Raw genomic sequence first — 129,986 nt, forward strand, 5'->3', positions numbered from 1 at the left:
TCTTCACAGAAGTGAGCCTCCTTTTCTCTCAACTCAAAACCAGAGCCGGGGCAATCAAGTACAAAAGAGGTCATTGCCACAGTCTGCCCACTGACAGAGCTAAGCAGGATGCCTTTCTTTGCCTCCTCCTTCACCACATCTCTCTTGTCTCTTTTTGTTCTTTGGATGTCTTGTCTCCCTTCCCTTCTTTTTTTCCTGTTGTTTGCTTTTCTCTTAGTCACCTGAAAACCTTTTCAAGCCCTCTCCCAAACACTTGTTCTCTGAGCATATGCATCTTGCTAGTGTATTCAAACATCCAAAAGTTAAGTCCCAGAATGAGGAAGGTTGGAAGACATTGACACAGCTCTTGTCAAGCTCATATCAGGTTGTTTCTTCCTGTGACATTGGCATTTCCTATCCATTGTGAACTTAATAGTGAACTGAACATCCCAAGATGTTCCCTTATTCAAATGCAGTTTGGCTGGGGATGCTAAGATCTGGAACATTTGGGGAGAGAGATCAGAGTAGGTACCAGAGCTGAGGAAGGGCAAAGTCTGAGGACAAAGAGTAGTGTTTCTCCTGCCTCCAGCCCCTTAAAGAGGCATCCCTGCACTAGACCTATCATAACAAAGCCCAGGTGGTGTTACTGGGAAAGGTGCAGCAGCCAGAGGGAACAGAGAAACTGCTTTGTTTGAGGCTTTAAGACAGGGACTCAAATAGGTGATGGTGATAAAGATGAATAGACTGTTCTCCTGCTAATAATACTTGTTAGCTGTAAACCTGTGGAGATAGCATCCTTAAGAGAAAACCTTTATCACAGTAACTTTCTTGCTCCTCTTCTATTAACTCCATCATTCTACATGACCTTTCCTTAAGAGATTTAAAGTACTGTCTTTTTCAGAATGCAGTTACTTCTGGGTGATCTTTTTTTCTTGTTCTCAACCCCTTAGAAGGCAATGAAACCAGGTGGCTCTGCCTCTCTTTCTGTTGCTTTTCTAGATCAGGTTCTTTGCCTTCGTTTCCTCCATTTATCTGCTCAGAAATTCACCCATCAAACAATTTATTAGGCTTATCCTTTAAGCCTAATAAAGGATAAGCCTAATAGTTCAAAGTTCTCTGATGTCTACTCTAGAGGATACAAAAATGTAAAAGATACACTCAATGCTTTCAGGAACTTGAAATCTGTGGAGAAGATACATTTAAATATAACAAAATAAACACAGACTGAAAAGATTTTGTGAAACTTGCGTTGACTCTTTTACGTTGCGTTGACATTTTAGACATAATATGGTTCTTTCAAAGCATGTCTGCTACATCTGATGCTTTTCTCCCCCCCTCTATGAGTTCCAGGAAGGCCAAGTTGATCCTTTAAGGACAGTTTGAGCACAGGTGAGAGAATAGAGCCCCACTTTGGAATCAGGATGGATACCTCTGACCCTGGGATTTCAATCAGCAGGGCAACATATGTATGAGTCAGAATCATGCCTGGCTCCACGCAAGTTCTTAGAACCAACAGAAATGTGCAGAGCCCCAATGACAGTAGCAGAGGCAATGTTTATGTGTCCACAGTTCCTTTGTACAAGTTACTGCCCTTTCTTCAGAAGTATTACAACCAAGAGCATGCCAAAAGTCACTACACACTCTTCCTTTTGGGAATTTCATCACTGGTTTTGCTGGTCTTGGGTAAGAAAATCTAGGGAGGGAGCTGGTGAGGAGTTGGGGTGGGTGGTGCAAGAGTAAGTAATGGATTGGAGACAGTATTTTGGGGCAGGCAGCTGTGGTGTTTGGCACATTGTTTTTGAACCAAATGATAGGGAAAATGGGGGTATATTCTTTATCTTTCCAACTAAGTCTCTCAAGGGTTAAAAAGTCATTCCAGGTAAGATAGATAACAGAAGCCTCTATATAACTGAGTTTGAAACATGGGTCTCCAGATATCCTTCTTTATTTAACTGTTGGGGTCAGTCAATTTTCTTTGGGGTTGTTGAGGAAAGGCTGAAGACAGAATGCATGTTCCACCTGAGTCTTTTTTTTTTATTAAAAAATATTTATTTATTTTTAGAGAGAGGATGGAAGGGAGAAAGAGAGAGAGAAACATCAATGTGTGGTTGCCTCTTGCACACCCCCAACTGGGAACCTGGCCTGCAGGCATGTACTCTGACTGGGAATTGAACTGGTGGCCCTTTGGTTTGCAGGCCAGTGCTCTGTCCACTGAGCCACACCAGTCAGGGCTCCATCTGAGTCTTGAAGGATAAATAATTCACAAGGTATGCAAAGAAGGGAAAAGAATTCGAGATAGAAGAGGAATGGAGATGCAGAAGGGCTGGAATGGTGGGACCAAGAATGTAGGAACAGAGAGAGTGAGAAGGATAGAAAGATGGCCAGGTGTAGAGCCTGCATAGTCCACACTCATAAACGGTAGGTGCCTAGTGGTGACCTACTGAGAGGAAGGGAGCTGGAGGAGCTGACAGGAAAGGAGGAGGTGAAGCCCAACCACAGGATCCCCATGGGTGACATGAGTCCAGGGTCTCCAGAATTTCCTCTAGGCTCTGGGGCAGATGTTTCTGTCACAAATGATATCCATAACACTTGGAAACCCAGGGTAACCCAGTGCCAACTCTGAAGGCCTCTATGTGTCCACTCTCTGTGCCTCTACTCCCCAGCCCAAGACCACAATTTCTGAAGAGACTTGCCTTGGGAGCCATTTCTCTTTTATTAAGCAATCACTTGGACAACAAACAAACAGCACAAACAGACACTACAAACCCACATGCACAATAAGTTGTGACATTTGTATGTAGAAGTTAGATGACAGAAGGAGCTCTGCTACCAGGAGGACCTCCCAATCCAGTGTCTTGATATTCATGAGTATCAGCAGCCTCTGTGAGTCCATGACAAATCTTCTGTGGGACATTTAGAGCTGAATGCCCCACCCCAGGCATGTCTAATGAGGCTTAGACTCCTGCATATGAACATGTACACACACACAGATAGGGGCAGAGAACGGCCTCCAAACAACAACAGCTTAGCAACAAGCAAAGTGGACCTGTCTGTGCTTTCCCTGTGGCTCTGGCAGCAGACAAGTTCCCCACATTGATCCTTCACCAGCTCCCCAGCTCCCTTGAGAGGTGCAGGTGGGCCTTGAGGCAGTGAGGGCTGCTCTGCAAGGAGAACCCAGTTTTGCTATCTTGGGGCAAGTGTCCTGGACTCCAGGGTGAAAACATCTCAGCTTTCCCACACTACCCTTGCTTTATTGCCTGGGCTGCCAAGCCCTGCTTGCCACTCCCAAAAGAATGAATAAAAAGCTGTATCCCAAGGAAAACTACCAACTTGGAGTCCCATGAGCTGTGTGCAAGTCCTACATCAGCCACTGTCCAGCAGTGTGACATTGTGAAAGCCACTTCAGTTCTCGAAGCTGCATGTTTCCCATCTGTCTACTTTCCAGGCTTATCACAAGGAATTATTGAAACTTGATACTGCCAAGTACTGTGCCAAACTCAAGGTAAATGATCAAAACCCATTTGCTTTCCTGCCTTCTTTTCCCCCATTTTCTATTTCCAGGTTTATTTATCCACTGATGGCTACATGACCCCAATGGCACCAAAAGTGCCTCTTGACCAACAACAAGGCCTCCCACACTGTAACAGAGGCCGCCAGTGTGCTGACCTGTGCCACTGGCGGGATCTGAGGAATGGACCACAGGACCAGAAGGCAGCCTGGACATCAGGTGCTACTCAAGCCCAGGAGCGAGATTTGGGTAGCCTGAGCCCTGACTACCTCAGGGATGATGACGAGCTGCCGCGATGGTGGGAAAACATGAATGCCAAATAGTGCTGTGGAGGTGGCTGTGAGTGGGTCTTGTCAGAGCTGGAACCCAGTGGGTGGTGCAATTTATAATCTTCAGCAGGAACACAACCGTGCCCCCTTCCAAGAATGGGATGCTCAAGAATGTAGGAAACTTATCTTTGTAGCAGGTCTGTCACCAAAAGGCCACTTTGACGGATCATAGTCCTCAATTCTGGTTCTGCAGAACTTTTCCTTCCATCTCTCCATCTGTCTGTCCACCAGTCATCCATCTGGTATGTATTAAGAGTTTTGTAGAATACAGGCTGATTAGTACAGAAAAGTTTCTGTGCTCACATAGCACCTTTTATCCATAGAGTAACTTTTATGGTCACTCAGCTGGAGTCTTCTACAGGAATGCTGTGAGGTAGTAACAAGACAGGAAATACCCTTCTTTTTATAGATCAAGTGAGCACTGGTGACACATGGTAAGGGCTGCTCAATGCAGGGTGCTGGTGTGTTCCCCAAAAGCCAGACCTGGCCTTCCTCCTGGAGGCCTTGGTACAGCTTGTCCTGAACTAACCTCTGTATCCAGACCTGCTCTGCTGTGTTTCACACCAGGGTGGGTTTCAAGTCATCTTTGAAGTTCACAACAGGCTTTGAGCGGGCCCACAGCTTTTCCCAGGAAGCCAGCCCCCCAGCATGCTCAGGGTCAGTGTCTGACGAGCCACTGTCACTGGAATCAGAGGAACTCTGGAAGCAGATTTCACAGTATGGCCTGTGGCAGTGGCAGAAGAACTCATCTGAGCTGCTGGACTCAGTGTCAAGGTAGTTGCATGGAGAAGAAAGGGAGGGACAGACTAGAGACCCTGGGGACTGTGGCTGTTGCTGCTCAGGCAAATCTGGTGAGGCTCTGGACAGGGGTGGGCCAGCAGGACATTGTGCCTGGCCAGAACTAGGAGGCTGATGAGGAAAGGCTGCACGGCTCCTTCCAGTCCCCTGGGACTCTGGCTGGCATTGTTTGCTGTCCTTCAGGGTGCCTGGCTTACCTTGAGGATCTGAGAGTAGTGAGGGCTTCTTGGAAGAGGGTACCCTCAAATCAGCAGTTTGGGGGTCCAAGGAGAGGCTGTCCCCATTCTGCACATTTAACCTACTTTTTGCACCAGATAAAATCTTATTTGCCCGATGCCCCACAGCTGAGGGTACAGAGCCTGGAAAGTGTGAGCGAGCCCGCTGTGCTGCCCGCCTTCTCCTCACCATGTGTGGGCTAAAGCCCAGCTCCTTAGGGAGGGGCATCTTTGGGGCGCTGTGGGCAGCACTACTCTTCCAGGGTTGCTGGGGACAAGACAGGGAAGAGGGGAGTGGAGCCTCGTGGCTCAGGCCCAGATCTTGTAAGACTTCCTGAAGCTTCTCCCTGATCACTGAATTGACCCTGGACAGCCGCTTTTGGGGCTCCCCTGAGTTCTCCAGCTGCCCCAGTTTCCTAGGAACAGAGCCTTCTTCACCCGGTATGATACTCTGGTGGGAGGCCATGGGTACCTGGTCTCTTTTTTCTGCATCCTGGCTTTGCTCAGCCTGTGGCTTCTGACTGTAGCCCAAATTTAAATGATCAGAAAAGTCTTTCAAGTCAGACATCTGCCCTGGGGAGGAGCCAGAGTCCTTCCCCGGCCCCTTGAAGCTTTGTGCACTTGGGGAGGGCACTGAGGTAGTCTGGGAGTCCTGGGCAGCCGCACTGGTACCATTCTCAGAGTCAGAGAAGCATAGCGAATGCCTTTGAGTTGCCAGGCCACTCACGGGGGCTGTGGCTTGGCCATCCTCACTGTGGGAAGAGGCAGGAAAGACAACCCACTCTTGGGGGTCATAGTTACACTCAGCTGACATCAGCCTCACTAGCTTCTCTTTGGCGTTGTTTACTTGTTCCTGCAGGCTTTCAATCACAGCATTTTTCTGTAAGATAAAAGCAAAACCATCAACAAAAGATGCTGCTGAAGGTTTTCACGCAATTTCCCATGGGGGAAAAAGTGTGGCACCAAGGAACCTTGGTTTAAATCCCAGCTGCTCTGTGTATTAGCTGGTGAATGGGGCTGTGAGAAGGCACCTCCACAAAGTGGAAACACATGTTGTGCACAAAGTGCTCGGTGCAGTCACTGACACAGGCATTCAGTGAAGGCGAACCATGATTTACTGTAGTGGGGTCTTCATCGCCCCATGTCCCCACTCTGTAGCATTGTCCGTGAGACAGGAAGTTGGAGGAGACACAACTTGCTGCTTGCTGGCTGGGGCACACACTTCTGAGAACTTGGAGGGAAAAGTCACTCTCCAGGACACAAGCCTGAAAAATGGCCCAACTCCAGTTTATCACACTTTTGCAAAATGCAGATGAATTTGAAGCACACCTCAAGGGGATGATCGAGTGGGGAAAACAAGTATTTTGTCTCTTGCTAAACAGACTAGAAAATGGAAAAACAGAGAGAAGGGTGGAGATTCCTGGGCCAAAGAAATAAGGCTGGAGCCAGAAGGGGCCAATGAGAATCTCAGGTTGGTGTTACCACCTGCCTTGGCTGGACCTCGGGGTGGAAGGTGAAAAGTTACTAGTATCTCCTACAGAAGGGCAGGCATTGGAAGTATTGGAGAAGCTTTTTTTTTCTTTAAATAGAATTGTTGGGTCAGACTCTCTGATAGCTTCATTCAATGGATCTAGAATGAAGTCCAGAAGATGAACGAGGCTGAGGCATTTCTGCTTTTGAGCTGCCTACCTGTCGCATGGCTGTTATTTGATACACAGGCTGTGCCCAGGAGGCCTGGCAGGTGTGAGCTGCAGAGGTGTGTCTGTCCTAACTGAGATCATGGGCATGAAGTAGGGGAAGAGCACCAGCGGTGGGTGTGCCCTGCGCATCCTCTGGTGGTACAGCAGCTACTTCCCTAGTTCAGACCTTAGGTCCACCTTCTGAAATTTCTGATGATCAAAGGCAGTAGAACAGGGTGGGGAACTAATGGTCTTCGGGCAGACAGCTGAGATCCAGGGTTTGGAGAAGGTGATAACACAAGCATTGTGTTCTAGGAACTGCTTGTTCAAATACCAAAATGCTGCCTCATTGTTGCCATCCTCATTAGAAACTGAGGATGAGCATTTGGACATCCATTTATTATGCCCTGGAAATAAAAGGATGTTTCCTTTCTCTAGGAGACCTGATACAAGTTGCCTATGGACCAAACCTATGGTGTCTTCTCAAGTTGAGATGGGAGAGCTGACCAGAAGTGACCCTTTCTGAAAGCAGTATCTGGTAAACTAGTCCAGCCATGGTCTCTGGCAGCAACTTCAAGGCAGATCTGCTGCTCTCTATTTATAAGCAGAAAGGTGATTTCTCTAATATTGGCTCTCCTAGTTACATCCTGGTTTAGTCTACTCCTTTTGTCATTGGGAGAGAGTCCCAAACCAGTGGGAAACTGGTGAATAAGGGGAAGGGACTTGCAGCTGAGCACCTGCCTGCCCATTCTCTCTTTTCCTCACCTGCAGAGTGGTGCTCTGAGCATTGCTGGGGCAATCTAGAGGATTCCAGGACTCTCCAGGAGCAGAGGGGATGAGTAACTGGGAGACATTCATTTGGGCTCTGCATGATACCTGGGTGGTGCCAGAGAGCTCTCTGAGCATCACATAGGGGTGGCTGTGCTGATTACCCAGGAGGGACCCTGACCCTCTTCCTCCTTAGCAGCCCATCCTTGTGAAGTCCACTCTGCACATTGTCAGGCTGGCTTCAGGAGGCCTCTACTGCCTCGCTGAGTTAGGAGGAGGCCACCAACTGATGACAACTACCCAGCAAGTACACTCTCAGTGCTGTCTTTTTGTGCCTTATCTGCAAATTTCTTTGAGTGTAGTAAAACAGGATAAATACTGAGTTGGGAAGAATACTCTTCTCCCAGCAGACCAAGCATCTGAAATTGGCTGGTGATCGATCTTTCAGAGAAAAAAGTGGTACTCTATTTTCATGATGGCTGCATACTAGAGGTGTGGTGTGGGCCACTGCTACCATGAGACCAAAATCTGACCTATCATGGCAGCTGCATTTAAATGAGCTTATTAATTATTACTTTTGGCACATCTGGGGAAGCAAAACATCCACAAGTATGCTTCATAAGGTACAGGCCATAAGGAGAAATGGAATCATTCTTTCTTGCTATGGCACAAGGAAGAAAAATAATAGGTAGGTTTCCTCTGCTGTGGAGTGTAGAAGGAAGGTTCTACCCGCTGGCCTTCATACAACCTGGGAAGTCGGTGATGGGAGCTGCCCTGCATGGCATCTGGGGAACCCCTGGTCACAGCAGCAAAGGAGATGAGAATGAGAAGGTAGACTCCCCAGATAATGGGAAAGTAAGAGGAGGACAAGGTAAGGGTGGCCAAGGGGGCTGCATCGGAGGGAAGTTGGAGTCAGAAGCTGCAACAAGCTGAGCTCAGGGTTTGTGCACATATGGAGGCAGGAGAGACACTGTGTCATCCACCAGGCAGGGCCAAGGCTGAGGATTTATGTGCTGGAACCTCTGTAGGCCTGCTCAAAGCCCCAGGATGGCCACTGGTTCTCAGGCCTTTCCTGGGAAAGATGTACCAGGTGTTGGGGCAAGGCCAGCTTTTTACTGCCTGTATGTCTGCTCCCTATTAGGACCTTTCCTCTGCAGACTCAAGGCACGTTTTTGGATAGAGCAGACTCAGTCACTGTGTGGGAAACAGGGTGGTTAGTGTGGCAGAAGTACAAAAAGCACGTCATAAATTACCATAATGCTAAAGAGTCAGGCCACTTGGCTGTTCCAACATTAGCTTATTGTGAATGAAAACCATCCTGGCTGTTCTCGCCAAGTCTCTGGCCTTCTGTTGAGCTGAGAAAAAAAAATTGCTTCTTTGAAGACTTCACAGAGTATAAAAGGCAATGCTAGTCCCTTGCCAGGTGGGGAGAAATCTGGCTTTGAAATAAGGTCCTGAATACTTCATAAATAGTACAGAAATAAAGAAGAAGTATGACTGAAAAAGGTCCAGGCTGGGGTGTGGTGTGGGAGCCTGGAGGGGCATGGACAGCAGGCACAGGGATGGCTAATCCCACCCTCTTACACAAGGACTGCTGATGGTCACGTGTCCGTCCAGTCACAGGAAAACAATCTCCCAAACTGCACCTAGTCAGGTACGTTCTATATTGTGTGTGTGTGTGTGCTGGGGGGGGGGGGGGGGGGGGGGGGGGGGCGGCGGGGACTATAATTTAGTGAGTGTGAAAAATACTAATTCTTCTGGGCCCTGTGCCTCCTTCCCGAGGCAGGGCAGCCTCAAGCTTTCCCAAGTGCTTTCTGTAAGCCCACACCACAGTGTCCAGTTCTGGGAGGGGTGCCAGCTCTGGCTCAAGTACAGAAGAAGGGCTGGGGGCTCCCCAGTCCTCCATTGGTGCTACTATGATATTCAGAGGACCTATTCAGCCCCTCTCCCCATCTTGAGACATTACTGACTCTCTGGGTTGGTGGGGTGATTGAGATCTCTAGTTAGAAGCTGCAGATACAGTAAGGGGCCCTAGAAGATCTTGTGAACGAGGACACTACTCTGCGTAAGGAAAGAACATATCGCACAGAAGCAGCTCACGCCCACTACAACTCAGGACCTTTACAGTGCTGTTCCTCTGTTTGGAAGGCTTCTCCCTGCACTCTTTTCTGGCCAGTTTGTACTTAACCTTCAGTTCTCAGCTCACAGAGTCTTTTCTGACAGCTCTAAATTAGGTTCCCTTGTCCTTGCCACCCATTTTTCTGTCTTATCACCCTATTTTTTGCCTTCATTATTCTATTGGCCAATATCTATTTCCTGCATTAGACTGTGAGCCCCATGAGGGTAGGGACTACATTTGTCTTATTCATCAGCACTTAGCACAATGCCTGGTACATCTGTTCAGTGAACGAATAAAATGGGTGAGGTCAGCAATGGGAAAGTCCCTGGGGAAATGTTGAGGTTTTGCCTGCTGCTAAGAGAAGTGGGGGAATGGGAGGAGAAGAAAGAACATTAGCAATGTGACAGCTGGGGCCCACTGCTGCCTGCCATGAGTTCTTTATAGAGAATCCACCAGGCAGGGGTCTTGCTTACTTCAGTGAGGAGTCTTTCCATGGAGGTTTTCTCTCCTCTAGCGTGGCAGTTCTGTTCCTCACCATACTGGGTAGGGCAGCTTTTGCTGGGAGTGCTGAAATATTTGGCCATGCATCTAATTGTTTGGTTTTCCTCTTCAAATGCCTTCCATTGCTTCAGCTGTTAAATAAAAGAACACATGTTATTTATTTAATTACACACCCAGAAACACATTCTCTTTCTCTTTCTCAAGAATACCAGGGAATGGCAGTATTGCACAAACACACAAACTATTCTCTCCTCAGAACGTGCTTTACTCTGGAAAGATCATGGACAGTAATGACAGATGGCATAGAGAATGTTAAGGTTATACAGTTTTTAAAATGCCCAAGGAAGATGACAGGTAGATGACATAGAGCAGTCTTAGCTTGACCCACTCATTGATGAACTGGTCAAAGAAAACCAGACTGAAGTATATTCCGAGGGCCATATTCTAAAGCCAGAGTTTATGAGCTATAACAGGGTTACGCAATCTAAACACGGTATGTTTCAAGTGCAGCTGTTTCTAGTTATACGTAGCTGTTCTTAATTATCCTCATTTGTTGAGTAATGGTATGCTCACAGTGATTGAAAACCCAGTTCCTTGCTGGAGGACTTCTAACTCAAATCAGTAATCAAGGCTCAGATGGAAAACAACAAGTGGTAATAAATATCAATAAAAATGACAGAACATTAGGTCTGTGATCTGACCACCTTTTTTTCTTGACAAATGAGGGAGACTCAGAAGAAGTATGAGTTATGCAAGCAAGAGAGCAGCAGAGCCACAGCTGTAACCGGGCACTGTGCCACACCACGTGACCACAACACAGCTGACACAGACAGACCCTGTTAACTGTGGGGTCCTCAGGAAAGTTTTCCAGGAGATACTGGCTTTGAGAAACAATCTGTGGGTACACGGGCTAGTTTACTTCAACAAGGGTGGAACTGAACATAGAATATTTACATGCAGGGGCCGTCCTCCTGAGCCTTTGGGACACTCTCTCTACCTGGCAAAGGCCAGTGACGTGGCTGCCAGGGGAGGACACAGTGCTGGAGGCTTCTGTTTTTCCCTTAGGAATTCTCATAACTAAGAGTCCTAGTGATGTACACTGGGCACTCTGGCACCCTAGAAGCGATGCTGGTGACTGTGGGGAGCCTCATGGGAGTCCTGGGACTTCATGCTCACTCATCAAACATTTACTAACCACAAGTTGGTAAATCTCAGGTAGAATTCTAAATCCTCCCATCAGTTTCAATACCATATCTCACCCAAGTCCTCTTGGGTCCTCTGTTGACTCAGCAGGACCCCTCATGATATCAGCAGTCTGTGTGATCTGTGCTGGGTCAGGCCAGGAGCCTCCCCTGCAGACACCTTCTCGAAAGCCTAGGGTGCTGTGAGCTTACCACCCTACTCAGGCGCTATTGGAACCTGGCACCACTGGATCACTGAATGGTCTTGAGTGGATGAAGCTGATGCCCAGGGTTGTTCCTAGTGTTGACCCTAGCAGTGTCACCGTATCTTGGCCCCTTCTCAGGCCCCCTCATTTCCTCAGCAGTACACCTTTTCCTTTCTCCCCCAGCACCCTCAGTCCAACCCACCCTCCCAGGGCTGCTGTAGGAACTGCTCACACTGGTGTAAGGGCACTTTCAGGCCTTTTGGTCTGCCTCACCCCAAATGGGCCAGGTGGAGTCAGGGTGTACCTTGACAACAGCCACCTTCCCCATAGTTCCCCGTTTGTGAAGATCCTGGTCTTTCAGGCTTGACCCTTAGAGGTTTCTGAAATATCACAATAAATGACACTCACATCACAATTTCAGGACCTCTCCATGACCGCTCCTCCAGAAGGACAGGCACATCCTTGGTTTTCAGCCTCTGGGCTATGTGGGTGTGTGGCAGGCTAAATAATAGCCCCCCAAAGGTGTTCCCCTCCTAACGGTTCCCCTGGAACTTGTGAATATGTTCACCCTTACATGGCAAAGGGGATTCTGTAAATGTGCTTAAGGATTTCAAATGGGAAGATTATTCTGGATTATACCAGTGGACCCAGTGTGATCATGAGTCCTTTTGAGAGGGAGGCAGGAGGGCCAGAGTCAGAAAAAGAGAAGTGATGATGGAAATAGAGGTCAAAAAGAGAGAGATTTGAAGATGTCACACTGCTAGGTCTAAAGATAGGGAAGAGCTCATGAGCCAAAGAATGCAGGTGGCCTCTAGAAGTTGAGAAAGGCAAGGAAATGGATTCTCACCTAGAGCCTCTAGAAGAAACACAGATGCACTAACCCCTTGATTTTAGCAAAATGGGGCCTATTTCATGTTTCTGACTTCCAGAACGATAATACATTTGAACTGTGTCAAACCACTGTTTGTGTTAATTTGTTATAGCAGTAACAGGAAACTAATACAGTGGTATTAAATCTCAAGTCTTTAACAAGACCTACTAGGCCCTAGTAACTAGGGCTTTGAGAAGCTCACCTCTTAAACTTCTGCCACACTCTCCTTCCTTCAATCTGTGCTTCAAAAAGTGCAAAGATTTGTGGTGCTCCAAACATAGCCTGTTCTCTCTCACACCTCTCTGTCTCTTGTCCCCCCATCTGAATGCTACCACCCCCCACACCAATCTGCTCAGTGAACTCTTGCTTCTCCTTCAAGACTGGGCCCATTTTCTGAGATGTCACTGAGTTCCTAGACAGGCAGGGCACCCCTTCCTCAGCATTGTGTAGTATGCCTTCCTCAAACATTTAAGACATGTATTATAATTCCTGTCATGTCTGCTCCCAACTACGCCTAGATATGGGGCTATGTGTTGAACTGCATGTTCCCAGCAGTTAATAAATGAATGGACAAATAAATGAACAAATGAAGAAAGTTTTCCTTTAAAAAGTTCACGTATCTAGTAGGGTCGCTGAGACATAGACAGATAACTCTAAGGCAGGGTAGAAAGTCCTAAGTACTTACATGAAACACTTTGGGGTGCTGGAGGAGAAAACAATGTCCTATCTCAGCACCCATCTGCCTCTCAGAGGTGGAGGAAGGAAAGGAGAAGTTGTGTGTGGGGATGGTTTGCATTCAGGTTACCATCAACAAAAGCAGAGGCTGGCTCATTCTTGGTGATGTCCTCAGTGTTTGTCATAAACACTCAGGCATTTCCTGAGGGCCCCTGTAGAATGCTACTTGGTCCACCTGCTCTTCATCCACTTCACTCAGCTCTCTAGTGCCACCTAGCCACCCTTGTGGTATCTGTGTCTTTGTTTTCATAAAGCCCTCCCACACAGCCCAGTCTGAAGGCTCATTGGCAAAAAGGAAGTTCCCTCTCCCTCTTCTCTTCCTTCCCCATGTAGCTCTCCTCAGATACTCTTCCAGATTTGTGTAGCTGTCTTTCTCTTCTAAGAATATACAGTGCAGCTCTCTCATAGGGAGACTCTTGTACCAAAGACCATTGAGCCAGAGGACAAAGTACATTCAAGGGTGCACAAAAACCAGACAGACCTTATAGTGAGTTTTAGATTTTTTTCTTTTTTAAAAACCATATTTTGTTAATTATGCTATTACAGTTGTCCCATTTCCCCTCCCCTTTATTCCCCTCCACCCTGCATACCCCCTCCCACCTGCATCCCCCCCCCACTTTAGTTCATGTTCATGGGTCGTGCATATAAATTCTTTGGCTTCTCCATTTCCTATACTATTCTTAACCTCCCCTTGTCTATTTTCTACCTACCGCTTATGCCACTTATTCCCTGTACCTTTTCCCTGTCTATCCCCTATTGCTCCCCCACTGATAACCCCCCATTTCCATGATTCTGTTCCTATTCTAGTTGTTTGCTTAGTTTGTTTTTGTTTTTGAATTTAGATTCAGTTGTTAATAGCTGTGAGTTTGTTGTTATTTTACTGTTCATAGTTTTGATCTTCTTTTTCTTAGATAAGTCTCTTTCACACTTCATATAATAAGGGCTTGGTGATGATGAACTCCTTTAACTTGACCTTACCTGAGAAGCACTTTATTTCCCCTTCCATTCTAAATGAAAGCTTTACTGGATAGAGTAATCTTGGATGTAGGTCCTTGCCTTTCATGACTTGGAATATTTCTTTCTAGCCCCTTCTTGCCTGCAGGGTTTCTTTTGAGAAATCAGCAGATAGTCTGATGGGAACTTTTTTGTAGGTAACTCTCTCCTTTTCTCTTACTGCTTTTAAGATTCTCTTCTTATTTTTACTCTTGGGTAAAAATATGGGTAATTATGATGTGCCTTGGTGTATTCTTCCTTGGGTCCAACTTCTTCGGGACTCTCTGAGCTTCCTGGACTTCCTGAAAATCTATTTCCTTCACCAGATTTGGGGAGTTCTCCTTCATTATTTGTTCAAATAACTTTTCCACTTGTTGCTCTTCCTCTTCTCCTTCTGGCACCCCTATTATTTGGATGTTGGAACATTTAAAGGTGTGCTGGAGGTTCCTAAGCCTCTCCTCATTTTTTAAAATTCTTGTTTCTTCACTTTGTTTTGGTTGAATGTTTTCTTTCTTCCTTTTGGTCCAGATCATTGATTTGAGTCCTGATTTCCTGCCCATCACTGTTGGCTCCCTGTAGATTTTTCTTTATTTCACATAAAGCAGCCTTCATTGCTGCCTGGGTCTTTTTTATGCTGTTGAAATACCCAGTGAGTCCCTGAAGCATCCTGATAACCAGTGTTTTGAACTGTGCGCTTGATAGGTTGACTATTTCTTCATTGCTTACTTGTTTGTTTTTTCCTGGAGCTTTGATCTGTTCTTTCATTTGGGCCTTTTATATTTTTTGTCTCAGTGGCCTGTTACATAGTAAGGGGTGAAGCCTTAGGTATCCACCAGGACAAGGCAACACACTTCTATGCGTTGTGATGCTGTATGCGGGGGAGGAGTCAGAGAGGGAACTGTGCTGCTTGCTCTGCTCTCTACTGATTTTCAGTCACTTCCCCTGCTACCCACAATCAAATTGGACCCTTCTGGTGCTGATTCCCAGGTGGGTATGTTTGTGTACATTCTGGGACCCCATGGGTCTCTCCAACGAACTCTCCTGTGAGGCTGGGAGTTGCTTCTGCTGCTGCCTCAACCCCCACAAGTGTTTTCAGTCAGAGGTTTTGAGGCTTTATTTCCCCACAATGGAGCCCTGGGTTGCATAGTCTGTCTCACTCCCCAGTTGTTCCTCCTGGTTTATCTGTATGTGAATGTGGGACCTCCCAGTCTGCAAGCCACTGTCTTGCTCACCCTGCTCCTCCAGTGGCTGCCTTGCCATGAGCCCTCTCCACCTGGCTGCCTGTTTCCACCCCTCCTACCAGTCTGGATGAATGTTTCTTTTTTAACTCCTTGGTTGTTGGACTTCCATACAGTTTGATTTTCCGGCAGTTCTGATTGTTGTTGTTGTTTTTTAAATTTGTTGTTGTCTTTCTTTTGGTTGTGGGAGGAGGCACAGTGTTTGTACCTACACCTCCATCTTGGCTGGAAGTCCCTAGTTTTAGATTTTTTAAAGAATTTACTTCCTAAACCTAAAATACAGTGGACTAAAAGTATATATTTTTAAAGTTTGATGTCTTGGTCAATTCAAGAGGAGAAAAGGTGTGTGAGAGAAAACAGATGAGGGAAGATAAAGAGGAAGGAAGTTCAAGACAGCTAGAAGGAAAAATGGGGAACAGTGTCCATCCATCCTGTTCTTGTATCCCATAATTCCACTTCCACTCTCACTTTCTATATATATGCATATTTTTAATCCTCATCCAAGGATATATTTATTGATTTTAGAAGAGTGGAAAGAAGAGAGAGAGGGAGAAACATTGATTGGTTGCCTTTCATCTGCTCCCCAACCAGGAATTGAACCCACGACCTTTTTGTGTATGGAGGTGATGCTCCTACCAACTGAGCCACTTGGTCAGGGTTCCACACACTTTAACAAATCAAGTGTTTGATGCTTAGTTCAAACCTGGAAGTCATATTTCAAGCTGAATTTGGACCTGCAATTTTACATTTGTGTGTACATGGGAGTGTACCTAGATATCATTACTGTCCTAGGTGCTGAAGAATCAAATGCCAAAGAGACTGGAACTTGGTTCAGAGACTTAGGATGCAAAAGGGACAAGAGTGTTCAGAGAATTTGGTTGCAAATTAGATGAAAAAATTAAGGCTACACTAAGTGAAATAAAGGAAAATGTACAGGGGGCCAACAGTGATGGGAAGGAAACTGGGACTCAAATCAATGGAGTGGACCACAAAGAAGAAAGAAACATCCAATCAGAAAAGAATGAAGAAATAAGAATTCAAAAAAAGTGAGGAGAGGCTTAGGAACTTCCAGCACACCTTTAAATGTTCCAACATCCAAATTATAGGGGTACAAGAAGTGGAAGAGGAAAAAAACAACAAGTGGAAAAGTTATTTGAACAAATAATAAAGGAGAACCTCCCAATCTGGCAAAGAAAATAGACTTCCAGGAAGCCCTTGGGTCCAAAAAAGTTGGACCCAAGGAGGAACACATTAAGGTACATCATCATTACATTAGCCAAGATTAAAATGGAGAGAGTTCTAAAAGCAGCAAGAGAAAAGGAGAGAGTTATCTACAAAGGAGTTCCCATCAGACTGTCAGCTGATTTCTCAAAAGAGACCTTGCAGGCAAGAAAGGGCTGGAAAGAAGTATTTCAAGTTATGAAAGGCAAGGACCTACATCCAAGATTGCTCTACCCAGCAAAGCTTTCATTTAGAATGGAAGGGCAGAGAAAGTGCTTCTCAGATAAGGCCAAGTTAAAGGAGTTCATCATCACTAAGCCCTTATTATATGAAGCGTAAAAGGGACTTATCTAAGAAAAAGAAGATAAAAAACATGTATAGTAAAATGACAGCAAACTTGCAATTATTAACAACCACACCTAAAACAAAAACAAAAGCAAAAACAAATTAAGCAAACAACTAGAACAGAAACAGAACTACAGAAATGGAGATCACATGGAGGGTTAGCAACAGGGGACTGGGAGGGGGAGAGAGGGGAAGAAGTGACAGAGAATAAGTAGCAAAAAAGGTAGGTAGAAAATAGACTGGGGGAGGGTAAGAATAGTATGGGGAATGTAGAGGTTAAAGAACTTTTAAGTATGACACATGGACATGAACTAAAGGAGGGAATGTCGGTGGGAGGGGGTGTGCAGGGTGGAGGGGAGTGAAGGGTAGGAAATAGGACAACTGCAATAGTATAATCAATAAAATATATTTTTAAAAAAGAGATTCCTATTAGCTCTAATTGTATCCATAGATCTGTTCTCCATATTTTCTTATCTAGTCTCTCATTGTTTGTCTTCTTACGATCTCTTTCCTTCAATTAACTCATTAATTCAGTATTTTCCCCATGTCCAATTGTCTATTCAATGTTTCTACTGGGGGTTTGAATTTAAGACAGTATTTCTGATCCTTATTTAATATTTCGTGATCTAAGACTAGGTCCTTCTCATTGGTTTGCTTTGGTTGAAGAGAGGCAGCATCCTTTAAATCCTATTGACAAGACAAATCTGATGTTTTTTATAAACTTCTATTTTACATCAGAGGAAGGAAGCTTCTCTAAATCTCCAGAAATTTGTGGACCTCTTCTTATGAACTGCAGAATCTCTTCATTGGTCTATGAATTTGTAGTCTTATATGAGAAGAGCTATAATTCCCCAGGGTATTATGGTAAATACATTCTTTTAGGGTTTCCCTCCAAAATGGCTGCCATAGCTCCTGGCATAACAAACATTCAAGGTAGAAGGGAGGTGGAAGAGGTGACACCAGCCACACCAATAGTTTTTTCAGGAAAGCAAAAACTTTCTCAGACGCCTCTCAGAAAACCTTTAGTGTTCAACTAGGTCATGTGGGCACCCCTAGCTGTAAGGGAGGCTAGAAAAGCAGGTGGTTAGCTCTTTCAGACTATATACTGGAGGCGAGCAAGGAAGAAAGAGTTTGGCAGTGGGTGGATGGGTTACCAGTCAACAACATTGGCCACAGGGCCTAAAGGGTGGGCTTCCCAAAAAGCCCCTTCCCACTTCCTTTTCCCCATTTCCTAGAGAGGAACAGCCCTTGCTTTTCATAGACCTTTTCCATTACATTCCAGACAAATAAGACTCAACTGTCAATGGCTCCCTTTAAATTCAGTTCTTATAACATTAAGATTCAGCAAAAATTCCCCTAGTTTCTGGCATAGAGGCAATACCTATCCTTGGTTTTTAGTGCTGCTGCAATAGCTTTTTTCATATTTGTTTACTATTTTGACCATTTGCATGAGAATTTGTGAAAAGGAAGAAAAGTAAAAGGCCTAACCTGGTGTCACAACATCATGCCCCAAAGTCCACTCTTTCCTTTGATAAATACCTTGTAATTTTCCACAGCCATTTTATCAGTCAGTGGCTTCATGGCAAAGTCATTCATAGTCAACTAGAAGGTGCAATGGGAACCAGAATGGGGTGTTGAGGAGGTAGTGGGATGAGGGAGGCCCCAGGGAAAGAAAAAGAGAACTACTAGGGAAATGGGAAAAGTGCCTAATGGAAAATTCATTAACTCAGATGCATGTGGCTCAGTGGTACCCTCAGGTCCAACATGAATAATTTCACATCACTTCCCTTTCAGAGCCTATGAATTCCTTTGCCTTTCCCTCCAACTCCTTTTTTTTCCTCTTTGCTGTTTGGACATTTCTGCTTCTATTTTCCTCCCCTGTTTGATTTTTTTTCTTTATTCCCCATAATATGAAACATGTTTTTATTTAATTTTTATTTCTCTTTATTGTGAGAAGAAGGGGAATGCTCTAAATTTTACTATAATAAAAAGAAAGGAAAAGCATTTAAAATTGCATAAAGTTACCAAAGAGGTTTTCCCTGTGAATCTGCCATCTTAAACAGGAAAGAAGGAAAGGCTCCTCATTCCCAGGCTAGAGAAAGAATGACATCAAGATGAGGAAGGGATTGGGCATGAGTGAAACAGACTAGAGGATGGTGGAAAAGCAGGTCAGCAAGTCCGCTGCCAGGGGTAGACATGGGCAGCCACCATGGCTCAGCCACTCTGGGCTGCCCCCCTTGCTGACTGAAAGCAGAGCCATCTTCCTTCAGGAGAGCAAGGTTGGAAGAACAGAAGGAGCCAGCTCACCAGGAACCCACCTTCCTTATGACTCTCCAGTAAATGGTACCCCAAAGTCTTGCTAGAAAACACAATGAGAAATATATCATGCCCAGTAAATCCCCTGGAGAAGTGGCCCTGCCAAACCCTTCGTAGGGCATACCTGGGGAATGAAGATGAGGCAGTTGATGGTGGTTGTGCAAACAAAGATTCCTCCAGACGTGAGACCAAAGACCAGGTTGGGCCAGGAGTGCAAGTATCTGGTGACCACAAAAAGAAGCCCAGCAGTCAGCACCACAAGGTTGACTCCAACCATGATGGTTAAAGACTGATTCACAGGAGGAGAGCTGACATGGTCAGTCAGGCCAGCCAGGTAGGCACCATACAGCAGCAGCAGACCCTGGAAGCAGAGGGGAGAACCAGAGGCTAGGGGAAGTGGAATAACAGACTCGGGGTCAAAGAGCAGGAGGGTGGGGACCATTTAAAATAAGGATTATAATACCAACCTTACAGGGTTGCTATGAGGATATACGTAGACATGTGAAGACTCTTGGGTGGCTTTAGAGTGGCCCCTTACATCTAGTAGGTGCTTAATGTTATTTTCCTCTCCTGCACTGAGGAGTTTATCAGAGGTTGGCAAGACAGGACTCTGCTGGGATGAGGCTAAGGACACAATGGTATGGGTGGGTGGGAGCCTTACAGAAAGGGCTCTGGGTACTAGAAGGGTAGTGGGTGCATCGTGCTGCTGGTGATGAGGGCTGCCATGTTCACTATGTGGTTTTGCACTGCATGGAGCTGAGGGCCTTGTGGAAACTGAAATAGCCCCGTAGTCTGCTTTTCAAGCCCTGTGCTGCTGGCAGGACCAATGCCCTGAGGAAGAGGATCTTTTTTCTAATTTTCCCAAAGGCATCATCTGTTTGCCAAGCCCTGCACCTGCAAGATTGCATCTGCCCAAAAGGGATGCCTCTTTCTAATTTACACAAAGGATCTCTATAGGCTAGCAGTGGCTCTGTGCCAGGGGGTGTTTATGAGAGATGAAGAGTAGAAATGGAGGAGAACAAAGGCAGGCTAGGACCTAGATGAGCCTGTGGGGTGTGCACAGGCAGTAAAGGCTCCATCCATACCTTCACCCTCTTGAGACACTCCTGGCCCCTACCATCAGGAATCTAGGGCCCTATTCTTTCCTTTTCTCCATGAATATAAACCTGTTCTCAGATTTCTCATTTGTGCTAAGAAGAAAAGTGACTCACAGCACCTTAAAGAACTATATTTAAACAAAAATCAAAGCTTTAATCAATAATACATAATATATAGATTTGATGTATGTTCCTTTGACTGTATGCAAAGTATCATGCTAAGTGCTGGGCAGGAAACAGTGCTATGAAGAAAAATGAGTCATGGTCCTGCCTCTCAAGGAGCCCAGTCTGGTGGGGAGATTGAATGCAAGATATAAATGTCTGTGTTTTATAACTGAATATGAAGATACCATGGGGATGAGGTTGCGTGGGAACCATGGGAATTCAGAGGGAGAACTAACAATGAACATCAGGTCAGGTATCAGAGGACATCTGCCAGGGACCCTGAAATCCCCCACCTAACAGCTCCACCTGCAGGGACTGCCCTATCAATACTTTTTGGGAGGACTGACTGACTAAAGTGAAAGAAAGAGTCATCATGGCAGAGATGCCTTCTGGGTGCCTCCAATGCCCAGTGTCCCAACTGGGGCCTGACATGCCACCCTGGGACCTTCTATGGTCAGAGGATACACGATACACAAGTCAGGAGGCCAGAGGGACCTGACTTTTGGGTAACTGATGACATCAGGTGGCATTAGGAACAGTTGGATTTTTGGTGACTTAATCAAAGGTGAATAAAGTTAACTCTGTGATTGTGAAATGTTGGCATCTGATTCTACTAAAAAATTTTAATTCCATTAAAATTCTTGCCCAATGGGAACAAGGTATTAATAGAGCTCCTATACATCTATGATTCATGCTTGAGTGAATTACATATACTTATATGATGTTTGACTTCACTATGGAGAGGTATGGGGTAGTGGGCAGTTGACAGGCTTAGGTGGGGGCTCCTGGAACTTTAAGTTTAGCTTTGGAGACCACATATTTCTAGTAAAACTCCTACTCTGCCAGCAATGAGTCAAACAGGACTTTCTGCACTGATAATTGACAGGCAGCTTCCTGCCACACAGGGCTTGCCTCATTCATTGAAACAGGCTTGCCCTATGCTCTCCTGAGCCAGATTCTGTCCCTACAAGCTTAAAACCAGCTAATAGGACAGTTCGTTCTAAGGACCTCCTTTAATGTCCTGTGCAGGTATCCTGTACCCTCTGGAAATGATATCTTACTTTAGCCATCTAACAGAGACAAATGAGTCTAATGATGGAGATTCAGTGCAGAAGACACTTTAGGCAGCCTGGAATCACTTGAAGGACATCACGAACATTGTCATCTGTCTTAGGGCCAACTCTGCTTCCAGCCACAGTGAGAACGGTAGGTGGGTGAATGGCAGCAGGATGCCTTGACACAAATCTTTCTTGCAGCGATTTGGGAAGGAAACTGATATTGCCAATCCAACTTAAAAAACCAGACCAAGAAATGGTAGAAACATTAGGTGAATTCCACATGATTTGGGGGAGAACAAAATGAGGGAGTGCAAAGAGTTGAAAAAGTGACTCTGCCCAAAGCAGAGAAATAATAAGGGTCATAGCCTTCAGATTTATGTATCAGCAGAGGTCTTCCCTGATTTCAAGACCCTTGGCAGGAATCACCTCATTAATTTCCTCTTTATACTCATTTTGCTGTTGATGGACCATATCCCAAGGAGATGTGGTGACCAACCTTGCATCCCAAAACGAGAGCAATCCAGACATCGGAGTACCGGGAAGCACAGAAGTGTGTGCCGGTCAGCGAGCAGGACACTTCTCTCCCTGATACCTAGGGGGGACACAAAGTAAGGACTGAGGGTACCCACAATTATGAGGAACACACAGCAGACCCCTGCAAAGACCCTTGAGCAGGAGCTCCTCTACAGCATGTATATTTCCCCCCTGATGTGTAAAAGCCATAAAATTTAGTTGACTCCATTAGATAGATGAGAGTGATTATTATTTGGAGGAAAAGATGATAAAGTTGGGCTGACATGTGGATGTTTGGTGGCAGCAGGGCTTATACCCTCTGCTGTGTGCTTTGCTACTAAGATGATTCACACTGGTGCACCAGTAAAATTACAATTTACAAATTTCATACCATGTTAGGGCTATTTGTTAACAGTTAAAACCTTAAATATTAAATCTGCATTGTCATGATTCCACTGTATTCCTCAGCCTCTTGTGAGGCTGGAGAAATATTATTTCCTCTTATTTGAACACTATGTACCAGGCACAGTTGACTTCATCTACATTCTTTTTACTACCAAAGCCCTAAGAAACAGGTGGTATTATTATCTCCACTTTGCATGTGAGGAAACAGAGACTTAGAGAGGTTAAGTGACTTTCCCAAGGTCATATGACTAGAAAATGCTAGAGCCTGGATTTGAACCAGAGTTGAACGACTCAAAAGATGACCTCAAAATACTACTTTTACCTACCAACACTTAGGGCAGGGGATCAAACTCATTTTCACCAGGAGCCACATCAACCTCACAGTTGCCTTCAAAGGGTCAAAATAATTTTAGGACTGTATAAATGTAACTACTCCTTAACTGTTAAGAAGTTGAAATTACATTCAGCCCTTTGAGGGCAACTGCGAGGCTGATTTGGCCTGGGGTGAAAATGAGTTTGCCCCCCGACTTAGGGGAAGGCAACTTCCAGTTGCTGAAAGCTCTCATTTTTAATAATGTGGAAGCAGAGATAACTGCCAGGCAGATTCCAGTGTGCTGACATCACACTGGATGCAAATGGAGGATACCTGGGGCAGGAGGAGCAGTGGGAGTGGTAGCACACCTTTCAGGCAAGGGGCAAGGTCTTCACAGCAGCCACAGCTCCCAACTCTCCCTCTTTGGGTCACTTATCTCCTTGTTGGGAGGATGCCCACACGGTGTGGTACTGGGAGAATGACCCCTGTGTGTCCACAGAAGCCAGTCCCCCCAGTTCAGGAAAAAAACTGAATTCTCCAGGGACTGGGCTCCTCACCGTCATACTGACACCAAGAATCTGGAGACACTGGATGGGATCAGTCAGTACCCATGTCATGAGCAGGATCACATCAGCTATCACTAGGGCTGCCACCAACCCCAGTAACTGCAGGTCTTTGATTATCTGAAAAACAGTCAAGGTCATAATTTTCATTAGCTCAGTGGCTATACAGGGGCTAGACAGAGTGCCCTACGTGTTCTGAGCTATAGACTCCAGGGTTAGCTCTCCCAAAATGCTTCAATCCAGCTATCAAAGGTGAAAGAGACACTAAATATTTACAATGATTTCTGTGTCAATATCATCATCGCCATTAAACATTTCCATTTGTTTATATTTTCTATATTCTGCCTTTTCCCATAAAAAAGTCAAGGGTTTTAAAATAAATACTCTATTATTTCTAGATATGTATATATGAGCATATAGAGAGATGGGGAGTTTTCACATAAAGCTATTAACAACCATTAACCTGGAGGATAGGATTGAGAGCTGAGGGTGCTAGAAGAGGGATTGCTAACACTTTCTTTATCTTTATATGAATCACTGGATTTCATACAGAAATGTGTTACTTTTGTGACTATAAAAAATAAAATTAGGAAAATATATATCCTGCAATAGGATGAAAAGTTGAAAACCATTAAGGAAAAGAAGATGTAAAGGGAATTATGATGAAGGCGCAGGTAAGTAGAGTACATAACATTCATGAATTGGGGCAGAAATATGGGTCTGGGTTTTTGTCAACCAATGGAAAGAAAAAAGCACAACCAGGTACATGATGCATGGTGTTTGTAAGATAAAAACAAATTGGTTGCTTAATCAAGCTGCTCAAAACCAGTGATAAATAGCAGTTTGAGGCAACCATCAAACCAAGATACATTATGCATAGAAAACAAAGATAAGGAAGCCATCAGACATCTCATCAGATACAAGACCAAGTGAGAAGACAGTGGAGAAAAACCTTTAATGTAATAAAAGTAAAAAAGAAAACCTCAATCTAGAATTCTATGCCCAGCAAAAAATACCTTTCTAAAACAAAGGTGGAATAAAGACTTTTTTCAATAAACAAAAGCTGAAAAAATTCAGTACTAGAATACTCACATGACAATGTTAAATATCTTTCAGCAAAAAGGAAAATAATATCAGAAGAATTCTGTCCAAGGAGAGTAAGAGCTCTGGAAATGTTTATTTCATGGAAAAATATGTGATTTATTTTTATTTTCAAAATATCTTTAAAAGATAACTAATTTTAAAAAATACAGTTGTGTGGGGCTTAGAACATATGTAAAAGTAAAAATAACACAAAAATTGAGAAGGGGAGAAATGGAAGCATACTATAATAAAGTACTAATATTAGGCAAATGCAAATTACACATAAACTCTTCCAGAAACTGAAGAGGAGGGAATACTTCCCAACTCATCCTAAAAGGCTGGTGTTACCCTGACACCAGAGCCAGAGGAAGACTTTTCAACAAAACAAAATTAAAAACCAATATCACTTATGAACATAATACACACATTGTAAACAAAATAAATCAAACAATGCAAGAAAAGGATAAATGTCATGATCAAGTGGAGTTTGTCTCAGGAATTCAAGGTTGGTTTATGATTCTAAAATCATTTAATGTAATCCAACACATGAACAAATAAAAATGAAAGAAAAACATGTAATTATGTCAACAGACACAGAAAATGCATTTCATAAAACCTAACATCAACTCTTAATAAAAACTCTCGGCAATATAGGAATAGAAGGTAGCTTCCCCAACTAACTAAAAGGCATCTACAATAAAATTATAGTTAACATCATATTTAGTTTTGAAAGACTGAATGTTTTCCCCATAAAATAAAGAACAATTCAAGAATGTCTTCTCTCAGCACTTCTATTGAACATTTTACTGTTGTTTCTAGCCAGTGCCATCATCATACAAGAGACTGGGCAGAAACTGTCTTTATTCACAGATGATATAATAATCCATGTAGAAAATCTGATGGAATCTACAAAAAAGCTACTAGAATTAATAAATAGGTTAGCATGGTTTTCAGCAAACAAGATCACCATACCAAAATCAAGTGTACTTCTATATATTAGCAACAAAAAATTGGAAAGCGAAATAAAAAATAATAGCATGCATAGGAGCATAAAAATATAGAATACTTTGGAATAAATATAATAAAAGATGTGACAAACTTTCACTAAAAAGTACAAAAAATTGCTGAGAGAAGACCTAAATAAATGGAGAAATATAATGTGTTTGTGGGTTAACAGACAAAACATTGTTGAGAAGTCTACTCTCCAGGAACTTTTGGCCTAGATGGAGTTATAGTTAGATACACTATGCCTCTTTGCACAACCAAAGAAGGACAAGAACAAATTTAAAAACAAAAAACAACCAGAACTGCCAGAAAATCAAACTGTATGGAAGTCCGACAACCAAAAAGTTAAAGAAGAAACATTTATCCAGATTGGTAGGAGGGGTGGAGAGGGACAGCCAGGGAGGAGAGGACGAGCAGCAAGGTGGCAGCTGGAGGACTGGGTGGGTGAGTTGGCGGCTTTTGGACTGGGTGGCCCCACATTTGCTTGAGGATAAACTGGGAGGAAAGGCTAGGTAGCAAGACAGACTACACAACCCAGGGTTCCAGCATGGGGGAAAAGAAAGTCTCAAAACCTCTGGCTGTTAAAATCTGTGGGGGTTATGGCAATGGGAGAAACTCCCAGCCTCACAGGACAGTTTGTTGGAGAGACCCACAGGGTCCTAGAATGTACACAAACCCACCCACCTGGGAATCAGCACTGGAAGGGCCCAATTTGCTTGTGGGTAGCAGGGGAAGTGACTGAAAGCTGGCCAAGAGTGGAACAAATGGCATTGTTCCCTCTTGGACCCCTCCCTGATAGACAGCACCACAGTGCAGCGACATAGGTTGCCCCATCCTGGCCAATACCTAAGGCTCTGACCCTTACAACATAACAGCTGCACCAAGACAAAGAAATATGGCTCAAATGAATGAACAGTTAATCAAGAGTCCAAAAATACAACTAACGATGAAAAGACAGCCAACCTATAAGATGCAGAGTTCAAAACCAGAGTTCATTGGTAATCAGGGTGCTCACAGAGTTGGTTGAGTATGGTTGCAAAGTAGAGGAAAAAGTAAAGGCTATGCAAAGCAAAGGAAAGAAAAATATATAGGAAACCAACAGTGAAGGGAAGGAAATCGGGACTCAAATCAATGGTTTGGACCAAAAGGAAGAAATAAACTTTCAACCAGAATAGAATGAAGAAACAAGAATTCAAAAAAATGAAAATAGGCTTAGGAACCTCCAGGGCAACTTTAAACATTCCAACATCCAAATGGTAGGGGTGCAAGAAGAAGAAGAGGAAGACCAAGAAATTAAAAACTTATTTGAAAAAATAATGGAGGAGAACTTCCCCAGTCCGTCAAAGGAAATAGACTTCCAGGAAGTCCAGGAAGCTCAGAGAGTCCTAAAGAAGTTGGATCCAAGGAAGTACAAACCAAGATACATTATAATTACATTACCCAGGATAAAGATAAGGAGAGAATCTTAAAAGCAGTAAGAGAAAAGGAGACAGCTACAAAGGAGTTCCTGTAAGGCCATTAGCTGATTACTCAAAAGAAATCTTGCAGGCAAGAAGGGGCTGGAAAGAAGTATTCCAAGTCATGAAAGGCAAGGACCTACATCCAAGATTACTCTATCCAGCAAAGCTATCATTTGGAATGAAAGGGCAGATAAAGTGCTTCTCAGATAAGGTCAAGTTAAAGGAGTTCATCATCACTCAGCCCTTTTTATATGAAATGTTAAAGGAACTTATCTAAGAAAAAGAAGATCAAAACTATGTACAGTAAAATGACAACAAACTCACAACTATCAACAACCGGCCCTAAAAAACAAAACAAAACAAAAAATGAACTATGTGAACAACTAGGACAGGAACAGAATCACAGAAATGGACATCACATGGAGGGTTATGAGCAGGGAGTGGGTGGAGGAAGAATGGGGGAAATGGTACAGGGAATAAGAAGCACAAATGGTAGGTACAAAATAGACAGGGGGAATAGTACAGGAAATGTAGAAGCCAAAGAACTTATATGTATAACCCATGGACATGAAGTGAGGAAGGGGATGGTGGGAGGGAGGGTGCAGGACAGAGAAGAATAAAGGGGAGAAAAAAATGGGACAGCTGTAATAGCTGTTGTAATAGACAACAAATATATACTTTAAAGAAGTCAACTCTCTACAATTTGGTCTATAAATTCAACACAATTTCATTAAAAATTATAGTAGAATTTTTGCCAAAATTTGCAAACTGATTTGAAAATCCATGAGAATTCAATAGACTTAAAATAACCAAAACAATATTGAAAGAGAAGAACAAAGTTGGAGAACTAATATTCCCTGATTCAAGATTTAATAGAAAGTTACAATAATCAAGATAATATGGTACTTGTGTCAAAATAAACTACATCAATGAGACAGAGTACAATTCAAAAATAGATCTACTCATTTATGGACAAATGATTTTCAACAAAAGTACAAAGTTAATTCAGTGAAGAAAGGACAGTCTTTTCAAAAGATCTTGCTGGAACAATTGGCTATCTATATGTAAACAAATGAACTTTGATCTATATAGCATACCATATTTAAAAATTATCCGAAAAATGGATCATAAGCCTAACTGTGGAAACTAAAACTCATAAAATTTGTAGAACATAGGAGAAAACCTTTTGGGGCTTTGGGTTAGGCAAAAGTTTCTTAGATCTGATATCAAACACATGATCAATAAAAAATTAGAGGAAGTGAACTTCATCAAAATTGGAAACATCTTTTTGAAAGACACTCTTCATATTTTACTTCACTCTTCATTTCAATAAAGGAGAAGCCACAATCTTTGTAAATTTTGGAAGAAAATCTTTGCAAATCATATATCTGATAAAGGACTTGTATCTGGAATAAAAAAAAGAATGATCAAAACTCAATAATAAACAAACAACTAAACTTAAAAATGTGTGACAAATGAGCAGGTACTTCACCAATTAAGATAGCATGTTTACAGTTGCGAGTATGCAAAACATAGAGTTTATTCTTGTATTATTATTTATTAATTATTGCATTATTTTCCTTATGAATAACTGTGAACCAACTTTTGCCCCACTCTGTATACATGTGAAAAGATGCTCAACATTGCATCAGGGAAATGCAAATTAAATCACAGCGAAATACTATTACATACACCAATTAGAATGGCTAAAATAAAAAAGACCAACCAACTCAAATGTTGGTGAGGGTGTGGAGGAAAGGGACTCTAAGATTCTTCTGGTGAGAATGTAACATGGTACAATCAATCTGGGAAACAGTCGGACAATTTCTTAGAAAGTTAAACACATACCTACCATGTGATAAAACCATTTTACTCTTGGGTTTTTAGCCAAGTGAAATGAAAGCATATGTCGACGTAAAGACTTATATATGAATACATTCATAGCAGTTTTATTTTTAATATTCCCAAACTGGAAACAAACCCAAACATCCATCAATAGGATAAACAAACTGAAGTGTGTCTGCACATTGGAACACCACTCAGCAGTAACAAGGAAAGAACCACTGAGGCACACAGCAATGTGTATGAATTTCAAAGTAATTGCGCCAAGTAAAAGAAGACAGACCAAAAAAAGCACATACTGTATAATTCCAATCTATAAAATTCTGGAACATGCAAACTCATCTACAGTAACAAAAGCAGATCAACGGTTGCCTGGGGACAGGGACAGAGGAAGTAAGGATTGGACAAGAGAGGGAGATAAAGGTGTACACGAGGAAGCTTTTGTGGATTATTCACCAGGTTTAATGAATGTACACATATGCCAAAACTTATGAAATCATATACATTGAATATGTGCAGTTCATAGCATGACAACTATGCCTTGATAAAGCTATTTTTAAAAAAGTAAATCGGTGTTCTAGGGGGATGAATAAACTTCTTATCCTTTAAGCCATCTTCTTCATATGTATGGGTATGCACAGCTGAGCTTTTGAATATATTCACCATTATTCAGTAATGTTTGCTAAAAACCCAAAAAACAAAAAGTACCAATCCAGAGAAGTAAACTCCCTCCAAGAGATATATTGGGTCTGGGCTGAGCGGAAAGACAAAGAGTTTGAGGTTTAGGCAGCTCTCCTAGGGACCCTGATAAAAGGGGGAATGTGGTTAGTATCATACTTGATAACAGGGACATGTAGGTGATCTGCTGCCACATAGCTTGTAGGGCTGATTCCACCTGCTGAATGGGTGTCCTCTCCCATGCCCATCTTTCTTAGTGCGGAAAGTAGCCTCCTCCGTAGAAAAGAACTGGGCTCTACTGAGGGAATAACTGCTTACACTTGCTAGAGATTCTGTGTCCTCTCTCCCTCCCTTCACTTTCAGCTCACACCTGTGCCAAGCAACAGTCTCTCTGGGCACCTCATGTTGGTGCCACATAGTGGCCAGATCACATCCCCAGAGCAGCACCTGGGCCTGGGGTGCATTTGCAACAGAACCTATATTCAAAGACTTATCTCTCCAGTAGCAGGAACACACAGCTTGAAGACTTAGGAGGCCACACCACTCCAAGGTTTAAAGTAAGAAGCAGGAACTTCAGACTAATGTAAAGGGGTCAGACCTAGAAATCTGGCAAAGCTTCTTGAGCTTCTAACCAATAGTGACCCTGCCATCTGCAGTCAAGAGGAATGTACTTGCTGCCTACTCACCACTCTCTTGTCTGGGACCCTCTGGGTAAACACCTTGTAGAGTCGCCAGCTCTTCCCCAGAATGGGTCCAAACACAAGGGAGGTCCCAATGCACAGCATGGACAGTCTTACCTACAGGTGGAGATGGACAGGAGCAAAAGGCATGAGAGGAACTGCTGTTATACTACACACATTCTGAACTGCAAAGCCTCAGTCCACACAGGCCGTGGAGCAGAAAGTGGACTTTATTGACAAAGCATTTTAGGGATTGCCTCTGAAAGTGCCCACACCAAGGACAAAGGCAAGTGCTACCCTTAGGAGAAGCTGATTTAAAAATGATCAAAACTTTAGCATTATACTTAAAACAAAATCTAAGACTTCACCTACCTGAATGAGAGTTTCCATTGAACTCCCCCCTGAAGCATCTCGATCCTGAATTCCAAAGAGGTAGGCACTACTATAAGTCAGACAGCTGCCCAGTAAGGTCACAATATTCAGGTTGGGACTGGACATCTTCACAATCCTAGAGGGAGTCAGGAAAAAGGACACTTATGGTCATGACCCCACACCCTGGGAGTGGACAGCGCCTCCCCACCAGCATCATCTCTGGCACAGCCTCAGAGTGAAGGGCCACTAGGAAGAAACCAATTTATAGCCCTGTAAAATACTGCTATGATTTATTTAAATTTGTTTTCAAAGAGAACTAAATTCTGGCACTCCTTGCTTGCAAGTCTTTTAAAAGAAGGCCAACTTTTAAGAGTTAGGAGTTTTTCTTGAAGTTTGTGGTTGCTAAAAGACTGCTATTTGCAGCCTAGTGAAGAAATAGCTAGCAGGTAGATACCTAAAGAGATATAGTTTGAAGCCTTTAAAAATGAGTGATAAACTACTATTTGAGAAAAGGTTTGGAAATTTCTTTTCATACACTATTAATTTATTTGATAAGTAAACTGTCTTCTTGTTTCTGCCTGGCTGAGAGAGAAAGGGGAATCAAGAATTGAAAGCAAGAATTATGGCAAGGGTCTTTTCCTGAGGAGTTTTAAATAAGGTTACAGAGCAACTCAAGGATTAGAGGGAGGTGTGGACAGTAAGGGTCTCAGACAAACGCCAGACACCAGCAGAGGCTCAGGACAAGGCAGGTATGTGTGGATTCGTTAACCTTAGGGGAATACCAGGCTTAAGTTGCTTTTTTGTTTGCTTTTTGTTATGGGTAACAATTGAGAATTAAAAGCAACTGGTAACAATTAAGGAGGAATGCAATTATATTTAAAAATTTTAGTCTAAATAGTGCATTTTACATAAGTGCAATATTTATACTGAGTCATATGATAATTATACTTAGTTATATTTTTATTTTTAATAATATCTGAGGAGAAAAGCATTGCTATCTATAAACCTGGATTACCTGACTGACCACCTTAAAGTTCAGGGCCAAGGTAAAACCATATGCTTAAAGCAGGCTATTTTAACGGCAGGCAAAATATCTAGGAGGCATTAAACTGTTGGCTAGCACTGGATTTGCAAACATCATAACTACCACTGGCCCAGCTTGATTACTTCATGGCTGGTAGCATAATTACATCCACACACTTACATCCACACATGTAAGAACACCAAAGCACTGCCCCAGGACTCTGGTCCCAAGAATGGTAAGCCAGAGTCCAGTTGAACTTTCCTTTGTCTTGGAGCAAAAACCTTGAGTTTTTTTCCTCCTCTAAAGTGAAAACAACACTTATGCATTCTCCTTATAAAATGGGGCTACTAATACCCCTCCCCCTCAGAGCTGTGAGGAGTTAATGAGGCAATATAGTAAGGCATGTGGCATAGGACCTGTCACGTAGTAAGTGTATTGTCAACAGGAGCTGATGATATGACGAATCTCACCATCTTCCAGGATTTAGAACCTAGGAATCACCTTTCCTTCTGTTTGTTTATAACCTATACCCAGTCAGTTGCTAATTTCTTTCACTTGTTATTTTGAAATCTCTCTGAGTTTTCCCCCACTCTCTATTCCTGCTACCATGTTTATCCAAGATACAATTGTGTTAGGAGCAGTGGAAGTGGAGTCAGATGTGATGAATGGGAACCCTGGCTCTGCCGATCCCAGCTGTGCGACGATGGGCAAGTCATGCAACTACTGCTAGGTCCCTGTCTCCTCACATGTGAAGTGGAGATAATACCACCTTTCATGTACACCCCACAGGTTATTGCAAAGATCAATGAGTTGTGTGCCAAAACTCTTTGAAAACTCCAAGGTGATACAAAAATACTAATTTTCAGATTTTTAGTGTAACTTTTAGCTCTCTGTAACACCCATTTTTCCCTGTTCTAATACCTCCTGTACATTACTTTCAGACTTATTTTCTTAAAATACCACCATCATCATTTAACAAGAAAGCTGCATGTATAAATAACATTTTTATATTGTTTATCATAAGTCTCCTGTATCAAATTTAAGATCCAGCCCTAACATCATTAGTCCCATATCTTCAAATTGTGGACACATGGAGAGGAATCTTCCGTAGATTCTTTATCCCTTCCCATAAGAAGGAGACTATGTGGTGAATACTGACGACCGAAATGAGAGCAATGCTAACCAGCAGCTCCACAAAACATCTGTTAAGAAGAGTAATACATCTGAGAGACCAGGACAGACACTGATTCAGAAGGGAGAGCACTGCTGAGTTGGGACAGGCCACTTGGTACAGTCAGAAGTTTGGGCAGTGGTACTACTACTGGGTGGGCTTCTGCAAGACCAGTAACCAAGGCCATTCCTCCCCATGACCACCTACAAGCTCCTGGGCATGAGCAATAAACATCTGACGATAACCTTCTCACTCAGCAACTTTCCAGGTTTCACAGCCTCACATCTGTGTGGCCTGACAGGTAGGTTTCTTCATTCTTCACTATGGGCCCATGTTATTTGAACACCACTGTACAGTCAGATCTCCCTTCGTGTAATTCAGCACTGCATGAAATCCTGATATGGAACCCTTCCTGAATTAGGAGGAATTCAATTTAGTTATTTTTGACAAAGTATATATTACATAGTCTTCATATCTCAGAAGTTGATACAAATTTGTTTTTCAAATGGAATATTATGGACTTATATATGTATATTTCATAGTAAAACAATTTTACTGAGAACTTGCCTCAGAAAAACAAATGAAAGGAAAATGATTTACCTATTTTATTTGGCCAAGGTAACACCTGTAAAGTCACTAAAAAGTGAATTTTCTCCAATTCAGTATATGAATTATATATGCCTGGGGAATGTCTTTGATAGGAATTCAACCAGCAATGTCATTTATATTTTCCTGTTAAACTAAAAGATGAAATTACATTTGCTGAATACTTTAATCAACTGCAACCCATGATTTCCACAAAGGAAAAAGATTTAAATATATACTCAATTGTAAAGAGTGAGTCACATCTAGATTATTTGTGTCACATTTACAAAGAGATAAAAGCTTGGACTGTGTTACCAGCAGTCAAAAACAAGATTTTTTTCTTAAAGTTTACATAGTGATCTCATCAATATAAAGAAAGGGCTCTCTTGATTTTTTATTCTCAAGTAAGTTCTCAGTACCTAAGAGAAGTATATCCGTCTACATCTACAGAACTTGTATGAACTTGGATTATCATCTCAATAGTCTATAAAGAATTTGGATGCATCAGTGACATCCACCGGGGTATAAGTAAAATGTTTTAAAAATCGTTATCAAATATTGGTTTCTGAATTTGAAGGTTTATTATTCTTAGAATTATGGAGGACTGATGGGTCATGCTATTGTTTCTTTTTAACGATGGGTAGAGACTGCACCTGAAAACAGACCTGCAGATGGGGCAGAGGGTGGTTCTTGGCTTGCTGCTGCTATAGAAAAATTTCCTCACATGTCACAGGGCCATGCTTTCTACAATGCTCCATGAGTTGATATAAATGGTATCACTGAGCTGGAAACATATCTAAAACCAAACATGAATGTATTTGCAAAAAAACATAATAAAACAATAAAGAATAAATTGTGAAGATTTACGGAATTTCTTTTTCGATCCACTGTTTTTGATTTGTGCCACAGCAGGACTATAAATCTCTGATCTGGATCTGTTTTAAACAGCTTTATTATGATTTTGTCTGGTGTTTCAGCAACCATGATCATTTTTCTATCTTGCTTATTTCTAATCTATTAGGTTCAAATCTGAATCCAATTCAAATTCTGTGTACCTCAAACTAATATTTGTGTAACCTGGCTAGTCATTTATATTAAAACTTTGTATCACAGGGACAAGAGCAGCCTGGCCCTGATCCTTCCTCTCCTGCCTGGGCCACCATCCTAGTAGACCACCCTAGGAGATTTCATTAACCTTTCAACCTTCAGAGTTCTAAATTCTTTAAACAGAATGACTTCACTTTATTTCACTTTCAGACACCCATCCCCAGGGTCATACCCTAGGCCTTATGCTTATTCAGAATGGTACCACTTCAGAAATTTTAAACATCACTTCCATTCTCTGATCATAATCCATCCAAAATTTAACTCTTAGTCTTCTTTTTTAATTTTATTTTTCAATTACAGTTGACATTCAATATTATTGTATATTAGTTCAGGTCTACAGGATAGTGGTTAGACAATCACATAACATACAAAGTGACACCCTGATAATTCAAGTACCCAGTTGGCACCATACATAGTTATTACAATATTAATGTAATTTTACATCCCTGTGACCATTTTGTATTTCACATCACTATTACTATCTTGTAACTGCCAATCTGCACTTATCAATCCCTTCACCTTTTTCACCCAGATCCTCAACCACCTCCCCTCTGGCTACCATCAGTCTGGTCTCTGCATCTGTGAGTCCGTTTCCCTTTTTTCGTTCATTTATTTTTTTCTTTAGATCCCACATATAAGTGAAATCATATTGTATTTGTCTTTCTCTATTTGACTTATTTCATTTAGCATTTAGGCCCTCTAAGTCTATCCATGTAGTCACAAAAGGTAAGATCTCATTCTTTTTTATGGCCAAGTAATATTCCATTGCATACTACCACTTTCTTATCCACTTGTTTATTGATGAGCACTTGGGTTGTTTCCATATCTTGGCTATGATAAACGATGCACAATAAACATAGATGTGACTATATCTTTTAAAGTTTTAACTCCTAGTTTCCCCCTCAACCTGTTCCTCTCAAATTCGGTGCCAATTTAGATAATGGTAACTCCATCTTTCTATTTGCTTGGACCAAAAATCTTGGAGTCATCCTTAACTCTTGCTCACCACCCATGTCCAATCTATCCTGAAGTCCTATTGGCTCTATCCTTGAAACACATCCAGAATCCAACTAGTATACTTCTCACCAGCTCTGCTGCCAATTCCCTGATCAAAGCCTTACTTAGCATATCTCATTTGGATTATTGCAATAGCCTCCTAACTTGTCTCCCTGCTTCTACACTGGACCCTCTCTATGTCTGTTTTCAACAAAGAAGCCAGAGCAGTCCATTAAAGGTGAATCAGATCATGTCACTTCTCTGCTCAAAACCCTGTGATGATGCTCCATCTTACTCTGAAGAGAAGCCAGTCTTTTCCAGGGTCCATAAGACTTACACAGTTGGTCCCCGTTATGTCTCTACCTGATTTCCTACTTTGTCCCCTGCCCACTCCACTCCACAGGGGCCTCCTTACTGTTCCTGGAAATACAAGACACCCACACACTTCAAGGCTTTGAAGTGGCTATTCCCCCTGCCTGGAATATTTATTTCACACATCTACACAGTTTATTCCCCCTCTCCCTTCATATCTTTGTTCAGCTAGGGCTATGATGACAATCCATGTAAAATCACACCCTTCCCCCAGAATTCCAAATCCTTCTGGTCCTGCTCTATTCTCTCCACCCCCATCCCTCCATAGTACTTATTGCTTTCTAATGTATTGTTTAATTTACGTAGTTATTACTGTTGTTGTTTATTTCTTCTCCTCCCAATTAGAATTGTTTATAATGTACTCCCAGCACTAGAACACTACCTCGAATATTGAAGGCACTCAATAAATACTTGATGAATAAATGAATCAGCCTCCTGTCCTCCAGCCCTTTCATTTGCTTACCTCTGACACACTTGCTCTCAAACAGCCTACAGGCCTCCAGTTCATTGGTTTTTATGCTGCCTCACAGTCTATTAGCCTCTCCTCCTTTCTCTACCTAATTTCTAACCTCTGGTTGGTCATCTGAACTGTTCTCTCAACAACATCCAGTTCTGGTTGTAAACAAGCCCTTTTGCTGCATCTGTCCCACAAAACTATCATCAAAATTACAATCCATTGTCTGCTTTACCCCCAGGCAGCTGAGTGCTGGGAGAGAAAATTATACAGCCTTACAGATTGTTGCCACCAAAATAGATGGCCTCCAACATCAATCAGCGAGGCTCACTCTGCTACCAATCTTTTTATTTCCCCATGAGGCATTTGTTAATATTTTCTTTGTAAGCAACTCATCTCATTGGATTCAAAGAAGAGCACATTTCTGTCTGACTGTCACCCTTAGTCTAGGTTTGGTGCCCTCCTCTGTGACTTTATAACACCCCAGGGTATACAAGCATCAATACAATTGTCATGTTACAGTCCCAACTTTTTATGTTTGTCCAACTAGACAGTTTCTACTCCTCAAAATCCAGGCTGTTTCTTATTTATCCAAATCTCAGTCCCCAGCACAGTCTTTGGAAAATGACAAGTGTTCCATAACCATTAGTTAGTGAATGAATGAATTCATCAATGAATATGGAAGGCCAATCTTTCCTTCCTTTCTTTATCCCCTTCCCTAATCTCATTTTCACTTGGCGGTGCTCTCTCTTAGGTGACTAATGACCATAAAGCAGCAGAGATCCTTGACAGTCAGAGGGAGAGCCAAGAGCTGTGTCAATGCCTCAGTGTTAAGACAAGAGGGGTGCTGGTAGGAGTTTCAGGCGGATCCCTTTGGTCCCTTGTGGAATGAATGAGAACTCCCTGGCATTACTGAACACAAAAGGACCAGAGATGTTTTGGGGGCTCTGGGTTCTGTGGACTTCATAGACACTGGATTTTGACCACTTGGCAAATCCCCCTACTCCAAACCCTCACTAAAAAGCCTCTTCCTCTGGGTGAGCCCCTCCTTTGCTTCCTGTCAAGCATGATGCTGAAGGCAGTCTAAAAATAAATGAGAGAGGGGATCATTGTGGTTGTGAAGCTTCTGCTCTCCCATTCTCTTTGCTTCTAGGAAAGTGCAGCATCTTGGGGCTGTGTATATTCACATATGCGCACCCGCATATGTATTTGCTTGTCTCCAGTGAAATCAGGCCACTTAAAAGGTTCCTTTCTATTGGCTGAATTCTTCCTGGAGAATTCCCCCAGGCAATGTTCTTGTCTAATATGTCTCTCACATCGTGTGTCAAGGGCCATGCAGGCCCAGTGATATGAGGACAGCCCTTGTCAAGCAACTGATGGATGAGACCTCCTCTTCATGACCACACTGGTTAGACTCTTGTAGCTTACATCTGCTCAGAGGTTAACAATCACATCCCATTCTGTTGCTACAGAAAATCTGCTGATCTTTGACTGCTGCTTGCAGCTAGGCTAGGAAGCATGCCTTGTCTTTACATCCTTGCAGCCAGTAAATTATGTTTTGTCATGAGCTAAACCACTCAGCACTGCCTCCTGTCCTGGCTGGGTTTGTACTCTCTAAATTTGTCTGCTTTCCCTTAGTCATAAGTACTGGTGTAGAATTCTTTTACATGAAGAGAGTGAGCTGCCTACCTACTATTCTGTCTGTTCAGGCCTACAGTTGCTGAAGCTGGAAAGGAAGTGAAATAACAAAGACATTCTGCCTGCACAATAGCTAAATGTTTAGCCGTGGTTGGACCTGATGAAATCTAAGGTCCCTTTCCAGCTCTTCCCTTAACTTATTCCAGAGGAAAGTTTCTTTTTCCTGCCACTAGTTTATTTCCATTTCTGCTTCTCTACTTTAAGCAGGAACAACAGGCTGACCTGACATGCATTAGGATTATTTCCCAATCAACCTGTTATCAATCAAGCAAAATATTTAGGTATTATGTGCAAAAGAAAATTTGCCAAGTATCCTACCCCCAAATTCCCTTTTAGCAGATGACCTCAGTGTCTCCATGTTTTATTCATTATAATCTTAAATGATATTCCTGTGTCAATCATTAACTCAACAGTTCCTAAATATCAGCTTGTCAGATAAGAAGAACTGGAGGCTGGAGGGCAATAAGATACAATTCCTGTCCTCAGCTCATTAGGACACCAACTCCCTGGCTTCTTTTTTAAAAAAATTTCTTTATTTTTTATTTTTTTTATTTAATTGCTGTTCAAGTACAGTTTTCTGTCTTTGACTCCCATCCTAGCGAACCCCTTAGCTGTGTCCTCCCATTCCATCCCCCACCCCCTAATTTTTGTCCGTGTGTCCTTTATACTTGTTCCTGCAAACCTTTCCCCTTTTCCCCTGAAATTCCCTCCCCTCCCCTCTCTGGTCACTGTCAGCCTGCTCTCTATTTCAGTGTCTTTGGTTATATTTTGCTTGTTTGTTTGTTTTGTTGTTTAGGTTCCTGTTAAAGGAACCTTTCTGTGGCACAATTTTCTTATTCTGTATTTTCATATTTTGAAATAGAATAAAATTTTAATATGATATAAGCAGTTGTTTTCTGTGTTCACTGGGCCATTTAACAAAATCTAGGTATATGAATGTAGGTTTATTACAGGTGCTTATATGTGAATATGCATATAAATTCCAGTGTACAAATTTCAGGATACAGAACTCCTCTGTACTGTGAATAGACCTAATGACCAATTTAAAAATCCATCCTTGCACATATTTTTAAAGCCAAAATGTGGAAATTTAGGTGTGATACCAATGCCACTGCTTCATTATCCCAGCTCAAGCTAAGCACAGTAGTGAAAAAGCACACAGAAGGGTTCAAGATAAGCTGGTGATGAGAGGAAAAAAAGACCCAAAGGGTACACTTAGTAGAAGGGAGTTTGTATGGCTTTATTGGGTGTGTTATGGCCACATTCCACATCAATTTTTTAAGAAGCTAGTTTCCAAATGTATTTTTATTATGTTATATACAATTGTAATATATTTTAAATATGTTTTAAAATGCTGGGGGTGGGGAGAAACAAAAAAAAAAAATCCCCTTCCCTCAAGTAAACTCGGACCCTAGAGTGTGAGCAGCATTGTAATTTATAAACTGGTGGTTTCAATTTCCTTCTTCCCTTAGCTGCAGGGAGCAGGCCTAGGGCACTTCCCAGCAGGAGACTTGTCATATTCCCCAAAGGGCAGAGTAGATGCCCTGATTTTAAGTAGAGCACAGGGCACAACCACAATTGGCCACATGAAACATCCAATGACAGGGACTCTGCTGTGAAGCAGAACAGTATAGTCTACCAGGTGACATGTAAATTCATCTCTCTGAGGCACACACACAAAAAAAGATTCGCCTGCCTGAAACACACTGAGGAAGTTTCCTTTCCCTCTTCTATTCTTTCTCTTCCTCAGGTTTTCGGCAGGAGAACTTTGGGCCTTGGTGAATTTGACAGGAATCCTGAACAACCATAGCTGCTGGATCAGTCACCACTGGGCTAGAATCTGGGAATTCCTGCTGTGGGGACTGGGTTTTCCTTAGCTGTGTCCCCATCAGCACCTTCTACAGGGCCCTAAATCTAGTGGAAACCAATGAAACATTTGCTTTCCTGGGTAAATTGAACTCAGAAGGCTCTTAGAGGCCCAGGACTTAGAAGAGATAAGAGGGCGACTACTAGAAGGGCAGGACCTGCTTGCTCCCTATCACCCTGCTCCTGCGACTTGCCCAGGGTGTGATTTGAGTCTTAGGGTTCTAAGGAACATAGCTTACACCAGTGATCCGGACTGAATGCCTCATTTTAAGGTGAGGGACCTACATACACTTTTATAGTCATGTAGGTACCACATTGGGACAGCTTATCCAGATGTCCCAGCTCCTGGTTCCCTCCAGTGTTCTCTCACTCCCCCCACCTTCCGCCCCTCATTTATCCAGCCACCTGGGACCCAGTGTCTCCTTCTGACCAATGGGCTTCTACAAGGGGCCTTGCTGATACTGGTTTCTACTGTCCAGCAGTAATGCTGGGAGGCCAAGTGTTTTCACTTGCCCCCTTGTAGGGTAAGTGGAGGCAGTCTGGCTTCCTCACCCAGGTGTCTGGGTAACTAAGGGAAGCAGTTTTCCCATAACCTTGAAAGGGTCTGATAAGTAGTGTTCTCACAGCCTTGAGACAAGGTCCAAAAAACTGTTCCCATAACATGAAGTGAGCAGAATTATGTTATGTAATGTTCTGGCAGTTTTCTGGCTTTGTTCTCTAGTTCTTAAGCAGGTAGGGACTCGCTACTGGGTGCCATGATGGGTGCCATGCTGGGGACAAAGGGCCACAACATGTGCCACGCAAAGACATGCAGGGAGACATGCAGCTTGCAGTGTGCATGGCTCACCCACCCATAAATAAAGGCATGCCAGACATCCCAACGGCTCTGTGAATATTTTTCCATCTGCCCGAATACCATGGACCTGCCCGGCCTTGAAGGGTTGCAACACACCCCTAACCGAGTCTCCTCAAAGACCTCATTTAGCTAGCATTTATCATCAAGAGGGGAGAGAGAGGAAGTCCTGAGAGAGTGCGTCCTGCTGGGCTCTGTCTGTTTCTGCCAATTCTGATTTTTGGCTTGGACCTCGGACCTTAGGGTTCTCATTCTGACTCCAAGCTTTACTTACTGGCTGGAACCCCAGACTAAATTCTTGCTACATAGTTTTGGGCTCTTGGTTTCCATCATTGCCTGGTATTTCCAAGTCCTGGCCCCAGCAATGGCCTGGAAATGGCTGCCCTAGGCTGTGACAGGAGTTGTGTGTTCTGTCCTGTAATCTGATGTGAAAGGAACAACTGTTAGTTAATCTCTTTGTTCGTGTTTAAGCAGCTTTCATGGATTAATGCTGAGGTAACATGATGCAGTGGAAAAAGCATGGGCTTTAAAATCAGACTGACTAAACTTACTAGCTGTGTGTGGTGGGTGACTTGCTGAGGCAGTTTTCACCTGAAAGTGTGGAAAATAAGATTTATCCTCCTGGGTGCTATAAAGGCTAGAGATATGTATCCTAAGTGAAAGCACATAAGAGGCCTGTTATAGGAAGTAACAGCTATCAATTTTAAGTTAAATTATCTGTATTTACACATATAGGGATAAGCGCTAATTTTATTAAGAGTTCAAATATTGAAGGACACTGACACATTTTTGAGTCATCAGAAAGTACATATTATAGATGATTCTATGTTTTTTTCTATTTCTTAGAATATCGGTAATGGTGGGAAATAATATTAAAAGAGTAGCCAACATTGATTATATATTTAATATGTGCTAGGCACTTGCTAAGTGCTCTACATAAACTATCTAATGTAGTCTTCACAGCATTCTGAGATAAGTAGTGTCACTAGCCCTATTTTTAAATAGGGAAATGGGATTCAGAGCAAAGTTCAATACAGGGATCACATCACATGACTAGTAAATGCCAGAGCTGGGATTTGAGGTGGAGTTGGATTCCAGAGCCTGAGTGCTTATGCCATTTAATCTTTCGCTATTCACACGCTTAACCTTTTGTGAATATTGTTAAGGATGAGCCCTCATCCCTCTTTCCATTTCCCCACTTGGGCCTATTGAGGAAAGGCTTTCACCTTCCTCTTTACCCCAGGACTCTCTCCACCCCCCAAGTGAGCAGGAGTGAGCAGTGGGCCTGGAGAAAGGCTGACAGGCCTGGGCTGAGGTTTACCAGATGGTCTCCAAGGCAAGAATCTCCACTCCCCTTTCTTCCTTTCCTACCTCTACCAGGCAGGGAGCGCTCCTCCACTTCCTGGGCCCCATTTCAGCATTATATCAAGCAGTGCTTTCTAATCTAGCTTTCACCAGAAAACTCTGCTTCTTTTTTTTCCTCAAAAAAACTTTTTATTTTGAAATTATTTAAAGCTCACAAGGAGTTGCAAAAGAGAACAGAGTGTCTGTGTACTCTTCACCCAGCTTTCTCCAAAGACAACATCTTACATAACTAAAGTACATCATCGAAACCTGGAAATCAACACTGGCGCATACTATTAACTAAACTATACACCCTCTTCGAATTTTACCTGTTTTCACATGTACTCTGTGTGTGTGTGTGTGTAGTTCTATGAAATTTATCACATGTACAGTAACTACCACCGTAATCAGGATACTGAACTGCTCCATCATGCAAACCAAACAAGAACTCCCTCAAACTACCCCTTTATAGTCACGCTTTCCCTCAATTGTAACCCTTGGCAACCTCTGATCTATTCATCACTATAAATTCGTCTCTCAAGAATTCAATATAAATAGACTCATACAATGTGTAAACTCTTGAGATTGACTTTTTCCTTTACTTGGCATAAGGCCCTTGAGATTAATTCAAGGGGTTTCATGTATTAAAAGTTTGTTCCTTTTTATTGTCAGGTAGTGTTCCATTGTATGGATGTACTATAGTTTGTTATTCATTCATCTGTTGAAGGAGGTTTGTGTTGTTTTAGTTTTGATTGTTACAAATAAAGCTGCTGTATTTATATACAAGTTTTTGTGTAAACATAGTTTTCACTTCTCCACGGCAAACACCCATGAGTGTGACTGCTGGATTACACAATGAGTGTATTTTTTATTTGTACAAAGCTGCCAAACTGTTTTCCATCGCAGCAGTAACATTTCACTAGGTATAGTCAGGATGTGTGTTGGCTTGTGTGGCACACGTCTATCTTTAAGAGGAAAAACCTTGGCTATCATTTGATTATCAGCCCTTTGTGTTTGTCTGCATGCACTCTGACTAGACCAAATCCTGGAGGGGAGGGGAGTATGTTTTAGACTCTGAATTCTTTTTTAAAATTTATTTACTGATTTTGAGAGAGAGAGGGGGGAAAAACATTGATTTGTTGTTCCACTTATTTATACATTCATTTGTTGACTCTTGTATATGCCCTGACTGGGTATTGAACCCACAACCTTGGCATATTAGGATGATGCTCTGCTAGCTGAGCTACCTGGTCAGGGCTAAGCTCCAAATTCTTATCAAGTATCTCCTATGTGCCAGACTCTGGCAGGTGCTAGAAAATACACAAAGGTATTGTACTTGACATTTAGGACTCAATATGTAGCATAGGAGAATAATATGTAAATAGTTAAATATGATTATAAAATAATATAAAAGACTGAATAGGTAAATATGTAGTAAGTAACATGGGTATATGGAAAGTACCATAGGCATTGATAAAGGAACTGTGCCTTAGGACAGTGGCTCTTAAATTTCAGAATTGATAAGAATCCCCTAAAAAGCTTGTGAAAATACAATCTGGTCATCATCCCCAAGCTTCTGATTCAGCAGGGTCTAAGGCAGAGCTCTGAGAATTTTTATTTCTACCAAGTTCCCAGATGCTACTGAAGCTGCTGGTCCAGGGACCACATTTTGATGGATAAGACTGTTTTATAGGATGGACAGGAGTTTGTCAGGTGAAAAATTAGGAGAGTCATGTAACAGGGAAGTGTGAACAAAGGCATGGTGATGCGAGTGCATGGTGTACTTGAGGAATAGCTATTACCTTGCATGATAAGAGCACAACTTAATTTAAGGGAATAAGCAGAAACTGTAGATGAAGACAAGACTACAAAAGATCTTAAATGCTTACCTAAGGAGTTGTGTAGGCAGTAGAAGCCTATGTTGAAAAACCAAGTCTATGTTTGAAAACAATGCTGGCAAGTGGGTGGTAGCTCAATTGGAAATGGAAAAGACCAGTTAGTGGGCTAGTGCAATTATTCATATAAACAATAGATCAGAGTGATGGAGAAGGACAATAGGAAACAGATCTAAGAGACGTTTCAGACATTTTATGTCTAAGACTTGGTGACTAACTGGGTGTATAGGGAGACAAAAGGATCCCAAATGAGGAATAGATGGATGGCAGTGCTATTAACTGAGATAGGAAAGACATGGAAGTAGAGGGAGATCGGGGTAAGGTATGACTCTGGTCTTTGGTCACTGAATCTGAATTGACTGAGGAACATTCATCTGACAATATCAACTATGAAATCAGGAAATGGGATTTGGAAGGCGAGGGGCTTGGGGATATGCCACAGGAGGGATAAAGACCAGATGAGGGGTATAGTATAAGATGTGAACCAAGACTGGAACCCAAGATGATATCAAAAGTTCATGGGTGGGTAGAGTTCAGAAACCAGGGAAAGCTGCTGGTAAGAACCAGAAAGGTAAAACCAGGGCACTCATGTATGGTAAAATCAAGAAAAGAGGTTTCAGAAAGGAGGAATAGAGAAGATGATTAAATGTTACATTGGCTTTGGACTAAATAGGATGGAGTCTAAAAATATCAGTTGATTTAATGACTTTGGCAAACGTCATTTCAGTGGAATCAGGCCATGGGTTGAATAGTGAATTGGAGACAAGAAGTAGAGGTTGCTAGTAAAGATCACCATTTTAAGATGCTTGGTGGTAGAAGGAGCCAGAGAGTTGGGGCAATAGCTTCAGGAAGAGACATGACCAAGAGATACACTCCTTCCAGAGGCCTTCCAATCTCTCAAGAGGAATGACAATAGATTCTAGTGATTAATCAGTATTTATGCAACTACCTGACTCAAAATACACAAAACATCAAAAAACTATTTGATCAACAATTACTGATCCATCCACAGGGAGCATTTTGAGTGTGCAGGTCATTCTGGTATCTTTCTCAGTAAAGTCAGAGGTACATAATTAGTTTAGTCTTCTTATCTTTTAGTTTCTGAGCACGCCCTGTGCCCATTATTATCAGCAAAAGATCCCACCTTTATTCTAGCTTTTTCCTTTTAATAGAGTTAAATATTCCCTTTATGTGTTTTGAACTTACCTCCAAGGTGCTTCTCAAAGTCCTTTTTCCTACTTTGTAGCTAAGCTGACAAACTCTGCGGGCACTCTGCTTTCTTCTGGGGCATTTATACATTCATTGATTGGGAGACAGCTTTTCCCTCCACTGTGTCTCCAATCTTCCTATGACTTTCAAAAGCCTACCTTTCAATTTTCTCCTTAATATTCACATTTTGTCAGTTTTCTTTTGAATACTGAATAATTGAGATGTACTTTCTGGGCTTATGGATTTGATTGTGTCACAATTACTCACATTTATTGACTTACCCATAGTTATCTCCTAAGTCAGGGATGTCAAACACATTTTCACCAGGGGCCACATCAGCCTCATAGTTGCCTTCAAAGGGCCGAATGTAATTTCAACTCCTTGACAGTTAAGGAGTAGTTATATTTATACAGTCCTAAAATTATTTTATGGATGAACACTATGCATCAATAAAAAACTGTCAAAGGATTTGAATAGACATTTCTCCAGAGAAGATATACAAATAGCCAATATGTTCATGAAAAGATGCTCAACATTATTAGCCATCAGGGAAATGCAAAGCAAAATCACAATGATTTGAGTAAAATCAAAACCACAAAACCACTTTGTTGGCTAAAATAAAAAATGATAAGCCCTGGCTGGCGTAGCTCAGTGGATTGAGCGCAGGCTGGGAACCAAAATGTCCCAGGTTCGATTCCCAGCCAGGGTACATTCCTGGGTTGCAGGCCATAACCCCCAGCAACCGCACATTGATGTTTCTCTCTCTCTCTCTCTCTCTCTCTCTCACTCTCTCTCTCTCCCCCCCCCTTCCTTCCCTCCCTAAAAATAAATAAATAAAATCTTTAAAAAAAAACTTGGAAAAAAAAAGAAGGAAAGACAAAGATACATTGCTATTTTATATTTTTAAAAAATAATAATAAAATAAAATAAAATAAAAAATGATAACAAGTGGTCACAATGATGTGGAGAAATTGGGACCCCCAAACATTGCAGGTAAGACTGCAAAAAGGTACAGTCACTTTAGAAAACATATTGGCACTTATGAAAATACAGAGCCAGCATATGACTTAGCAATTCCACTCCTAGGCATATACCCATGACAAAGAAAAACATATGACCACACAAAAACTTGTACATAAATGTTCATAGCAGAATATTATTTTTAATAGCGAAAAACTGGAAACAACCAAATACCTATCAACTGATGGGTAGAAAAACAAAATGTGGAATATGCATACAACAGAACATTGCTCATCAAAGAAAAGAAAATGAAGTACTGCTTTCTACTACAACATGGATGAACCCTGTAATGATTATGCTAATATTGTGTTAAGTGAATGAAACCAGACACAAAGGGCCTTATATTTTATGATTCCATTTGTGTGTATTGACCAGATTAGGCAAATCTATAGAGACAGCAAGAACACTAGTAGCTGCTAGAGGCTGAGGGGAGAGAGGAATGGGGAGAAACTGCAAATGGGTATGAAGTTCCTTTTTGGGATTTCTTTTAATAAAAACTTTCTGGAATTAGACAGTGGTGATGATCAACCAATACTGTAAATATACTAAAAACTATTGAACTGTACACTCTAAAAAGGTAAATTTCATGGGACATGAATTATATCCCAAAGAAAAAAAGAGTAAGTGTATTCCTATTGTTATCTGATAGGTCTGAGAATGTTTACCCATGGAGATTTGAGAAAGGCTCCCTTTGCCAGTAACATTCCTATTTCACTGTTGTTTGTTGTGCATCTCACACAAAACTAGGCCACCTCCTCTCTTTTCTTTTGAGACTCTAAAGTCCAAGGCAAAGTCTCATAATATGCTACAATAAAACATCTAGCTTTGGTCATAGAAGGAAAGTCAATTCTAGAGAAGGAAAACTAGAATGTGAGGGTCTCTGTTGAATGAGGACAGACTATTAAGCAATGCAGTCTGGAAAGGGGAAGGTCAGAGGGGATGTGAGAGAAACCTATTAAATCATTAAGAGATCTTGAGTATGGTAGAATGAAATTCTGGAATACTTGAAAGATAGAATACCACTTAAAAGTTCAGGTGTACAAATTTAGGACATGAAAAATAAAGTAACAACTTCATAAAATAGGTAGTGATTTCAGGATGATCAGGATGAACGCCTAAGAGTTCGTGTAGGCAATAAAAAAATATATAGTTTTAAGAAAATGGCCTCTTAGATTATTTGACCAAAATGAGTTACCTACTAATAGTTTTTGTTGCTCTCTCCTTAAAATGTTAAAAAAAATTTTTTTTAAGATTTTATTTATTTATTTATTTATTTATTTATTTATTTATTTTTAGAGAGGGAAGGAAGAGAGATAGAGAGAGAGAGAAACATCAATGTGCGGTTGCTGGGGGTTATCGCCTGCAACCCAGGAATGTACCCTGGCTGGGAATTGAACCTAGGACACTTGGGTTCCCAGCCCGCACTCAATCCACTGAGCTACACCAGCCAGGGCTGAAAAAATTTTAAAATTGTGGTGAGATACAATAAAATTACATATAAAAAATAACATAAAATTACCATCTTAACCATTTTTAATTTTTTTAATCATCACCCAAGGATATTTTTCCCATTGCTTTTAGAGAGAATGGAAAGGGGAAAGAGAGAGAGAAAGAGAGAGACAGAGAGTCATTGATGTGAGAGAGAAACAGTGATTGGTTGCTTTCTTGTGTGTGCCCTGACAGGGGATCCAACCCACAATGTGGGTATGTGCCCTGACCAGGTATTGAACCTGCAACACTCCAACCAACTGAGCCACACTGGCCAAGGCACCTTCTTAACCATTTTTAAGTGTATAGTTCAGTCATGTTAATTATATTCACATTGTTGTTCAACCAATCTCCAAAACTTTTTCATCCTGCAAAAGTGAGACTCATTAAACAACAATTAGCTGAGCCATTAACTGAAGCTCTGTACCCATTAAACAACAACTCCCCATTCCTTTCTCCCTGTCAGCCCTTGGCAACCACCCTTCTAGTCTCTATTTCCATGAGTTTCTATGACAGATACTTCATATAAGTGGATTCATACAGCATTTGCATTTTTGTGCATGACTTACTTAATTTAGCATAACATCCTCAAGGTTCATCTATGTTGTAGGATATGTCAGGACCTCCTCCCTTTTTAAGGGTGAATGTATATAATATCTTTTATTTACCCATTCATCTGTCAAATGGACACCTGGTTTGCTTGCTTCTCTTTCTGGGAGATGGGCCCAATCACTAAGGTTGACATTGAAGGATTAACCTATGTTTTCCTAATAAGGTGCTTGGTAAAACTATGAGAAACAGAAAGACTATCAGAGTTGGGGCTCAAATGGTGAAGAGGTTAGACCAAAAGAGTTTGAATTCAGGAGTCTAGGAAGAGTTTTAAGATTAAGACACATAAACCAGATGCTGGGAGCATGAAAGTAAGGACAAGTAGTGGTAATCTAGGGATTGAATATGCAAGAATGTTTAAAACCAGATCATTCTGAGGAAAAGAGTCAACTAAGGAGCAAATTGTGAGTGAGAATCAAGCAGGGTCGGGGAGTACAGAAAATGAGCAGAGGTTCCAGTGAGTAAAGGGTGGTACCGGAAAGGCCTAGGCTAGCATATAACATCTCCAGCAAAAGTCTGGGATTTTGGCAGGCAGTAGGCCACCAGAAAGGAATGAACAGACTCTGAATAGGCTCTGGCTGCTACTCTCTAGCCTCTGCTCCAGGGCATCCTGACCTGATAGAGAAAGGGAGGAAAATGAAAACAGATCAACCAGGCTCAGGAAATTTATACAGGATTTTGGAGCTAACTCCCAATATCTAAAAGGGTGTAGCTCTGATTTCCATCCAGGCTGGCATCAGTATCACCATGGGTTGGATTTGGTGAGACTGCATGGCTATCTATGTAATGGGGATGCTTGGGTTCAGAAAGTGTTAGTTATGGTCTGAAGATTTAGTGGGGTCTGCTATAAAATGAATTTAATTCTGATTTAGAACACTTATTTTCTTATGCCTAGACTAAAGCATGCTCAGATTCTGAGACTGGCACTAAACTGATATTTGGAAGTTCAGAGCATATAGTTACAAAAAGAAGAAGGGTATAGAGGTTAGAAGACAGTCAGCTCTTTGCAATCCAGGACACTGGTCCAATGTGAAATTTCTAAGAATGGGAAATAATGATTCAGATGTTACACAAACATTACCAGCTTGTTTCTCTTTTCTCTTTTTTCTTCTTTTAAAGAGTTCAGAATACATAGGTACAGATATGCAGAAAATATGATTCTAAAAATTATATTCACAGGTAAGCTTCTATAATTTGACAATTTTTCTGTGCTTAGCCATGTTTTCCAGCAAACAAAATGCATGAATAAATCCATCAGGGGCAGAAAGGCAGTAGGAGACAGCTGCAGCCACAGCATCCAGGAGTTGACAATGATTAATTCCTACATCTGTTCAGTCAGATAGAAACAAAGGTCACCGTGCATAGATTAGCATCCTGATCACCACCTCCTCTCAACAAACACACACACACACACACACACACGCGCGCGCGCGCGCGAGCACACACAACACAGAGGGAGAGGGAGAAGAAGAGGGAGAGAGAGAAGAGTGTCTCCTATGATTGATAATGGCAAAATTCAAAATGCCTGAGACACATTTTACTATTTGACACCCCACTCCCTATAAGCAAACTCCTTAGTGGGATGGAGATGAAATAAAGCATCGGATAGGATCAAAAAACTGATTAATGTCAGATTACTGTCTAATCTTGTTAGCATCCAAATTAAGTAAAATTCTGATGCTCAGCTGCATTTATGAAGGCAAAGGGAACAGGAAATTTAAGAATAAATCTTGATGTCGTAATTTGATCAAAGTAAGAAAACCTATTAGGCTGAAACAGTTGAACACATGTGGACATTTGATATTATGTAAAGAGGGTATTTGGGCCCTGACTGGTGTGGCTCAGTGGGTTGGGCACTGGCCTTTGAACCAAAGGGTCATCAGTTCAATTCCCAGTTAGAGCACATGTCTGGGTTGTGGGCATGTGAGAGGCAACCACGCATTGATATTTCTCTACCTCTCTTTCTCCCTCATTTCCTCTCTTTAAAAATAAATACATAAAATTTTTTTTTAAAAAAGAAGGTATTCGGAAGTTGACTGTCCTCATGTTCAACAGTCCCCTGAAGACATTGCTACTTCCTTTTCATGACTCCTACAATTATAGGTCCCTAACAAGTTGACTTAAAAAAATAATCTTGAGCTAGAAAAAGTATTTTTAAGTGTATGAATTATAAATATTTAGCTCAGTGAATTATCACAAAGAAGATATACATGTAACTATCACCTGAGTCAAGAAATAAGATATTATAACATCTCAAAACCTCCCCTCATATATTACTCTCCTTTCCTTCCTACATAAAGGTAAACCACTATCTTGACTTTTAACATAATACTTTAGTTATGTCTGGTTTTAACTTTATTATAAGGGGAATCATACAGTTGATGCTCTTTGGTGGATGGCTTTTTAAATTGGACTTTTGTGAAATTCTTCCTTGTTTCTGGATTAACTGTAACTTGTTTGTTTTCTTTGCTGTATAGTATCCCACGATAAGACTACACCATGACTTACTTACTCCTTCTTCTACTGGAGGGCATTTGAGGTGATTACAAATCATGCTACCATAGGTAGACTTTATACAACTCTGGGTATAAATGTGCATACACATCTCCTGTGTATAATTTAGAAGTGGATTTGCTGGCTCACAAGGTATGTGTGTTATTTTAGAAGATATGCCAAATTATTTATTTCAAAGTGGTTATACCAATTTGTACACTCACTGTGAGTAGATGAGAGTCTCGTAGCTTTACATCTTTATCCTTTTTCTTTTTTAAAAAGTATATTTATTGATTATTCTATCAGTTTTCCCTATTTTCCCCCTTTATCCCCCCTCTGTCCTACACTCCCCAACCCTCCAGCATCCCCCTGCCCTTAGTTCATGTCCATGGGTTTTACATATAAGTTTTTGAGTTCTCTGTTTCCTATACCATTTTTTATCTTTACTTGTCTATTTTATGCCTACCAATTATGCTTCTTCTTCCCTGTACCTTTCCCCCAATTATTCCCCTCCTCCCCACTGAAATCCCTCCATGTGATGTCCATTTCTCTGATTTTGTTTCTGTTCTACTTGTTTGCTTAGTTTTTGTTTTCGTTGTTTTTCTTTTTTTAGGTTCATTTGTTGATAGTTGTGAATTTGTTGTCATTTTACTGTTCATATTTTTTTATCTTCTTCAATTTCTGACATAAGTCCCTTTAACATTTTATATAATAAGGGCTTAGTGATGATGAACTCCTTTAACTTGACCTTATCTGGGAAGCACTTTATTCTTTCCAGCCCCTTCTTGCCTGCAAGGTGTCTTTTAAGAACTCAGCTGATATCCTAATGGGCACTCCATTGTAGGTAACTGTCTCCTTTTCTTTTGCTGCTTTTAAGATTCTCTCTTTATCTTTAATCTTGGGTAACTTAATGGTGATGTGCCTTGTGTTCTCTGTGTCCAACTTCTTTGGGACTCTCTGGGCCTCCTGGACTTCCTGGAAGTCTATTTCCTTCACCATATAATAATGGGGAAGTTTTCCTTCATTATTTACTCAAATAAGTTTTCAATTTCTTGCTCTTGTTCTTCTCCTTCTGCACTCCTATAATTCAGATATTGGAATGTTTATAGTTGTCCCAGAGGTTCCCAAGCTTCTCTTCATTTTTTTGAATTCTTATTTCTTCATTCTGTTCCGGTTGGGTGTTTATTGCTTCCTTTTGTTCCAAATCATTGACTTGAGTCCTGGTTTCCTTCCTGCCACTGTTGGTTCACTGAATATTTTGCTGTATTTCACTTTGGGTATTCTTCATTTGTTCTTTCATTTTTCGACCAAGCTCAATCAGTTCTGTGAGCATTTTGATTACCAGGGCTTTAAAATCTCCATTACATAGGTTACCTATCTCCTCATTGCTTAGCTCTCTTTTGGGGTTTTGCTTTGTTCTTCCATCTGGGCCCTATTTCTTTGTCTCAGTGCACCTGTTAAGTTGTAAGGGGGAGGTGCTTTAGGGTAACCCTCTTTGCTCTGCTGCAGCACTGCCTGTAGGGCAGGGGCCAGAGAGGGAACAATGCAGCTCTCCTGCTAGGCTCTAGCCCCACTTTCCAACTAACTCTCTTGTGTGAGACTGGGCATTTCTCCCACTGAGGCAAACTCCACAGTAGTCCACAGTCAGCTCTGAGTCTCATTCAGTCTGCCCCACCCACACTGTCTACCACCTCCCTGAGGGTTCTCCGTCTGCCCATCTTACCAGGTTGGTTGGTCTGGTTGACTGTTTATTTAATTCCTTTGTTGTCAGAGTTCCATGCAGTTTGATTTTCTGGTACTTCCACTTGTTTATTGATTTTGGATTGGTTGTTATCCTCCTTTTGGTTGTGCAAGGAAGTGAAGGGTTTCTACCTATACCTCTATCTTGGACAGAGCTCCCCCAGTTGATCTACATCTTTATCTTAATATTATCTTTAAAATTTTAAGCTATTTGGTGTTATATCTCTAACAAGAGAAAAATTCTAAGATTCCCCAAATTAAATTACAGCAGGTGGGAGGATGAGAGGAAGAGACAAGAAAGGTTAATCAGTTAATAGCCAGGGGTCTGAAACCAACAAACAAAAGACTGCTCATATTTCTGAATGTATGTTGATTCTCTACATGCAGTTCCATTAGTCTATTTATCTATCCCCTGCTCCAACAGCATACTTAGCATGTCTCAATTACTAGCTTTATGATGAATCTTAATATACAAAAGAGGACAAGCCCCTCACCTTCTCCAGTTTTGGCTTTTTGAATTTCTACATAAATTTGAGAATCAGCTTGTTGAGTTCACCAGAAAAAAAAGAAGGTTGGAGCTCTGGCTCGTGTGGCTCAGTGGATTGAGTGCCAGCCTGCAAACCGAAAGGTCACTGGTTCAATTCCCAATCAGGGCACATGCCTGAGTTGCAAGCCATGTCCCCAGCAGGGGTTGTGTGAGAGACAACCACACATGGATATTTCTCTCTTTCTCTTTCTCCTTCCCTTCCCCCATCTCTAAAGATAAATAAATAAAATCTTTTAAAAAATGTTGGGAACTTTTACTGTGATTACATTGAATCCATACATCAATCTGGGGAGTAAATATATCTTTAAAATATTGAGTCTTCTAATCTATAAATGTATTATTTATTTTTTTAGAACTTCTTTAACTTCTCTCAAAAATGTTTTATGATTTTCTATGTAGAGATACAGCATATCTTTCTCTAGTGTGTTAGTCAAGGTTCAGTCAGAGAAATGGAACCAGTAAGAGATATATGGATTTGTCACAGGCAATTGGCAATAACCATCAAACCAAAAATTATAGAGCAGATCCCATAAATCTTTATATGGTACAATGTGAGTGCAAACTTTCTCAGAGCCAACAAGATCAGTATTGCTTTCCTTTCTTCCCCCGTCACCTTCCCTTCAGCTCAAATTACTCAAACCATGAAGTGAGCAGACCTGAAACAATCAATGCGGAAGGGACGCAGTGACTCTCCCTAATACAAGGAATTATTTTTTGAAAAACAATTTTTTTAAAAAAACAAAATGTACTTTTTGGACTTGCTCACGTTTTTCCACCCAGGTGATGCATTTGAAGCTCTGAGGAACACTTAAAAACACATTTTTGCACAGTCTCCTGAGCACAGTAGGTATTTAGCTTGGGAAATATTTACTGTTGATATTGATAAACCTCACTCAAGTGATAATAACATAAAGACTTTAAGGAATGGAAGAACAAAGAAAAGATGAGGATGAGTTTAATCCTTTTAAAAAGTGTTGATATCTTGAGGCCTTTTATTATCATAGAAAATAATGTGAAACCTGGGGAGTCAGGGAAATTTTCACAAGGGTACAACAATAACATGCTTGAGAACTTGGACTCACACAGTGTGTTGGGTTTTCTGAAGGCAGAGAGAACAAGCAAAGCCTGGTACAGGAAGTGAGTCAGGCAACTCTGATGTTTGCTGCCTGAAGACCTGCATAACAACCTATCTAGGAAGTTGTGCTAGGGGGAGGAGGCCACAGGGATGGACACATTTCAGCCATGTGTCAGCACCTGGTTCTCCAGCTGCCAATCCAGCCCAGGGTGCAGGCAAAGGTGGCAGGTGCCTGCTTCTGTGCACAATTCCCAGGACTGGGAGAAATACTCTGCCATGAACCCTGAGCAGCAATGCACATTCTTGCTGGTACACCAAGAGGCAAGGCCCTGACTGATCTTTACTCAGGCCATTTCTCACGGTTGTGTCTCCAGTGAGAAACCTTGGGGGATGAGGTAACATCTCCCCACAAACAAAAAACAGGCTTGCTAAAACTCATTATAAAAATGATGAATTCCCCAGGCTCAGGTTCCCTTCCTTTAATGGCAGCCCACTGGGGGTATAAGCATCGTCCACTGGGTCCTCCATCATCCTCATGGAGCTTGGGAGCCTAGGTGCCAGCACAAATCCAGCATGAAGCTCTGCCTACTGCTTTTTTATATATATATTTTTTATTTATTTATTTTTTAGAGAAGGAAGGGAGGGAGATAGAGAGAGAGAGAAACATCAATGTGCGGTTGCTGGGGGTTATGGCCTGCAACCCAGGAATGTACCCTGGCTGGGAATCAAACCTGGGACACTTTGGTTCCCAGCCCGCGCTCAATCCACTGAGCTACACCAGCCAGGGTTTTGCCTACTGCTTTTGCCCTGAGAAATGAAGTGCTTTGTCTCTGACCCAAGAGACTCATGTCTTTTCCTAGCATCTGTAAAATGGCAACAGGTTAACCTGTTAAATTTGCAAGTAGGGCAAAAGCTCATATCCTACATAACTCTTATTACTCAAATTTCTGGATTTCTCAGACAGTAAAGTCCCAGATACTGGGGATTACTGTGGGAATGCCACTTTTAATTCTGAGAAATAACAACATATAAATAACAACTACCATTTACAATCATTACCACAAGGGATAGTGGGTAACCTCTCATAATAAAAGATAGTGATTTACTTGAACAAGTTTAGTTTCATGCAGAACTTTTGACATTACGCTTATTTTATACATTTCAGAGGTGGCAGAAGGAAAGGAATCCTTTGGGCTAAAAGGTCTGCTTTGTTCCAAGAGTTAAGTCATTATGGTTCTTATTAAACTGCATTAAGGATGTAGAAAAAAGAATGCATTATTATATTAGACCTTAATGACTAGCAAAGTTATCAGATGGGTTTTACGTCACCTAGTAGGGTCCTTTGGAAAAGGATACAAGCTACATTGTACTTTGTTTCCTCAAGAGAACCTTCTCAAAAAGATAAGAATGTGTATAGACTACATTTCCAAATAGCTTTATTGAGTATAACTGACATACAATAAACTGTACATAGTTAAAGTCATGATTTGACAAATTTTGATAAATGTATACACTTGTGAAGTATCACAGTCAAGGTAATGAACATATCCATCACCCCTCAAAGTTTCCACAAGTCCTTTTATAATCCCTCCTTCCTTTGCCTCTGCACCTGCAGCCAACCACTGATCTAATTGCTATCACTACAGGTTAGTTAACAATAGATTTCCTGAATTTTTTAGAATTTTGTATAATTGGAATTGTATACTATATCATCTTTTGCCTGGCTTCTTTTACTGAGCATATTTTGAGATTCATCCATGCTGTTCCAAGTATCAATAATTCATTCTTTTGATGATGAGTACTATTCAATTACATGGATATACCACCATTTGTTTATTCATTCACCTGTTGATGGATATTTGTGCTATTTACAGTTATGGGCTGTTAAAATAAAATTCTTATGAACATTGGTGTACAAGTCTTTGTTCAGACATACAGTTTCATTTTGCTTGGGTAAAAACCTAAGAGCAAGCCCTGGCTGGCGTAGCTCAGTGGATTGGGTGCGGGCTGGGAACCAAAGTGTCCCAGGTTTGATTCCCAGCCAGGGTACATTCCTGGGTTGCAGGCCATAGCCCCCAGCAACCGCACATTGATGTTTCTCTCTCGCTCTCTCTCTCTCTCTATCTCTATCTCCCTCCCTTCCCTCCCTAAAAATAAATAAATAAAATATTTAAAAAAAAAAAACAAAAAACTAAGAGCAGAATAGTAGATCATATGGTAGGTATATGTTGAATTTCTAAAGTGGTTGTACCATATTGCATTTCCACCAGTAGTGTATGCTATAACTCAATTCAGTCAGTCTTTAAAACTTTTGGCTACTCTAATAGGTGTATAGTGGTAGTTAAATGGTTTTATTTTTATTATTTTATTTGTTTATTTATTTTTAGAGAGAGGGGAAAGAAGGGAGAAAGAGAGAGAGAGAAACATTGATGTGAGAGAGAAATATCAATTGGTTGCTCCTTGTACGTGCCCTGACTGGAGACCAAACCTGCAACCCAGCCATGTGCCCTGACTGGGAATTGTACCAGTGACCTTTCACTTTGAGGACAACACCCAACCAACTGAGCCACACCAGTCAGAGCATAGTTAATTGGCTTTAATTTGCATTTCCCTAATGACAAATGGTGTTGAACCTCTTTTCATATGCTCATTTGCTATCCATATATCTTCTTTGGTAAAGTGTTTGTTCAAATCTTCCCCCCATTTGTTTATTGCTTGTTTTCTTATTATTGAGTTATTATTGTTCTTTATATATTCAGGATTTTTTTCAAGTACATAATTTACATACATTTTCTTCCAGTCTCTGGTTTTCTTTTTATTTTCTTAAGATTCTCTTTAGAAGAGAAGATTTTTAAAAAGTGTATTTTATTAATTATGCTATTACAGTTGTATCATTTTTTCCCTTCATGCCCCTCTGCCCTGCATACCCCCTCCCACTTGAATTCCACTGCCACACCTTAGTTCATGTCTGTGGATTGTACATTAAGTTCTTTGGCTTCTCCATTTCCTATACTATTCTTAACCTTCCTCTATTTTCTAATTAACATTTATGTTACTTATTTCCTGTAGCTATTCCCCCATTCCCCCTCCACTTCCCTGCTATAACCCTCCATGTGATTTCCATTTCTCTGATTCTGTTTCTGTTCTAGTTGTTTGTTTAGTTCATTTTTGTTTTTGTTTTTATAGGTTCAGTTGTTGATAGTTGTGAGTTTGTTGTCATTTTACTGTTCATAGTTTTGATCTTCTTCTTAGATAAGTCCCTTTAACATTTCATATAATAAGGGTTTGGTGATGATGAACTCCTTTAACTTGACCTTATCTGGGAAGCACCTTATTTGTCCTTCCATTCGAAATGATAGCTTTGCTGGAGAGAGTAATCTTGGATGTAGGCCCTTGCCTTTCATGACTTGGAATACTTCTTTCCAGCCCCTTCTTGCCTGTAAGGTTTCTTTTGAGAAATCAGCTGATAGTCTTATAGGAACTCCTTTGTAGGTAACTGTCTCCTTTTCTTTTGCTGCTTTTAAGATTCTCTTCTTATTTTTACTCTTGGGTAATGTAATGTTGATGTGTCTTGGTGTGTTCCTCCCTGGGTCCAACTTCTTTGAGACTCCCTGAGCTTCCTGGACTTCCTGGAAGTCTATTTCCTTTGCCATATTGGGGAAGTTTTACTTCATTATTTGTTCAAATAAGTTTTCAGTTTCTTGGTCTTCCTCTTCTTATTCTGGCACCCCTATGCTTCGGATGTTGGAGTGTTTAAATTTGTCCCAGAGGTTTCTAAGCCTCTCCTCATTTTTTCAAATTCTTTTTTTAAAGATTTTTATTTATTCATTTTTAGAGAGAAGGGACAGAGAAGGAGAGAAATATCAATGTGTGGTGGCCTCTCACGTGTCCTGTACTGGGGACCTGGCCAGTGTCTCAGGCCTGTGCCTTGACTGGGAATTGAACTGACTGCCCACTTTGGTTTACAGCCTGCACTCAATCCTGAGCTATACCAGCCAGGGCCATTTTTTTAAATTCTTGATTCTTCATTCAATTCTGGTTGAATGTTTGTTTCTTCTTTCTGGTCCAAACCGTTGATTTGAGTCCCTGTACATTTTCCTTTATTTCACTTAGCATAGCCTTTACTTTTTCCTCTATTTTGCAATCATACTCAACCAGTTCTGTGAGCATCCTGATTACCAATGTTTTGAACTGTGCATCTGATAGTTGGCTATCTCTTCATCATTTAGTTGTATTTTTTTCTGTAGCTTTCATCTGTTCTTTCATTTGAGTCATTTTTTTTTTGTCCTGGTGTACCTGTTATGTAGCAAGGGGTAGAGCCTTAGGTATTCACCACAACAGGGCAACCCACATTGCCCTGTTGTGGTGCTATATGTGGGGGAGAGGTTCAAAGGGAACAAAGTTGCTTCCTCAGCTCTTGGCCTGCTTCCAGTCACTTCCACCACTACCCACAAGTAAACTGGGCTCTTCTGGTGCTGATTCTCTGGTGGGTGGTTTTGTGTATGTTCTAGGACCCTGTGAATCTTTCCAGTGAACTCTCCTGTGAGGCTGGGAGTTTCTCCTGCTGCTGCAACCCCCACAGGTTTTTTTCAATCATAAGTTTTGAGGTTTTATTTCCCTGCACTGGAACCCTTGGTCTGTTTTGCTCCCCAGTTGTTCCTCCTGGTTTCTCCACATGCAAATGTGGGACTGCCTGTTTTGCCAGTTGCTGCCTCACCCAGTCCACCAACCACAGCTTTGCCACAAGTCCTCTCTGCCCAGTTGACCATCTTTGCCCCTCCTACCAATCTGGATGAATGTTTCTTTTTTAACTCCTTGGTTGACAGACTTCCATGCAGTTCGATTTTCTGACAGTTCTGGTTGTTTTTTATTTTTAAATTTGTTGTTGTCTATCTTGGTCAGAAGTCCAGAGAAGATATTTTTAATTTTATGTCCAATTTATCAATTTTCTTTTATAGTTTGTGCTTTTAGTATTATATCTAAGAAATCTTTGCTTATTCCAAGGTCAACATTTTTCTCATGTTTTCTTTGAGAAATTTTACTTTTAGGTTTTACAATTAGGTCTATGATCCATTTTGAGTTAATTTCAGAATATGGTGCAAGGTGTAGATGAAAGTTCATTTTTCATGTGAATATCCAATTGTGCTAACACCATTTGTTAAAAAAGGCTATTGTCCCTTCTCCACTGAATGGCCCTTGCACCTCTATTGAAAAGCAGTTTCCCATATGTATGTAGGTTTATTTCTATCGTTTATTATGTTTTGTTGATATGTAGGTCTATCTTTACTTAATAGCAAACTGCCTTTAGATTGGTATCTTACAATGAGGTGGTTCTAGTCCTCCAAATTCATTCTATTTTAAAGTTGTTCTGGCTATTCTAGGTCCTTCATATTTCCATATGAACTTTAGAAACAGCTTGCCAATTTATTTTTACAAACAGCAACTGGGATTGTGACTGTGATTTGGTTTAGTCTACACATCAATTAGTGGAGAATTAACAATATTGAGTGCTGCAAACCATGAACACAATATCTCTCCACTCATTTAGAATTTGTTTAATTTCTTTTAGCAATGTTTTATAGCTTCCAGTATACAGATATTTCACAATGTTTGTTAGATTAACAATGTTTTGAAGTTTTCAGTGTGCCAGTATTTTATATTACATGTTAGTTATCCCTAAATAGTTCATGTTTTTGATGTTATTATAAATAGCACTGCTTTTAATTTTACTTTTCAGTGGCTGAGTTTTGTACATTGATCTTGTATCCTGCAAACTTGATAAACTTGTTTATTAGTTCTCACAGTTTTAAAAGAAACAGCTTACATTGGATTTTCTACATAGACAATCAAGTCACCTGAAGGTAAAGTCATTTTAATTTTTTCTTTCTAAACTGGGTGCCTTCTGCTTCTCTTTCTTATCTTATTGCACTGGCTATAATCTCCAATTTAAAAAAATCATTTTTTAAATTGTTGTTCAAATACAGTTATCTCCATTTTTCCACCACCACTTTCCCCCACCCCACCAGCCCCCACCTCCAACCCTCAGTCCTACTCCTCTGGCTTTGTCCATGGGTCCGTTATACATGTTCTCTGATGACCCTTCCCCTTCTCTCCCCCATTATTTCCTTCCCCTCTCCCCTTTGGTTACTGTCAGTTTGTTCTTTATTTCAATGCCTCTGGTTATATTTTGCTTGCTTACTTGTTTTGTTGATTAGGTTCCACTTACAAGTGAGATCATATGGTATTTGTCCCTCACCGTCTGGCTTATTTCACTTAGCATGATGCTTTCCAGTTCCATCCATGCTGTCACAAATGGTAGGAGTTCCTTCTCTCTTTCTGCTTTGAAGTATTACATTGTGTAAATGTACCACAGTTTTTTGATCCCCTCATTTACTGATGGGTACCTAGGCTGCTTCCAGCACTTGGCTACTATAAATTGTGCTGCTATGAACATTGGGGTGCATAGGTTCTTTTGGATTGGTGTTTCAGGATTCTTAGGGTATAATCCCAGCAGTGGAATTGCTGGGTAAGAAGGCAGTTCCATTTTTGGTTTTCTGAGGAAACTCTATGCTGTTTGCCACAGTGGCTGCACCAGTCTGCATTCCCATCAACAATGTACTAGGATCCCCTTTTCTCCACAACCTTGCCAGCACTTGTTGTTTGTTCATTTGGTTATTATGGCCACTCTGACTGGTGTGAGGTGGTATCTCATTGTGGTTTTAATTGGCATGTCTCTGATGGCTAGTGATACTGAGCATCCTTTCATATGTGTCTGGGCCCTCTGTATGTCCTCCTTGGGGAAGTGTCTGTTCAGGTCCTTTGCCCATTTTTTAATTGTGTTGTTTGTCTTCCTGGAGTGGAGTCATGTGAGTTCTTTATATATTTTGGTATAATCTTTAATGTTGAATAAAAGTGGTGAGAGCAGATATCTTGTCTTCTTTCTGATCTTAATGGGAAATTAATCAATCTTATATCATTCAAGTTGTGTTAGCTACAGGTTTTTCATAAATGCATTTCGTTAGGTTGAAGAAGTTCTATTCCAAGTTTGTTGATATTTTATCAGGAATGGATGTTGAATCATGTCATATGCTTTTTATCTTAAGATGATCACATGATTTTTTTAAGTTGGTAAATATGGTGAATTATATTGATTGATCTTTGAATATTGAACCAGCCTTGCATTCCTTTGTCACAATGCATTATCCTTTGATGTTTGGCTGGACTCAGTTTATTAAAAAATTGTTTAGAATTTTGGATATATGTTCATGAGGGATATTGGCTTACAGGGGTTGTTGTTGTCAGGTTTTCATGTCAGGATGATGCTATCGTCATAGAATGAGTTGGCAAATGCTCCATTATTTTTAGTGTTTTACAACGGTTTGAGCAAAACTGCAACAATACAGGCACTGATTAGCTGGGTGCCTCTGGTGCAGGGTCTCTCACAAGAATTCAGTCAACAGGTCAGCTATGGATGCCCTCCTTCAAGGCTTCACTGGGGGAAATCTACTTCCAAGCTCATTCATGTGGCTGTTAACAGGACTCCGAAAATCTATTTTCAAGCTCACTGACATGCTGTTATTAAGCCTCAGGTCCTTGCTGGCTGCAGGTTGGACACATCAGTTCCTTGCCATGTGGGCCTCTCCAAAGGGCAGCTCACAACATGGCAGGTGTCTTCCCTCAGACTGAGTGACTGAAAGAGTGAGAAAGATCCAAGAAGAAAGCCATAGTCTTTGTAACCTCATCCCAAAAGTGACACCTTATTTATAAGCAAGTCAGTGAGTTCAGCCTTCCCTCAATGAAAGAGGATTTCACAAAAGTGTAACTATCAGGAGGAAGAAGTCACTGAGGAACATCTTAAAGACTGCCTATCATAGTTGTTCTTAACATTATCTTATTATCCTTTAATACTTGTGGAATCTTAGGTGAGATCACTTCTTCCTTTCTTATTTGGGTAATTATATCTTCTTTTTTGTTCTCGATCACTTGAGCTAGAGGTTGGTGAGTTTTGTTAATTTTCATAAAGAGCTTTGGTTTCACTGTTTTTTTCCTGTTGTTTTTCTGTTTTCTATTTTATTAACTTCTACTCTAATCTTTATTATTTTCTTTCCTCTGCTTACTTTGGAGACTATTTGCTTTTGTTTCCATTTTGTAAAGCAGATCTTTCTTCTTTTCTAATACAGAGTTTAGTGCTATAATCTGTGCTCCCCAAATCTCTGCCACCAAGTACTGCATTAATGGTATCCAACCATTCTGATATATTGTATTTTCATTTTCATTCAGTTGAAAATACTTTATAGTTTCTCTTTTGATTTACTCTTTGACAATGCATTATTTTAAAGTGTTCTATCTAGTTTCCACATATTTCAGTATTTTCCAGAGATCCTTCTGTTACGGATTTCTAATTTAACTCCATTGTAGTTGGAGAACTTAGTCTGTATGATGTGCATCCTTTTAAATTGAATGAGAATTTTTCCATGTCCCAGAATATGATCTACCTTGGTAAATATTCCATGTATACTTGAAAAGAATCTGTATTCTACAGGTGTTGGGTGTAGGATTATACAAATGTCAATTAGGTCAAGTTGGTTGATAGTGTTATTCAAGTCTTCTATATCTTTACTGATTTTATCTTGTAGACTCCTTTCTAAAATTTTATTAAAAAATGCAATATATGCAACTAAACTCAAACATTACTTTATCATTTAGTTTTATTAAAATATTTTTCAGTGGTGCAACAGTAGCGCATCTGACTCCAGATCAGAAGGTTGCATGTAAAATATTTTTCTTTCCTCTAGCACATATGTGTGTGTGTCAGAATCACAAATTTAGAGACCACAGAACTGGAATGAAATGAAGCATATAATTGTGATGCACCTTTGCACAAATTTTATTATTTAAGAAAGCACTTTTGAAACTGGCTTATCTTATCTTTCCTTACCTGAACTTGTAAGCTACTTAATTGCAAAATCTGTTTTTATTCACAGTGCTCCTTAATACTTTATTCTTTATGCCAAGTCATGTTCCCACTCCAAGCAAGACAGATAGCAAATATAGTTATTCTACAACACTATTTGCAAGTGTTCCTTTTTTAACAGGATTATAAATGATTTTAAAACATTGCACTCTATAAAATTGTGTATAAAAATTATGTGTTTTGGGGAAAATAGTATGGTCCATAAACTTTGAAACATACTTAACTTTGTAACCAGAATACTAATAAAAATAATAATTATACCCATTAAAATACTCACACAGTAAATGTTCACTATCATTTGTACCCAGGATCACAGGATCATAGCTGATTTTTGTAGGCTCAAATCTGCAAGATGTAGGTCCTTGAGGGTATTTGACTCACATAAATAACATTACCATCAAAATCTGCTCTGGATCTGTGCTTTCTTTAACAATCAATTATTTTAAAACACAAGGGAAATATCTGTTCTGCTTCTTAATCTATTCCTACAGCTTCACCATATAGCCTCATGTTGTAGGAAGGACACCAATTTTTGAGGCCATTAAACCAGCTGCTATTTGTTGTAATAGAAGGCAGTGCCATTGTATTCTTAGCTTAAGGCTTCCTTCTTTAACCACAAGAAAGCTTGTGCCTGAATTTTTTAAACCATTGACTTTCTGGGGAAAAATTACATATGAATCAATAATATTGTTTTCTTATTTGTCAATCAGGTATTGATTTGCATTTAGAATTGTGTTGTAGATAAAAAGACGGTACTTCATCATTCTCTAACCTTGAAATGTGTGATTTTCCTAGTCATTTCCTTTCAAATTATTTTTATCCTCACCTGAGGACATTTTTTTATTGTTTTAGAGAGAGAGGAAGGGAGAGGGAGGGAAAGAGAGAGAAACATTGATTGGTTGTCTCCATATGTACCCCTACTGGGGATCAAACCCTCAACCTTCAGTTTACAGGGTGATGCTCCAACCAACTAAGCCGCAGCAGCCAGAGCCCTAGTCTTTTTCTTGGCAGCAGCCAACAAAAGATTAAAATCTTCTTCTTCCTAGGATCACTGACAACATTTTTACTAAGTACCTATTGTATTCCACAGTCTGTTCTATATGCTGGAAACAGGCGTGAACACACAGACAAGGTCCCTGTGTTCACAGTCTTTACAATTTGGTGGGACATACAGATAATGAAAAGATAAATCAATAAATATGGTAATATCAGAGAGTTATACTTGCTATGAAGAAAATGAAACAGTGATGAGGAATGGAACGAGATGTGGTAGCTGGGTGGCCACATGACAGAGAGGCTACGTTAGATAAGAAGATCAGGGAAGGCTTCTCTGATGAGGTTACATTTGAGCCAAGACATATACGATGAGAAGTAACTAGTCCTGGAAAGATCTGGAGAAGACTGTCGGGTAGTGGTAATAGTAGGGGCCTTGAGATAAGAGTGGGTTTCACGAACAGAATAAAAGTGACTGGAGCAGGCTTAGGAGTATATGCAAGACAGAGTGCCACATATCACTGCCATGTAGAGATTGACCCAGCAGATCAAGTCACTGCTGCTTAACAATTTCATGTCTTCCATGCCTCAAATTGCCAACGGCACCCCAAAATGCCTGCTAGACAAATTCAAAGGACTGGTCCTCATCTGAATGCCAAAACCAGGTAATGGATCGTGATACACTTGATCACCAAGTGTAGGGCTGGAGTGGGGCCAGACAAGTTTGGCTTCTCTGAGGGAATTGTTGAAATCTGATGTGGGCTCCATCCAGAAAAAAACAGCTGTGGGGCAGGGAGAGAGGGCTGGAGGCAAGCTGGGGCATTTGGAGCAGAGTGTTGGAGTGAAGAGATGGAATGGTCCCTGAGGGAAGGATCAAATAGCAGTGAAGGCAAGATTCTTCAAGTCCCTTCAGAAGAGAGTCATCATTTGTTTCTTTTGTCAGACCCAGAAGCCATAGATACTTACCCTGATGAGCCAGTGACTTTCCAGCCAGTCAGAATTATCTAGCAGAACAGCCAGGTAGCAGGGCTTCACTATTGTATAGAAACCTTAGCCCACCCAGACTGGTTCCAATTGTGCTGCCATAAACTTCAGTGTTACTTTGGAAGATTTCTCTACATATGTTGTTTTTAATATAAATACCTCATCTTCTTAGAAGGATTGCACACTCCTTTATGAGGAGAGACCCTTTACTCTCTTTTGGGGGGATACTTGTAGTAGGTAGCATAACCCTGGGCTAGGTCTTTCTCCTTCTCAAGGGGGAATTGTACTCTAAGGTCAGGACCACTTAGCAGGGGATTTCTTACATAGCTCAATGCCACAGTAAGAGACAAGCTTTATGGACTATGGATCCTAGCCAGCTGCTTATAGTGCCCAAATGATCCTAAAACTCTGGGTCTCATGAGTCTGGCTATGTGAGATGAGAAACTAGGCATGGGGCTGCTTACCTGTTCTTTCTGAAGCGAATTGTGAAGCCAAGAAAGAAGGCTATCAGAAGAAGTCCGCAGCTGAGGAAAGTCCACACAATACCCAAGAGGACAGGAGATAATGAAGAAATTGTCTTACTGCTGTGGTGGGAAGAGGTCTGAGAACAGAAGACAGAGAAGCTGTTAGGAATGAAGGCTCTTCTATAGATCAAACATGAACTGCCCCCATCATCACCAAAGCCTAGAAGTACATGTCCTTCATGAGCATTTCCTCCTCCTACTCCTTCCCTGCCCCAACATATATTTCTGAGCAGCCTGACACCCATGGCTGCTTACTTACAATTGTTGTCTTGCAGAGATCATGAATGGGTCTCCGATCCAGCTCCTGGCCAGGAAAACTGTCACACAATTCAGAGCAGTTTATTTCAGGCTCCATGTCATCATATGCCCCTCTTGCTGTGCACTTCTTCAGTCTTGGTTACCCGCTGGTAGGTAACCAGCAGATCTTTGACTAAAAGTTAAGAGAACCTCAAGTCTTTTCTTCACAGGTGCCATTTTGGAGCTGGTTCCTGGCTGAAAATCTGAGATGAAGAATGCATTCAGGTGGAACTGAAAGGTTATTTCAATGAGCTCCTTTACCATTCACCCTCCAGGCTCTCCTGGTCCCCAATTGCCTGTATATATTATGTGAATCAGGAGTGGGCATCTTAGTGACCATAAAATGATGATTCTGACTTGCCACCAGATGGCGGTCACTGCTCCAAGCACTCTCACACGGGTCCCCAAGGAAAGGAAAGCAATTAAAACTGTTAACCACCACCAAGCCCTTATTATATGAAATGTTAAAGGGACTTATCTAAGAAAAAGAAGACAAAAAGGCATGTATAGTAAAATGACAGCAAACTCGCAATTATTAACAACCACACCTAAAACAAAACCAAAAGAAACTAAGCAAACAACTATACATGAATAGAACCACAGAAATGGAGATCACATGGAGGGTTAGCAACAGGGGAGTGGGAGGAGGAGAGAGGGGGAAAAGGTATGGAGAATAAGTAGCATAGGTGGTAGGTAGAAAATAGACAGGGGGAGGGCAAGAATAGTATGGGAAATGTAGAAGCTAAAGACCTTATGACACATGGACATGAACTAAAGAGGGGGAATGTGGATGGGAGAGGGTGTGCACGGTGAAGGGGAATGAACAGGGGGCAATGGGACAACTGTAATAGCATAATCAATAAACTATATTAAAAAATTTTAAAAATGTTAACCAATTATATAAATACAAATTTTTATATACATATATAGACACACAAAAACACAAACATACCTATATACATATATGTGTAAATGGTTTATTAGAGGTTTAAATACTTTATATATTTTAATTATATAGTTATATTTTATTATATATAGTTATATACTTTATCACATATAACAAAGATTTAAGATAAAATATATACTTAAATAAATACATTTTAAACCTCTTTAATAAGCAATAATTTTAAAACAATGACAAAGCACATCTGACAATTAGACACAAAGCTTTATAGACATAAAACCCTACAGTCTCTCTTCAGATCCTTTTTATGGCCCAGCAACTGTAAAAACTCTAGTTTAACAAGTGAGGCACATCTTCCTTTTTTCCCTACGGGGAAATCCCCTGCCCTCCCAGGATCTTTCCAGGCAACTCATGGCTTAAGCGCCGTCTGATCCTGGGAGGCGGTAGGCTCTGGTGTCCCAGGCTGTCAGTGTGCAAAGTCTGCTGGCCACTCTGGCTCTTGTTCTCTCAGGGATTGGGGGAACTTTCTATGCCCACTCGGCTGGGGTCACAGGAGGATATGTAAGCCCTTTGCCAATAGTTTTTTGCTTGTTTTTTAAACTGTTAGACTACTAGAAGTGGGATAGGCTACTTGGGTAGTAGGGAGAGAAACTGCGGGCTCTGCAGATGCCCATAGAGTGGGTGAGTGCCCAGAGGATGACATCATTTCTCCCAGAAGACACTTGCAATGTGAGTGCTGTGATCTAAAGAGAAGCTCTGCCTCACAGGACAAAAGTAGAAACGTGGAAAGGCTCAAATCAGCTCTAGCACAAAAGGTAGACAGGTCCCTAATTCTTTCAAGAAATCTATCCCTTAGTACAGAAAACAGATTTGAAATTTTACCAGTGAAAATGTATAAGAGGATACTATTTTTGCTTTGTGTTTTTGAAACAGCTGAGCACAGTTTTCTTTTATTGTGGAGAAAAATTGGAAGAAGAAAAAAATAATTATTATTTCAGTAGCCACAGAACATAGGACTTGTGTTTAAGCCAGAACAATAGTGGCAGGTGTAGAATGCCATCTTTGGATTCTGCATGCTTAGTCATGAACAATGATATACCACCAGGTGCTGCCCATTCATTGGCCTCTCATATGGTCCTGCATTATTTACCAGGTTCATTACAATGAAATCCCAAGAGTACTAACAGCCACTATCTCCAGTCAAGACATTTAAATTCTTTCTGCAGTTTAGTCAGAGTAATGAGTGCAAAATTAAGACATAAATATAAAAATGTAACTATTTGCATCCTAATTTAGTTGAAATTGCTGAAAACACTGTTTTTCTTTTTCTTTTATTTAAAGTTAAACATCCCCTATTGTGCCTTCTACATGAGAGCAATATTAAAAGCCACAGGGAGGCCTGTACCACATTGATAGACTATATTTGAACAATTATCAAGTCCATGTTTGTATATCCTTAAATCATACTGAAGTATATGTCAGTGTGTGTGTGTGTGTATAAAACCTCGTTTTGTCCTCACTATAACAGTGTCGTGTGAGGTAAACAACACCAATCCCTCACTTCCAAATAAGGAAACTTAAAAGGAGGGAAGTAGAGAACCTTGCTCCAAATCTGTACAGGACACTCCAAAATCAATGTCCTCCCACCATACACCCTACACGAGGCAAACACTGTGGACTGACTTCTCTCAAGAAGTCACCAAATGGCCTGGTGGGTTTTTCATGTTTTGTTCCCAGAACTTCAATTCACTACTATGGGTTCGCTGGAGCATCTATACCAGTAGTTCTCCACTGGCATGATTTCACACCTTCAGAGAACATTTGGCAATGTCTGGAGACATTGTTGTTGTCAAAACTGAGAGGAGGGAACTACTGACATCTAGTAGGTAGAAGCCAGGGATGCTGCTAAACATTCTTCAATTCATAGCCTGGTCCAAAGAACAAAGAATGATCAGGTCTCAAATGGCAATAATGCCAAGGTTAAGAAACCCTGGTCAACACTGTGGATCTAGAAGGCTGACAATCTTAAGCCCAAATCATCCTTGGGAGATTTTGTGAATACAGTATGGCTTTCCATCTGAACATAAACTCACCGGGGGAAGTCTGATAACTGACTGAACTCACTGGCATGGAATTTTGAGCGTGAAGGTCCCCTTCAGTCCATGGATATCCAGTGTAGAAACTACATATGATGAAACTGGACAGGCATTTGACTCCAATGTTAGTGCACATTCAGAGATTCACACGTAAGAAGCTGGTGAAACAGTGAATGGCTCAGTAATTGAAAGGAGAGAGTTGAATGATTTTGCCTTTTGACCCAGCAGTTCTACTGCCGGGATTATACCCTAAGAATGATGAAACACCAATTCAAGAGAACCTATGCACCCCAATGTTCGTAGCAGCACAATTTACAATAGGCAAGTGCTGGAAGCAGCCTAAGTGCCCATCAGTAAATGAATGGATCAAAAAACTATGGTATGTTTACACAATGGAATACTATGCTTTAGCGAGTAAGGAGCTCTGACCCTTTGCAACAGCATGGATGGGACTGGAGAGCATTATGCTAAGTGAAATAAGCCAAGTGGTAAAAGACAAATACCACATGGTCTCACTTATAAGTGGAACCTAATCAACAAAACAAACATGCAAGCAGAATATAACCAGAGACAGTGAAATAAAGAACAAACTGACAGTAACCAGAGGGGAGGTGGGAGGGGATAATGGAGGGAAAGGGGGAAGCATTTTCAGGAATATGTATAAAGGGCATATGGACAAAACCAAAGGAGGGTGGGATCAAGGGTGGGAAGTGGATATGGCTGGGGTGGGGGGGAGTGGAGGAGAGGAAATGGAGACAACTGTACTTGAACAACAATAAAAAATATGGAAAAAAAGTGCTAAATGATTGGAAAAGTAGGTGGGGAGCAGTGTGTCCAAGAGGGTAATGGTGAAGTATCTGACCATGAAATAAAGAATCCAAGGCACAAAGAGGAAGATCTGTCCCCCCCCAAAGCAACCCCCAACACACAGCCACAAAGTCTCTAGAGAAGGAAAAGAACAAGAGGGGAGGAATTAGGGAGGCAAATGGACCTCTCAGTGTTTATGATTTTGACTCTGAAACCACGTAAATATTTTACTTAAAAAAATTAAATCAAAAAAGAAGTGAATCAATCTTTTCTTTTTTAGAAAATAAATCTTTAAAAATTAAAAAATATATTGAAAGAAATAAACCAAAGTATATCAATTTGATGATATAACCCCATAGAGAAGAATTATTTTAAGTAACAGTAACTTCATTATACAGCCTAAGGACAAAAAATACCCACAATGAGATCTTAAACTGCATTAGGTGGGTATTGTTCTTATTTTATATATATGGATTCACACATATACACATACACACATACAAATATCTACTACAAAAAGCAAATAAGTAATTATATTCATGTCCCTGGAACTAAGATTTGCAAAGTAAGAGAAAAGAGATACACATTAAATAAAATAGGCAAAAAAAAATTCAATCATTAGTTTCAGTGGGAAATAACAGTATAAACTCAGATTTTTTTCTAAAACATTCATATTTCCCAGATTTGGAAGTAATTATAACCCAGTAACAACAAACACTTCAAGTCCCCAGACTGTGGTCTTTAAAATTACTTTTCACTAAAAGGAATTAGTTTTCTTTAGCAAAATGGACAATTTTTAGAGCTGGAAATACACAACATGAATCTGGAATATCTTGTCATACAAAAAAATAAAAAAGTATCAGAGATTACAAAGTCATGTCAAAATGACGTGTGTTAACTGGCTTCCATTAGCCAATGAGAGGATAATTTCAGCATCAAAAATAATAACTGTAGTGCGCTGAAACATATGGCACATAGTAGGCACTCAATCAATGCTTATTGAATGAATGAATGAATTTAACATTTCAGGTATTAATAGATTACTGTTGAGGGTGTGATCTACAACACTGACTTAGAGACTCCTCCATACATGGTATAATTTCTCTTCCTATCATATATCAGGAAAAATTAACTTTTTTTAGAACATTTCTATCTCGTGTATAGTATACTTCTCTCTTTTTTGGTTGCTGGGAAGTTCAGAATCTAATATGTGGCTCACTTATAGTAACTGTGCAGTACTTGGCATTTCTGGCTCATTTTATTATCCTCCAACTATTTTTCTTTATCCTGATTTCCGTACCTCTTTATTTTTCACTTTATTATATATTTTATATTAAAAGCAGGAGAAAGGAGGACAATTGAAATAATAGGGATGTTTCCATACAATATGAGCAAATAGATACATTATTTGAAGTAACTCAACCTCAGGCTACCCACTAAGAAAGATAAGCTATGTTATCAACACCACATGCAAATGCATCAAAAATGTATGTGTGCAAACCACCACTACCAAGAGCATTGCACTAGATGTTCACTAAGGTTCCTTCTGACACCAAAATTGTCTGAGGTATTAGCTCTCTGTTAACTGTGCTAATGTAGGCAGCAGATACATGGATAATTATAAACATTAGGGAATGTAAAATGCATTTTTAATTACCTTTGAATGCATTGTGTTATGTTCCGGTAGCAGATTTACAAACATCCTGAATAAGGGTCACTTATACTAATAGTAAACTCACTTCTATTCCCTGAGCATACACTGCTTTTCATGGGGACAGCAAGCAGATGCAAGCAGGACAATGAGGATTCAGCCTCTCCTAAGACCACCTGCCATATAGACCCTCAGTAGAGAAGGTGGCTCACAGTTGTAAATACTTACTAAGAGAGCATGGGCATAATATTCACATGGGAAAATATTGCCTATTGAGGAAGACATAGTTGAGCCAGGGAAAGAAGATGAAATCATAGACATGGTAGAGCTGGAAGAAACCTCAGATATCTAAATGTCCAATCTCATCTCTTCATTTTACTCATCGGAAAACAGCCCCACACAGGTCAAGAGGCTCAGGATCACACAGTGAGTGTAGGAATAAACTCAAGGTCTCCCAAGTTCAGTGCTCTTTCTATACCACTTTAAAGGACCTTTATAGGAAGTTATGGTTGTTAGCCTTTCACACATTTGGGACGTGTGGGGTCGAGGCCTGGGGTTGGGAAAGCTGGCAGGATCATAAGGGTAACAGCTTAGGGCTTGGTGAGAAGTCTGTGGAAGGGGTCCAAGGAAACAAGAAACCCAGTGGAAGGGGAAAGAATATTCTCTTGAGAGAGTATAAGTTTTGGAACTTGTATATTTTCTCCTCAACAATGTAAAGTGGACTGAGTTAATCTGCTTCTCAGAACTTCATATTTACCTTATAAGAGGGAGAGATGGTAAAAGTTTCCTTGTAAAGCCTCTGAAGTATCTCCAATTGAGGTCTCCGCAACACTTTCGTGGTTTCTGAAAGCCATCCCAAGGACCCTGAAACCAGGCTCCCACAGGGATTCTTTATTTACCACAGGGAAGAGCAGGGAGAGGATACATGGCTGTTCCAAACACACCTCTCTTAGGGAATTTTAAAGCAAAATAGAATCGCTTGATTCCCCTTGACAGGGATGAGGGCAACTTCATGCGCTCCCTTACTCGAATGTGGATCTCCAGGAAAACAGAGCTTTGAGATCTTTGGGCTTTGCATGATTTCTTGAACTGTCCCACCATCCATTCCTAATCCCTATGATCCAAAACCTCTGCCCTCCTAAGTTTCCCAGCAGACAGTGATCTTCCCACAATCTGGAGGACATTTTTGCTCGACGTTATACAAGGCTGTACACAACCTCTTAGTTTCATATGACTTGTAACTTTTCTTCTCCTCAACCTAATTTCTCCCTTTACAATACAATGTCTAAACTTTTCTGGTTGCTTGGTAGAATTATAATGAATCAGACTGGCTACTGGATTGGGTCCCCCTTGGGCTCTGGGAAACAGTGTTGTAAATAGTAAGTTTACTGTAAACACTAGGTCAGTCAAATACAGGGCACATCCCTGAGCCCCTGGCTAGTTCAGCCCTCCATCCCAGTACTTGGAATTTGGTTTCACTTCACAGATCTTAGGACCATCAGGTGTAAAGAGTGGCACTGCATGAACAAAGCTGAGGCTGAATTTAAGTCTCAGTGCCATCATTTTCTGTGTCTTTGGTTAGTTACTTAAGTTCCCCATTTGTTAGGTGCCTCCTCAATAAAATGAGGATAATGCTATTCACATCTGAAAGAGTTTGCTGGTGATTAAATCACATGATGTATAGGATGTATGCAAATGTAAGTTATACATACTAGATCACCAATATTCATCAGGTTCTTTCATTTCCATGATGTATAGGGTCATCTGTACAGAAGACTTGGGGCATATAACTGAGGTTATCCATCTTATTTCTCTAAATTTCCTAACAGAATCCCAAGTTCTGAATCATTAACATATCTTCTAACATGAAAAATAATATTCTTTATATTGTATTCAAAATCAGATTTTGTAAGAATAATGAATTATAGATCCTCACTGGTAGAGATCATATTCATTAATTCAATCAATATTGATTAATCAATTATTATGTGCTAGTCACTATGCTAAGACATAGGGATGCAGCAGGGAACAAGCCAACACAGTCTTGCCCTATTACCTAGCACAGTGCCTGGTACAAGGTAGATGATCAATACCTATTTGTTGAAGTGGACCCAGAGACATTTAGAAAACCTTATACAGAACAGGAGTCCTGGACTCCCAGGAATGATCTACAGGACTGTCCAGATACTATTATAACTCAGGAGAAACAGGAGGATTGATTCATGAAGGTGGGCTCGAACATCTCCCTTTGACACAGTGGAGCATGTGCTGCTTTCTGAGCCCTACACTGATGTCTTTTGCTGACTCTCTCTGAACTCTCAGGTATAAGCTGACACAACCACACAAACTGAGCTGTCAGTCACTACTACCTTATAGATGGATTTTAGAGACATTTTAGTATTCAACACTATTGCCAGGGACTGGAGTTGGAAATTAAAAGCAAACAAACGAACAATAAACAGCAGCAACATACTAAAACTTTTATCAACTTCCCAGAGTTGTACTGTTACCATACTTAAAAGCACTTAGGTACTATTATGCGAATTATAAATGACGATTTCCATAAAAACTACTCACAAATTGTCAATTAGTGTTCATTAATATGCAATAAAATTCTCATTTCAAAATGCAGAATTAATTCCACGTGGCTGCCCTCCTTTGATGAGAACTGCTGTGAAGAGCTCCATGCTATATTACTCAGTGAAACAGTAAGATGTCACCATGGATCAAGCTTCAGGCACCAGAAGGACCAGAGAGAATGATCATTTGAAGCTTTGAGAGGCTGGTTTTGGGCAGCTCAAGTTTTATGCTGCTACAGCTGAGACCTCCGTCCTGTGGGGTACTGAGATCATAGGCTGAGTGAGTTCATTAATCTCTCTTGCAAACAGATTCATGGTGATATTGAGCATTCCTTCAAAGGACATTTGTGAGAGTCCCACACAGTTGGAAAAAGGTGAATAAAACTTCGTTCCTAGGGTCAATCTGTTCAGGAGACTGAATGTTCTAGTCCTCAAGAAAGCAGAGATGCAAGGTCCTTGGAATTATTGGGACTCATCCTTGAAAAGCCTCCTGGTCAGAATTTTTACAAGAGAATTTATGTGCTCTGTCTCTAAATTCCAATTTTAGTTGGGTATGGGATTTCTCCAAACTGTTGTTCATTGTTGCTGTGCAACCCAAGACACTTGTATGAGAGCAATTCTGGCTCTTTGAGGATAAAGATGAAAAATACCCACCATCACCCTTAGACTTTTTATTCTGCAGCCACTTCCTTAACAAACTGTCCTAAATTTGCTCAGGAAACAAGGGACTAGAGAATAGGATTTTCTAAGTATAATTTAACACAGTGGCTATCAAACTTTAGCACACATCAGAATCACCTGGAGAGCTCCCTAAAACTGTTTGTTTTAGGGCCCCCACCTCCAGAGTTCTGGTTCAGTAGGGCCTGAGAATTTGCATTTCCAGTAAGCTCCCAAGTGATGCTGCAGCTGCTGATCTGGAAATCATACCATGAGAACCCCATTGCAGCTAAAGAAAATATAGGGCGTTTATCACAATTTAAACCACACAAACCCATGGCATACTTGTTACTCCAAGCTGCCATGACAAGGCTCATGTACACACTTATAGACCAAGCCATTTGAATCATTCATTAGAAATTAATTTCAGAGAAGTACTCTTGCTATACTAGACACTTAGAGCAGAACTCACTCTTTTTATTCTTCAAACCATGATTCATAAATAAATATTTTTTGGATATGAGATACTGATGGAAGTTATAGACCCTCTCCTTAAAAACATATACAAATGTGTAATATTTTACAGACAAAAGGAAGAGGAAAGGTCACAGGCCACCCATCAGTGCCTCCCATAAGCCCCAGTCCCAAGTAAAGAGGTTCATTTCAAACGACAACTCAGTTAAGCCAGGGATTTAAATATTTTTTGTTTTTCTTCATAATGTTCCCTTAAATCATATATTTCTTTCTGGCTACCCACTACTAAAGAATGGTACACTGAGATGACAAAAGCTATGACAAACTCCATCACCAATTAAAACATTTTAATAATCATTTTTGCAGAGAGATCCAAGATACTGCAGAGTAGGTGGAAGTTACACTCATCTCCTCCCAGAAACAAACTGGAATTAAAGCTAAAGTATAGAACAAGCAACCTGAATAACCAACTGAAGACAAGCTGAACAGAAGTCTTATAACCAAGGATTTACAAAAGCTATGTCCAGGAAGGGCAGGGACATGAAAAGGGTGACTCTCACAGGCGGCAGCTGACAATGCAGACAGATATCTTAGCTGCAAAGATTCCCCCTAAGGAATGAGGGGACTCAACCCCGGTGCTGCAGGGCTCTGGAGCCCAAAGCACTTGGAGCTTGGAGGGGGCACCCAAATAATATCTGGCTGTGAAAATTAGCAGGGATTCTGTCAGTGGGGCAGAGAGGAGTCTTCTAGAGACATAGATGCCCTCTTAAAGGGCTAGCACACAAAATCTCATTCACACACACCCTGGCATCTAGTAGAGGGAAGGTGGAAGAGACTAGAGTCTGTGAGGAGAATATAGGGTTCGTGGCTCTGGGGAGATAGCTGAAGGAACAGCTGCCATGATCCCTGTGCTGAGTCTCTCTCCCAAACCACCTGTAGACACCATCTTCTCTGGGTGGAGCACTCCCCTCCAAACAGCAACAGCTAGCCTGGGGGAATGCAACACCCTACCCTCCCAACTCCCTGTTGCCCCACCCCCACAGAGCTCACACCCTGGGGGGTACTCAGCTTCCTGGGCCTGGGGTATGGAGATACAGGCAGATTTAGGGTGGGGGTGGGGGAGGTCAGTGACTGAGTTTTGTGGCTCTGTGACAAAGGCCAATCCCCCACCTTCCTGTGAGCCTGACCAGCACCTCTCCTCAAAGGAAATCCACTTCCTGACTCTTGGTAGCCCTGCTCTGCCAAGCTCAGGCTCTTCAGGAGGTCTGGGAGGAATCCAGGATAGACTGAATTTTGTGGCTCTAGCACTGGGGCCATTTTTTCCTTACGCACCAGTGCAGAGCGCTCTCTTCACACAGCTTTATCTTGGTCTATTTGGGCCTGATAAACTCTGTTGGCATCACCCTCAGGACTCCCTGAGACCCTGCCCTACCACAAAGGTCAGCAGGCACCCAGAAGGTGGCATCCAGACTTGGTATACTCTGGGATTTTTGCTGAGTAGTCTCAGACCCAGCACTGACACTGAGTATGAACCTGTATTAACCTGATAAATGCCACTCGCCCATACCTGGTGAATCACTGAGAATCTACCTTTTGCAACTCGAGTACTGCCAGAGGCTCTTTCAATGACTGAGCCTAATCGGCAGGGGCAGGCAGAGGCAAGTAGAGGCATGCAGAGGTGGATCACTGGCTGCCCCTGGGCTTGGTGCTGGTGGAAGCAGGTCTTGGCATACAGCTTGGACTTTCCCATGCACACTCAGTCCTAGGGAAGCAGCCACAAACTGTGAATCACTTTGTTGCTCCAAAAAGATTGCTCAGGGCTAGTCACAGGCAGCATCTGACATTGACCTGTACCAGAGTCCCACCTAAGAAGCCCCAGAACCAACACACCCAATGGCCAGCTTCAGAACCATCAGGGCAGGATCCAGTTATCTTCATCAGCAACACATCCAAAGGGGTATCTCAGAAGGCTCCAGACCCACAGAGTGGAAGGCAAATTCCACTTCATGGGGTCAATATCCACACAGCAACTTACACACTGTGGTTGGGGTTGATCCTTACAGTCAGCCAGCCTGAAGGTTGACACCATGCACAGATGAACCAATAACAATGAACACTCAGTTAAACAGGAGAACTCACATAACCCAAAAGAGGCACTTTCCTGGAGTACCCAACTCAGGTGATCAAGGTGATAGCACCACTGGGTGCCACAGGACACCTACTACATAAGGCCACACTACCAAGACTGGGGGGCATAGCAGATATACCTAACACACAAAATAAACATAAAGAGACAGCCAAAATGGGTAGACAGGAAAACATGTCCCAAATGAAAGAACAAGAGAATTCTCCAGAAAAAAGCTAAATGAAATGGAAGTAAGCAAGATACAGATCTATATCTATAAGATATAGAGTTCAAAACAATGGTTATAAGGATGCTGAAGGAACTTAGGGGAACAATGTATGAAATCAGTGAGAACTTATAGAGATAGTAAGCATGAAAAAGCACATAGAAAACCTAAAAAGAACCAGTTAGAAATGAGCAATATAATTACTGAAGTAAATAATAAACTAGAAGGAACAAACAGTAGGTTAGATAAAGCAGATGACTGAATCATTGATTTGGAAAACAAGGTACCAAAGAACTCTCAACATGAGCAGCTAAAACAAAAAAGGATAGTTTAAGAGATCTTAGGGACAACATGAAGAGTAACAACATCAGCATCATAGGTATACCAGAAGGAGATAAGAGAGAGAAATGGATTGAGAACCTATTTAAAGAAACAATGACTAAAGCCCTGGCTGGTGTGGCTCAGTGGACTGAGCACCAGTGTATGAACGAAAAGGTAGCTGGTTTGATTCCCAGTCATGGCACAGGCCTGAGCTGCAGGCCAGGTCCCTAGTAGGGGGTGTGAGAGAGGCAACCATGTATTTCTCACAAACTGATGTTTCTCTCTACCTTCCCCTCACTCTAAAAAAATAAATAAATAAAATCTTTAAAGGAAAAAGAAATAATGACTGAAAACATCCCTAGTGAAGGAAAAAGATACACAAGTTCAGGAAGTACAGAGAGTCTCAAACAACATAAACCAAAATATGCCCACACCAAGACACATCATAATTAAAATGTCAAAGATTAAAGATAAAGAGAATCTTAAAACCAGCAAGAGAAAGACAGTTAGTTACCTACCAGGTTGCTCCCATAAGACTGTTAGCTCATTTTCTCAACAGAAGACTGTTTCTCAACAGAAACATTTCAGGACAGAAGGAACTGGCACAAAATATTCAAAGTGATGAGAAGCATGACCTACAACCAAGACTACCTTATCCACCAGGCTATATTTTAAAATGTAATAAGAAATAAAAATAAGTAAGTAAAGAGCTTCCCAGACAAGAAAAAAACTAAAGGAGTTCATTATCACCAAACCAGCATTACAAGAAATGTTAAAGCATCTTCTTTAAGAAGAAGAATAAAAAGAAGAAGAAGAAGAAGAAGAACAACAACAACAACAACAACACAGTTAAAAGAACAAAGTGGTAATGAATATGTACTTAATACATACTTAATCAATAATCACTTTAAATGTAAGTGGCTTAAATTTACCAATGAAAAGACATAAGGTAGCTGAATGGATAAGAAAACAAGACCCATATATATACTGTCTACAAGGGACCCACCTCAGGATGAAAGATACACATGAACTAAAAGTAAAGAGATGGAAAAAAGATACTTCATTCAAATGGAAATGAAAAAAAGCTGGGGTAACAACACTTATATCAGACAAAATAGAATTTAAAACAAAGGCTATAATTAGAGACAAAGAAGGATATTATGTAATGATAAAGGAATCAATCCAACAAAAGGATATAACTCTTTTTTTAAAATATTTTATTTATTTATTTTTAGAGAGGGAAGGGAGGAAGAAAGAGAGAGAGAGAGAGAAACATCAATGTGTGGTTGCTGGGGGCCGTGGCCTGCAACCCAGGCTTGTGCCCTGACTGGGAATTGAACTTGCGATGCTATGGTTCACAGCCTGCACTCAATCCATGAGCTATGCCAGCCAGGGCAGGATATAACTGTTGTAAACATTTATGCAACCAATATAGGAGCATCTAAATATATACAGTAAATCTTGATAGACATAAATGGAGATATTGACAAAAATATAGTCACAGTAGGGGATTTTAACACCCATTGACATCAATGGATTGATCTTCAAGACAAAATATCAACAAAGAAATGATGGTCTTAAATGACATACTAGATCAGATAGATTTAATTGGTATATTCAGAGCATTGCACCCCTGAGCTGCAGAATATACATTCTTTTCAAGTACACATGAAACATTTTCTAGGATAGACCACATGTAGACACAAAATAAGTCTCAGTAAATTTAAGAAACTTGAAATCATACCAAGCCTCTTCTCTGATCATAGGTATGAAACTAGAAATCAATCACAAGGAAAAAAGTGAAAAACACACAAACACATGGAGGCTAAATAGCATATTATTAAACAATGAATGGGTTAACAAAGAGATCAAGGAAGACATCAAAACATACTATGAAACAAGTAAAAATGAGAACAAAACAACCCAAAATCCATGAGACACAGCAAGGGCAGTCCTAAGAGAGAAATCCATAGCATCACAGGCTTATCTCAAGAAACAAGAAAAAGCTCAAATAAACATGTAACTTTACACTTAAAGGAACTAGAAAAAGAACAACAAACAAAAACCAAAGTGAGTAGAAGAGAGAAAATAATAAAGATCAGAGAACAAAAATAAATGAAATATAATTAAAAAATACAAAAAAATTAATGAAACCAAGAACTGGTTCTTTGAAAAGATAAACAAGATTGACAAACCTCTTTAACCCGATGAGAAAAAGAAAGAGAGAGAAAGAGAGAGAGAGAGAGAGAGAGAGAGAGAGAGAGAGAATATGCAAATAAAGAAAATCAGAAAGGAAAAAAAGAGAAATAAAAACTGACACTACAGAAATACAAAGGATTATAAGGAGATATTATGAACAACTATATGCCAACAAATTAAATAATGTTGAACAAATTCATAAATTTCTAGAAACACACAATCTTCAAAAACTGAATCAAGAAGAAACAGAAAATCTGAACATACTAATTATAACTAATGAAATTGAAGGGGTAATTAAAAAAAAACAACTTCCAACACGCAAAAATCTTGGGCCAGATGGTATCACAGATGAATACATTTATAAAAGAAATAACACCCATCCATCTCAAATTATTCCAAAAAATTCAAAAGGTGAGAAAACTCCCAAACTCATTTTATGAGACCAGCATTATTCTAAAACCAGTAAAGGCACTAAAAAGAAAGAATATTGTAGGCCAATATCCCTGATGAACAAATATGCAAAAATTCTCAACAAAATATTACCAAAAAGAATCCAGCAATATATTAGATAGATCATACACCATGATCAAGTGGGATTTATTCTGGGGATGCAAGGTTGGTATGATATCCACAAATCAATAGACTACATAAACCAATGAAGGGTAAAAATCATATGATCATATCAATAGATATAAAACAAGCTTTTGATGAAATTCAGCACCCATTTATAATGAAAACTCTGAGCAAAGTGGGAATAGAGGGAACATATCTCAACATGATAAAGGCCATTTATGAAATACCCACAGCTAACATTATTCTCAATAGGGAAAAACTAAAAGCATTTCTCTTAACATCAGGAACAAGACAGGGATGTCCACTTTCACTAGTCTTATTCAACAGGTGTTTGAAGCCCTAGTCACAGCAATCAGACAAGAAGAAATAAAGGCATCCAAACTGGAAAGGAAGGAGTAGAACTTTTATTATTACTTGCAGATAACATGATACTGTATACAGAGAATCCTTAATATTCCACACATACACACACACACACACACACACACACACACACACAAAACTACTGGAACTGATAAATAAATTCAGTAAAGTAGCAGGATACAAAATAAATCTCCAGAAATTGGTTGCATTTTTACACACCAATAATGAACTATCAGAAAGGGAAACTAAGAAAAGAATCCCATTTACAAATGCACCCCCCCTCAAAAAAAAACCCCTAAAGATAAATTTAACCAAGGAAGTAAAAGACCTGAACGTGGAAAATTAGAAGACACCACAGAAAGAAATTGAAGAAATACAAAGAAGTGGAAGCATATACCATGCTCATGGATGAGAATTAATATTGTTAAAATGTCCATACTACACAAATTAATCTATAGAGACAACTCAATTCCTGTTAAGATACCAATGATGTATTTCACAGAACTAGAACAAAGAATCCAAAAACTGATATGGAACAACAAAAGATCATGAATAGCCACAACAATCTTGAAAAAGAAGAACAGAATTGGAGGTGTCATGCTACTTGCTATCAAACTATCCTACAAGGCCATAGTAATTAAAACAGCATGGTACTGGCATAAAAACAGACATATAGATCAATGGAACAAAATAGAGAGACCAGAAATAAATAAACTCCTGTGTGTATGGTCAATTAATATTTGACAAAGAAGGCAAGAACACAGAATGGGGAAAAGACAGTTTAATAAATGGTGTTGGGGAAATAGACATGTACAAAAATTGAAACTAGACCACATTCTTACAGCATGTACAACAATAAACTCAAAAAAAAATAAAGACTTAAATGTTAGACTTGAGACCATAAAAATCCCAAAAGAAACATAGGCAGTAAAATCTCAGACATTTCTCCTGGAAATATTTTTTTCTGACATCTCCTCAAGCAAGGGAAACAAACAAACAAAAAACCAAATAAACAAACGGCACTACATCAAACTAAAAAATTTTGCATGGCAAAGAAAACCATAACTAAATGGAAAGACAACCCAATGAATGGGAGACCATATTCACCAATGATACATCTGAAAAAGGGTTAATATTCAAAATTTATTTTAAAAATTATACAGCTCAACACCAAAAAACCCTTAAATAATCTAAATTAAAAATGGGCATAAGACCTAGACACTTCTCCAAACAGGACATATAGATGACCAATAGACATATGAAAAGATGTCCAGTGTCACTAATCATCAGGAAATACAAATTAAAACCACAAGGAGGTATCACCTCACGCCTGTCAGAATGGCCATCATCAATAAATCAACAAACAAGTGCTGGCAAGGATGTAGAGAAAAAGGAACCCTTGTGCATTGTTAGTGGGAATGCAGACTGGTGCATCCACTGTGGAAAACAGTAAAGAGCTTTCTCAAAAAATTAAAAATGGGACTGCCTTATGATGCAGCAATTCCACTTCTGGGAATATATTCAAAGAAACCCAAAACACTAATTAGAAAGGATATACGCATTCCTATGTTCATAGCAGTGTTACTTACAATAGCTAAGATTTGGAAGCAGCCCAACTGCCCATCAGTAAATGAGTAAATAAAAAAGTGGTGGCACATTTACACAGTAGAATATTACTGAGCTGCAAAAAAAGATTGAAAATTTACCATTTGTGATAGCATGGATGGATACTGAGGGTATAATGCTAAGTGAAATAAGTCAGTCATAGAAACAAATAGTCAGAGACTATATGATCTCATTTATATGTGGAATCCAAATGAATTGAAAATCTAGTATGTTACTATTTGTTTTACTTTTCCAACCTGTTCTATGTTCCTTTCCTTGTATTTTTACTCTCATTTTCCTATCTATTAGCTTTTTAAAAACAGCTCTATTGAAGTATAAATTATATACCATAAACTGCACATATTTAAAGTGTCAATTTGGTACATTTTAACATATGTATACACCTGTAAAATCATTTTTTCATTCAAAATAATGAACAAGTATTGATAGTCCTCTAACTTTTTTCCTTTTTAAAAGTTGTTTTGGCTATTCTAGATACATTTTCCCATGAATTTTAAAATGAGGTTATCAATTTCTACAAGAAGGTTACCTGGGATTTTGAGGCTTGCAGTGATCTATAGATCCATTAGGAAAGAAATGACACCTTAATATAGAGTCCTCTAATCCACTGGTTTAGTAAGTTCAGCTGCAACAAATTGCCATAGATTGGATGGCTTATAAACAAAGCAAATTTATTTCTCACAGTTCTGGGAGCTGGGAATACAAGATTATGGTGCCAGCATGATTGAGTTCTGGTGAGAACCCTCTTCCAGTTAGCAGACGGCTAACTTCTTGCTGTATCCTCACATAATGGGATGGGCACTACAGAGCTCTCTGACCTCTTCTTATTAACAGCACTAATCCCATTCATGAGTGCTCCACCTTCATGAGCTATTACCTCCCAAAGGCCCCTCCTCCAAACACCATCACATTAAAGACTAGATTTCAACCTATGAATTTTGAGGTGAGGGGAGAATGCAAACATTCAGTTCATAGCACACAAACAATGCACATCTCTCCCTTTATTTGGGTCTCCATTAATTTCTCAGAAAGGTTTTGTGGATTTCAGTATATAGGTTTTATTTATTTTTAATCAAATTTATCCCTAAGTATTTCATATTTTTGATGCTATTATAAATTTTTTTACTTTCAATTTTCATTGTTGAACAATCAGTATGCACAACTGATGTTTGTATATTGATATTGTTTTTTGAAACCATGCTAAACTCATTCATTAATTCTAGTGGCTTTTCTATAGATTCCATTGAATATTCTATATAGATGATCAGTTGACTTACTTTTTTTTTATTATTGTTCAAGTAGTTGTCTCCATTTTCCCACCACCACCTCCCCTGCCCCACCCATACCCATCTCCCACCCTCAATCCTATCCCACTTTGGCTTTGTCCATGGCTTTTATACACATTACTTGACCCTTCCCCTTCTTTCCCATTATTTTTCCCATTATCCTCCTCTCCCCTCCCCTCTGGTTACTGCAAGTTAGTTCTTTATTTCAGTGTCTCTGGTCATATTTTGTTTTGTTGATTAGATTCCACTTATAGGTAACTTTCAAATAAAGAGCTTTACCTCTTCCTTTCAAACTGGATGTCTTTCATTTCATTTCTTTTTTTTTTTTTAACTTTATCGCACTGGCTAGAACCCCCAGGACAATGTTGAAGAGAATTAGTGAGAGTGAACATCTTGTCTTGTTCTTGATCTTAGAGGGAAAGTATTTGGTCCATTGCCATTAAATATAATGTTAGATGCAGGTTTCCCATAGATTCCTATCATCAGGTTAAAAACTTTCTCTTCTCCATTTTGTGGAGATTCTTTCTTTAATGGATCTGGGCTTTCACATTATTCAATATTTCTTGAATGATTTTGGTAGTTTGTGTCTCTCAAGGAATTTGTTCATCTAATTTGACAGAATGATTGGAATAACACTCTTTATAATCTCTGTAGAATTTGTAGTGATATCACCTATATAATTCATGATATTAGTAAACTGTGTCTGCTCTCTTTTTATCCTGATTAGTCTGGCTAGAGGTTTTTTCATTTTATTGATATTCTCAGTCAATCAGCATTTGCTTTCATTAATTCTCTCTACTGGTTTTTTGTGGTTATCTATTTTTATTTCTGCTCTGATATTTAGTATTCCTGGTCTCATTTGCTCCTTTTATGAGTTTCTTAGGATGGAAGCTGAGGATACTGATTTGAGACTTTTTTCTTATAAGCCCTTAGCACTGTAAATTTCCACTTATGTATTGCTTTTGCTTCATGACTTTTAATTTTCATTAAATCAAAAATAATTTCTCATTTCCTTTTTGATTTCCTCTTTGACTTATAAGCTATTTTGAAGTACATTCATTAGTTTCCAAATATTTGAAGATTTGTGTTACTGATTTCTTCATTAATTCTATTGTGGTCAAGAATATATTTTGTGTGATTTGAATCCTGTAAAATATATTGAGAATTGCTCTATGGCTCAAAGAAATGGTCTATATTGATGAATGTTTCATATGCACTGAAAAATAATTCATATTTTTCTGCTAATGGATATAGTGCTCTATAAAGATCAAGAAGATCAAGCTGACTCACTGTGTTGGTTTCGTATTCTACGTCCTTATAATTATTTTCTGTCTTATTATTTTATACATTACTGAGAGAAAGCTAATGAAATTTTGGACCATAATTATGGATTTCTCTATTTCTCTCTGAAGTTATATTATCTCTACTTCATGTATTATGAAGTTCTGTTATTAGGTGCACATATATTTAATATTGTTATGTCTTTCTAATAAATTGACTATTATTTATGGTAATATTCTTTGTTCTGCAATCTACTTTACCTAATATTGCTACTCAGCTATATTCAGTGTTAGCATAGCAAATCTCTTCCAACCTTTTCTTTTAATCTGTTTTTATTTTAACATGCAAAGCATGTTTTTTTTTCATAGTGTATAGTTGGTTTTGCTTTTTTATCCTATCTGCCAATTTCTGCCTTATAGTTGAGGTGTTGAGATCATTTACATCTTAAGTAGTTATTGGTATATTTAGGCTTAAATGTATTATATTGTTATCATTTTATATTTATCTCATCTCTTTTTAAAAATATTTTATTGATTATGCTATTACAGATGTCATGATTTTTCCCCCATTGTGCCACTCCATCCATCACCTTCCACTCCCCCAGGCAATCCCTCCACCATTGTTCATGTCCATGGATCATGTGTATAAGTTCTTTGGCTACTCTATTTTCTGTACTGTACTTTACATCCCCTTGGCTACTCTGTAACTCCCTATTTGTACTTCTTAATTCCCTCACCTCTTCACCCATTCTCCCACACCCCTTTCCCATAAAGCAACCATCAAAACCCTCTCTGTATCCATGATTCTGTCTGTTCTTCTTGTTGCTTAGTTTTTTAGACTTAATTGTCAGTAGATATGTTTTTGCCATTTTATTGTTCATGGTTTTGATCTTTTTTTTCTTAAATAAGTTCCTTTAACATTTCATATAATTGTTGTTTGGTGATGATGAACTCCTTTAGTTTTTTCTTGTCTGGGGAGCTTTTTATCTGCCCTTTGATCCCAAATGATAATTTTGCAGGGTAGAACAATTTTGGCTGTAGGTTCCTGCTTTTCATGACTTTGAATATTTCTTGCCAATCCCTTCTAGCCTGCAAAGTTTCTTTTGAGAAATCAGCTGATAGTTTTATGGGAACTCTCCTATAGATAACTAACTGCTTTTCTCTTGCTGCTTTTTAAGATTCTCTCTTTACCTTTAACCATTGGCATTTTAATTATGATGTGTCTTCGTGTGGGCATATTTTGGTTTATGTTGTTTGAGACTCTCTATGCTTTCTGGACTTGCATGCCTATTTCCTTCAGCAAATTGGGGAAGTTTTCTTTCATTTTTTTTAAAATAGATTTCCAATTTCTTGCTCTTTCTCTTCTCCTTCTGCCACCTCTATGATGCCAATGTTGGACTGCTTGAAGTTGTTCCAGAGGCTACTTATACTATCCTCATTTCTTTGGATTTATTTTTCTTCTTGCTATTCTGATTGGTTGTTTTTTGCTTCCTTGTGTTCCAAATCATTGATTTGATTCTCAACTTCAGTCACTCTATTTTTATTTCTCTGTAAATTGCTCCTTATTTCAATTAGTGAATCCTTGGTTTATAACTGGATCTCTTTTATGCTGTGGTCCTCACTAAGTTCCTTGAGCATCCTTATAACCAGTGTTTTGAATTCGGCATCTGATAGATTGCGTATCTCCATTTTGCTTAGCTCTTTTTTTCTGGAGTTTTGATCTGTTCTTTAATTCGGGCCATGTTTCATTTTCTCCTCATTTTGGCAGCCTCCTTGTGTTGGTTTCTATGCGTTAGGTAGAACTGCTATGGCTCCCTGTCTTGGTAGTTTGGCCTAATGTAGTAAGTGTCCTTTAGGGTCCAGTGGCATAGCCTCTCCTATGAACCAAGGTGAGTACGCAAGGTGCACCCTTCGTGTGGGCTGAGTACACCTTCCACTTGTAGTTGAGCCTTGCTTGCTGTTGGAAGATCAATGAGAGGGAGTTACCCAGGCCAGTCAGCTGCAAGCATTGGCTGTTACCACTTACCATGAACCTCTACCCTCTCTGGAGGATCAGGTGTGCAGGAGCAGGCTGGTGATGCTCCAGTGTGGTCTATAGCTATCCACTGGGTGCGCAGACCTGTGGTTTCCCAGGTGGTGCAGGGCAACATCAGCCCCTACTTGTGTTTTGTCCAGGGCCACCTTGCCTGAGCTATAAAACAATCTGAGATGGCTGCTACTTGGGCTAAGATTGGAGGTTCCCAGGTGAAACTATGCTGTGAATATGGCTAGTTTCTGCTAGTGCTGAGCCTGGGGCTCACTGAGGCCAGCTGTTCCTTGCTTGAGAAGATTTAGGAAGTTGTGAAGCATGAGCCAAGGCCAGCCATTCATATGGAAAAATAGGTTGGGTGGGCCCATAATTGGGTTGGGTGGAGTCTATGGGAATTTCTAAGGAGGGTCAAACAGTATTAGCCAGGTTGATATTGTCTCAGATATGGCACCAGTTCCCGAACTCTGTGGCTCTGTGGGGGGAGGGCCCAGAAAAGGACAGTGGCCTCTGCCCATGCCAGATACCTCAGTCTCCCCCAGCACGCCACTGGTAGCTTCCAAGCTGCTGCCCTAGTACTGGATGGCAAAAGGAGTAAGTCTAAGTAGGTGAGTCCACATGTGGGTTCTTTAGGTACTGCTTGGGATTCCAGAAGTTTCTTCCCTTGACTCATTCCCCGCTGGTTTGTGCTGTAAAAAGTTGTGGTGACTTATCCTCCTAGCACTGGAACCCAAGGCTGGGGGGCCTGGTGGGTGGCTGGGACTTCTTGATCCTAAGATATTCTTCCTGAATTTTTATCCACCACATGTGGGTGTGGGACTGTAACAGGGTGCAGCCAAGTGTGTGTGTGTGTGGGGGGGCTAAATAGGGATTTGTAATGGGGTTCAGAACTCAGGGTGTTCAGGAAATATTAGAGAAAAATATATACATGATATCCTCACCCCCACCAGTCTGAGCTGGGGTATGGAACACATGGAGCAGGGCCATTGAGAGCTGTTTTGTACAGCAACGACTTTGCAGCTAGCCTTTGGCATGGTCATTTGACATATCTACAACCTTTAACTGGTTTCACAGACATGTTAAATAGCTGTGGCCATGCTTTGAGCCAGGGGGATGGGAGTGACTTCAACCCAGGATATAACTGGGAGGCAACTCCCCCAGGTTATAGCTCCTGCGTGAGAGCTTAGAGATGATTGGCTCCACCCTATAGGGGCCATGCCTGCCCAGACTTACTATGGCAGCCCAGCAAAGCTGGAAGAATACGAAAGTGCTGGCAGGTGTAACTGATTGTGGGAGGAGACAAAATGAGGCTGCAGAAAGACTGGCAGTGGATTTTAAACCCAGGCACAGTACCCACTGGGCGTCTTTTTGAGGACCACACAAATTTGGCAGAGAGTTGGGACCATGTAGCTTTGGCCTCTTGTTGGGACCACATGGCGTTGGCTGAGTCAGGGCCACACAGCTTTAGAAGTGCTCCCTATTGCCACATGGATGGTGCCAGGAGCCTGAATCACAGACTTCTACTTCTTTCCTGAGATACTGATACCCCAGACTGGGCAGAGGGAAAAGGAAGGACTGTGTGCATTTTTGGGTATTTTAAATAACTCTAGTCTGTATAGCTTTTAAATAAATAATAATTCCTTTCCTTTTCACCAATCTCTGGCATTGAGAGATGTCTTTCCTCTGGCAGTGAGCAAAACAAACCTAGTCCAGGGGAGGAACCCCCAGAGAAAAAGGTGGGTTTTTTTATATCATTCAGCCCCCATCCCAGTCTGTTCTGTAACAAGACCAGCCCATTCCTTGTCTGTGCCCCTCCTACCTGTCTGGATGGATGTGGTTAATTCTATAGTTGTCAGACTTCAATTTAACTCAATTTCTGACTGTTCTAGAGATGACTGTTCTATATTTTAGTTGTATTTTTGATGTGATTGGGCAAAGAGGTGAGCCAAGTCTGCCTATACTTCCATCTTGAACAGAAGTCTTATTTATTTCATCTCTTCATTGTCCCCTTTACCCTTCTCATCTGCTTTCTCTTAGGTGAATTAAGTATTTTTTTAAAGATTTTATTTACTTATTTTTAGAGAGGGAAGGGAGGGAGATAGAGAGAGAGAGAGAGAAATATCAATGTGCGGTTGCTGGGGGTTATGGCCTGCAACCCAGGCATGTACCCTGGCTGGGAATCGAACCTGGGACACTTTGGTTCCCAGCCCGCACTCAATCCACTGACCTATGCCAGCCAGGGCTGAATTAAGTATTTTTATGATTCCATTTTATCTTTGTTGGCTTATTATCTATACTTAGTTGTATTTTCTTTGTGATTATTTTCATGTTTATAGATACATCTTTAACTTATCATAGTTTACACCCAATTAATATATCACTTCACATGCAGTATAAAAAAACCTTACAACAATATATGCATGTCTCCACTCCCAGCCTTCAGGCTGTTACCATGATACATTTCCTTTTACCTATGCTATAAATCCCATAACACATGTTTTCATCCTTCTTTAAACTGTCAATTATATTTAACAGAGGTATAAATAATAATAAAAATCTTCCATTTTTTTCATGTAGTTACTATGCCTGGTACAGATCTCTCCTCTGTGATACTCTGTCCTACAAACTCTAGCTGTCTTGGTCTCCTAAGACTTGAAGCTGTCTTCTCATCTCAGGGAGTTTGCATTCTCTGTCTTAGCATCATATTCTGGAAACTTTATCCTGATATGTCTTCTTTTCTTTTGTTTCACTGAATATCTGAAACCATGTATTAAAAATATAAAGGCTCTGGATCATTTTCTCTTTTCCAATAAATATGTTCTTCAACTTCTGCTAGGGTGTTAGAAGAAAAACAGATTGCTTTAATCCAAAGAGTGACTGATTTGATTATGAATTAGACTTCAATATTTTATAAGACAAGTTCTATTTCTGGGCTAACTTCTCAGGCATAGTCCCTCCAGAGTCCCAACTAAAAACTCAGTGTGTTTGTATTAGTCAGGATCCTCTGGAGAAACAGGACTGATAATTTATATATGAATAAAAGAGGTTTATTATAAGGTTTTGGCTCATGTAATTACGAAGGCTGAGAAGTCCCATGATCTGTCACTTGTAAGCTACAGACCCAAGAAAATGATGATGTAGTTCAAAGGCCTGACAACCAGCTGATGGTGCAGATCTCAGTCTGAGTCTGAAGGCCTGAGAACCAAGAGTGCCAAGGACAGAAGAATATCAATGTCCTAGCGCAACAGTCAAGCAGAACAATTTCAACCTTCCTCTGACTTTTTGTTTTATCCAGGCCCTCAACAGATTGGATCATGTCCACCCATACTGGAGAAGGCCAACTGCTTTACTCAGCTCACCAACTCAGATGCTAAGCTCTTTGAGAAACACCCTCACAGATATACCCCAAAATAATTTTAACTAGATAGTTGGGAATCCTATGGCGCACTCAAGTTAACACATAAAATTAACTATCACAGTGTTTTTCAGGTCTTTTCACTTTGGTGAACCCTATACTCTAATTTCTATCTCTCCATCATAATAAGACTGTAAGTAGCTCTGATTAGGTTCTTGGCTATTTAGCACCTGCTCTCCATTTAGCTTTTTTACTTCTTGATATGTGGTACTTATAAATTGGTGAATGGTTTGGAAGGAAAATTGCCCAGATTATTGGACTGATTTTTCTTCATTATCATGGCCTCTCATCTCCTGGCTCATTTAGTACCCTTGAATTCTCTTTTCCCTCTCCCAGCCTCATCAGAATGTTCTGCTCTGCTTTTCTGACTCTTAGTAGCTACCTTTTGCTTGGGTTCTTAGTTTCTCCTCAGGTGCCACTTAAAAAATGGTAACTAATTGTCTCAAGGGAAAAAGTAACCTAGAATGTGGGACACTTGAGTTTTTGTTCTTTTTGAGGTCTTAGCTCTCAAGTCCTAACTGTCTTAGTAGGTCTTTTATGCCTTGAAATAGATTTTTTTAAAATATAGCTTTTCTAGATGTCTCCTATGGGAGCAATTTTCTACTATTGGGTAGTCCATCATAGACAGAAGCAGATACTTAATGTCTTATAATATATTTAACCTTAAAATATTTTTACTGAGAAAACCAAGCTCTTTACAGATAATCTTTATAGACACAAATGATACTGCAAATAGTATAAGATACAGCTATCCTTATTATTAACTGTGACACAAATTAAGATACATTATAGAATCCCTAAGTTATAAAAAACAAACCCATTATAGGGACTGATCATTATTACTGGTCAGTGCATATTTGAAAATTAAAAGTTTATGTAAAAGTATGTATCAACACAAAAACTAATGCTTATTATGCACATTTATACATGTTCAAACTATAGTTTCTCCTTAGAAATTAATTGAGATAACTTCTATTCTGTTTTTTTCCTCCCTTTAGTTTTCAATCTCGGACATAGAAATCCATTTCAAAACTACTGAGTAGAAATTACAGCATGTCTGACAGAAGACAATAGCAAGATGCCTGCCACAGGACTTCATAGTTTCTTTCCCTCTGCTCAGCTAATTTTTGTATTATGAACACAGACTCACAATTGCAGTTCTAATGCAGCTCAGAGATCACAGATTTCCATAAAATGTCCATGAGTTCACAGGCCCACTGATCATACAGCAGCCTTCAGCTTAGGACTTAAAATATCATTTACTTCTTACCATTTTGTCAGTTCACTTTTTATATTTCATTTGTTTATACTCACTAGCTTCCCTTAAGGCTTCTCTGATATGTTCTCCAGCCCTGGAGTGCCAGGGAGTCCCACTCCTCTCTAGTCTAGTAGACTAGGCCGAATGAAGATTAACACCCAAACAAGAACATAACTAAAAATGAAAGGCAAGTAGTCCTGGGAAGCTCACTCCTAATACTAGGTTTGTTATAATCATTTATTTAAAAATGTTCATATCTGTTGCTTGACACTGATCCTTAAGCTCCAAGACCCCTACCTTCTCAACTAATTATTCTGTGTCAAGTAATCAGTTGTAGTTGATTGACTATATACTCATAAAAGTCCCCAAATCTCAAATCCCTCAAAATACAGGGAGAACATTGTGCTGGAATTGAAGAATTTTCTCAATCCAGCTATTAAAGAAAGGGTATAACAAAAACATAGCAAATAGGGCGTTGTGAGAAAGCATCATAACAGCCTATTCTCTCTGACCATCCTCCACCCCTGCAATGATTTCACACACTGCTCCTGCTACAGATGAAGACCATGTACAACTCCACAGCATGGAAGAAATGAGCAAGGGGAATTGTAAACAGTGTGGCCAACCAGAAGCAATAAAGACACAATGCAACCAAGAAATGCAGACCCTGTTTCCCACTGAGCTCATAAAATCCACACTTGGCAAAGATGAGTTCTCACCGTAGGGCTCTCCTGCCTAAATACACAGGCTCCCCTGCAGAAAGGCAGTGGGAGCAGGGAGAGAAAGACAAAAGGAGAGAGGGAAACAGCTGCCGTCGGGGAGACCCATAGTGAGAATTAAAATTGTGAGTATTCTTTTTGACCCAGAAATGACAATTTGGGGAAGCGTCCTATGAAAATAAAAACCAAAGTATAAGCATAAATGTAGAATATTTATTGGGGCATAATTTGTAGTTTAAAAAACTGAAGGAAAACCTGGAATATCTCTAAATATAGAGATAATGGAGAAGATTATGGAACTCTGTACAAAGAAATATTAATAGCTATTAAAAGTAATAAATTGAATTAAATATATATCTAGAGTGATATATATACTATAGTTAGTCGAATGAAACAAATAACAGAGTAACTGGCATTATATGAGCCCATCTGCATATGAAATAGAAAATAATTACATGTGTTTGTTTGAACATAGAAAAGGAAGGAGTAAAGGAATTCACATGGAACTTTTAATAGTGGTTTTGTCAGGAAGATGGAAGGGACAGGAGGTAGAGATTAATAACATTTTTTCTAGACTTTCCTCAGTGAGTGTGTATTACTTTTATAATCTAAAAATGTAACAAATTTAACATATAAAAAGAATTTGAAACTTTAATGATTACAAACAACATTACAAGTAATACCAGTGGGGAGTGTAGTTCTCTGGCATTTGCTTTAAATTGATTCTGGTGGGTAGAGGTAAATAGCCACTTTCGCTCTGGGAGAGAGGCCTCAGCATGGGTCCCTCAGCAGAAGCCAATTAAAGCAGACTTGACAGTGGCTCTGGGAAAGGCTGGTGGTTGTGAAATGAAAACTACATTTGCTTCTCTAAAGCCTCAGCCACAGAGCTTCCTGAGCCAGTGAGCAGCCAGCAGAGTCATGGATGAGAACAGAACAGGTTTTTCTCTGGGAAAATCTCACTATTCACAGTCTTTGTTGGCTCCTGTTCCATACTTCAGAGGTGAGATGCACAAGGATGGCCCAGCTGCTGCAGGAATAAATGTTAAATGCTGTGGGAAAGATGCTGTTGCCCAGGTTTGAAGTGTTCAGTGTTAGTACTTCGGCAGAAGATTCTTTGAGGACCACTGGAAGCCAGCAGTGGGCCCTCCAGTTGTTGCCCACAGGATGGTATTAAGGCCTTGGAGGTGTGACACTTAGCCAGTATTTACAATTGGTTTCATGCTAATAGTTACTTCCAGATCTTCTGGAGGACAACAGATATGTGATATTCAATAATAATGAAAATAATATGCAAAAATTATCTGCCCAATGTTCCCAACACCACTTACTGAATAAACTATATTTACCCCATTATATGTTCTTGCCCTTTTTGACAAATATTAAATGATCATAAAGGTATGGGTTTGTTTCTCAGCTCTCTATTCTGTTTCATGGATCTATATGTCTGCTTTACCTTCTTACCTCATACATAAGAATAAATTCAAAATAGGTTAAAGACTTAAATGTTAGACTCGAGACCATAAAAATCCTAGAAGAAAACATAGGCAGTGAAATCTTGGACATTTCTCATAGCGGTATTTTTTTGTGATATATCTTCTTGGGTAAGGGAAATAAAAGAGAAATAAACGGGGCTACATCAAACTAAAAAATTTTTGCACAGCAAAGGAAACTATCAACAAAAAGAAAAGACAAACCCATTGATTGGGAGAACATATTAGCCAATGATATGTCTGATAAAGGATTAATATACAAAATTTATAAAACTCAACACTAAAAAAACAAACAGATACTTCCGGCCAAGATGGAGGCATAGGTAGACACACTGTGCCTCCTTGCACAACCAAAGTTAAGGACAACAAAAATTTAGAAACAATAAAACAACCAGAACAGACAGAAAACTGAACTGTATGGAAGTCTGACAACCATTCATCCAGACTGGTAAGAGGGGTGGAGTCGAGGGGTGATGTGGAGAGGGGTCACGGCAGGAAAAAGTGGTAGCTGGCAGCCCCCGGAACAGACCCTGGGCGTAGGGAGGCAACGAGCAGACCCAGTAGGGTGAACAAGGCAACTGGCTGTCTGCAGTCACACATTCACACACAGATAAACCAGGTGAAAACGAGCAGTGACCCAGCACCAGGAAATAAAGCCTAAAAGCACTGATTGAAAACACTTCTGGGGCTTGAGGTGCTTGCTGGGAGAGACTCCCAGACTCACAGGAGAGTTCGTTAGAGAGACCCACAGGATCCTAGAATGTACACAAGCCCACCCACCCGGGAACCAGCACCAGAAGGGCCCAATTTGCTTGTGGGAAGTGGCAGAGGGAACTGAAATCAGAGAGAGAGCAGAGCCAGCACCATTGTTCCCTCTCTGACCCTGCCCCCATATACAGCACCACAACCCAGGAACTGGGTTGCCCTGCCCTGGTGAACACCTAAGGCTCTGCCCCTCATATGTATCAGGCATGACCAGACCCCCGCCCCCCCAAAAAAGGGCTCAAATGGAAGAACAAATGAAAGCCTCAGAGCCAATACTTTTAAGTGACCAAGAGATAGCCAGCCTATCAGATGCACAGTTCAAAGCACTGATGATCAGGATGCTCACAGAATTGGTTGATTCTGGTCATAAATTAGATGAAAAAATGAAGGCTAAACTAAGAGAAATGAAGAAAAATGCACAGGGAACCAATAGTGATGGAAAGAAAACGATCTCAAATCAATAGAGTGGACCAGAAGGAAGAAAAAAAACATACAATCAGAAAAGAATGAAGAAATAAGAAATAAAAAAAACTGAAGAGAGGCTTAGGAACCTCCAGGACATCTTTAAACATTCCAACATCCAAACTATAGGGGTGCCAGAAGGAGAAGAGGAAGAGCAACAAGTGGAAAAGTTATTTAAACAAATAATAAAGGAGAACTTCCCCAATCTGGCAAAGAAAATAGACTTCCAGGAAGTCCAGGAAGTTCAGAGAGTCCCAAACAAGTTGGACTCAAGGAGGAACACACCAAGGCACATCATAATTACATTAGCCAAGGTAAAAATGAAGGAGAGAATTCTAGAAGCAGCAGGAGATAAGGAGATACTCACTTACAAAAGAGTTCCCATCAGACTGTCAGCTGATTTCTCACAAGAGATCTTACAGGCAAGAAGGGGCTGGAAAGAAGTATTCCAAGTCATGAAAGGCAAGGACCTACATCCAAGAGTGCTCTATCCAGCAAAGCTTTCATTTAGAATGGAAGGGCAGATAAAGTGCTTCTCAGATAAGGTCAAGTTAAAGGAGTTCATCATCACCAAACCCTTATTTTATGAAATGTTAAAGGGAATTTATCTAAGAAAAAGAAGACAAAAAGGCATGTATAGTAAAATACCAGCAAACTCACAATTATTAACAACCACACCTAAAACAAAAACAAAAGAAACTAAGCAAACAACTACACATGAACAGAACCACAGAAGTGGAGATCATGTGGAGGGTTAGCAATAGGGGAGAGTGGGAGGAGGAGAGAGGGGGAAAAGGTAAGGAGAATAAGTAGCATAGCTGGTAGGTAGAAAATAGACAGGGGGAGGGCAAGAATAGTATGGGAAATGTAGAAGCTAAAGAACTTATGACACATGGACATGAACTAAAGGGGGGAATGTAGGTGGGAGAGGGTGTGCAGGGTGGAGAGGAATGAAGGGGAGAAAATGAGACAACTGTAACAGCATAATCAATAAAATATATTAAAAAACAATAAAGTAGTTAATAAAATAATAAAATATTAAAACACACACACAAAAACAGACCAATTAATAAATGGGTAAAGGGCCTAAATAGACACTTCTCCAAAGAAGATATACAGATGGGCAATAGACATATGAAAAGATGTTCAACATCACTAATCATCAGAGAAATGCAAATGAAAACCACAATGAGATACCATCTCATGCTTTCCCAATTGACTATCATCAGAAAATCAATAAACAAGTGTTGGCAAGGATGTAGAGAAAAGGGAACCTTTGTGCACTGTTGATGCAAATACAGACTGGTGCAGCCACTGTGGAAAACAATATGAAGTCACCACAAAAAATTAAAAATAGAACTGCCTTATAACCCAGCAATTCTACTTCTGGGAATATATCTGAAGAAAACTGAAACACTAACTCAAAAGAATAAATGCACCCCTGTATTGACTGCAGTGTTTTTTACAACAGCCAGTATTTGGAAGCAGCTCAAGTGCCCATCAGTAGACGAGTGGATAAAAACAGTGGTGGTACATGGAACCACCATTTACACAATGGAATACTACTTGGCCATAAAAAGAACAAAATTGTGACCTCTGCAACAACATGGATGGACCTGGAGAGTATTATGCTAAGTAAAATAAGTCAGAGAAAGACAAGTACCATATGATTTCACTTATATGTGGAATCTGATGAACAAAATAAACTAATAAACAAAATAGAAACAGACTAATAGATACAGAGGACAGACAGCTGTCAGGGGGAGGGGTGCTGGGGGGATGGGTGAAAAAGGTGAAGGGATCAAGCAAAGAAAAAACCCATAGACACAGACAACAATATGGCAGTTACCAGAGGGAAAGGGGTTTGGGAGGTAGAAGAGGGTAAAGGAGGAAAAAAAGGTGATGAAAGGGGACTTGACTCACGGAGGGGAACACACAGTGCAATATACCAATGGTGTATTATAGAGTTGTACACCTGAAACCTAAATAATTTTATTTATCAACATCAATAAAAATAATAAATAGGCTTTCATATTAAAAAATAATACAATGTGGAAACCAGCACCTTGTGATGAATTAAGTTTTTGATCATTCATTCATTTTCCAACATCTTATTTTTCTTCCTGTCCAATCTTCCTCTTCTTGACCCATACCTCTTCTGTCTCCCTATTTAACCTCTTTAACATATTTTTTACTTAACCTTTTCTTGATTGCCACAGAAATGCTTGCTATAACAATCATGGAAAATATGGATAAGTTTAAACAAGAAAAGTAATCACTTATATAATCCCACTACTGGTAATATTTTAGAATAGTTTCTTCTTGCCTTTATGCTTATCTTTTAAATTAGGTCTGCATTTTGTGTAGCTTTGCAACTATAGGTTGTCTCACAAATATGCCTAATATTCTGAATAAAAATGAGAACGTGTGGAAGGGTGAAAGGGGTTTGTACAGCATATTACTGCTGCTATGTGCATGGCTCTGGTGGGGCTACGTGTTCTGGTGTGTCAAGCCTGTATTAATATTCCTCAGACTGACAGTGACAGCAGCCTTCATGTCTCAACCCTTCTTTTCTCTTCCCAGCTGCCTTAGGAATCAGCAATATTTGCAGGTAAAGATTCCCATGGGTGATTGTTTGATCTTCCTTCATCTAGTTTTTCACTCGCAGATAAGTGGGTACCTAGGATCCCAGTAGGTCACTATTCTCTACCCTTTCCTGTCTCATGCTTCGTATTATTTTTTCTGCTTCCTCTTTACTTGATCTTCTGGGTTTATCCTGACATCCAAAAGCAGATGGCCCTCACCAGCCTTGGCACAATCACAGAATCATTGAAGTATCCATTTGGAAAAGGCACTCAATTAAGCACGCACTCTGTTCACCTGTTTGGAGGAAATACTACAGCTAATGTGGCCCCTGGGGAGACTCCACATCATGCAGAAAATCAGGAATATCTTAGATTAGAGCCAAGAAGGGCCATGCTGGTCTGGAGTCTTGTCGGACCAACACTTCCGGCCTTCACCACACCTTTTGGGCAGACCACCCCTTCAGGCCCTTACTATTTCCCTAGTTAGGGCATTTGCTTCTGTCTTTTCCAGGTCTCCCCAGTTACCCTCAGAAAATCAGGGCAGAGAGATGGCAGTGCCAACTCATAGTCTGACATTCCAGCCTAGACAAATGGCAATGGGAAGGCCTGGAGCATTATTTCCTGGGTGTTCCCACTATCACTCGAATAGATACCTATGGCAGCAAGAGAGTAATTCCCACCAGCAAAGCCCTGGGCAGAATCCTGAAGTTTCTCAGAGGCCCCCCATGCCCTTTCCTATTCTCACACCAAGACATCCCCTCTCCCCATCAGAACTCCAAAGCTCTCTGGCTAATACATATACATGCAAAGCTCCTTGCTGCTGTAGCAGTGAAGACTGACTTCCCCAGAGGCATCTCTTTCACAATTATCTCTTCCTTGTTACAAACATCCTGAAGTATAGATGACTGATAGATTTAACACCCCTTCCAATTCCCTCCCTATGTTTATTATGAGTTTAAAAAAAATATCCTGGGGACATTTTGAATAGGAACATGCAATCTGAAAGAAGAACATATGTAGAAGGTGGCTGGGCAGTCCTGTGTATGGGTTATCAGTCTTCATGCCCTATACCCTCTTTAGTCACTGCTCAGTAGCTTGGTCAAAGTAGGCCTGAGTTCCACAGGGATGATCTGTTAGCCTTACCTCTTAGTCCTCTGTTGCTTAGTAACCTGCATCTGAAGTATATTGACCCAGATTTGGGTCCAAGTGACAGAGGAGTACTTGGACCCAAGAAAGAGATTGGAAGATGCAGTATAATGCCTATGAATTCAGTTTGTCTTGGAGCATTCTGAGTCACATATATTGTTCTGGGGTGCAAGCAGGTGGCTAGGAAGATCTGTTTCTGGTCAATTCCAGGAATGTATTGTTTAACTTCTTTGGAGTAGACTGTACAAAGTCTCTAGACTAGACTGGTACAGCAGAATATTCTGAAAGTCCCTTGGACATAAAAATACCTCAAGGCCTTGCCCAAGCTGGGTGTACTTCCCAAGATTGCTTAAAATCTAATCCAATCTCTGGTCAAAAGTTACATGGTTCCCTACAACAAACAGACTAAAGTCCACACTCCTATGTCCTTGGCAAGATGGCCTGTAACTTTCTGCTTTATCTCTTACTGCGAACGTGCCCTGCTCTGACCCTTCCCACCTCTTCACCTTATTCAAGCCATAGCAGCACTTTGGCAGACTCAAATATCTGCTCAAGCTGTCCTATCTTTCAGGAAATGCCCTTCCGCACTACTGCTGCCTGGCAAAGAGCCACACCTCCTTCAGAACTCAATTCAAAAGGAACCTCTATCTTAAAGGAAATAATAATTCTTCATGAAGTAGCTAGCTCTCTACCCCTCACTGAGAAGCCCCGGCTAGCCTTTAATCCTTCTTCCATATTTTCATAGCAGGTGCAGTAACCTAAAGCACTCAGCACAGTTGTTTATATGAGTGTCAAAAAAAAATCTGTGTCTCTTGCAAGACTGATTTCTTCATTCTAACAAGTCCTTTCCTACTATCCCCTCTGGATTCGTACCTTTAATAATACAATATAAATAGGCCCTTCTTTTTTCAATCCATTTCATCACCACATGCAGATTTCCCCTGATCCAGACACCACCAATACACATTTTTCTGTGTGCTCCTTCTTCCCCATCCCTACAAAGCAGTGTGCTCTGTAAGGTGGGGTTCAAAAACATGGGATGTACCTGGCTGTACCATCTACCTCTGTCTGGATACCTCACAATTATGACAAATGTCTCAGAAAAACACCTTGAAAAGTCTATATGGAAACCACTGCCCCATGGAAACACATAAATATTTTATCAGGCTCTGAACAAGACTCTTATTCATTAATATTTAAACTCAATAGCATAATGCTCAGTGGCTGATAAGAGTCAACTTGCACAGGAGTGGGGACCTGAGAAGGGGAGGGGAATACGACAGCAATGGCAGCGGGCATTCTACGGAGTCTCTTTTAAGGATCTAAAAACACTGAAAGAGCACCACAGGGCCCCCTGATTTGCATGGACACTCATTTTCTAGAGTGGGAGGCAGGTCAGCACCCAGTGGAGCTGTCTAGGGAACATACTTGCTGGGATTCAGGCAGGCTGCACATCAGCCACAGCCCCTCATAACTTTGCCATACTTTTTTCAGCACTGGGGCACAAAGCAGATTTTCGCAGAAAATGCATAGGACTCAAAATGAGGAAGACCCTGTAAGAATATTCATGAGAGCTTTATTCAAAATAGCCCCCAAATAGAAACAATGCAAGAGTCCATCAATAAGAAAATGGATAAAGACATGGCTGATATTCATATGATGGAATGCCATCTTGAAATGAAATGAACAACAGACATCTCAACAGTATGGCTGCATCTCATAGATACCATGTGGAGCAAAAAAGGAGCCAGACACGAAAGTACATACCATGTGAATTCATTTATATGATGTTCAGGAACATAAAACTACTCTATAATAATAGAATTCATAACAAAAGTTGCTTCTGATGGTGGAAGTGACTAGAAAGGGGCATAGGGAAATTTATGAGATTGAAAATGTTCATATCTTGTTTGGGATGTGAATTTGTCAAAACTGGCCCTGCTTCTAGCACAGGATTCAGCTAGAACTTCTGTGAGCATAAAAGAAACCACTGATCTCCAGGATCATCATTTACCTATAAAATATTGATTGACTTGAATTACCTTAAAGGAGCTCTAGTATTTTTCCCAAGGGTTCTGCAACATTTATGGTACTCAATGCCTTGTTTGTGGCATTTATCTAATTAACTCAACAATTACTTATTAATTGCTTACATGCCAAGCAGGAGCACGGCCATGGATACAACAGAATTTATGGAGCTTATATTCAAGTGGGGGATATATAGACAATTAATAAAGAAACACATGTATTGATACTCTAGAAATCCAAGTACAATAAAGAAATAAAGCAGAATTAGAGGACAAGGAGTGACAAAGGGCTGTTTTGGATCAGGTGGCCAGAGGAGGCCTCATGGGAGAGGTCACATTCAAAAAGAGATTTGAATAAATTGAAGAAAGAAGCAAGTATACGAGGGAAGAGTATTCAGGCAGAGGGAAAAGCAAGGGAGGGAAAAATAATAGCATATGAGGTCAAACAGGCCAGATCATACAGGGCTTCGGTAAGCCCCGGATTTCATTCAAAGTGTCAGGGATGCCACTGGAGTGTTAAGCAGGGGAGTGATGTTATCCAAGTGATGTTTTAAGAATGAGAAAAAGGAATCAATCAAGAAATTTGTCTACGATTCTTAGGGAATCAAAGACTAGGTCCCTATTTTTCCCCTCAAAATCTAAATATTCTTCACACATCTATTCCTTAACCATCTGATACAAGCTCTGTCCAGCGCCAGATCACATATGTCTGGATTCCAAACTCTGATTTTTATTAGCTAGGTTATGTGTCAAGAGAGTTATAAGTTTACAAAAAGAGAGGTAGGTTATTTTTCTGTATGTCTGAAGTTTTCCATAACAAAATGCTGTAGGAAAAAAAGTAGGCATTTGCATACTTTATCAGACAAAAATTATCAGCAACAAAATGTGAATGTTGTGGTTCTTAGCACCTTTCTGCAAAATGAGGGCTCTGATATTTAACTAAAATTAGAACATTTCTTTCAGCTTCCAAATCCAACTTCTCTGCCCCAGACTGTCCACATCCCATGGTCTCTCTGGCATGTCAGGGCCTCAGCGCTTCTTTCCCCTCTCCCCTTGCTCCCAACTACTCTTTGAAAACCTGTAAGGGAGTGGAATAACATGTGAATGGGAGGGGGCTTTTCAGAGAAGTCCTCATACTTCCCCAGCCCCATCTGGAAATGCCCTTATGTTCAAACACCAACAAAATATTAAAACCCTCAGCAAGAAACAAATTGTTAAGCACCTACTGTCCTTCCCAGACAATTTCTTTCCCTCCTCATTATTCTCACACTCTTTAGAGAGCTTTCTGGGCTGGAAGCCAGCAAGCGGTTCATCCCACCCACCCTCTGGATCTCCCCTAGACCACAGTTCTGCTTTCATGAGTTCTCTATCCCCAGGCTACCATAACTCTGCCTCTGACCAGGCTCAATTCTAGACTTTATTGAGGAACAGGGAGAAGCTAAAAGCTGGTGACAGAAGAGAAGGGGGAAATATAGGCAGCACTCCAGAGACTGTGGTGGCCCTGAAGTGGAATTAGGCTCGCAAAATGGGGACCAGACAGACAGCCCCCCAAGAGATCCCTAACTCAAGCAAAACCTGCCAAGACATTTTATTGTCCAAACTCAAACTGCCTTACACTATATTCAGTCACTTCCTCAGCCATTTACCTGCGCTGTGGTTTGCTACAACTGCAGCAAAAGAAGCTACAGTTTTTGCAAGCTAGGCTGCTACTCAGGGTTCAGAGAAGCCTTCTATGATGTACTTCACCACCAGGAGAGAAAATTTGATTTTCCTCTGTAGGCCTTTCTGCCTAATACATCTATATCAACCATTTTCCCATTTTTTTTAAATCCCCACCTGATAATCTTTCACATTTATGTAAGGATGCAATAACTTAATGTTATCCTCCATATCCTCGTTTTAAAGGATTACACAAGGAAAGACATTTCATTTTAGAGCAGGGCCTAATTTGCCTATTCATGGACACACTTGTCTAGAAAACCAGCAAAGGGAAGAGTTAGAGAGCATCATGCCATGACCTCTCCCCAAAGATTTTTATTCTGAAATGTTGACAACAGAACCCGATTCTACAGAAAAACTTCATGGTCGTTTTCTGCAGTAGCGCATGTATACCTAGATATAAACCATTCAAACACCGAGTTCTAACCAGTGGCCCCTAGCTAGTTTCTGAAAGAGCTAACTTGGAAACTGGTGCTTGCCAGGGCGCAAGGATGCTGCAGCTCCTGGGCGGCTCTCCTAAGCTCAGAACAAAGCAGTTCCACAGACCGCAGTGCAATAAAACTTTCTGCAGTCAGGACTTCACGTTGCCAGCGAGGGAGCCCATCCTACCTGCCACCTTGCACTCTGCGTTGATGTCCCCCTGCAAGGCAGACTGGGGACAAGTTCAAGGGCGCGCTGCTCACCTCACCAGGTCCCCGACCTCCGAGAAGCGTCAAGCCCAGGCTGCCCGGGTCTCTCGTGGATTCCCGGGTCTGGAAGGGACTGGCAAGGAGGTGGGCAGGGCTCGGGTTCGAAGCCGCGCCCATCGCTGCGCCAGCTGCTGGGTGTGGAGGCGGCGGGACAGCGGCGCCGGCCTCTGCGGTGTGAGCGAGCGCGCTGAGCCCTTCGGGGAAGCCTCCAGCGGCGCCCAGGCGAGGCTGCGCCTCCCACCTCTTCCGTGGCTCCTCCTCACGCCGCGCGTCCGGACAGGCGTTCAGCTCGGGAGCCCTGTCACAACCTGAATGTCTCCGGGACCCACCGACCAACTTGCCAGGCTGTCAACCAGCTGCGCGCATCCTCCTCTCGCTCCACCGCTGAGTCCTTGGGGGCAGCCCCGCCTCCGCGCCCCCTACTCCGACCCTCCCTCGTCTGCGCCTCCCAGCAGCACCTTTTCCAGAGCCTCTGGCTAGCAGCTGCCCCAGGAGCTCGCCTTGAGGCCAGGGAGCCTCAGCCTTGGATCCACAACAGGCCAGTAACAAAACTGGAAGCATTCCATGCAAATGTTCATTTTGTATTTCTAGGGTGGAATTACCAATTAGTGTTTTTATTTTATACTATCTGGATTTTCTAAATTCTTTACGTCGAGTTTGTACTTTTATAATCAGAAAGACAAGAATACTACTTTTTCCAGGAATGCTAAGAGGAAACCACAAACAGATGTCCACCCATTGAAAATATGCTTGAGCCGTTAAGGCACCCTGAAGAAGTCATAGGGTGAGAGATCTGGAAAAGGTCTCTGGAACCTATACTTTTCGTATTTTCATTTATTTTATGCTGGCTGGGAAATTCCACATGTTTACAACTGTGTTGAGGAAACTCTCAGACTGTTGAGGGGGTAAGAGAGGAAAGCCAGATGGGGCTATTCCCACTCCAAAAGGACAGTAGCGACATAAGGTGTCTTAGGCATGGTGTTACCCAAAAGAACTCTCACAGGAAGGTTCAACTGAGAGGAAAAAAAAAGAGGAAGAAAGAGGGATAGCCAAGGTTTCCTTGAGGCAGTGAGCAAAAAAACTGGATTTCCCAAAAGCAAGAACTACGTCTGCAATTTTACCCAGGACTCTTTGCAGAACTCTTGTTCTATGCAGGCAGACCCTTTTCATTTGGAACTTGCAGAAAACCAGGGATTGGGGGGTTGGTATGGGTGGGTAGGGGGTGGATTTCATGTCCTCCTGGGGATTGCTCTCATGAAGACAGCTTTGTGGATTTATCTGTTCATTAGGACAGCTGACTTCAGAGGTCAGAAGCAGATCTTTAGTTCTATGGCTCTAGATTTAGGATTTGCCCTTCTGATCTCTGTGACCTTCTGATCCCTCAGAATTTCTCTATGGGCTCTTAGCCCATTATTTACACATCCCCCCTAAATTCTGTAAGATAGTGGAATATTTCTTTGAATGTGGTTCCTACCTCCAATCCCAGTATTCTCTTTCCCATATTAGTATATGACCAACCTCAGCTGCGAGGCACAGATGGTTTTCCATCTTCCACCAAGGCCTGCCCTATTTACCTTAGAAATGTTTCTGAAAAATTTCCCCTCCTCTGCATTCCTACATTGCTGCTCTTGTTAGCATTTGATCACCTTAGTCTGAATCATTTCAATAGTTTCCTAACTGGTGTTCTTGCCTCCTGGGTCTCCCCATCCCCAACACAGACCCAAGAATGTCACTCTCCTGACAAAAGAAACAAAATATTCCCTCCACCTCCTGCACACAAACCTGTGGAGTGCCTCTCTGCAATTAGAATATAGTCTCAACCTTGCCTGGATAGCTCAGTTGGTTAGAGCATCCTCCCAATATGCTGAGGTTGTGGGTTCAATTCTTGGTTAGAGCATATACAAGAAGCAACCAATGAATGCATATATAAGTGGAACAACAAAATAGATGTATCTCTCTCTCAGTGTCTCTCTCTGTCTCTCTCTAAAAAAATAATACTCTAATTTAAAGTAATACTAAGTTAATTTCAATAGCATACAAAATTTTGCTTCAATATAGTTCCATTTATTCCTACCTCTTTTGTGCTATTATTTTTGAATAAATATTATTTGTATTATTTTATACACTATAAGCCCATCAACACAGTTTTATAACTGATTACTGTTTTATGCAATTGTCTTTGAGTCCCTGTTCAGATAGAACAGTTAAAATGAAAAATACATTTATACTGCCTTATATATTTACCTATGTAGTTATGTTTACTAGTACTCTTTATTTCTTCATAAATAAAGCCACTTTTTTTATTAAAGCTGGATTCCAGCTACTGTCTAGTGTCTTTTTATTTCATCCTAAAGGGCTCCTTTTAGCATTTCTTTGTGGGCATGTCTGCTAGCCACAATCTCTCTCTCTCTCTCTTTTCTTGGAAAGACAAAGATATATAATTCTTGGTTGATAGTATTTCCTTTCAGCACTTTATATAGGTCATCCCACTGCCTTCTGGCATCCATAGTTTCTGATGAAAAATCAACCATTATTCTTATTGAGGATTCCTTGTATTGGAAGAGCCATTTCTTTCTCTTTCTGCTTGAAAGGATGAGTCTTTGGTTTTCTACAGTTTGACTATGATATGTATGGGTATGGATATCTTTGTGCTTATTGTACTTAAAATTTTTTGAGCTTCTTGTATCTGTAAATTAATACTTTTCATCAAATTTGGTACATTTTCAGCTATTATTTCTTCAAATATTGCTTTTGCCCTTTCCTCTCTTGTCTCCTTATGAGATTCACATTATGTTTATGTTGGTACAGTTGGTGTCACACAAATCTTTGAAACTTTGTTCATTTATCTTTTTCCTCCTTTCTGTTTTTCAGACTGGATTATCTTAATTGACCTATTTTCAAGTTTGCTGATTCTTTTTTACCTGTTAAAGTTGCTGTAGTAAATTTGTCATTTCAGTTATTGTAGTTTTCAAATAAAAAATTTCTACTTGGTCCTTTTTTATAATTTCTGTCTTTTTATTGATGTTCTGTACTTTTGGAGACATCCTTCCCATACTTTCTTTTAGTTATTTACACATGATTTCCTCTAATTATTTGAACAATATGTATAATTCCTGACATGAAAAAGTAGTCTATTAAGTCCAAAATCTGGGTTTCCTTAAGGACAGCTTTTATTGACTGCTTTTGTTTCCTTCCTATGTATGGGCCATACTTTCCTATTTCTTTGTGTGTCTCATAACTTTTTGTTGAAAAGCAGGACACTTTAAATTATATAATGTGACAAGTCTGTCAGTCAGATTTCTCCAACAACTGTATAATTTGTTGTTTCTTTTTGTTATTTTTTATTGTTGCAACTGCTGCTATTGTTTGCTTATTTAGTGACTCTTCTGGAATTATTTTGTAAAGTCTGTGTTCTTTGTTCTATGCAGCCACTGAAGTTTCTGCTAAGTTAGCTTAGTAGTCAGCTAATCACTGAAAAGAGATTTCCTTAACTGTCCTGAACCAATAGGTTTCTTATTCTTTGCCAAGGTGCTCTGTGTGTGTGTTGGGTCAAGACTTCAATAATCCAGCAGTTTACAATCTGCCTTATCCTTCAACTCCTGTTTTTCAGAACCTCTAAGTCAACCAGAGATGAGATATTTCTGGGTATGCAAAAAGCACTGTATGTGCACTTTTCTTTCTATATTTCCAGGAACATTTTGGATCTTTCAAATCCCCATATGGACTTCTTCTCCAAATTTTTCTTTCAAGTTTTTATTTTTTTTTAATGAGCCTCTTGTTAGCCTAAATCGGTAGTGCTGATATTGCTGGCTCAGACAGCTGTGATGTTAAAAAATTGTCACTGATTGTTTTTGACAAACACCCTGGGGATAGAGATTTTCTCAGTGACCAAGCTCTGAGTTAGGTCAAATAAAGTCAACCCCCATGAACCCTGATTTGTGTGGCTCAGTTGGTTGGGTGTCATCCTACAAAGTGAAAGGTCACCAGTTTGATTACCAGTCAGGGCACATGCCTGGGTTGTGGGTTCAATCCTGGTCAGGGTACATACAAGACACATCCGATTGATGTTTCCCTCTCACATCAATGTTTCTCTCCCTCTTTTTCTTCCTCCCTTCCCCTTACTTTAAAAATAAAAATATATTTTTAAAAAAAGATAAGCCTTGTGGATGGGGCTTTTCCAGAGAGCTGCCAGATGGTCAAATATTGACAATTCTCTTGGGATTTTTAGGGACCTCCAAATCCATTGTGATCCCTTCAGTGGCTGCTAGACTACTGTTTTCCACAGCTTTCACAGTCATGAAGCTGTTGGTTTTTCAGAACACTGCAGAACTAGGGTGAGGCAGATTTAAGTAAGATGAGTTAAAATGCCACAAACTTGCTGTTTTTATTATAATTCAGCCATTTTATCGGAGTAAATGATCTTCAGATTGTTTCAGGCTTTTGGTTAATTTCCACAGTTCTGAAAAAGTTGATTAAAAAATGTTTATTCATTGTTCTTGTCACGTTTATAAAGGTGTTGATCTTTGGAAGGACTTACTTTGCTATTTTGAAAGGTCCTTCCTCTGCTATTCCCTTTCTAGTTAACTTATTACTAAGCATTTTATGGTTTTTCACTATTCTGAGGGTAATATTTACTCATACAGAGTTGGCTTATGTAGAAAAGAAACTCTGATATAGAGTCATTTTACCCGATTTTATTTTACTCGATTCCATTTTTAATCATCTTTTGAAAATCTAGATAAACAATTACATCAAAAATAAACAATTTAGTTCCTTCCCAGTATTTGTTACAATTACATTTTTTCTCATCTTATTGCATTTTCCAGAATCTACAAAACAATAGCGAATAACAATGATATGGAAAATTTCCTGTTTCATGACTGAGTTTGAGAGAAATGGCCTAATGGTTTCCATGTTTAGAATAACTAATGCAGCTTTTTATTACATAATTTTACTATATTTAAATTTTATTTTTCTTCAACAATGAATGTGGAATTGAATTGAGCTCCTGGTTCCCAAACTTTCAGGCACTTTTAAATTTAGGTATTAACATTACTCTGGGCTATTACTTGAGAGTAACTTGTGAAGTGTCTCATAAACTGGAATAAATCAGGCAGCCAGCTGAATTATAAATTGAGATATTACAAGAGGGAACTCGAAGTGGTCTAGAGAATACCCCCATGCATGTTTTAACAGAAAATTTCTGAAGATAAAACTTCTGCCTGAATTGTTTGTGACATAATTGACTCTACTTAAGTGGACTTGGGAAGCCAAGGTAGATCACAAGGAAGGGAACTCCTGTGTCACACTGGCAGGTGTGATGTTTGCTATAGGCAGAGCCATTATTCTTGGTGTAGAGTCTCTCATGCTATTATCTGAGACATGGAACATGGAATCAATTGAATGGAGTTAGCACTGGAACTCTGACCAGTATAAGCCCTAAAGGCCTCCGCTTCCTGTAACCCATGCTAACCCTTCTCATGGAAAAGTTAGCCACTATTCTTTGGCCTCTTGGCTCCTCATCTTGACTTCCTTCTCATTTTGTTCCACTTGGAATTTAAAATAATGCTCCAGATTTTTTACCTTGGAATTGACCTAAAAGCCACTAGAATCCCCAGGCCTCACTTTCTTTAAGCAACCAGTAGTGATAGACATTGAGACTCAGCACCCAGCTCAGATTCCTGAGACGCTCCCTGCCTGGGCTCAGATTGACCTCCAAAGGCTGGCTCCAACTCCTTCTGGTACCTAGGAGGCTACAGATAGTTTGTGAATAGTACCTTCAAAAAATGGACTATTGCCCTGGCTTGTGTGGGTCAGTGGATTGAGTGCTGGCCTATGAACTGAAAGGCCACTGGTTTGATTCCCAGCCAGGGCATATGCCTGAGTTGCGGGGCCAGGTCCCCAGGTAGAGGTGTGTGAGAGGCAACTGATTGATGTATCTCTTGCACATCAATGTTTCTCCCTCTCTTTTTCCCTCCCTTTACCTCTCTCTAAAAATAAATAAATAAATAAATATTTTTTTAAAGCTCAGAAAAATGGACTATTGTCAGAATGGCATTCATTCTTTTGTTATTATTTTTCTACAAAAATTTATCAAATGTAGGGTATACCAATCTCTTCCTCTCCATGTTTTCTTAGCTTGGTCCAAAACATAGTTTGTCTGCTTTCTCAGAAGTGTTAGGGAGAAAGCTGCAATCTTTTTTACATTTACCACCCACTTGTTGTGTCTTATGGTAGAAGGGTTTATATCAGCAATTTCCAACCAGTGTGCCACAAGAGTTTTTAAAACATACAATAGCTGACTATTTAGTCAGGGACATGGACCTCTTATCCCTTATATTGTCAGATTAAAAAATGACAATAGCCAACATGACAATAGACTCCTGATGTGAATGAATCAAAAGTATACCTATTTCTTTGTCAGATTGGCAAAATTATATATTTTTTGGTGTGCCACAGAATTTTAGTAATTAGTTTATGTGTGTGATGAGATGAAAAAGGTTGACAATCTTATTTATTTGGCCAAGTCCCTCCTTGGCTTTCTTTTGGGATGATGCTGCCCACAGATGTGCATTCTTTTCTTCTTTGTATTGTAGCTGGAGCAGACCCTACTTCTATAGATGGCCTGTGGTTGTACAAGTTCTGCCTGTAATTAAGTTCAATTTGGGGAGGAGTGTGAAATTGATTTTGACTCTCAATACAGGCTTTCTCCAATCTAGCATTACCATAAAAGGCTGGTATTTGGATTATTGTCTGATTCCTAAATTGATATTTCTGTGGCTCATAACTCAGAAGCAATAGGGATATGATTCTCATTCTCAAACTCTAATTTTTGGTGTCCCTCATTGCTAGGAACAACAAGGAAGTTAAAGAATTATGTATATGGCTCCTGCCCTCAAGAAATTTGTAATTTTGTGGTAGAGACAAGACATTTACACAGATGACAGTTCAAATTAGGATGTTATCATAAATATTTTTAAATCATTTTTGGCTTAAGGTTTAATGACAAAAGCCAAGGATACAGAAATATGTTGTGGTTTCTGTTTTTAAGGCCCATCAAGAGAAATCTTCACAGAGAAAGGGGAACTCAACCTAGTTGAGTAGCATTTCATAGGTCAGAGGTAGGAAAGATATTCCAGGTAGAGGAAATAGTATGAGATTAAGCCAGAGTAAGGAATCAAAGCAAGCAGTCCATGTTGATAGAACTGGATGGATCATTTAGGATAGCAATGGGAAATAACTAGACAGGTAAATTGGAATTACACTGTGCGGTTTCTTGATTGCAAGCCTAATCAGAGGCAGTAGAGTCTAATGGTTAAGTGTCATGGCTCTGGGTTAAAGAAAGGGGGGAAGCGGTCTTAATAGAGGCTAAACTCCTTAAGAGAAGGAAAATGTCCCCCAAATAAATACTTTCTTCTATAATTTACTCAGTAAACAATTACTGACTGGCAAAGACCTTAGAAACATTCTACTTTAACTTTCTCATTTTAAAATGAAGAAGAAGCTCATGGAGATCAAGTGAATATTCATATGAGCACTAGAAGCATACCTGGAAAACTGAAAGATGATGTCAATGTGAAAAATGCATCCCAAGAAATAAAAGCAGCAACAGCATCATCTTTGAATGAGGAGGGCAGATGAACTCTAGAATTTCAATAACACAGTGAGTAATGAACTGTTTCAGAAACACAAATTAAACAATTTCTTTAAAAGTGAGTGGGAAGATTCCTGGTCCTTACATGTGTGGACACTGGTCCTTGTGAACCACAGAGACTGAGTCACAGTAATTAGTAGATTATTGTTAGGTTGTTTTTTTTTTTTTTATGTTACAGTCGTGCACCTAAATGATCCTAAGGTTGCCTTTTCAACCCCCAACAAACCTTTAAAAGGTACAAGACATCTTTTGTTGGTGCTTGCTAGGATGATCAGAGGCTATTGGAAAGGGTTGCCATTATGAGTCTTAGCCGGGACCCTGCCTCCTAGGCCTCACTTGTCAGACAGTGAGTTCCATGGGACAGGCAGGAACAAGATACAGAAGGGAACAGCTGTGGGAAACAGAAGTAAACATTATATTAAGAATAATTAAAATAATAAAATGGACATTCTTCAACCCACATTCATCACCAAATGTATAATGCACTATAACCAGAGGGAGAGATTTAATAAGCACCAGATTCCCTGAAACTAGATGTCCAGAATCTAGCACAGTTGACAAAAATGGCCAGTATTTTGAGGTTGGGAAGTTTGCTGGTTCTTCTTGGGGATGAATGTTGAGAAGGGCTCAGCCTATGTCTTTTTTTCTTTAAAAAAGAAAAAAATCAGGTCTTGGCTGCTGTGGCTCAGTGGATTGAGCACAGGCCTTTTAACCAAAGGGTCACTAGTTTGATTTCCAGTCAGGGCACATGCCTGGGTTGCAGGTGAGGTCCCTAGTGGGAGGCACACAAGAGGCAATAATACATTGATGTTTCTCTCCCTCTCTTTCTCCCTCCCTTCCTCTCTCTAAAAATAAATAAATGAAATCCTTTTAAAAATGCTAACAAAAAATCAGGTGTATTTATTCAAGTAGTGTACAATTCACCCATTTAAACTGTACAACTCAGTAGTTTTTAATATAGTACTTTCACAGATATGTACAATCATCACCACAGTCAATTTTAAGGTAATTCTATTACCTCAAAATACCCCAGCTGGTAAGAATGGGATGTAGAATCACATGTGATCCAGCAATTCCAATCTGGTATATGTACCCTAAAGCAGTGATTTTCAACCTTTTTCACTCCATGGCACACATAACCTAATTACTAAAATTCTATGGCACACCAAAATATATACTGTAGTTTTTACCTGACAAAAAAATATAGGTATAATTTTGATTCATTCACACTGGACAGCTATTATTGTCTGTGCTGCTGTCATTTTTTATTCGACAATCTAAGGGAAAAGAAGTCAGTGTCCCTTACTAAATAGATATTGCATGTTTTAAAAATTCTTTCAGCACACCAGGGTGCTACAACACACTGGTTAAAAATTGCTTCCCTAAAGAATTGAAAGCAGGGACTCAAACAGGTATTTGTATACTTGTGTTTACACCAGCAGTATTTGTGACAGCCCCCCCCCCAAAAAAATGTGGAAGCAACCAAAGTGTCCATCACCAGATAAGTGGAAAAACAAAATATAGTATATACATACAATGCAATATTGTATTATATTAAGTATTAAAAAGGAATGAAAGTCTGGCGCACATGCATGAACCTTGAAAACATTATGCTAAGTAAAATGAGCCAGTCACAAAATGACAAATATTGTATGATTCCACTTACATGAGGGACCTAGAGTAGCCAAGTTCATATTAATAGAAGTAGAATGGAGGTCACTAGGGGTTGGAGGGAGGGGAAGGGAAAATGACTTATTTTTAATGAGTGTAGAGTTTCAGTGGGGAAGATGAAAAGTTCTGGAGAGGGATGGTGGTGATGATTGCACAAAAAATGTGATGTGCTTAATGCTACAGAACTGTGTACTTAATAATGGTGCAATTAGTAAAGTTTGTTACATGTATTTTACCACATTCTTTTTAAAAGCAGCATATCATAAAGCGGCCCTTGAGAAGAAAGACTGCTTCCAGCCTATCTTCAACACATCTGAAGGTCACAGAGCAGAAACCATGTGGACTGTGAGGCAGACAGGCTTCTGGCCTCCATTTGCAAATCATGGGACCAACACGCTCCACTTGTTTTCTTTCTGTTTCCTCATCTTGAAAATGAGAATAATAAAGCAGCATAGCTCAGATACTTGAAGAACTTTCTTGAAATCTAAAATTCTGTTAGACGACTACAGCATCTATTCTCTAATATAAATGGCATAAAACAAAAATAGATATATAAGTTTAAAAAAAGGAAAGCCCATACTCTTTAGCTGTCACTCTTCACCACCCCACCCCCACCCCGTACTCATTCCCCCTCCTTACTACCCTTCAGTCCTAAGCAACCACTGGTCTACTTTCTCTATATGTAGATTACCCTTGTCTGGGCTTCCGTATAGAATCATAAAATCTGTGATCTTTTATGAATGGGCTCCTTTGTCTTTTTTGCTTTGAACTAAGCTGTCTCTGCCCGTGAGAAGCTGCATTCCTCAGTGGGAACGTAGGACTGTGGGCAAGCCCTGGGCAGGGCATTTGGAATCATTAAGAATGAAAACTAAAGGAAAATCCTAAAATTTAAAGCAGTTTCAACTTCTCTCATTATATAATAATATGTTTGTTGTAAAAATCTCAAAGAATATTAAATAACAAAAATAACAAAATACAAAAGCAGCTCTAATCTTACCCACCAGAAATAACCACAGTTAACATTTTGATATTCTTTCAGACTTTTTGTTGTGTATATTATATTCTCATACATACATATATGATATGAAATGCTTCAAAAGTCTTTTTTCTGTTTATAAAAGTTATAGATGTTTGTCATAAAAATATTGAAATAGTATAGAAATATAAAATTTAGAATCTATTTTGTAATCCCTTCATATAAGTTTATCTTCACTTAAGAATAAATCATGGCATTTTTATGTTAGTTCATAGAAATTTATTTCCTCTTTTAAAACAATTACTTAGTAACCTATATGATTGTGCCATTATTTTTTTTTAGCATTCTCCATTGATAAATTAGTGTAACTTCTAATCTTTCACTGAAATGTCTCAATCAAGATATTCACACTCATATCTTTGTGCTAGTATTTCTTAACAGTTGAATTTCTGGGTCAAAGTGTATGAAAATACACTGTTATGTAACCTGCCTTAAAAAAACCTATTAATCTCTTATTATAACCTCTTTTCATGTTATTAAATATTTAATTTAGTTGCCTAATATTATAATCTACGAATGTGTTAGAATTTATTTTCCTAATCTCTTAACACTAGATATTGTGTTATTTCTAGATTTTCTGAAGGCAGAACAGAGTTCTGGCATGACTGGACAGCTGAATGAGCCCCAGAGAATCCTAAGCAGGATCTGTTGTGATGGGTCCCCAGCTTTTGGGAGATGAGACTGAGTCCTCTCCATCATCCACTCAGCTGAGGGCTCTACTTGTATGGTGAAACCCAAGTACATATTGTGTGAATGCTTGGCTGTATTTCATGGCCTCAGAAGGATATGATAAATTCTCTAAATTTTTATTTTTCCTTAACAAATTATCTATTTTCATTAATCCCTCTTGAATTTCCTCTCCTTTTGATATTTTCAACTTGCACTATTTCATTGAAGAATGGATTCTCTCAGTCTATTACCCACTGTGTATACTGCTTGTATTAAAATTTCCTGCTTCACAATGTAAATACTTTGCCATTTAATGGAGAGTAAGCACTCTCTGTTTACCTCATCCATACATTTCATGATTTCATAAACTTTTATCACATCTCCTTTCATTCTTCATTGCTTTTGCCTGATCTATTCTTTTTTAACCTATAAGATGAATCTCAAGCCCTCTGGCCACCATATGTGGACCTTTCTGAGTTTTATTAAATTCTACTACTACTGCTATTTGTAGTATTTATCATAAAGAAGTACTGTTGTAGTTTCTCAGAAAGGAACACAAAGTTGAATAATTTATGGTCCCTGAAGAACCTGCCATTCTCTTCCCTTGACCGGTAAAAGTAGCCTACTGGGCCAAGTCTTTACAAAAGGGAGGACATTTCAGGTGTACAGTCTAATCTCTAAGCCACAAGGCTGTTTGATTTCTTCAGTAATGAACATAGATGGATATTAATCTTTGTATCCTGAATTCTTCAAAAGGGTACAAGGGTAAGGGTGACTAGACCTTCTGCTTCCAACTTTTGCCTAGAGACTCTCCTTCCTGGTACTGAGTTCTATCTCGGGCCAGACTTCACAGGTTAAGGGTACTGTCCTCTAGGAGCCTGCCCTCAAGCAGACACCAGTTATAAATCCAGGGGTTCCCAGGCCACCTTCTGACCTTGTGGCTTCCCACTTAGGGGTTTCCACTGTCTTCTAAGTTTCAATACTATTCTAGAGTTCAAGAAAATACTATACTTACAGTCACAGTTTTATTATAGCAAAAGGCTACAAATCAAAGTCCGTCAAAGGTAGAAACAGGTAGACAAGTTCAGGGGGTCTCAGAAACAAGGCTTCCATCATCCTCAAGGATACATTGCTTCCTGGCTGACACATCAATGTGCAGTGCAGAGGAAATCTTCTGTGAGGTTTGGCATCTATAGTTTTTATTGGGGTCTTATTATCTAGGCAGTTGATTGAATCATTGTCCACGTGGGTTGAACTCAATCTAAAGACCCCTTCCCTTCCTGGAGGTTGAGCTAACATTGCATAGCTTAAAACCTCAATCCTCTAATCACAGGGTTAGTCTTTATGGCATGGCTAGATCCCATCCTGAGTCATCTCATTAATATGAACTGTCTAGGGGTCCACCATGAGTCACCTAATTAGCATAAACTACTAGGTATGGTCTGAGGGGCCGCCCATGAATAACAAAGACACTGCTATTACTCTGAAAATTCCAGAGATTTATTGGTTATCTCCCAGGCCTCAAGGACAAAGGCCAGCCAGATTTTTTTATAACACGCTCCCCTTGGCGTCTCTCCCTAAGCATTTCAACATGGGCCTCAAAGAGTGCAGGTTTCTGCTCTACCCTCCAGGCCCAGTGCTCCCAACAGGTTACTGCCTTCTGGCAGTACCTGCTCTCAGCCTCACAGAAGCAAGACTCTGTGGCCAGTTATTGGAGTTCAAGCATATCCATCAAAACAGTCCAGCATCAAAACAGGAAACACTTATATGATAACCAGGGGATTGGTGTTCTGCATTTCTAGTCTAGTTTCTTTTTCTTTCCTGTTCCCATAGAATACAAAGTAAACAGAGAGGTTTGCTTCTGCCAGAGAGTTTGGTCTTCAGAACTGTTGAAGGGAATGCTAGGGAGCTCTTAGGCAAAGCAGGCATTCCCATATGCTATATGTGGTATTACTTTCCAGGGAGTAATTTGTAATAGCTAAATGCATGTAACAAGAAACTGAGGGGTACTTTTTCTGTCTCTAAATTGCATTTAAAACCCAAAGAAAGCCGAAACCACAAGACACTAGGTAAGAAAAACGAGATATGTATACATTTTCAAGAGAGCCATCAACTGATTACCTTGAATTGGGATCAAACACATTCCTAGGACTTCTGGAAGGAAACAAAACTAGTACTACTCTCAAGGAGACCTCCCTCACAACATGCTGAGTTAATCTAAGAAGACTGGGGAGGAGCAGGAGGAACACTCAGTGGTGGTCTTGTGAGAAAAGAAGACTGTGATCACCATCTGAGGCTTTTCCCTTCTCTGGGAGAGGAAAGGAGGAATGCTTTCCTCTGCTTGAATGCAACTGAATGAGTGCCAAGAGAATCGTCAACAAAGATTAGAGCTGCCAGCAAGAAAGAAAGGGAGATAGATGTTTTGCTTCCTAACAGAGGCCTGCTTTGGCAGAGACAGGTTTATTTTCCCCTGTGCCTGCCTGACATGGGAAAAAGAGTTGGAAAAAGTGCACAGTGGTGAGCTTTCCACCATCTGGTGTGGCAAGAACACTTGGATTGTCCTATGGATTGATAGGACCCTACAGAAGGTATCTGGTCTTAAATTATCTTGTTAGTACTCCATCCAAGAAGATTATCCATTCAGGAAGCAACAACTGTGAAATAAAAGATCTTACCCGTGCAGTGCTGGGAGCTGAGGTGGAGAGCGGAAGAGGCTGGGCTGCAACTGTATCGCCCATGTGGGGGAAGGCCTCACGAAGAACTCAAAATCATGATGCCTACCACCAAATAACATCAACCTTCTGCCTGAATTAGCCAGAAAAGCAGTGCAGCCAACAAGAGATGTTAAAAATCAAGGTGTTTGCCTTTCCCCGGATCTCCATCCCTCCTCCGTTTCTGTAATAGAGGAAGCCCTCCCAAGTCTCTCAAGGGAAGGGGAAAGCTTTGAATCAGCTTTGAAGTTTTAAATGGACTGGAAAGTTATGAAATCTGCTCAAGACACCCTTAAAATCCCAAATAGTATTTAACACAACATACCACTTCATGTTGTTTATTCTTTACCAAGAGAACCTTTACAAATAAACCAGTTACATGCACATCCTATTTGATCCTGCTACTTCCCTGTCAGGGACTGAGACTACAGATATGGTAGCTAATGTACAAGTTATATATGCAAGGATGATTATTGCACTATCGTTTGTAACAGCAAAACAATAGTAACAACAACAACAATAACAAAACGATAGTGACGAAAAATTAGAGACGTGATGCGATCAATAGGATATTGATTAAGTCAATTACCTCATAGTCACACAACAAAAAGACTGTGGTAGAGCTGTATGTGTTGATTTAGAAACAGCCCCACAATATTTTTTATATGAAAAAAGCAAGGGACAGCACAATGTACATAAACCTTTAAAAAATTGCTTGCATAAATATTTTGAAGTATTTACTGTATATATTGATACATGAATTCAAAATATTTTTGGAAGGCCCTGGCCAGGTGGCTCAGTTGGTTGCAGCATTGTCCTGTGTACACCAAAGTGTTACAGGTTCAATCCCCAGTCAGGGCACATACCTAGGTTGAGGGTTCAATCCCCTGTTGGGGTGTGTACAGGAGGAAACCAATGTTTCTCTCTCTTTCTCTTTCTCTCTCAAATTAATAAATGTATCTTTGGATGAGGATTAAAAAGTATATTTCTGGAAGGATTTACAAGAAATTTAAGAGCCATTTCCTTTGAAATGAATGACAGGGAGATTTTCATTTGACACATTTAGATGCTATTTGAATTTGTTACTTAGGACATGTGGTTATTTTTTATTTTAATGTTTAAAGTAAATAAGTAGGTTGTACAACAACATGAATGTACTTAATGCTACTTGACTGTACACTTAAAATGGCCAAAAGGGAAGGTTTCATGTTATGTATGTTTTTTCCACAATAAAAAGGTAAATAAATATATTTAAATTCATTTGAAATAAAAGAAATATCAAGAGAAGAATACGGAGTGTGTGAGAAAGCTCCAAGGTGGCAGCAAAAACAAGTTTAATGCCTTGTGTTGTGACTCTCACTGAAGGCTATTGCACAGGAAGCCTAATGGGGCTTTAATGGAGGGGGAGGTTCAGAAAGGAGCCAGGACATGCATATTTGTCTGGAATAAGTTGGGAAGGGGAACGTGGTAATTTTTTATTTCCATTTGCATTGCCATTAGACTCTGCACTGTTGTGTGAAATTAAAGAGCAGATGGATTTATTGAGCAGTGTGACCAGTTTTCTACCTGAGTAACCCAGGGTTTGACTTGCACAAAGTCCTGTACAAAACCTGGGCTGGATTATTAGTGGATGAGCCACTGTCCTAGTCTTAGGGACCCCAGACTATCAGAGCTGAAAATGGACTTGGGTGTGCCCTCCTTTTGCTTGAGGACACTGAGACCCAGGAGTGACACATACTGGTCCAAGTCACAGAGCTGCTAGGGGACTGAATTAGGATTGTAACTGGGATCTCTGGGCCCCTGGTCAAGTACTGTTTTTTTGTTGTTGTTGTTTGTTTGTTTTAATTTTAATCATTGTTCAAGTACAGTTTTCTCCCTTTTACTCCCATTCCAGCCCACCCACCCAACCCTCCCCACTACCCTCCCCTAGTTTTTGTCCATGTGTCCTATAAATTTGGTCCTGTAAACCCTACCCATTCTCCCCTGAAATTCCCTCTTCTCTCCCCTCTGGTCACTGTCAGTCTGTCCTCTATTTCAGTGTCTTTGGTTATATTTTGCTTGTTTCTTTGTTTTGTTGTTTAGGTTCCTGTTAAAGGTGAGATCATATGGTATTTGTCTTTCACTGCCTGGCTTATTTCACTTAGCATAATGCTTTCCAGTTCCATCCATGCTGTTGCAAAGGGTAGGAGCTCCTTCTTTCTTTCTGCTGCATAGAATTCCATTGTGTAAATGTACCGTAGTCAAGTACTGTTTTTCTAAAAAAGTGATACCAGCACTAATTTAGTCATGGCTTGACTAGCTTCACTCAACTTCTCTTCCTGTGAACTGTCCGACTGCTCCTCAGAATTTGAAGCTCTGGTGTCTGGTCATGATTTTGGGGGGTACATTGCAAGCTTCTGGTTGCTAACTATCTAGAATGTTTGCAACTGTTTTCCATATGTGAGATTAGTTTATAGTTTTCTGTTTGTGTACTGTTTTTTCACCAGTTAGGTAACACATATTTTTTCGTGTTTCACTGTCTCTGAAATCAGGATGCAGTTGACAATTGCTGTCCGCCAGCCTGAGTTGCAACATAGTTGTAATTGCCTGTGCCTGTTCAACTTGTCTGAAAATTTCCACTAACACTTGAATCAAGAGCAAGAAAGCTATGGCATCAAAATTTGCCATGTGAACATCAGCAGTTTGGAAAAAAACAAACACTAGGAACGAATCCTTCTTTCAGGAAAAGTAGCATTATTAATGCTTTTGATGGCATAGAGGATAATATAGTATGGAAAAATACAGACATCGGCTTTGAATTAAAGAGTGATTCGGAAGAGCTTGAGAATGAGTATGAAAATATTTTCTTTTTTTTAATCAATGCACAAGAGTGACAGAAGATAATCTTTTTTTAACTATTTTTCTTTTAAGTTTTTATTTATTTATTTTTAGAGAGAGAAGGGAGGGAGATAGAGAGAGAGAGAGAAAGAAACATCAATGTGTGGTTGCTGGGGGTTATGGCCTGCAACCCAGGAATGTACCCTGGTTGGGAATCGAACCTGCGACACTTTGGTTCGCAGCCTGCACTCAATCCACTGAGCTATGCCAGCCAGGGCAGAAGATAATCTTAAAATAAGCCCAGCAGTGTCTTCACTAAATATAAAATAAAAATCCTAAGTGTTAAGAATTTGTCTAATGGTACATAAAACACTGTTAATTTTACAATCATTGACATTTTAGATTAGATGAAATATGTCAATTATATTTTTTAAAGATTACATTTATTTTTTAGAGAGGGGGTAGGGAGGGGAAAGAGAGGGAGAGACACATAGATCCATGGACTCCCGCATGCCCCCTACTGGGGACCCCACGCACAACCCAGGCATGTGCCCTGACGGAATCAAACCCACGACCTCTCAGCTCAATAGACTGACCACACCAGCCAGGGCTATGTCAGTAATAGTAAACTTTGTTATTAAACCTTAAAATGAATTGAAGAGAGTCCTATTTTTTTTCCTCTAGGCTTTGAGCATTTGGAATTATATCAGAATTAACTAAAAGTGAACACTCAGCTGTGACCCCATGTCATCAATGCAAGGTTTTTAAGTACCATTTCAAGTTTTTTAAAAATAATAATTGGTTTATTTGTATTTTTTCTTATTTCAGGATCTATTTTGGTAATTTGTATTTTTACTAGGATACCATCCATTTTCACTAGGATTGCAATTTTTTACCATAGTTCCTCTCATCCTTCTAATTTTTCCTGTACTTGTAGTATTCTACAGAATTCATTGTTTTATTCACTTCTGCTCAGTTTTTTCTTAATTGGGCCAGATTTTATTAATCTTTTTCAGAGGGATTTTAGATTTTGTTTGTACCTTCTACTTCTTTTGATCACATTCATTTTAGCTTTCATCATGATTAATTTGGTTTTCATGATTCTTACTTTTGGTTTACTTGCTTTTTTTCTTCCTAATTTCTTAAATAAAAACTAACATTATTTTTGACATTATCTTCTTTAATAGTGAAAACATTTAAGGTATATATTTCCTTCATTTGGATTTTGGCAAAACATTTTTTTCAATTGCTTTATAGACATTTTATAATTTTGTTTTGATTTCTTCTGTGTATAGCTTATGGTATTCTTTACCTTATTTTAACTTTATTGGATTAAGACAGGAGGATGTAGTTTTTACAATCTGTTAAGGTTTTCTTTGTGGTCAAATATGACTGAATTTTGTAAATATTCTATGGGTACCAAAAATATTTCATTGTTTGAGAGAAGTAGATTCTATACATAGCTGTTGCATTAAGTATATTGATTGTATTATTTAATTCCTATGTCATTGCATATTTGTTGTGTACCAAATTTGTCCAGTTCTGAAATAAAGTATTAGTTGAGAGAACAAAGATGGTGGTGGTGTAGGTGGAATGTAGGAGGACTTACGTCCTCCCAGGACCAAACTGGAATTACAACTAAAGTATAGAACTGTGGGGTGGCTCTGCCCACAGAGCCCCTTGGCTGTCGCAGGTAAGAATAAGTCTACCAAGACATGATCTGCTTGGGGAGGAAAGGTGGCCAGTCTTTCAGAGGAGGAGGGCCTTGAGCCTGTTCCTCAATGGGCTTTTATTGGGTTCAGTTTGCACAGGAATACAGGTAAAGCTCATCAATCATTGTCAGGCAGTAATGATCAAACAATAGATAACATTCAAAGAACTATGAGGGCTTATTCTGAGTCAGGGTCAGTTAGCTAAAGTGCCATAAAACTTTGGGATACAAACTCATTTTATGCTTGGACCCTTATCAGAAAATTGAGAGCATTCTTAGCAAAGCAGGTTTCACAGGATTTTATGCATTCTTTCTTAGGCCTGATTGCCCTGGAGAACCCGCCCTTTCCAGCACAGGGCTGCACCGCCCTCTGTCATTGTTTCAGGCTTAAGCCAGGCAGGGGAAGTAAGGCAGTCAAGAGATTAGGAGACTTCTTGCAGACAGAATGAGGACTCAGGCTTTGTCAAAGCTGAGGGGTGAGTGCCCATCACCCCCTTTTTCTATAGCCCCCCAAGTCCTTCCTTGATGGTCCCATTGTGACCATGCCTGTCTTAGGTCGTCCCTCCCTTGAGGAATCCTACCCATCATTGGTTGACCAGTCACTCACCTGGGGCCAAGCAGGGTAAAGTGAAGGGGGCAGAAAAAGCACCAGTGCCGGGAATATAAGCTTTGTCTCCTTGGTGGCTTATGGTCCCAAGTTCTCTTACTCAGCCTTAGCCATGAAAGGTCATAGCTTCTGAAACCAGCCATGGCAGTTTCCAAAATGGAATGATCATCCTGCCCTGGTTGGATAACTCGGTTAGAGCATTGTTGGGATATATCAAGGGTTCAATCTCTAGTCAGGGCACATACAAAAATCAACCAATTAATGCATAAGTAGAACAAATCCACCCTCAATCCTCTCTCTTTCTCTCTCTCCTCTCTTCTCTCCTTCCCTTCCTTCCTCTCTCTCTCTAAAATTGAAAGAAAAAAAAAAGAACAACTATCCTGAATAACCAACTGCAGACTAGCTGAAGAGAAACGTTACAAACAAGGATTACAGAACAAGCCACGTTGAGACTGGTAGGAAGTTCACAGCTGCAAAAAAGCTGGCTGAGATTTCAGAGGGGTCTTGACCCCAAGCTGGGCACCCCAGCCCAGGTACCAGAGCTGGGATGAGGCACCCAAATGACATTTGGCTGTGACAATCAATGTCTGCCAATTATTCTGCCTGCCAAGGAGAGGTGGGAGTCCACTAGACACAGGTGCCTACTTAAAGGCCCAATAATCCATAGACTCAGGTATTTCTTGGTCCAACAAAAAATTTTTTAAAATATTTTATTTATTTATTTTTAGAGAGGGAAGGGAGGGAGATAGAGGTAGAGAGAGAGAGAGAGAGAAACATCAGTGTGCAGTTGCTGGGGGTTATGGCCTGCAACCCAGGCATGTACCCTGGCTGGGAATCGAACCTGGGACACTTTGGTTCCCAGCCCGCACTCAATCCACTGAGCTATGCCAGCCAGGGCAAATTTTTAATTTTATATATTCAATTACTGCCTCTCCTTCATATGTGTCTTTTTTCCCCCAGAGGTTGATATTTATTTATTTATTATCATGTAGAAACCCAGCTTTAGGGTTTTTAAAAAATATATTTTATTGATTATGCTATTACAGTTGTCCCATTTCTCCACTTTTTATTCCCTTCCACCCTGCATCCCCCCTCCCACCTTCCTCCACCTCCTTAGTTCATGTCCATGGGTCGTATATATAAGTTTTTTGCCTTCTCCATTTCCCATACTATTCTTAACCTCCCCCTGTTTATTTTGTACTTACTATTTATGCTACTTATCCCCTGTAACTTTTCCTCCATTTTCCCTTCTCCCCCTCCCTGCTGATAACCTTCCATGTGATCTCCATTTCTGTGATTTGGTTCCTGTCCTAGTTGTTTGCATAGTTCATTTTTGTTTTTTTAGGGTCAGTTGTTGATATTTGTGAGTTTGTTGTCATTTTACTGTTTGCATTTTTGATCTTCTTTTTCTTAGATAAGTCCCTTTAACATTTCATAGAATAAGGGCTTGGTGATGATGAACTCCTTTAACCTGACCTTATCTGGGAAGCACCTTATTTGTCCTTCCATTCTAAATGATAGTTTTACTGGATAGAGTAATTTTGGATGTGGGTCCTTGCCTTTCATGACTTGGAATACTTCTTTCCAGCCCCTTCTTGCTTGCAATATTTCTTTTGAGAAATCAGCTGATAGTTTAATGGAAACTCCTTGGTAGGTAGCTGTCTCCTTTTGTTGCTTTTAAAATTCTCTCCTTATCTTTAATCTTGGGTAATATAATTATGATGTGCTTTGGTGAGTACTTCCTTGGGTCCAACTTCTTTGGGATTCTCTGAGCTTCCTGGACTTCCTGGAAGTCTATTTCCTTTGCAAAATTGGGGAAGTTCTCCTTCATCATGTTTTCAAACAAGTTTTCAATTTCTTGGTCTTCCTCCTCTCCTTCTTGCACCCCTATGATTTGGATGTTGGAATGTTTAAAGTTTTTCCATAAGTTCCTAAGCCTCTCCTCATATTTCTGAATTCTCGTTTCTTCATTCTGTTCTGGTTGAATGTTTCTTTCTTCCTTCTGGTCCAAATCATTGATTTGAGTCCTGGTTTTCTCCCCTCACTGTTGGTTCCCTGTACATTTTCCTTTATTTTATTTTCATAGCCTTCACTCTTTCCTCTATTTTGTGATCATACTCGACCAATTGTGTGAGCATCCTGATTGCCATTGTTTTGAACTGTGCACCTCATAGGTTGACTGTTTCTTCATTGCTTACTTTTTTTTTTTTTCCTGGAGCTTTGATCTGTTCTTTCATTTAGGCCTTTTTTTTTTTTTTTTTTTTTTTTTTTTTTTTTTTGTCTTGTCTCTGTATGCTTGTTACTTAGTAAGGAGGAGCCTTAGGTATTTTCCAGGGTGGGGCAACCCATATCATTGCACTGTTGCACTATCTATGGGGGGGGGGGGTCTGAGAGGGAACAATGCCACTTGCTCAGCTGTCTGTCTGTTTTCAGTTACTTCCACTGTTACCCACAAGCAAATCGGGCCCTTCTAGTGCTGATTTCTGGGTGGGTGGTTTTGTGTACATTCTAGGACCCTAGAATGTGGGTCTCCAGAACAAACTCTCCTGTGAAGCTGGGAGTTTCTCCTGCTGCCACAACCCTTACAGGTTTTTTCAGTCAGAGGTTTTGAGGCTTTATTTCCCTGTGCTGGAGCCCTGGGTTGTGAGGTCTGTCTGATTCCCCAGTTGTTCCTCCCAGTTTATCCACAAGCAAATGTGAGACTGCTTTGGTCCTTTAGCCACCATCTTGCTGTGAGTCCTCTCTGCCCCTGCTGCCCATCTCCACCCCTGCTAATGTTGCATCCAACAAACGCAAGAACAAATATCGGAGACTTTCAGGGTATCAAAGATGTTGCTTTATTGGCCAAGTTTAACCTGCACAGAGGCGAACTCTCGAAGTGTCCGGAGACACGGTACCCACAAGGGCTGCAGATGAGAGTCGCGCTGAGCGCTTACAGCTAAGTCCTTATATAGGGGTTTTGGCGCGAGCAAGCGTTTCACAGAAGCTGACGTGGCAGTTAGCTATTTGCTTACAGAGACCATGTGCGGGAACAGGGTAAAATTCAAAATTTTAAAACTAAACAAAGCATTGCTTATCTAGCATACCCAGGGGAGAACATCTGCACGACACAGGACGTTTGCTCAACTGCATCCTGTACTCTGTCTCCCTTGTTAGTTCCTTTTAGCTACAATGCGGTTCCTGTTTACTAAGGTCACATTTAGTTCTTAATTTTCTTGTTCCCAACACTATCAGTCTGCATGAATGTTTCTTCTTTAACTCCTTGGTTGTCACACTTCCATACAGTTCGATTTTCTGGCAGTTCTGGTTGTTTTCCGTTTTTAAATTTGTTGTTGTCCTTCTTTTGTTTGTGTGAGGAGGCCCAGGGTATCTACCTATGCCTCCATCTTGGTCAGAAGTCCTTCATATGTGTCTTTTATCCATTCATATATCCTAATATTTTGTGCTAGCCTTTTGGATCTGTCTTCAAGTGTGTTGTCTTTTTCCCCGTGATTTCAGTAGATTTATGTCTTTGCTTTGTGCTTTGAGATATTTTCTCCATTTGATCTTCTAGCCCACTAATTTAGGTTCCAACAGTGATCATTTTCTCCTTTCATTCATGTATAGAATTAAACTGGAAAATCTTTTATTTCTTTCTGCCCTTTCCTTTTCCCTTTCCCTTTCCTTTTTCATTTCCCCCCATTTCTCCCTTTCTTCTGTTCTTTCTTCTTAGCTCTAGAGGTCTTTCTTTTTTCCTGCATTTGTATCTTCTTGGTATATGTTTAATCTGACCTGATTGATCTTCCTCTCTGCTATTGAGCCCCTTTGGATATATTATTTCCTTTGTTAAGTCAGTGAATGCTTGTGGATTATCCTAAGAGGCAATAGTCATAGACATAGTACAAGGCAAAATGATCTCTTCTCTTTGAGATCATCGTGTGAGGCTAAGTTGTCAGCAAGACAACTTAGGAGACAATTAAGACAACTAAGTTGTCTAAGACAACTTAGACAATTACAGCAGAGAGGAAAATACCCTGCTCCCTGGTCTTTGTAGATTCTCTTGGAGTCTGAGACAGGGAGAACACAACCCACCATTCAGTCCTTTTTTGTCTTTTTGGGGCGGGGAAAAAAGCCACACATTCACGTAGCATTGAAATCAGCCTTTATTCTTAGTTCTCACAAGTTCTCTGACAGCCCAGTGTTCCCTGGATTTTTTTGTTGGTTCTTGCCCTGGGCATTTCCAATAATGGTTTCTCTTGTAGTCTTTGGTAGGGGAATCCCGGCACCCTTCTTCCCTCTAGGACTCATAGAGAGCCCATAGTCTCACTTGCATTTATATACCCATAGGCCTTAGCTACCACTTGACAAGATTGGAGGTGCTAGTTGGAGAGAATGCAACTGTATTCAAACTGCCACCTTCTCAGTGTTCCAGTGCTCAACTACTTTATTAAGCCCTAGGAAGGCATGGTGACTGCCCTTTTGCCCTTCATGTCTAATCATGTGACCTACACATCATTATTATAGTGAAGGTGGAGAAGGAGAAGGAAGGGAAAGAAAGAAGAAAAGGAGGGTGAGGAGAATATGTGAATTAGGAGGAAGAAAGGAAAGGAAAGCAGGACACCAGTGCCCAAAATTTTCAGTGATGCAGCTGTCTTTTGAAGGTTGGTTCTCATACCAAGAAATTTCCTTAAATAGCACCTGCATCCAACATGACCCTTTCACCTTCCCAACTGCCTAATTTTATGAGGGTGTATTATGAGAGGACTGTGTTTCTGGATCTGCTAGTATATGAATGATTACCTAATCTTGCCTTGGTACTCATGGCTGCATAAAGAGAAGAGATTAGATACTGGATACCTGGTCTAACAGGCACATACAGAAAAATCACCATCAGGGTAATAGGCTAATTAATGGTAAACAGATCCTTCCAAATCTTGATTTGAGAAGAGACATCTGCTTTATGCCAGATCAACTACTTGGCCTTTGCTCTAAGATAGCTTTGGTGCTGCATTTCTCAAAGAAAAGTCCATTCTGTCACAGAGTCTAGCTCTGCCTACAGTGTCACCTAGCAGCTTTTATTCCTCTTTTGGCCTCATGCTCAGGTGAAAGTGACGGGCACATAAGAATCCCATGATCCCATAAGAATCCCCCTTATGGGATTACATAAGGATTTGGGCTTATCTGAATGTAAAGAAAGATTTAACCCAATTCAAGGTCCTGTCCTTAATAGTACCTTGTAGAGATTATGTTGCCTGAGAGTTCACAAGTATAACCAAAAATAAATAAAAGAGTGAATCTTCTTCTTTTGGGGGTAAGTTTAAAATAATTAACATGTACATGCATGTATGTGGAAATTTACAAATAATATGCATGTATAAATGCATAGTGGCTCAGGTATCAATTACCAAGTTTCCTCACTGGGGCACCCATGAAACACTCAGCCGAGAGTGGCTGGGGAAGCGTCTTGTCCTTTCCTCCTCCTGGATACATCAACCTCTGTATCTATACTTGTCAGTCTGCTTATTGGTGGTAAGGTTGAAAACTTCACTGTCAAGTATTCTCTTTTCTCATCTTCATTTCAATTCTTACATTATTGGATTTATGTTTCAACACACAGAGCTGTAACCATGTTGTTCTCATATTTCTCTTCCTAATAGGTGTTGCACAAACACAAGGTAGAAAGTGTTGGAAGTGTGACTCCCATGCCCTGACTTTTATAGTGGTGGAGGAGCTCTGGGCTGGGAGAAAGGACAGAGACCAACTATCGACAGGAAGGGAACAGCAACATCTTGGAGCCAGCCAAAGGTACAGAAACCACATAATGGGTAGCACACATGAGCATGTGTGAGTGCACACACAATACACTGTCTCACTAGTGTCATTGTGCCTGTGCTGACACCAGCAATTTAAAAGTTGTCTCCATAGCTAGTCTGGCTAGCACAATGACAAGAACCTCAAGAAGTACTTCCTCCAGTGACAAATGTTAAACTCCAGAATTGCTAAAGAAGTAAAAACCTTCTCCAAGATATTTAAAAATCGGATAGGTCTAAACCTGATGGTTGAGTTGTCCTCTTGCACAGAGTGGTGTGAAGACGATTTCTCAAACTCTTGCTGCTAAGTATTTGATTCTGAAATTACCTAGGACCAGAGAAAAATTCCTGCAGCAGGCCAGGGTTAAACAATGTAATTATAATTACACTACAGCGAACGTCATAGGCATCTAGTAATCACACATCACATGCCTTTCTTTTATGAGATACTGTCCTCAGCAGAAATAAAAAAAAAAACAACAGATTATTTCAAAGCTGCCCATTGACATGTCATTCCCAACAAGAAGCCCTGGGAAGTGATATATAAAGGGCAGAATTTTAATTGCAGAGTCAGGGGCAAAGTTCTCCCTACTCCACTAACTCTGCCCCTGGCTACATGTACAGTGGCTTAGGAGGAAAGATTAACACACCTAAACAGAGTTGGCTAAAAGGGGTGGTGAGTGATGCAAGAACTCAGAAATATTCTGCAGCTACAAAAATAGAAAGGAGTTTTGAGCACAGGTAATTGTAGATTTTTAAAGTTAGGATAAGCCTTGTAGTTCATTGTCAAGGTTACAAAATTTTAAAATTGTAGCTTTCTAGCTGTAACATAAACTTAATTTCCGAGAAGTTAAACTTATTTCATGGATCTTTAGTTTAGCTTTTAAAACTCCCAAGCAACATTTTAAAGCCAGTCTTTATTTGTAGGAAGAAAAATGGCATCATGAACAAATTTACTTTTCCATTTAAATCTTCCACATATTTACAGAGGTTGTAAGACTGATTATTCAGTTATAAGCAGCAAAATAATCATATCCTCTCACAGCTAGATCTAAAAGAAACTGGGGTAGAAAGTATGCATAGTACTTATATGCAGTGTTGAACTTTTCTTACTGTTTCCTGTCATGGAAATCTGTGCTTATGGATTAACTGTAGTGTCTTCTCCTAGGCAGATGTCTACATTGTTATCTTTCTCAGTAATGTCAACTCCTTCATCACTGCTGCTTAGGATGTTAGCTGTGTTATCCGTGGTCGAAAGAGCCCGTGTATAACTTGATAAGGTCTTCCTCACCTATGCCTGTGGCTGTAAGTCTGAAATATTTCACCAAGCCATCCTTTCCTGAATGTTTCTGGTCAAATTGATTGGTTTGACGCTTTTGTTTCCCTCGATTTAGCAGACACTCTTAGTGGCAGTTGGCTTCAATATACACAATCAGCTTGAATATATCTTACATCCTCATGAACTGAAAGAACACTTTCAGTTCAGGCAAAAAAAAAAAAAAAAAGAGGGAGAGAGAGGGAGATGCAAAGAACATTGAATTAGCAATAAGTGCCTGGTCTAAAATTATTTTTTTAAAAAGTAGATGGATTCTAACCCTAGCTCTGCCATTGAGAGAACTTGGCAAGTCATGCATCACTTCGGACCCACTTCTTCACCTGTTAAAGTCCTAAAGCACGGACCAAGCTACTGAGACTTTCTCTAAGGAATTATCACCCTTGCTGGGCAACTTGACCACCTAGGGGAGCTTCTACAACTACTGATGTCCAGACTCCACCTCTAAAGATCAGGTTTCAGTTAGTCAGGAGATGGGGCCCAGGCATCTGGTATTTTCAAAGCTCCCATGTTGATTCTAATGCACTAGGGAAGGTTGAGAACAGCTGCCCAGAAGAAACCTGTCTAGTCTCTTTTTTCTCCCTATAAGAGAAAGACTAATTCATCTGCTTAGATGGCCTAATAAATTGCTCCAGGTTTTTCTACTGGGCACCACTACAGAGTTTAAGATTTGACCTGACCTCCATTGGATCTGTAGTATATTCGGGTCAGCCTCATGGAATGCTAACTAGCAGTACACAGTCCCTGCAGGGGAGTCTGTGATTTGGTTGGTTACATTCAAGAATGTAAAAAACTTGCCCTGACCAGTGTGGCTCAGTTGTTTGGAGCAAGCTATAAACCAACAGGTTGTGGGTTTGATTCCGTCAGGGGACATGCTCAGGTTGAGAGTTCGGTCCCCTGTTGCGGCATGTACAAGAACGAAGCCCCTGGATTTTTCTCTCCCTTCCTTCCCCTCTCTCTACAATC

At 40.3% G+C, this 129,986-nt stretch overlaps 1 protein-coding gene across 1 annotated transcript; it reads right to left on the reverse strand.

The window, feature by feature from the left end:
• Positions 1–2,168: 2,168 nt before the first annotated feature.
• Positions 2,169–103,428, reverse strand: GPR156 (G protein-coupled receptor 156). Its single transcript, XM_028504954.2, has 10 exons — positions 103,017–103,428; positions 65,517–65,757; positions 65,198–65,334; positions 30,237–30,372; positions 29,871–29,981; positions 23,111–23,236; positions 21,819–21,914; positions 19,127–19,363; positions 9,869–10,027; positions 2,169–5,709 (listed from the first exon to the last, which is right to left on the reverse strand). Exons 2-10 carry the CDS (start codon positions 65,610–65,612, stop codon positions 4,375–4,377), a joined length of 2,433 nt encoding a protein of 810 aa, XP_028360755.1. The 5' UTR covers positions 65,613–65,757; positions 103,017–103,428; the 3' UTR covers positions 2,169–4,374.
• Positions 103,429–129,986: the final 26,558 nt, after the last annotated feature.

Source organism: Phyllostomus discolor, chromosome 2 (assembly GCF_004126475.2).
Source record: "Phyllostomus discolor isolate MPI-MPIP mPhyDis1 chromosome 2, mPhyDis1.pri.v3, whole genome shotgun sequence".
NCBI classification, from domain to species: domain Eukaryota; kingdom Metazoa; phylum Chordata; class Mammalia; order Chiroptera; family Phyllostomidae; genus Phyllostomus; species Phyllostomus discolor.

Bases quoted from the DNA above. Each gene is read 5' to 3' on its own strand.
- GPR156 (XM_028504954.2), bottom strand. From the start codon at position 65,612: ATGGAGCCTGAAATAAACTGCTCTGAATTGTGTGACAGTTTTCCTGGC. The intron at 29,982-30,236 runs GTAGGTGAAGTC...CTCCACCTGTAG, and splicing joins CAATGGAAACTCTCATTCAG to GTAAGACTGTCCATGCTGTG. The intron at 23,237-29,870 runs GTGAGTAGGCAG...ACTGTTTTTCAG, and splicing joins GGGTCCCAGACAAGAGAGTG to ATAATCAAAGACCTGCAGTT.